General features: G+C 52.6%; 1 protein-coding gene, 6 long non-coding RNA genes, 1 other non-coding gene and 1 pseudogene across 8 annotated transcripts; 8 read left to right on the plus strand and 1 right to left on the minus strand.

Moving 5' to 3' along the window:
• The first annotated feature begins 4,202 nt into the window (after nucleotides 1-4,202).
• Nucleotides 4,203-25,343, plus strand: GABRQ (gamma-aminobutyric acid type A receptor subunit theta). The gene is made up of 9 exons (XM_058713318.1): nucleotides 4,203-4,595; nucleotides 6,772-6,860; nucleotides 13,527-13,594; nucleotides 15,285-15,505; nucleotides 17,231-17,313; nucleotides 17,787-17,924; nucleotides 18,461-18,613; nucleotides 20,385-20,635; nucleotides 21,264-25,343. The coding sequence occupies exons 1-9, from the start codon at nucleotides 4,447-4,449 to the stop codon at nucleotides 22,242-22,244; spliced, it is 2,133 nt and encodes a 710-aa protein (XP_058569301.1). The 5' UTR covers nucleotides 4,203-4,446; the 3' UTR covers nucleotides 22,245-25,343.
• Nucleotides 19,374-19,538, minus strand: LOC131503361 (U2 spliceosomal RNA; annotated as a pseudogene).
• A 2,845-nt stretch (nucleotides 25,344-28,188) lies between the features above and the next one.
• LOC131503319 (small nucleolar RNA SNORA62/SNORA6 family) lies at nucleotides 28,189-28,341 on the plus strand. The gene has a single exon (XR_009257410.1). It is a non-coding gene; the product is annotated as a small nucleolar RNA SNORA62/SNORA6 family (small nucleolar RNA).
• A 17,719-nt stretch (nucleotides 28,342-46,060) lies between these two features.
• LOC131502400 (uncharacterized) lies at nucleotides 46,061-47,340 on the plus strand. Its single transcript, XR_009257038.1, has 3 exons — nucleotides 46,061-46,105; nucleotides 46,974-47,076; nucleotides 47,233-47,340. It is a non-coding gene; the product is annotated as an uncharacterized LOC131502400 (long non-coding RNA).
• Nucleotides 47,341-64,106: 16,766 nt separating this feature from the next.
• Nucleotides 64,107-65,386, plus strand: LOC131502645 (uncharacterized). Its single transcript, XR_009257100.1, has 3 exons — nucleotides 64,107-64,151; nucleotides 65,020-65,122; nucleotides 65,279-65,386. It is a non-coding gene; the product is annotated as an uncharacterized LOC131502645 (long non-coding RNA).
• A 16,765-nt stretch (nucleotides 65,387-82,151) lies between these two features.
• Nucleotides 82,152-83,431, plus strand: LOC131502666 (uncharacterized). The gene is made up of 3 exons (XR_009257109.1): nucleotides 82,152-82,196; nucleotides 83,065-83,167; nucleotides 83,324-83,431. It is a non-coding gene; the product is annotated as an uncharacterized LOC131502666 (long non-coding RNA).
• Nucleotides 83,432-100,197: 16,766 nt separating this feature from the next.
• On the plus strand, nucleotides 100,198-101,477 carry LOC131502665 (uncharacterized). The gene is made up of 3 exons (XR_009257108.1): nucleotides 100,198-100,242; nucleotides 101,111-101,213; nucleotides 101,370-101,477. It is a non-coding gene; the product is annotated as an uncharacterized LOC131502665 (long non-coding RNA).
• A 16,768-nt stretch (nucleotides 101,478-118,245) lies between these two features.
• On the plus strand, nucleotides 118,246-119,525 carry LOC131502644 (uncharacterized). Its single transcript, XR_009257099.1, has 3 exons — nucleotides 118,246-118,290; nucleotides 119,159-119,261; nucleotides 119,418-119,525. It is a non-coding gene; the product is annotated as an uncharacterized LOC131502644 (long non-coding RNA).
• A 16,767-nt stretch (nucleotides 119,526-136,292) lies between these two features.
• Nucleotides 136,293-137,575, plus strand: LOC131502660 (uncharacterized). The gene is made up of 3 exons (XR_009257106.1): nucleotides 136,293-136,337; nucleotides 137,206-137,308; nucleotides 137,465-137,575. It is a non-coding gene; the product is annotated as an uncharacterized LOC131502660 (long non-coding RNA).
• Nucleotides 137,576-141,384: the final 3,809 nt, after the last annotated feature.

The raw sequence follows: 141,384 nt of genomic DNA on the forward strand, positions 1-141,384 counted from the left end.
GTCCTTTTACTAATTGGATTATTTGTGGTTGTTTTTTTGTTGTTGTTTATTTATTTGGTTTTTTGTTTGTTTGATTTGGCTTGGGTTTGGGTTTAGGTTTTGTTTTGCTTTGCTACTGACTTGTATGAGTTCCTTATTTTGGATATTAACCACTTATCAGGTTTGTGGTTTGCAAATATTTTCTCCCATTCTATAGGTTGCCTTTTTATCTTGCTTATTGTTTCTTTTGCTGTGAAAAAACTTTTTAGTTTGATACAGCCCCACGTGCTGATTTTTGGGTTCTTTTGCTTATAATTTTGGTGTCATATCCAAAAAGTAGTTGCCAAGACCAATACCAAAGAGCTATTTTTAAAGTTTATTTATTTATTTTTAGAGAGAGAGAGAGAGAGTACAAGTGGAGGAGAGGCAGAGAGGGAGAGAGAATCCCAAGCAGTCTCCATGCTCAGCATGGAGCCCAACACGGGGCTCAATCTCATAACCCTGAGACCATGACCTGAACCGATATAAGAGTAGGATGCTTAACTAACTGAGCCACCCCAGCACCCCCCAAAGAGCTTTTTCTCTGTGTTTTCTTCTAGTAGTTTTACAGTTTCAGATATTATATTAAAGTATTTCATTTCAAGTTATCAGTGGTGTAAAATGGGGTACAATTTCATTTTTTTGCATGTGGTTATCCAATTTTTCCATTAAGTCTTCCTGGCTTTCTTGTCAAATATTAGTTGAGTATATATGCAATAGCTTTTCTCTGGGCTCTCAATTCTGTTCCATTGGTCTATGTATCTATTTTTTTATGTTCATTTATTCTTGAGAGATAAAGAGAGACAGAGAGAAAGTGAGCAGGGGAGAGGCAGAGAGAGAGAGAGGGAGACAAAATCCAAAGCAGGCTCCAGGCTCTGAGCTGTCAGCACAGAGCCCGACGCGGGGCTCGAACCCATGAACTGTGAGATTGTGACCTGAGTTGAAGTCAGATGCTTAACCGACTGAGCCACCCAGGCACTCCTGTATGTATCTGTTTTTAATACCAATAATACTGTTTCAATTACTATATCTTTGTACTAAAGTTTAAAAATCAGGAATTATGATGCCTCCACTTTTGTTCTTCTTTCTCAGGATTGCTTTAGCTGTTTGGGGTCTTTTGTAGTTCTGTATAAATTTCAGGATTTTTTTTCTATTTCCATGAAAAATGCCATTGGAATTTTGAAAAGATTAGGCTTATTATTTTTAGCTTTTTCTTCTTACATCTTATCGAGTTTATTTACTTGTCTTCACTGGGACAGTTAGCTTAAATTACCTAGACTGACATTACCAGAAGCAGGGGTATACAATACCCTCCTAACTGCTCTCATTACCCTCCAATTCTTCCTTCACAAAGTAACCAGGGATTCTTCCAAGATACCATTCTCATTGAGTCATTTCCTTGCACAAGCCCTTCAAAAGCTTAATGTTGATTCTAAAATAAACATCAAATTCCTTATTTTACACAATTAGGTGAAAATATCTCTTTCTTGCTTCATTTATTTACTGTACACTGAGTGCGTGGTGCTCACTATGGTAGGTTCTGCCTAATCTCTTGCCTTTTACCTCTCTTACCTCTTGTCTTACTCTAAACTTACCCTCCACTCCAGTCGAACTGGAACATTCACTGTTGTGTGGCAGACCTGGGTCCAGAACAACACAGATGGCCTAACTTCCAGGTCGGTGCTCTTTCCCCTACACCATGATCCCATATTCAGGTTTAAGTCTGTTCAATCTGTATATTTTTGGACATTGTAATAAATTAACTAAACAAAATTCAACTAGTACAACTTATTGTGGCATTTTTGTATTTCTTGTTGCTTTTCAGCCTATTTGTCTTGTGAGTTAGAAATTTAAACCAAGCATTACCTCTAGGGAGAGCAGAAGTTTGGGGAGGCTTTCTGGGATGTAAAGTCTGCAAGTGAATTTATCATCATCAACTTTTTTTCAATCTTCACAGCCACAAGGGCAACTAGGAATAAAACTTCAAGCTTTAGTCTTGTTCTCCATGAAAACTGAGGGACTGATTGCCTATGGAATTTGATTCCAGAGTGCTGTGAACATCCTACATCTAAATAAATCTACTCCCATCTGCTGGTGATTGCCTGAACATCCAAAGTTGAATCACACCAAAACAAAACAAAACAAAACAAAACAAAACAAAACAACATATTTGGAAGTAGGCAAACCTGGAAACAGGGATTCTAGTTTGGGCCTCTACTGTTATGTGACCACAGGCCATCCCTTTTCCTTCTCTGGGCCTCAGTTTCCCTATATGACAATCCAGATGGTTGAACAAAATGACCTGGAATGGCTCTTCCATTTTTATCAAACAAGGATTGTCTCTAGACAATAGGATCCACTTCTGTATCTAATAGTGACATATGGATCCCACCATCCTTTTTTATTTATGCACCCATGTGGAAAGGAGAGCATTTGCTGCAATGGCAAGGAAAAGAGGGGATAAGGTGTGAGGGTGTTCTGCTCTTAAAAGAAGGCAGGGAACTATGAGACACATTATTTAAAAGTTTGATTCTAGGGGCGCCTGGGTGGCTCAGTCGGTTAAGCGGCCGACTTCGGCTCAGGTCATGATCTCGCAGTCCGTGAGTTCGAGCCCCGCGTCGGGCTCTGTGCTGACTGCTCAGAGCCTGGAGCCTGTTTCAGATTCTGTGTCTCCCTCTCTCTCTGACCCCCCCCCGTTCATGCTCTGTTTCTCTCTGTCTCAAAAATAAATAAATGTTAAAAAAAATTTTTTTTAATATAAATAAATAAATAAATAAAATAAAAGTTTGATTCTAAAATGGTTAAGAAAGCAGGGATAAAGAGTTAAATTACCCTTAGCTGTGTGAAACACTCAGCCAACCAGGCAACTGAAGGTTTGCTGGGCACAAGCAATTCCAACCCACTTCACCAAATACTGAGGGAAAGTGGAAGAGGGCCGTATTTCTGTGTGAACGTTCTAGCTAACCAAGAGTGACCTTGAATTTCATTTTCATTGCAACCCTTCTCAATGGCATGCCTTAGGAAGTTCAGTGTTTGTGAATGTGACTGAGGTCTATTTGTTGATTGCCCATCTGGGCCATGGGCTTGAGGGACGTCTTTCTGAATTTGTCATGCGTCAAAGATAGGAAAGGCACAGGGGATTAAGTGGCAGAATTTCCTTATCCTCTGATATCCTTTCGTTTCATAGGACAGTGTTTGAGGTAGTAGGAAGAATAAGAGCCCTCTAGTCAAAATTTCAGGTTTTTCCATGTGATGGGGCCAGAATGCAAAAGCATTGAAGTGGACTGCTCTTCAAAGGCTAACTCCCTTCAATATCTGAAATACTGGCCTTTGCTTTCTTTCCCCTTCCAAGGTGTCAGCCCTGGACCCTCACTTCAACTCTGCATGCCCTGGCTATGGGACAGAGTCACGTCTCAGAGTGATCCAGGTTATCCAGATTGGTGAACGCTTCCTGTTCCGGGAGCTTTGTCCCAGGGACCTGAACTTGGTATCAAGAGCACGCTGAGATACTAAAGTCTTTAAGAAAAGTCTTGGGCTCCTGGAATCCAATTTCCAGCCTGATGTAATCCAATTTCCAATCCTGCATGGTCAGAGCTCTGTCATAAAACCCACTCGTGATCCCCTTCCACCCCACGAAGAAGAAAAGCACGTGGAATTACTTGTGGGTCAAGGGTTTGGGAATGAGCATCAGACATTTTCTGATGTCCAAATGTGTCCAGCTCTTTCAGAATGCAAATTCAGTCAAGGCATTCAAATCACCTCACTCCAGCCACCGCAAAAAAAACAACAAAAACAACAACTACAAACAAACTGTTGAGTACACGCTATTCCAAGAGGAACGTACACTTTGCATTTTTGCAGATAGAAAGAGCAAGACCCACTGGGTGCCCAAAGTCAAGGATCTGTGTCCCGTCCCCAGCAGCCGGATCCCGTCCTCCTCTCCCGGCCCGGCCCCGCCCCTGTCTGTGTCTGAAGCTGGCCAGGGGACAACTGCAGAGGCCTGAAGGGGAGGGGGGCCGGGCGGCGTGCGGGGTGAGGGCGGAGGCGTCAGCGCGCGCCTTTTTGTGCGGCTCCAGGCCCCCACTGGATTGGTTCGGTCAGTGTTGCCGTCGGAGTGGGCGGAGCCAGCCGGAATCCAGGCTCGGAGTCCAGTCGCAACCAGGAGCGGTTGCAGACGGAGCGCACTTCGCAGCGGCGGGTTGCGCCCCGGGGCTGCCGCGTCGAGCAGAGCTGCTGGGGGCTGCTCCTCCTGGGCTCTGGGCTCCCGCTCAACCCCCGCGCTCCTTGCTTCCCATACACTCGCTACTGTCTCCTTAGAGACTCCTAGCGACCCCCAGCTCCCTCTGGCCCCGCACTGCCTCCACCCCGTCCCTTTCCCCAGCTGTGAACTGCCGTCTCTCGCGCCTTCCAGCCCCGATCTGCGCGGTCATGGGTATCAGAGGGATGCTGCGAGTCACCGTGTTCCTGCTACTCATCAGGACCTGGCTCGCGGAGGGCAACGACCCCAGTCCCACCCCAAAATTCCACTTCGAGCTCTCCCCCACTGTGCCCGAAGTCATCTTGAACCTCTTCGACTGGTAAGCGGGTGCCGCCAGCCTGGGCATGGCGGCGACAGGGACCGGCGGGCCACCTCGGGCCTCTTGGACGGAGCGGGCTGGGGTATCTTGAACCCAGCTTGCAGCCGAGTCATGGCGCGCGGGTCCTGCCCGTCCGGTCCCTGGAGGGAGATGGGATGGAAGTGGGGGCGACCGGTAGAGATAGAGCTCTGTGCTTCAGCCCACCTGTTGCCGCGGCGCCTGACAGAGCCCCGCGTGTGCCCTAACTGCAGCCACGGGCGGAGGACCCTCAACCCAGGGTCTGCCATCCACCCTCGGGACTAAGGCACTGGGCAGGTTTTCCGAGTCATTTCCACTGGCACCTGGGGACTGGGAGGGGGAGCAGTACAGGGTGATGGACAACTCACAAAACATAGACAGTACAGACACCTGTTTGAGTCCGGATTTTAATCTGTTCCCTGAGGCGCGTGCGTGTGTTTGTATGTGTGTTGAACGGTGAGTGACCTTTTCCAATGCTGCAGATAGAAATTATTGACTCAACCTCATCGGAGCCCAGACAGTGGGATCAGTAGCTGCATAACCGTATAGCCTGTGTGGCCTGAGATGGGTGTGCTTTTGTACTTAGTCCTGTGAAAACATTTGAAGATTCAGGGTTTGTTTTTTGTTTTTTGTTTTTTGTTTTTTCTGTTTGATTTCAAGTTTGTTTGGGGCTGCAAATATCTGAAGAGATATTAAACAGTCAGTCTTTACATGTAGATCACACAGAAATGTGTGTTTGCAGTGGCCATGGATCCTGAGCTCTGGCATATGGGTAATGTGTGGTACTAAACAGGCGGGAATGCATTGCTTTAATTCGGGAATAATGCATGTGTACACTTTGGAGTAATGCAAAATGAAATTCTGTAATTAAAGATGATTACAAATAATTTTTTTAATGACAAACCAGAAATGAACATGTATTCAGAAAAAAAGGTGGGGGGGATAGTTGGGCAAGGTTCCAGCAGACAGCCCTGCAGTGTCCTCAACCCAACATACCAGACTGCGCTAGTGAACTCTCTCTCTCTCTCTCTCTTTCTCTCTCTCTCTCTCTCTCTCTCTCTCTCACACACACACACACACACACATCCGCATGTGCGTGCGTGCGCGCGCACACACACACACACACACACACACAGATTTTCAGGGGCTGACGTTCCCTGGTGGATGTGTCAGAGATCCTAAAAATTATAGTGAAGCCCAGGGCCTATTCTCATTCACAAACCCCTTTTCTGGAAAGAGCCCTACTGAAGGTCTAGGTGAATCGGATGAACCTCAGAGACTTCTAGAAAGGCCAGCTGTCTGCAAGGCTGAGCTGGATCCACTTAACATGGGCTCACTCAAAACACGTCTAGGCTGGAAGCATATGCTTAGCCATAGAGATGTCTGCTCTCAGAATACATGTCTTTTGGAAGACAGCCCTTGAACCCCCAAAATCTAAACAGTTTGGTTGGGTGAGGGTCTTAAATCTTTGCTACATGAGCAGAGTTCTCTCTCTCTGTCTCTCTCTTTCTCTCCCTCCCCCCCCCTCTCTGTCATGTGCCATATATCAAGTCTTAAAAACAGAGTTGTATAAACACAAGATTTACATAGATGTGACCACAAAATGCCTGGTCCTAGCCCAGGTAGGGGAAATGTCACTGAGGCTCAGGGGGGTCACTGAGGGTGGAATATGACCTTTCCTGAGCCAGTCAGGTGCCCCGGAAGGACTTTCACCAACCTGGAAAGCTTCATCCAGGCTGATGGCAAGGTGGGCCTTCTTAAGGGGCTGAAGTAATGTGTTTATCCCAGGGCCGGAACTTGCCCATTCCCTCCCTTCTCTACCTCCCCTACTGTCTCCTCTCGTCATGCCCCGCTCCTCCCCAATCCTGCCTGGTAACAAGTATCCAGTCTTTGTGCCCCATTCTCTGGATAAAAGCGGAAGGGGGGGAGGGGGAAAAGAGGAGTCTGCGTCACTGCTGCGCTTCTGGCTGACTCACTCTAGGGAGGGAGAGGAGTGGGGAGAAATGTGTACATGTATGACTGTACATGTCTGCATGTGTACAGGAGAAAAGAAGGCCCTGACAAGTTGACATCTGGGGTGCTCTTTGCTGTTTGTCCTCTGAGAAGCAATGTGGCATTTACTGATGACCAGCATTTACTGATGATTTCTCTGTTTCAGCAAAAATTGTGCAAATGAAGCTGTGGTTCACAAGATTTTGGACAGGGTGCTGTCGAGATATGATGTCCGTCTGAGGCCAAATTTTGGAGGTAAGACACAACCAGATACTAGAAGCCTTTGTGTGACATGGAATAGAACTGAGATGGATGCAACAAGACAGCTCCACTCAGTCCTGCTGCCCATTGGCACTCCCCAGGCTCAACACTTTTGCCTCTCCAGACCCCACATTCCTGACTGTGGGAGACCGTCAGCTGAGCACTTTCAGGGCCCCAACCCCCAGGCCTTCTGCTCTGCTCTTCCACTTCTCTGCCTTCTTATGCAAGGGGCCTTTCTGCCCCTTCCCTTATAACAGCCTGAAGTGCACTCCCGGGTGTGGCTGGAGAAGCAGTAACTAAGAAATGGACTGTGCACTAGAGTTTTCTGCTACATTCGTGGGGAGGGCACACATTCTTCTACTTGAGCACACATTCTTTGCACTTTGGACAGTTGCCCCATTCAGCTAGTTCAAAACTAAGGCATGGTCTTCTCTGTCTAGTTTACTTTACCCACCGAGGTCCCAGGCACTTCCACCTCTGCCACCCCTTACCAAAGCCTTTAGCTTCCACCAAGTTCATTTTCATTCAACACATTCAAGTCAGTGTGATCTTTATAAATCCAGCCTGATCACCTCTCAGAGTTTTGATGGCTTTATTTAACTGCCAAATATAACCCTTAGCCTAGCACTCAGACCTCAAGCACAAAGATGAGAAATGATAAGGGAACTGAAACACAAAGCCAATATATAAGTTTCTCCTCTAATTCCTGCCTAGCCCCCACCCTTGGAAAGGGTGACTGGGCTCAATCACACAGCTTTAGGGGACAGGCATTCTAGTCCAACCCCACAGAAAAGGAGTAGCATTCTCCAGGGACCACCCGAGAAACCTAGACCAAGGACAGACAAAAGGAAGGGGAGTTAGTCACTAAATAGGAGTTAGTCACATTTCAGCTCAAAGGAAACAGAAAGCTAAAAATCAGAGTGGCTAAGTGGAAGAAAGCACTCCACTTCCTGCAGGTGGTAGACCTAGACACCTACTCTAAGGGGTTAATGAATGCTAATGATTCACATTTGTACATAGGAATAGAAGTCTTCCAAAAACACAATGCCTCCACTCTAAAGGGCCCACAGCTAGGAAGTGTACATTGTAGTAGACCAGTAACAGGATTCTGGGGGTGCTGTGATTTGCTGGGAAAGCCACCTGGAAAAACAAGGCCCCAGGCTTTGGAAGTGGGACATTTAACTGGTGCTGCTTTTGCTGTGTTGCTCCCTCTGAGTCTCAGGACAGAAGGTGCAGTCCTGGATCTAAGTAAGGTGAGTGTGCACTGGGCATTAGAAAGCTGGAGTGGAGAGGGCAGAAGTGAGGCTTTTTCAGTGTGGACATTCAGATGCTAGAGCACAGCCAGCACTCTGTTGAGTGACAATGGTTTTTGAACAGCTGCACCAAGCACTGGTGGCTGTCAAGGGAGTAGCTACTACACTTTCTCCTTTCTTCATTTTCGTGTTTCTCAGCAAAGGCTACCCAACAGCCATTCATGTACACCAAGCACACCCTTCCCACTGTTTCAGATTGCCATCCCTACAGGCATCCAGCATCAGGGGGAGGGAGCAGGGGCAAGGACCACCCTCTGGGGATTGTCTGGTGAGGCTGGTCCAGTCTCTCCAAGGCACCGCAGCAGTGTCTTTTGAGCTAACTCAAATTTGTTTACACCTGATTCCTAACCTGAGTACACTAAGCTTTATGGGCATGTACACCTGGGGTGTATGAGGAAAGATGGGTCCTTGATTTGGCCAAACAGTAGATGAAGGTGCGAGAGCAAGGACAATGCAGGACCTTCTAGCATTTAGAGAGAAGAAGGCACTACAGGCTCAGTCTGGGACTGTTATATAGGGCAGGGAGGGGGTTGCCAATCAATGAGACACTGGGTCCAGGGTTTCACCTTTGGGGTAAGCCAGGACTCCCTGTAATGCTTCCCACTAGACACAGAATCAAATTCCCCTCTGTGTCTGAAGTGATATAGAGATTCAAGGACAGACACACACACATACACACACCCCACATGTAGAGGCCTCACCTAACTGTGGTCAGGTTCAGTGGGTCAGTAATAAGGCTGTGGGAGCCTTATTACTCCCTTGAGAGGAGGAGGAGAAGGAAGAGCCAGGGGAAGTTAACAAAGCTGCTTCTTTCTGGGCAAGAGAAGTGGGATTCTACAGTATTGCAAAAGGCAGGTCCCTGAAGACTTCACCTAGTTCCTCACCTGGCACAATGTAGGCACAGAGTGAAGGAATGAGTGGGACATCTTCACCATTCCTCCATTTATCTGCTTTTCCTCTGGTACTCTGATGGCTGCTAGGGAGGACAAGGACTTGGGGTAGCAAAATTTCCAAGAGGGAGGAAGTGGTTAACCCCTCTCTGCCTTCCTGAGCCCATCAGGAAGGAATATGGGGCTGAGGCCATCACCACACAGATAGCATTTACACACCTTATCTGGAAAATTTTTGTTCCCCTCCATGGGATACCTTGGCTAATCTCTCATAAGGTGTCCCCTCTAGGTGAGTAAATTAGAAAATAGTTCCAGGTTTCCTTCCTCCAGGCTACATACCCAGGCCAGGACTTATGGACTACATTTCAGCTCCCAGTTGCCCCTTGCACAGGGCTATGTCTTGGCCCTTTAGGGTTCAGGTCCCCCAGAATTCCACTGTAAGGGATGGGGCTGCCTGATTGGCACAAAATGGTGTAAGATGAGAAGCCTGACCCAAGAGTGAGGTGTCGGGGGATGGATGGCCCCTCTAGGACTTGTTGCCTGCTTAACACACTTTCCACTCTCTAAAGGCATGTAAGGAGCCTGACAAGCTATAATAAAGAACTACATTTCTAGAGACCTCTATCACTACATACAGTGCTGGGGATCATTCACAATAGCCCTAAATGGTGGAGTCTGGGCTGTGGCCTCTCAGAAAGGCCCATTTACTTCTCAGCTGCCATTCAAATGCTGATGCCCAATCCTAGGTCACTGAAGCATTGGGATAGGATAAGCCTTTTCCCTCTTTTCTGCTCAGCTTCTGGGCCATCAGCCTGCAGTGAAGCCAGCAGGTAAATTGCAAGTGTCACACATGTACCCATAGCAGCAGTGTGGTGTAATACATATAGAATAATGGCTTAGCTGTGGAGCCAGGTGAAGACAGCTTTGAGCCAATAGGAAACAGCAAAAAGTGTTTTTCCACAGCACTATATAGTTTACTACATATTTTCACATCCATTGTCACATTTGAATGGGCAGTGCTAACACCTAGGCCCAAAAAAGAAAGCAGGAGGCAGAAATACACTCATACAGACACACATTCAAACACACATATTAACATACACAGACATCCTCACACATGCACTCACAGGAATAAACTCACAAGTTCATTCACTCATAAGTTCAGTATACATGCTTACCTGCACTCACATATTTACACGTGTGCACACATCTGTGTACATACAAAACATGCTTACACATTCACATACACACATGAACATATTCTCACAAGCACACTCAAAAATTTATTCACACACATAAATTCATATGCCTCTGCTCCCACATTCACTCATACTTGCATACAAACATGCTCCCATGTACAAACACTGCCAAATTCACTCACACACATAGAAACATGCACACACACACACATGCTTGGATATTCACACACATGGACATACACGCATTAACATGTTCAGATATTCATCCATACACATAAATAACTCCTATTCGTCCACATACAAAAAATGCTTGCACATACACTGATGTGCACGTGCTTACACATGCACATTAACATGATTGCATGCAAGCAGGCTCATGCATTCACCCACACATGAGCTTGCTCATACACATGAACATGCTCACATATTTACCAATTCACACAAACAGGCTCACACATTAAGGCACATCCATATCCACATGCACAGATATATTCACACATTCACTTATACCTGCACAATGACACACTAACATATGTGAATATGTTCATGGATTCACTTGCACATCAGCATGGTCACACATTCAATTACACACCAGCACACTCATGTATGCTCATATTCAATCACACACAAACATGCTCACACATCCACTCAAGCACATAAATGTGCTTACATAGACTTATATCCCCACATATATAAGTATGATGAGTGTGAGAATATAAGTATGATTACTAATCACACTTAAAACTTGCATACAAATAAGGTCACATATGCAAACAACTCACATATTACACAACAAGCATGCTCATGCACAATGACACAGACACATACAGTCACACACTCAGAAGTTCACTTACCTTCCTAAACATTCACTCACACAAACACATTCAATTACACATTCCCTCACACATGCACTTAACATGCCCACACACAGACTGACACATGAGCATATTCATACACACAGACACATCCATCCAACACACAAACATTCACATACACTCATGTAAACACAACTTTAACATACAAACATGAGCATGCATTTACTCACACATGGACATGCTTATGAATACATTACATTCACATGTAAATACAAATACATTCACATGTGAACAGACTCAGACAACCCACATGTTTACTCCCACACAATACACTTCAATACATACACGTTCACATATTTGCTACCTCACAAACACACATAGATTCACACATTCACCCACACTTGCATATGAATGCACTCATATTCATAGACATACACATTTACTCCCACAAAACACTTGAATATTTCAATATTTATACATGCAGACATGGTCACATCCACACATGTACATGTTCACACATTTACTGACACACAAACATGCTCACATACATGAAAACACCAATTCACTCACACACATGAATGTACTCATACATTAACATGCTAACATATATGAACATAGAAATTTGCTCACACACACAAATATATACATGTTCACACATTCACTTGCACATGAGCACATTCATACACTCCCACACATCAACCTGCCTACATGCTTGCATGTGCTTACACATTTACTTACATGCAGTATATACAATCATACAAACATGTTCATGCATTCACTCACACATGAACACACAAATTCACTTATAGGCATGGACATGCTCACATACATATCCTCACACATTTACACACACAAATAAGTTCACAAATACACCCATGTTCACACATTCCCTTGCACATTAACAAGCTCACATACACTCATACGGTCACACATTCACTCACCCATAGTTGCACACTCAAACACACAAATACAAATTCATTTGCATATGAACACACATTTACTGACACACAGCACACTTAAGCACACAAATCGTTTACAGGCAGACATCCTCAATACTCTCGTGTATGTACACTGGCATAGTCACCTGCATGTGAACACAATCACAGATTTGCTCATGTATGTGAATATGCTCACATACACTCATGTGCACAACTCACACATTCATTCACACAAAGACACATACTAACTCACATATGGACACACTTACCTGCACTCACACAAATATGTTCATACACACCACAAATCTTAGCTCTGTTTTTGGGCTCATTGCTCTTGAGTTTTTATCAGAAAACCATTTGAAAAAAGAGTGCTTCATCTCCATATTTTCTCTTTGTCTTACCATGACCCCTTCCCTTCATCATATGGGTGAGGCCCAGCTGTAAGAGCTTAGCTTGCGTTAATTATGAGATCAGTGCTATCATTATCCCTATTTTACCCATGAGGAAACTTGCACTCAGAGAGATTAGGTAACTTTTTTTTTTTTGGTAATTTTTATTTAAATTCCAGTATAGTTAACATACGGTGTAATATTAGTTTCAGGTGTACAATCTAGTGATTCAACATTTCTATACATCACCCAGTGCTCATCTCAACAAGTGCACTCCATAGTCCCCATCACCTATTTTCCCCCTCCTCTCTGGTAATCATCACTGTGTTCTCGAGAGTTAAGAGACTGTTTCTTGGTTTTCCTCTATTCCTCTTTTTTCCCTTTGCTCATTTGTTTCTTAAATTCCGCATATGGGTGAAATCATATGGTATTTGTCTTTCTCTGACTGACTTATTTTGCTTAGCATAGTACTCTCTAGCTCCATCCATGTTATTGAAAATGGCAAGATTTCACTCGTTTTTTATGGCTGAGTAATATTCCTCTGTGTGTGTGTGTGTGTGTGTGTGGTTATGTTTTATAAACAATCTCATTTAATATGGCAATTCATATATATATATATATATAAATTTATTCTGGCATCATACTTGCCTCTGTAAAAAGTGGGTCATCAGTGAAGAACTCTGACAAATACGTTAAGATATAAAAACCTATCAGTGCCTTGAGAAAGTGACTTAGCACCTATATATACATTTGGACGTGTATGTATACTGTATCTTCTTTATCCATTTATCAGTCAGTGGACACTTAGGATGTTTCCATAGTTTAGCTACTACAGATAATGCTGCTGTAGACATTGAGGCACATGTATCCCTTCAAATTAGTATTTTTGTATTCTTTGGGTAAATACCTAGTAATGCAGTTGCTGGATCATAGGGCAGTTCTATTTGTAACTTTTTGAGGAACATCAGCCACTCTGAAAAACAGTATGGAGGTTAAGAAACTTATTCAGGGTCACACATCTAGTAAGTGTCAAGATGGGGTCCAAACCCAGGCAATCTTGCTCCTGAGTGCATGCTTTATCATACCCTGCATGTAATAGTGTCTTCCCATTTGTAGGTGCCCCTGTGCCTGTGGGAGTATCTATCTATGTCTCCAGTATTGAACAGATCTCAGAAATGACTATGGTAAGTGTGTCACCTTCAGCCATGGGCCTGGGGACAAGGGACACGTGGCAAGGAGCAGAGTCATAAGCCAACTCCAATTGTTCTGACTCACAACAGAGCCCACATAGATGAACATGGTAGGTTTCGTAAACTATAGCCACTGGAACAAAAAATAAATAAATCCAAATGGATTATAGACCTAATAGCGAAAGGCTTATGAAGTGTTTAAAAGATAATATAGAATACTGTGTTTGTGTCTTTGTGGTAGGACTTGTTTAAAAAGACATAGAGGGGACCCTGGGTGGCTCAGCCAGTTGAGCGCCCATCTCTTGATGTCAGCTCAGGTCATGATATTGCAGTTTCTGAGTTTGAGCCCCGCATCTGGGTCTGTGCTTATAGCACAGTGCTTGGGATTCTCTGTCTCCTCTCTCTTTGCCCCTCCCCTGCTTACACATGCTCTCTCTCTCAAAAATAAACTTTTTTTAAAAAAAGTTACACAGCCCTTTTAAAAAAATAAATAAAAAGACATAGAAAGCAGAAAGCATAAAACCATAAAAATAAATACTGGTAATTTAAACTATTTTAAATTCTATCTAGCCAAAACTTCTGGAACTTCTGTTTTGCAAAACAGACAAAACCAGTATAACAAGTATAAAAGGATAAGTCAGAGTGGACTGAGATATCTGCAACACAAAGAACTGATATTGAAAGTATACATAATTCCTGTGAATTAATAAGAATATTTTGAAAATGATAGAAAAATGACTAGAGGAGTGCCTGGGTGGCTCAGTTGGTTGAGCACCTGATTCAGCTCAGGCCACCATTCCTGGTTCATGGGTTTGAGTTGCACATCTCTCCCCATCTCTGTCCCCTCTCTCTCTGTCCCTCTCCCGCTCACATGTGTGTTCTTTCTCTCTCTCTCTCTCCTCTCTCTCTCTCAAAAATAAATCAACATTTTAAAAAAAAGAAAAAATGATTAGAAAATTTGTGAAGAAAACCAAGTAGCAAATATGTGAAAACATACTTGACTTTATTATTAGTCAGTGAAGTGCAAACTAAGACCAGAGCAAGAATCCATCACATACCCACCAGATTGGCAAAAGTCAAAAGTCAGACCATACCAGGCAGGAGCTGGCCAGGCAGGAGCATTGAGAAATCTCATCTGTCCGCAGTGTGGGTGTAAACTTGAACTTTCACTTCATAATTCTTATTTCATGTTGATTTGGGTATGTATCATGTGTTCACAGAGTGGTGTATATGTAGTATATTCATATGAACAAATTTTATTAACAGACATCAACTTGAATGAATCTCACAAATATAATACATACAGTGTAATTCCATTTGGAAAAGAAATTTAAAAATGGGTCCAAGCAATGTTTCCTAGAAATACACACATAGACAACAGAATTCTAACAAACAGCAACAGAGCTATTATCATTAAGATCTAAGATAATGGATACTGCTAGAAGGAACACATTGAAACTTAAAGTTATTGGTAATGTTTCATTTATTAACCTGGATTTTAATTACATGAATTTCAGTTATTCTTTTTTTTTAAGTTCATTTTTAACATTTAACATTCTTACATATTTCAGTACTTGTCTATATTTGTGATATATTTCATACACCTTCATGCACACACACACACTGTGAGGATGGAGAGGAGGACAACCTCACTTACAGCTGGGATTCACCTTTCTCTCCCCAGGACTATACGATCACAATGTTTTTTCATCAGACCTGGAAAGATCCACGTTTAGCATACTATGAAACCAACCTGAACTTGACCCTGGACTATCGGATGCTAGAGAAGTTGTGGGTCCCTGACTGCTACTTTTTAAATAGCAAGGATGCTTTTGTGCATGATGTGACTGTGGAAAATCGTGTGTTTCAGCTTCATCCAGATGGAACAGTGCGATATGGCATCCGGTGAGTTTCCCCAAGCACTTGAGGACCATCCTCACAGGCTTCCTTCTTCCGAACGAGTATCCCGTAAACAAACTGTAAGAGACACACAAAGGAGCCCACGGCTTTCCACATCTGTCTTGTGCTGCCCCCTCACTCATCCTACCCAGTAGTCAAAGTGAAACCTTCAGAGCTTTCCACAACCATCCTTGGCTGTCCTGTCCCCACACCTTGCCCATCTTTCAATCCCTAACTTAAATGGTCTCTTTGTCAAGAAATCCTCCTTGATTATCTCAACTCGAAGAGCTCTCCCTCCACTTTAGCATTCTATACATTCTGTTATTTATCTTTGTTTCTCTTCTCTTCCATGCAGTGAGGGAGGGAGACAAATGAATGCTGAAGCCCATATGTAATGAGGGAAGGGGACCAATCTCTGCCATTGGTCATATTTGCATCATGCAGGGGAGCCCACGGTGTGCAATATATGTCTATTGTCTATGGCTCTGTACACATAGGATGTGCACATGCTGGAAATCCTCACTGGCTTATTTATAGCACAGTATATGGTCACCAAGGCTCTCCCCACAGCGTCATCTCTTATAAACTATCACTTAAGACAAGCATAAAAGATAAATGTAGCTCAGAAAATTTTTCCAAAAGGTAGTTGTGCCAGGGTTCAGCCCCTGTCTCTGAGTCTCTCTTTCTCTTGGGTGCTCCTGTTCTATCCCTTTGTTTCTCCCTTCTTTCTCCATGGCCCAAAGTGCTAGAGTTAAAGAACAAAACTTACAAGGAACAGTGACTGGTCATACCTGTTTCATTAAAAGGGGTCCTCAGCTGATAAACGCTGCATGGAGGATTCATAGAAAGGAGACACACACACACACACACTTCTCTACCCAGTGTACAAAATGGAAATTGCTTAAAGGGTTGAAAGGGACTATACTGGGATTAGCAGCTGGGAAGGGCAGGATAACGGATAGGGGACAGCCTCCCAGTGGAGGCTGCAGAGAACGTTTGTAATTATCCTCTTTCCTACAGGCCATTCCGCCCACTTCCCTAGCTCCTCCAAGATCCTTCCTCAGATTCCTCCCACAGACGCACCACCTGGCAACTTGAAGCCCCTGCCCAACACTGCATGACCCACCTTAGATATGTTAATACCTCCTACCCATTTATACCTACTACTGGCAATTTGCTCAGCTCCAGTGGCCCATGTACTTAGGCAGATACGCAGAGATGAGAGTGCTATGGGAGCACCTCTCCTAGCCAAAGGTGGGCCTGGGCTACAGCTCACATCCATGCCTGCACAACACATACGGGCACTCCACATGGGATCTGGCACATCAGCTGCTCCAATGTAGCCTTGCTCCTTCTTCAGCAAGAAACTCCAATTTCTGTCTCTCCATCCAGTTTCCTCAAAAGCCCTTCCCATTCTGATGCCCTGAGACTTCCTGACATGCCATACACCTGTTCTTTAAGCCCTACCAGACTTGTTGGCATATACATTCCCTCTTCCCTCCCTCCACAAGTGCAACTTAGCTTTCCTCTAGAGAGAAAGGAAGAGGAAAAAGAAGGAAAGAAACACTGGAGGGAGAGGAGGACCCAGTTCTAGTGTAGGCAGTATGGGAAGGTGTTAGGTGGGTCAGCACTTGGAGTACCTCTCTCCTGCACACCCCTGCAGCCTTCTCAGGAATGGTTCTTTGCCTGAACTTGATTCGCTTTTCCCTTCTTTCTGCTTTTCCTTTGCAGACTTACCACCACAGCAGCTTGTTCCCTAAATCTGCAAAAATTCCCCCTGGACAAGCAGACCTGCAAGCTGGAAGTAGAGAGCTGTACGTATGTCCTCCAAGGCCCCTCATTTCTACTTGGGGTTATGGTTATCCAGAAACCAAAAGCAGAGTAGAGAGTGAGAGGGATAGCATATTTCCCCTACTCCATCCCTCCCCATTCTCTCTCTCCTCAGTAGACAGACAGACAGACAGACAGAGGTATATACAGAGTATCTGGGAGAAGGTGGACTTTAATGTGTAAGTAGTCCCATGAGGAAATTGTATCTTGCTATTGGGAAGTTGTGTACAAGCTAGTGTGCAGGAGCACATCTGTTTGCTTTCTTTCCTGGCTGAGAAATTCCAAAGTGAGAATTCCCTTTCCAAGTTCCCCCCTCTTCTGTGCTCAGACTCAGCAAACCACATAGGTGCCCCAAATGTGCAGGTTCCAACCATTCTTTGGGTTCCACAGACTGCTCTGGTGTAAAATCTGCCTATGCCTGCTTTCTCAGACTGACCTGCTTCTTTCCCTCTCCCAGATGGCTACACGGTTGAAGACATTGTATTATACTGGGAAGGCAATGGGAATGCCATCCGGGGGACTGAGAAGCTGCACATTCCTCAGTTCAGCTTCCTGGGGAAAACAATGGCTAGCAAAGAGGTGTTTTTCTACACAGGTGGGTCTGATATTCTCTCCTATTTCTTCTCTCTTTTGTACCCTGGTAAACTCCTGGACATCTCTCTGCCTTTGACGTCTGCACTCCTGCCCTATTTCCTTCTGGCTCTGTACACCTTCCAAAACCCCCTTCAAAATGAGGAAATGGATGTGGAAGCACTTGGCTGGGTTTGACACTCTACAGGTATAAAAGGTTCATGCTTTTGCTGATAAAAATAGGCCTCCTCTTAAAGCCAGCCTCTCCCCCTCCATCTGTTTGCAGCTTTGAAATATCCTGTATCTCCCATTTCAAAACTCCAGTTGACATGAAGCAAGTGAGGAAGGAAGGAGGAGAGAACAGACTCACTATGCCATATGGGCCTACTTACATGCCACTGTCACTGGCCTTAAGGCAGCAAATAGGGTCAGATCTACAAACTGCCCAGGCTGGAATATTAGAGGCTGAACTGCCCATCAGCTTCCCCTCCTCCATCCTGTACTTCACCCTGAAAATCCCCTCAGCCCTGCCACCCTAATACCAGTATGTCTCCTTGCCAGGTTCCTATGTACGTCTGATACTGAGGTTCCTGGTCCAGAGGGAAGTCACCAGCTACCTTGTACAGATCTATTGGCCTACTGTTCTCACCACTGTTGTCTCTTGGATATCGTTTTGGATGAACTATGAATCCTCTGCAGCCAGGGTGACAGTTGGTAGGTCCTGTCCTCATCCCGAGGAGGAACTTGGATCATCTTGCTCAGAAAAAAAGTTGACAATAAGAAAGGAATACCTGGAGTGGTATGTGACTGCACAGGCAAGGAAGCAATATGGTGCCTGCCCAACAGGCATTTATACAGGTCCTCAGCCAATCCCTAGCAGAGACACTGATGTTGGAGACAAGTGTGAAAAAAAACAACAGGGATAGGATCTTGATATGTTGGGCCCAAAGTATTAGAATTCATTATTTGCTGGATACATAAATGAACAGGTCATAAATTTAGATCAGAAATGTAATACAGCAGGGGTGCCTGGGTGGCTCAATCGGTTAAGCGTCCAACTTCGGCTCAGGTCATGATCTCACAGTCTGTGAGTTGGAGTGCCACATCGGGCTCTGTGCTGACAGCTCAAAGCTTAGAGCCTGCTTCAGATTCTGTGTCTCTCTGCCCCTCCCCCACTTGCACTCTGTCTCTCTCTCTCTCAAAAATAAACATTAAAAAATTTTTTTTAGGGGCGCCTGGGTGGCGCAGTCGGTTAAGCGTCCGACTTCAGCCAGGTCACGATCTCGCGGTCTGTGAGTTCGAGCCCCGCGTCAGGCTCTGGGCTGACGGCTCAGAGCCTGGAGCCTGTTTCCGAATCTGTGTCTCCCTCTCTCTCTGCCCCTCCCCCGTTCATGCTCTGTCTCTCTCTGTCCCAAAAATAAATAAAAAACGTTGAAAAAAAAAAATTTAAAAAAAAATTTTTTTTAAAGATGTGTAGAAATTTAATACAATAAACATAGATTGAGCAACATAGCAAAATGTCCTACTAGGCATCAGAGGACTTCCAGAGAAGCTTGCCCTCAATGAGTGTCTAATGGAATGCTAAGATAGATGCTAGGAGATTCTACACTTGATCTTAGCCAAAAGGCCGAGAAGCAACAGATGCTAGGAGATTCTAGAGGAAGAAATGACCCAGGTCTTGTTGTCTAAAACTACACCAAGAAAATGTTGCTCAAACTGGGTTTTCAAGACTTGTGGGAGGCAGAAGCATAAGATTTGTCATTCACTAAAACAGGAAATTGCTATTAAAAGGCACAGGGGCCCTAAGAGGGGACTAGATCACAGAGGGCCTGGGGCAAGAGCTGGAGAAATAGGGAGAATAGCAGAAAGACAGGAGGGTTGAATTGGAAAGACCTTGAGATTCCAATTTTAGCAGTTAGAACTGCATGTCCAAGCAATGGGGAAAACAAGAGGGTTTTGAGCAGTACCAAGGAGGGGCCTAAGAGATCAGCTCCCAAGTTTATCTGGTCCCAGTGTGCCCCACATCCAGGTCTTGTTTTCCATCACCATCTTTGGGGCAGACTCCTCGGCCTCCTTCTTTAGGAGCACATGTTGGATTAAGCCTTCAACATTTGTGTAATACTTTAAGGGCTCACAAACCTTTCTGAGGGATGTGATCTAAAGGAATCCCTATGTGTTGGAAGGCAAAAGAGATTGGAGATGTAAGTCACTGTGAAACCATGGCTGGAGATTTTGGACTTGACCCTAAGAACAATGAGAAGTCACTGAATCATCAAAGCATGGCTGGGTGTAAAGCTGGGGGGGCAGGGAGGAGCAAAGAGAGCACTTGAGCAAAGTCCCCAGGCCTAGGGAGTTGAAGGAATTTTGCTGAGAGTCCTCCTTATCCCAGAGATGATCGTTGCTCCCTTCCTGTGGGATGTGGACCTGATGGCTTGCCAAGAACTTCAGCCACCTGAGGATCCTAACCCTGCCATGTTCTTTACAGGTCTGACTTCAATGCTCATCCTGAATGCCATCAACTCACATCTGCGGGATAAACTCCCCCAAGTTTCCTGTATTAAGGCCATTGACATCTACATGGTTGTATGCTTCTTCTTCGTGTTCCTGTCCTTGCTGGAATATGTCTACATCAACTATCTTTTCTACAGCCGAGGTGGATCCCGGCACAGACTCAGGCGACACAGGAGAGCCCGAAGAGTCATGGCCCGCTACCGCTACCAAGAATTGATGCTGCAGGTTTGGCTTTTTGACTGACAATCAGCTTTCCCTGATTAGAGATTGGGCACATATTACAACCTAAGTTTAGCACTTGACCCTTTCACATTTCTTAGCTCCTTTTAGCCTCACACAGCACATGTGTGTGTGTCTGTGTGTGTGCTCAAACACACACACAGACACACACACACCAGATAACAAATAGAACAATTTATCATCACTCCTTTACAGGTCAAATCATTGTCCTAAAGTCACAAAGCAGTAAGTGGCAGAACTAGATTTTCCCAGACCTTTTGACTTCAAATCCAGTCCACTTAGCATACTTTCCAAGGACAGGTGATGGAACCAGAGGGAAGAGGAACACAGGCAGGCTGAAAGGAAAAGATAGGCAGCAGAGGTGTTGGTCTACCGCTCCTTCCTTTGCTCTTTCAGTTCCCAAAGCCATGCTGAGACTTTTGTTGCTGGCAGTACATTAATGTCCAGCAGTACCCCCTCCTTCACAGGGAGCCCAGCCACATTGCCTGAGGAGTCCTTGCCTCCATCCACCACACAGCACTCCAGAGGGAGCAGCTGCCCCAGGGAGACACAGGCTTGGCAGCCACCATGGATTTCCCTTACATGCTAACAGGCTTTCGGTCTTGTTCCTCAGCCCCTTGCACGCCGGAGATCCCAGGAAGAGATGATTCTGTCAGTGGAAGAGATCAACAATCACATTGCAATTGCTGTTGAGGAAAGTCCTCTCCCTCCTCCCTCCCCACCACCAGTGCTTATTCATGTAGGATGTGAACCTCCTGACTTCGTAAGTCTACCTACTATCCCCTTAAAGGATGACCAGGTTAGCATAGAAGATGAAGGTGGCTCTCCTTTCTCCACACCAGTACAGGCCTGTTTGGCAAGCCTTGAAAGCCTCAGCTCTTTGACCTCCATCCCAGAGCAGGCCCCACTGGCCACCTCAGAAAGCCTCAGCTCACTATCTTCTCTCTCAGAGCAGGCCTGGATGGCCTCTAGAGAAAGCCTGAGCGATCTCCCCTCCACCTCAGAGCAGGCCCTGCACAGCTATGGCGTTCGCTTTAATGGTTTTGAGATTGATGACAGTGTTATTCCTACTGAAATCCGCAACTGTGTGGAGGCTCATGGCCATGCTGAGACCCATGACCCAGAAGACCCTGAAGAGAACTCGAGCTCAGATGAGAGTCGTGGCTGTGGCCCTAGTGGGAGGCATCTGCTTCTCCACAGCCACAGGTGTGTGCAAGAGGCAAGCTATAGCCTTGATGAAATCCATAGCAACCTTAATGAGATCCGTAGCAACCTTGATGAGATCTGTAGCTTGCCTGATGACATCAAAGTTGAGAGCAGCTACCTTGACCTTGAGAAGCAACTCGAGTGTGATCTTGACAGCACCTGGAGCCTTAATGTTGATGATTTCATGGGCTTTGACCAAGGCAAGGATAGTAACTCAGAGTCTGATGACAGTTGCCCCCCGAGTCCTGGGTGCTCCTTCAGTGAAGGGTTGTCCTCCAAGCTCTTTCACCCTGACTATGTCCCTAAGGTCGACAGGTGGTCCCGGATCCTCTTCCCTCTTGCCTTTGTGGTGTTCAACATTGTTTACTGGGTGTATCATATCAATTAGTCCCATAGTGCTCTTTTCATGGTTCCACTTGATTCTACTCTGCCTTCTTTTCTTTGTTCATTTTACTTTGTGGTTATTTGGGCAGTTGAATCAGTTCTACCTTTCTCTTTGTAAACATGAGGTGGTGAGTGGTTGGAAAGGATGCGTTCTGGCTGGAAGGAAAGGTATTGAGGAGGAGTTGGAGGTAAATAGCACACTGATTTCCCTTTTCTGCTAGAAGACTATCACCTTTCCAAAGACTTCTACCATCTATTAAGCACAGAAAAGCCCCTAGAAATGTTCAGAGGACAGAGCCAGGTTGGGGGGGATGGAGGAAGCATCCAAGTCCTATGCATAAACATGTCTAAGGGTTTTTCCTGTCCCCCCGAGGTGTTGAATTTTCTTTTTCGTTACTTTTTTTCTTCTGTTTTTCCCTCCTAGGGATTATGGTCTTGCTCACCCCCTGATTAAGGTTTTACAGGACAAAATCAAGCTAGGTTGAACAGAGGTACACAGGGGAAGGGCTAGCCATGGCTTTAAAGTGCAAGGGGATGGCACTAGGGAACTTGGGAAACTTTGAAAGTGCCTCTTCCCCACTATTTTTTCTGTTGTATTTTGAGTGTGGCATTGTGGCATGAGGTTGGGAGTGGAATATGAGTGGGTAGGGGTACTGAGTGAGATGTCAGAGTGAAAGATCGTGTTTCCAGGAGGAGCTTACAGGGGGTGATGAGGTCAACTTGGACATTACCCAGATGGAACTAGCATCTTTGGAGGGATTGGAACTTCTCTTGTCTATATTCTGCTTCATAGTGCTTGACAACACAGCCTGAGTACACCTGTCTAGGTCAGATGCTGACGTGATCACTAGTTACAGAGAAAGCACTTGATAAATGAAGACTAGGGTCAGGACATTTCTGACTTGCTATTTCATCATCTGGTCTAGAACAGCAAATGAACAATTGTCGTGAATCTCTATATAGTAATCTTATTTGTCTAGTGCATAGCAAGTGTCAACAAGCTCACTGACCCATCACAGTGTCACACCCTCACAGGAGCCCAGTGAGGCAGGAAGGCAAGGCACATTGTCTTCAGTGTTCCAAGGGGAACAAATGGAGCTTATGTATCATGCTTGGGGACATGCAGCCAGTGAGTGGTAGATCCACTCCACTTGCTCTTCCTTCTTCTTGTCCTTTTAACTCTCTCGACTGAAGTGTTCCCCTTTCTCCTTGCCCCTTTACAAATGGGGGTGCTCCATCAGTTTCTGCTTATCTGCCAGGCACCAGACCTCATTTGATAGCACCTGGAACATGTCTGCTGGAAGTGGCCAGTAACCAGCCAATGAGTGTGAACTGAGCACATGGAACATGAGCACTGCTCACCCAGTGGGGCTCCTAAGGGAAACAGAAAGTAGCCTGCACTCCAACTTTCTTAGCAGCTCCACCTCATGAATAGAGGCCACAGGGAACAAGATTTGCCAAGCACTCAGCCTGTGTTTCTCCTTCCTCCCTAGGCAGCCTCTCCCGTAGCCCCTCAGCCACCTACCCTTTTAACTGTGTTTCTGTGTTTGTGTTTCTGTGTATAGCTGAGTGTATGTGTGCATGAAAACAATTTTGTGTGCACATACAACCATTTGAGAAGCTGTACAGCTCTATGTATATCAGTGTAAATCTAAATTGATGTGTGTAAGAGTGTATATATAACAACATGTGGATGCGTGTATGTGTGTGCATACCCCTAGGAAAGAGTGTGTGTGCTTGTGTGTACACACATGAGTATGTGCTGTGTGTATATGACAGCATATGTGCATACCTATGTTAATTTATCTGATTTGAATGAGTGTGAAAGGAAATACACCTGAAAGCATATTTATTTCCTGTTGGTGGCTCTTCTGGAACCACCATAATTCCTTTGGCCTCCACGTATGTGGGGGGCCTTATTTGGCCGGGCTGGTTAACTGTTTCGTTCCGATTCCTTCTTCCAGGGAGCAGTGTCTCCCGGCCCCCATCCATTCTTCTCCTCCTCCCTCTACCCATCTGTGCTGTCGCCTGGACAGAAGACATAGGAGAAGTGAATGTAGTCCCAGGAAGTTACAGTTTAGTGCCTTGACGTAGGAAGTGCTCAAATGTGAGATAAGCTGGGAGTGCAGAGCATTTTGCTTTGTCCTGAAACGAATGTTTGCATAACAAAGACAGAGATTGAGGGGGGTTCCTTGAAGATGCATTAAGAACAGAAATATGTGGACAATGGATGGGGACAGCTAAAGAACTGGAGAGGGAGTTGTATATAGCCTTTATAACTTATTCCCTTATTGCAATCACATTGTACGCCCAACATGTGTGGGGGCTGAAGGCAGCCAAAAGCAGGTGGGTGATGTGAAGACATATCCCAGGGGATCAGCTGTAGCACTGGATGCAGAGAACTAAAGGTGCTTGGGAAAGGCCTGCAGGCATGGCCAGTAGGAGTGGTCCCTTTTAGGGGCACTGTAATAACCCATCCTGCATCTTTGGACAACCTTGGATTTGGAGTCCAGAAATCCCTCCTCCTACCCACTCCAGGAAAAGAGATTGTTATAGGGGTGAGAGGATTGGCCAAGGAGAGAGGTACAAAGGAGCCCCAGGGACTGACTGTCTAGATCGGTCCAGCTTGCCATGTCTCTTATTTTCTATACACACAACATACAAATATAGCCTCCTACACATACACACCCACAGAGACATAGACAGTCACGCATACATGGATACTCACCCTCAGCAATAAATGGATATATACACAGAGACATGCACACTCACATATAGCTACATATATATTCACATGCACAATCACACACGATTACCCTCATTCATGTGCATGCACACGCGTGCACATACACACACACACACAAACTGATAAAACAGCTAAAAACAAAAAAGTTTCCAATGGAATATCTAAGATTGCCTCTTTCTTTTTGGACACATCTCGCAGAAAGATACAGGTTGGGAGGAGAGCAATGACCCCAAATCTGAAGCTACCATCATGGCTATTGAAAGTCTTGCTTCCTGGAGCCTAAACATTGGTTGGTTGATTTGAATTTGTGTTTCCAGGATCCTAGAGGACCTTCGAGCCCTGTAGGAAGTGAGTGGCTTATCTGGGGTGATGTCATACAGAAAGACTGGAGCAGTGGGGACCAGAAAGTGGGTTTGAAGATTGGTCTGGCAGCAATGCATAGGAAAGCTTCAGAGCACAGACGAAGGGCATAGAGGCCAGTTGTAAATATGTCTGTAGATACACGTAGCTAGATAAAATATTTATACCTTAAAATGAACATCTTGGGGGCACCTGGGTGGCTCAGTCGGTTGAGCGACCGACTTCGGCTCAGGTCACAATCTCGCAGTTTGTGAGTTCGAGCCCCGCGTCAGGTTCTGTGCTGACAGCTCAGAGCCTGGAGCCTGCTTCGGATTCTGGGTCTCCCTCTCTGCCCCTCCCTTGCTCACACTCTCTCTCTCTCTCTCCCAAAACTAAATAAATAAAATAAAAAAAGAACATCTTGCCCTAATGTGCTGCAATGAGAGCAGTTGAACTCTACTGCAACTCACACTGCGTGAGGTTAAGTGTCAAGGTGATGTGGAGGTTTGGCAATGACACCTTTGCAGAAACTTGAACCTTCTGAGTTTTTCACAGACTTGGTCATTTTAGCCTGAAAATTGCCAGATCTCCCCTTGTTGTCTTCTATGTGTGTTCTGTCGTCAGTGTCATTGTAAAGCCCTATCCTCAGCCAGCTGCCTACATCCCCTCCCACTCCTCACCCCACACCAAGTAACTCTGAAGTGCAGAGTATCTAGCAGGGCTAGATACTAGAACTACTAGGGTTCAGCCCACAGAGCCGTTCTCAGCCCCAGCCAATCAGAGAGTGCTTATGGTAAGATAATTCACAGCTTGAGCAGAGGGAAGGGTCTTGTTGAGTTTGGGATGGAGCAACCCTCACTTCACTTTTCTGCACAGCTTTCCTTCCTTTTCCTCACATGGGCTATCCCATTAACTTTCCCTCTAGAATTCCTTCTCCACCACTACCACAGGAAGGGCATCCTCTGTCTCTTCAGAGTGTCATTTTGTTGTGAGGATGTGTGATATGTTTCCTACCCATTCTTGCCCATTCCATCTGCCACTGTGGGGTGCCTTTGCAGAGATAGCAAATGATCTATTGGGTCTTACTGTAGCTTATACAATGTATTCTTACAATTTGTGTCATCTTGTTAATAGCAAGGCTGTGGTATCTTTGCATATTTAGAACTGAACTTTGCTGAGACCATGGCCATTCCTAATGAGGTTTCTTTATTCTGTACTTAAAAGAACTAACACTTTGAGCTCTTAACTAATGAATGCATTTGCTAAACCATCCACCTGCATGGTACCTTGCTTTGGTGATGAGCATCAAAGGAAATCTTGACTTGTGCTATTGAAAGTGCAGTGTATTTGTGTTTGTTGTATAGTGTCCTGTGATCAATATGAAATCCTTATTGTCAGTGTTGTGTTTTCAGGGTAGGGAGGGGGTAGGGTGTTACAATGTCTCTCTGATATATTTCAGTTATGAAATAGCCTCAGTTGGTCAGGGTCACCTCTGTTAACATGTGTGAGACTTTACACCCACTATCTTGCCAGACTGCATCCCTGGGGCCAATAGTCATTAGCAGAACTAAAGGTGCCTGAGTGTAGTGAAACTGGCTGTGGTGCCTGACTTCGGGCAGTGCAAGAGAATTCTTCAGAGGACAGGCAAGGCAGTGCCATTCTGAGGCAGATCAAATACAGTAAATCCACAAACATGGAGGTCTTCAAGAAAACCAAGAAAGGACCAAGAAGAAAAACTACATGTCTTGCTGTCCTGAGCTACATAAGGATGCAGAATGGCAGAGACCCCCCCAAGATGACCCAGTTCCCTCTTTGTCCTCATTAAATGTACATTTTTGCATGAAAAAGACCTTGACCAGTCTGGACTTCAAAGAAGGAAAGCATGAAGAAACATAAAATTATGCTTCTGAAAAATATGCTGAAATAAAGGTTGTAAATAGCCAAAAGGAGAAAATAAAATTAATATATATAATGGCAATTACACTTATGGGTTGTTGTGTTTCCTCTCTTGGATTGGAAGGGAGCGCCTTCTGGACCTAAGAAGCCTCTGGCTTTCATTGCTCACCTTTCCCTTCCCAAGGCTTTGCGTATTGACCTCCTCATACCCTGAGATATTTGAATCCATAGTTTTCAAGCAGACTGGAAATATTAATGTACAGTTGAAATTAGTTTACACTTTCACACAAGCCATTTTAATCATATGAAACAAAAATTATAAAACATGTCAAGCCATTGTGGTGCCAGAATACAATGAGGACATTTATTTCCAGTGGCAGGGGCATCTTTATGAAGAACATTTTTAAAAAAGTATCTTTTGGGGTGCCTGGGTGGCTCAGTCGGTTGAGCATCCAACTTCAGATCAGGTCATGATCTCACAGTTCATGGGTTCGAGCCCCACGTCAGGCTCTGTGCTGACAGCTCAGAGCCTGGAGCCTGCTTCAGATTCTGTGTTTCTCTCTCTCTCTGCTCCTCCCCTGTTCACACCCTGTCTCTCTCTCTCAAAAATAAATAAAGATTAAAAAATTTGTTTAAATATATCTTTTGTGGTGCCTGGGTGGCTCAGTTGGTTAAGTGTGCCTGACTTCAGCTCAGGTCATGCTCTCATGGTTGGTGGGTTCAAGGTCCACATTGGGCTCTGTACTGACAGCTCAGAGCCTGGACCTTGCTTCAGATTATTTGTCTCTGTCTCTCTCTGCTACTCCCCCACTCGCACTCTTTCTCTCTCTCTCTCTCTCTCTCTCTCTCTCTCAAAAATAAATAAACATTAAAAAAAATTAAATCTTTTTTGCCAGTGTGGATGTGCAGAATAGAGAGCAAGAAAGCCCTATGGGGGTGGACGCAGGTTTTAAAAATTTTGTAGAGTCCTGCACATTGTTAGAGCTTGGAGTTGAGGCCCCTGGCTAGCGATAAACTCACAGGGGTAGATAGCATGCTACATGAGGGGCAAGCCTTTCACTAACACCACGAGGGTCTCTGGCACAATGAGTGGAGTTTGATAGTAATTCTTGCTGCAAGAATAAAAAAAATAATAATAGAATTTTTAAAAATAAAAAACTTTGTAGAGTCACATTAAAACATCCTGCCACTGGCCCAGAAGGTCCTTGTTGTGGCCCACATTTGTGAGTGCACCCACCTCCAAGCACCTTTTGATGAAATCCTTGGAGTTACAACAGGAACCCTAACCTAGTGGCTCCTCTGTGGTCCCCTTTGTGCCCAAAACAGGCCCGCAGAACTGTGCATTCACAGCGTGCTTTGCTGGTCTGCTCATGGTGGGAGGGGCCTGGTGTCCTTATAGGTACACACAGAAGGAGAAAATGCAGTTGAAGGTAAGGAGGAGTTTTCACAGTACACCTGGATCCTGCTATTAGCTACCAAGTTCTTTTCTGGCTATGTTCTTGCCACAAGTCAGGTTTTGTATTTATTTTGTACAAGTCAGGTTTTGAGGGTAGCCAGCGACCCCAGGTGGAGCTTGCTGCCCTTGAATGGTCCTACTGTCAATTGCTGCCCACTGATTATACAGCTACCCTAAAGAATAGGTCAGAAGAAAGGGAATGTGACCTCCTTCTCTCTTTACAGCCTCCCTTAGGGTGAAAGAGCCCTTGCCACAACCTTTCCAGGCTTTCATCAAGGCCTCTCTTCCCAGCCTCCCATGTTGGCCTACCTTCCTCCAAACCCTGGCAAGGCCTCCCAGGGGCTCCTTGGTACTGCTTTCCCAGTCCAGGTCTCTCCTAAGCTCTCCTCCTGATCAGAATCTCAAAAGAATTAGTAATACAAGACTGAGGCAGATTTGTTTTATTTTTTAATAACCGTAAGTGCATTTTTATACTGATACATTTAAAAGTAATAGGGGATAAGGGACTATTCATCATGAGACTCAAATGAGTTTCTGTCCAATGGTCTGGAAGCAGTTCAGAGACTGCACCCAATGTGGAAGTGCCAGAATTTGAACATGAACTCTTCCCATGGCCAGGCTAAGACTTGCTGCAATAGAATGCAGTCCAGCATCCTTGACTCTAGATTTCTCAATTTCAATTTACAAATCAGCTTCTTAGGAAGTCTCCCTTTAATATCACATGGGGGAAAGATGTTAAAAATTTATTGGAGATAGTGGACACCAGCCCCCACTTCTGTCTAGAATACTTTGCATGCTTTTGGGCGAGACTCTGATCATTTGGGGACTTCTTCCATTCCTCGCCTTTCCCAGCCCATTCTCACCCCAGGCCAGGTGCACCACTCAGAGTTCTGCCCATTAGTAAGATTTTCCCTCCCCACTTTCTTTCAAGACCACACCCATGTTAAAACCAGCCCATGTTTCAACCAGCCAGGGCCCAAAGGAATCCCATACGGTCATAAGTGCAAGCTGGGGAAGGGGTGCTGGTGCAACTGTAGCAGGTGGTATGGGGGTCTGGGCTATCTGCTCATGTAATTGGGTCCTCTGCTACTATTCAGGCTAGAACAGGCCAGCACTAGTATCTCTACCATCCTGTATCATTGGATGCAAGCAGCCCAGGAGAAGTACGGCCTTATTGCAAATGCAGCTGAAGCTGGCAAGCAACTATGCCCCTTACAATAGATTCTCTTGCTAAACATCTGAGTGGCACACCTCCATGGCCACAAAACAAACACATTTTACTATTGCTAATGTTGGTTTATTTCTTTCAGCATACTATTTTGCACCTAACCAAAGACCCTCTTCTGTTACTGTGCTTGTGGTTTGGTATAGGCCAGGACTCCAGGACAGTCTCCATCCTGGCACTCTCTACATACAGAAATATGTGGATGCTTTGCTAAGGGAAGTGAGACCTCCCACCTTCCTCTCTAATGAGTAAAAGGGACTCTGTCCCATCACACTACCAGACAATGGCTAACCATGTGATAGCCAATTTGTTATAGGATAATCAGTGAGGAAAGGTTACATGAGTGCTGCTTGAGGTTACAAAATCCTAGTAACTTAACCCCAAAGCATGTTTATTTCCATCTCACATTGTGTGTCTAATGCAGGTCATCAAGTAAAGTTGGGGGTTTGGGGGGAGGTGTCTCACATTAGTGATTAAATGCTATATTCAGAAAGGAATATCACATCACTCACACTCACAACTCATTAGCTAGAATTATAGCCCAACCCAACCTTGAAGAGCCAGGACATTTACTTTGCTATGTACCTAGGAGAGGTGAACCACATACATAATCACTGAGAAGTACTAAGGACAACCATTGGAAGTTTCCCTTGATCTTTGCAGGAATATTATTTGTTCCTCTTCCCACTCTGAGGTAGTTATGCCCTCCTTTGTAGTAGTCATCTCATCTTTAACTTTGACACATGAGCCAGCAACATATATTAAAATTCCAAAATGCTGCCAATCATCAGTGAGAGTGTTTACCATTCTTAAAGGAGGGATTTCTGGCCTCTGGATGAAGTTGCACCCTCCCTATGGCCAGGAGTGCAATTAGTCATTCCACCCACCCCGGGCTAACTTGGTCCTGAGCTAAGTGGACCTGGAGATAATTCAAGCCTCCATTGAAATCTTTGACAAGACTACAGGTAAACTTCTTTTGGGATCTCAGTATTTCTGAATTCTTCTGAGAGTCCTGTCAAGACTGAGAGCAGCTGGGGGAAAAAAATGTGTGGAGCAGAGATGGGGTGGGTCCATTTCTGAGCTAGCAACTCCCCATGGGTGGATCAGATGACCAAAATGGACTCCTTCCTGTGGGGTCCCCTCAGCTAATAACCTTATGGCCCTACTTATGGGTGATACCATTCTTAGAGAATGAGACTGCCAGCCTGAGGCCTTTCTAATTAGGAGCTTCAAATCCTATTTTTATGGTGGAGGGACTTTATTAAACACTTCCATGAAGTGCTGCCCAGACTGGTGGTACTTCATGTGCTAGAGGAGGAGGTGCTCCCACTGGCATTTCTGGAAGCTCCCTGACCACTGTGGAATCATTCCATTATTCCTATCATCTCCCCACTTAGAGTATCCCTGACCTCAGGGAAAAGAGAGACCCTTCCATTGCTCCAATAAGTACCCCAAGCCCCAGTAGTGGGGGTCTGCATAAAGCATTTTCTGCAAGGTCACCTTTGCCAGAGCAAAAAAGGAGTGAGGCCAGGGCTTCCGAGTCCTTCCCTCTAGCGAGAGCTCTCATCCAGGTGGGGAGGGAAGTAGAACTCTGCTCCCATCACATGTCAATAACCTGGCACTGACTTTAAGTCAGTAAAGGACTACTGGGCCTGTTCAGGGTGTTTGTAGTCAGCCCAACATCTCATTGTCATGAGTCTCTGGAATTACACTATCAAGTCATACATGTATGACTATGTCAAAGATATACTCTCCTGAGCTCCAGAGGTCAGCAGAAAGACTGGTCCAGTAGGAGGCAGGATAAACTGATTATTGGCCCAGTAGCTTTCTCCCAAGCCACTGCTAAGTACCAGGTCCTGCTCTTTGAAGGCAGAGGCCCATGAAGGTGGCAAAGCCATCAATGTTAGCAATAAGGAGGCAGAAGGAGCTACCATTTCCATTCCTCCTCTCTAATTCATATAATCCCTACCCTTTTTGTTATTGATTTGACCAATATCCCCAGCCTCTTCTAATCCTTCCCCCTCCAGCATTATCCATGTCCTACTTGACTGGGACTGCTGGTTCTCCAGATGATAGAATATATGTAGGATCATTTTACTATTGTGCATACTTACATGCACAGTTGAATATTTTTATAATAACAATTTTATTTTTTAAGTTTATTTATTTTTGAGAGAGAGAGACAGAGAGAGAGAGAGAGAGAGAGACAGCGAGAGAGAATAGGGTAGGACCAGAGAGAGTTGGAGACACAGAATCCAAAGCAGGCTTCAGGCTCTGTTGTCAGCACAGAGCCCAATGCAGGGCTCGAACTCAGGAACCGCGAGTTCATAACCTGAGCCAAAGTCAGACACTTAACCGACTGAGCCACCCAGGCGCCCCTCTCACTTTCATTCTCATATTGTTTGCTGCTGTAGAAACAAAGTTTACTTTTTATATATTGATACTAAGCCCAGCAAACTTTATATTCACTTTATTGATTGAATAGTAACTTAAGTACTTTTGAATTTTCTTCGCATGCAATCTAATCATCTGTGAATCATAGAAGCTTTGTTTCTTGTTTTTCTGATTTCTACCTCTTTTATTTTTCTGCTTTTCATTCCTGCACTGGCTAGTATTTCTATGAAAATATTGAATAGAAATGGTGATTGTAGGTATCCTTGTCTAGTTTGCAGTTTCAAATTAAAAGTGTTCAACTTTTCCTCATACAAGTATGATGTTTGCTATAGGTTTTTCATACTTATCCTTTAGCTAGTTGGCTAAATTTTCCCTTTTATTCATTTGCTAACAAACTTTTTATTTTAGAATGGTTTTAGGTTTGCAAAATTTTGCAAAGATAGTACAAAGAGTACTCATATATACTCAATACTTGATTTCCTCTAGTATTAACATCTTATATTCACATGGTACATTTGTCACAACTAATGAGCCAATTTTGTTATACTGTTATTAACACAAATTCATACTTTATTCAGATTTCCTCAGTTTTTATCTAATGTCCTTTTTGTGTTTCAGAATCCCATCCAGGATCCCACAATACATTTAGTCATCATGCTTCCTTATGATATTCTTGACTATGACAGTTTCTCAGGCATTCCTTATTTTTGATGACTGATAGTTTTAAGTAGTTTGAGGAGTACCAGTCAGGTATATTATAGGATTCCACTCTTGGCATCCTTCGGGTGATTTTATCATAAAGATACTGGGGTTATGGGCTTTGGGGAGGAATAGCACAAAGGTAAAGGGCTACTCTCATGACATCATATCAAGGGTACATACTATCAACATGCCGTGAGAGTTGATGTTAATTTTGATCACCTGGCTGAGGTCATATTTTTCAGGCTTCTCTACTATAAAATTACTCTCTCTCCCACCTTTTTCACATTGTACTTTCTGTGGAAGGAAGTCATTATGCATCACACACTTAAGGAGTGAAGAGTTATGCTCCCCCACCTTGAAAGAGGAGTACCTGTTATGCCCAGAATTCATGATCCCCAAAGACCACCAGGGAGCCAAGTCTGATGCAAAAGCAAAAGAGCCTTTATTCGAGCTAGTTCGAGCTCAATCCCCTACCTGCACCGACTCAGCGGTGAGATGCCGGGGAGAGAGAGCGAGTTTCAAAAGGACAAAGGTTTTATTGGGGCCTAGGGGCAGTTGGTGAGGTAATGGCTGTGGCCTCAGCCGATTGGCTGGGGAAGGGTTGTGGCCTCGGCCGATTGGCTGGGGAAGGGTCGGAGTCCTGTTACGCAGGTCGCCGGGCGTGTTTTGATCGGGAAGTTTGAACGGGTGAGCGGGAGGTTACTCAAGGGGAGGAGGCGTGGTCAAGGTGAAGGACACAGAACAACATGGAGTCGGCCGGCGTAGGCCCGCCTTTTCAGTACCTACAAAAATGATTTGTAATTCCACCACATGAGAGGTGTATCTATATTCTCCAATTTATTTATTTATCCAGTCACTTATTTACATCAGTATGGACTCATGAATATACACTTTATACTCTGGGACTAACATTTCTTTTTATTATGACCAGATATGGATATTTATTAAATATTTTTATTTATCTACTTAGATATGATGTTCCTCACTTAATCTGTTAATATAGTAAGGCAGTCTTGGGCCTATTTGTCCCTAGATCCATCCCTCATTCTTCTCCTGGTCTGCCCTCAATTATACAGGGGCTAGTCCCTGAAGACTACAATCCTTAGGCTCACCAATATTTGGCTACCATTCTAGTGCAGCCAATTGGAGGCACCAGCAGGAGATTAGAACCCAGGAGGATAGAGTCAGACATTTTTCCTCCTTCTTCCTCTGCATCAAGTTGCTTCTCCTTCAATGACTACATGGGCCCTATGGGTCCAGCCACCATCACATTGGTCCACCATGCCTCCAGATACTAGAATCCAATATTTAGATTATAGTAACACTATCACCTCTCTTTGTCCTACCAGCCTGGAGATCAGATTGACTTTCTCATGTTGCTAATTATTGGGTTGCCCAACTTTCCCTCATTGGGTTCCTCCATCACTTGTGTAATCAGTCCTCTGCATTAAATTTTCACTGTGTTAAATATGTAGAGATGTTTCTATTTTCCTGGACAATCCCTGACTGTTACATGAGGCCAATTACATTGATTGATTTTCTAGTGTTAAATTTCTTTGTTTTCCTGGGATAAATCAACTCTGTTGCCAGCAATCAAATATGTTTCTCTTTATAACTAACAACAAAAATAAAATAAAATAAAACAAAATACTCTAGACCCTGAAATCTCCTCTAAATGACATTTTACCTCTCTCATCTTCTTCACATCCTTCTCAAAAACAATTTTTAGACTCAATTTTCAGTTCCACATGTAAGGAACTTGGAAGTTGCCGCTCCTTCCTAAAAATGAATAAAAAGCTGAACAGACTAAAAAATCAACAACTTTACTTAGATCCATAGAAGAGGTGAGAACACAGGGCAAACAAGTTCTCAAGATTATTGAGACAGGCAGATGAATACAGGAGGTTGAGAACTTAGCAGAGCAGAAGTTCATAATGGAAACCATTGTGGGAACCAGTTCTGGGGTGACCTGTACTGTAAGTGATGAATTGCTAGATGCTCAGTGTAGACAACTTTGAGAGTTAAAAATTCCGGGTTGGGGGAGTCATTGTAGGGGTGGGAACATTATTGTGAGATTTACTCCAGGCGCTCAAACAGGTTCCCAGAGTAAATATCAGAGAAAAATCCCCCCATGCTTCTGGTAGAGGAAGGTACAAAGGAACCATTTTGAAATATACCAGAGCACTCTGTTCTTTGTAACAAGGCCTGACTTCAGGGAAGCCTAGTTAACCAGAGCCTAACCTGGTAGGGTATTATCAGAGCATAACTGACTAGGGGAAGGGAAATACCCAACTCCAGTCAGCTCTAGCTTTTCACGTGGGAGAGGGAAATACTCAATTCCAGCCTACTGTAGTCATCCTGTTCCATCAAAGGGAAAGGGAGAGTGGAAAAATAGAAACACTTGTGAAGTTCACAGTGCAGAGGCACAAGCTCACTAAAAGACTGGGATCTAACATAAGACCAAAGAAAACTTCCCATCCCCCCACACTTTACCACTATGTTAAAGTCTTATTTACAGTAGTTCTTTCTACCCAGTACATCATGTCCAACTACCAAGAAAAAAATTACAAGGCATACCAAAAGGCAAAAAACACAATTTAAAGATAAAAAGCAAGCATCAAAATTAGATGTGGCAGGGCTGTTGGAATTATTGGACCAGAAATTCAAAACAACTGTGATTGACATGCTAATGGATCTGATGGATAAGATAGACAGCATGCAAGATTGGCTAGGCAAAGTAAGTAGAAAGAAAAAAAAATTTAAGAACCAGAAAGAAATGTGAGAGACCAAAAACAATATTGAAAGAGAAAAATAAAGTTGGAAGACTGACACTACCCAACCTCAAGACTTATTATAAAACTATAGTAATCAAGAGAGTGTGGTATTGATGAAAGAATAGATGAATAGAACAACAGAACACAACAGAGATCCCAGAAATAGACAATATAAATATAGTCAACTGATCTTTGACAAAGGAGCAAAGACAATACAATGGGGGAAAAGATAGTGCTTTCAAACATATAGTGTTGGACAACTAAATATCCACATGCAAAAAAAATTAATTTAGACAGAGACCCTACACCCTTCACCAAAATTAACTCAAAATGGATCACAAACCTAAATGTGAAATGCAAAATTATGAAACTCCTAGAAAATAATGGGAGAAATCCTAGATGCCCTGGGATATGGCAATGACCTCTTAGATGCAACACACAATCTATGAAAGAAATAATTGATTAAACTGGACTTCATTAAAATTGACAACGTTCTGTTCCATGAAAAAGAATATAAAGAGAATGAGATGGGAAATAACAGGCTGGGAGAAAATATTTGTAAAAGACACATCTGATTAAGGACTGTCATCCAAAATATAAAATGCACACCTAAAACTCAAAACTAAGAAATTTTGATTTTAAAATGGCCCAAAGACCTTAACAGACACCTTACCAAAAAAGATATACAGGTTAAAATGCATACTTTTAAACTAATTGTTGGGTCCAAGATGGCAATGTAGGAAGACCCTGAACTCATCTTCTCCACAGAACACACCAAATTACACCTGTTAATTGAACAACTCCTCCTAAATAAGAACAGAGGGCTGACAGAACAATTTCTGCACAACCAGAAATAGAACTACAAAAGAGAACAGCAAGAAAGATGGAGACGCAGTAACAAAGGGAAGCCCTACCCTTGATGCTGTGAACAGCAGTGGGGAAGGATGTACCAAGGGACCAGGAACAGATTCCTCTGTCCTTGGGCACAGAAAGAAAGCCACAGTTTAAAAGAGCAAATAGCATGTGAAAGAGACAACCACTAGAACTCTGCCAAAAGGTAGAGGAGCTGCGGGAACACTCTCCAGGTCAGAGAGACTGGAGAACAACATGGTTTACATTCCCACTCCAGTTTAAATATCCAAAAGGGAGCAGGGTCCAAACTGGCAGGTCTGGTCATCACAACAAGCTTGGGACCACAGTGATCCCAGAGTCTGCAAGCCCACACTAGCACCAGTAGCACTGGGGAACAGACAATAAGGGGTTTGTTGTTGTATGTGTTTTTTTGGTTTTTCGTTTTGGTTTTGTTTTGTGGTTTTTTGGTCTTGTTTTGTTTTTGTTCTTTTTGCTTTTTTTTTCTTTGTTGCTTCTTTTTCTTTTTTCTTTTATTTATTTTAAAAATTATTTTATATTATTATTATTTTATTTCTTTAAAAAACCACTGTTCAAAAGACCAACTATGATATAAAACAGTCAGCCCTAGAACTCCACCAGTGAGGGGAGCTGATGGAACACTCTCCAGATGGGAGAAGCTAACAGATACAGTCTACACCCCATCTCCACCTTGAATCACAGACCAGTGCATAGTCTGGGCACCCTAACTGGCCTGCTGCCTCAGTGAGCCCCAGGCCCCTAGCCCACACCAGCCCCAGCTGACCTACCAAGGTGGCCAAAGGGCAATGAACACTGGGACACCACTAGTTAGCACTCAAAACGGCCCCAGCCTTCGTGCCAAGGTGACACAGACACAAAGCACCCTAGAACACTCCAGGCCCACACCACTTTGGCTTCAGATGTCTTGCTAGGACCCCCCGGGTGCAGAGCTCTCTAGAACACCTCATCTGATGTCTGTTTTAAATCCAGTCACCCTGCCAGGGTTTCTTCTAAGATGAGTACCCCAGGAATCCCAGGTTTGTGCCTGCATCAGTTTCCGCTAACCCACCAGGATGCTCCCTATATGGAGTATCCTAGAACAAACCCACTTGCAAAGGCCTTGGCTTCAGTATCTCAACCAGCACACCCACTGTGCTAAACAGCTTGAGACACCATGGCTTGCACACAATTCAGCTTCAGCTGTCCTGCTAGGGCACATTTTGTATGAAGAGCCCAGGGACCACATAAGCCTGTGCCCATTTTAGCTTTAGCTGTCCTGCCAGGATGCCCCCTGGAGTGCCCCAAGACCTCCCAGTCTGTACTTCACCTTAGCTCCAGCTGCCACTTTAGGGCACCCTCTATGCAGAGAGTCCAGAAACACCCCTGATTACATCCACATCTGCTTCACCTATTCCTGCCAAGGTGTCCTCTGTTTGTAGAGCCTTGGGTCCCCCCAGCTTTCACCCACTATAGTTTCAGCGATCTTACTAGAGCACCCTCAGCATAGAGAATTTACTAGGGCCCATACATCGCATCAGCTCTAGCCACCCTGCCAAGGTACCCTCTGCACAGAGCACCATGAGACACTCCATCTTGCACCCATCTCAGCTTTTATAGTCCTTCTAGGGTTCCTTCAGCACATAGAAACCCCGGGACACCCTGGCCTGCATCCACTTTAGCTGTCCTGACAGGGCACCTGCTATGTGGAAAGCCCCAGGACACTCAGCCCATGCCAGCCACAGCTCCACCCAGCCAGCAAATTTACCAAGCACACACACTTAACACAGGGGATGATGATACATAAATATATTCCTTCCAGCTGAGGAGAAGTGGCTATTCCACCTAACCCATAGAAACAAACACAGAAAGTCAAGTAAAATGGGGAGGCAGGAATATGTTCCAAAAGAGAGAACAAGAAAAAAAAAAACTCTAAAAAAGAACTAAAGTAAACAGATAAATAATATGCCTGATAAAGAAAGTAATGATCATAAAGATACCCACAAGGCTGGAGAGAAGAGTAGAAAAAAATGAGTGAGAACTTCAACAAAGAGATAGAGGGATGCCTCGGTGGCTCAGTCAGTTAAGCATCCAACTTTGGCTCAGGTCTTGATCTTGTGGTTCATGAGTTCGAGCCCCATGTCGAGCTCTGTGCTGATAGCTCAGAGCCTGGAGCTTGCTTCACATTCTGTGTCTCCCTCTTTCTCTATCCCTCTCCCACTTGCTCTCTCTCTCTCTCTCTCTCTCTCAAAAATAAACATTAAAAAAATTTTAAAGAAATAGAAAATATAGAGAAGAACCTATCAAAGTTGAATAATACAATAACTGAAATTTAAAAAACATTAGAGGGAATTATCACTCTAGTGGGGGGTGTTGATAATGGAGGAGGGTATGCATGTGTGGGGACAGAGAGTATATAAGAAATCTCTGTACCTTTCCCTTAATTTTGCTATGACCCTTAAACTGCTCTAAAATATTGTCTTAATAAAAATAAATAAATAAAAATAATAATTCTACACTCTAGTTTTTGTATATGTATGTCTAAAAACTTCTAATACCATAAGTTATAGAGTGATATATTCAACTTATAAAATATTTAAGTAATACACATAAAGCTATACAATATTACCCTTGTCTAAATGATACTTATCTGGATACTAGTCTAAATGATACTTAACTGGAAATATATACCCTTGAATGTATTAAAAAATAAGAAATATTTATAACATCCAAGGAATTCAAGAAGCTAGGCAATGAATACTATAATAAACCTAAAGAAGTAGAAAATTAGACATAATGAATATAAATGCAGAAATAATGTGCCTGTTCACACTCTGTCTCTCTCTCTCTCTCAAAAATAAATAAACTTTAGGGGCGCCTGGGTGGCGCAGTCGGTTAAGCATCCTTCAGCCAGGTCACGATCTCGCGGTCTGTGAGTTCGAGCCCCGCGTCAGGCTCTGGGCTGATGGCTCGGAGCCTGGAGCCTGTTTCCGATTCTGTGTCTCCCTCTGTCTCTGCCCCTCCCCCGTTCATGCTCTGTCTCTCTCTGTCCCAAAAATAAATAAAAAACGTTGAAAAAAAAAAATAAAAAAAAAAATAAACTTTAGAAAAAAAAATTTTTAAAGGGGCACCTGGGTGGCTCAGTTGGTTAAGCGCCCGACTTTGGCTCAGGTCATGATCTCACAGTTCATGGGTTCAAGACCCTTGTTGGGCTTTGTGCTGACAGCTCAGAGCCTGGAGCCTGCTTCGGATACTGTGTCTGCCTCTCTCTCTGCCCTTCGCCAGCTCACACTCTGTCTCTCTCTCACTCTCTCAAAAATAAACATTAAAAAAATTTTAAATAAATAATGAAACAAATAACAGTTGAGCTAAATAACAAAAGCCAGTTCTTTGAAAATACTTACAAAATACTTTTGCAAATATGATCAATTACTGAAAAAAAGCACAAACAAATTAAGTTAAATAAAATTGGACAAAATATAGGTGCACAGGAGATTTAAATATTATAAGAGAACACTACAAATATGTTACACCTTTTCCTCAGTATAACCAATGGTGGATGTGGACAAGGAAAGGTCTCTACTGTGAAAACTAAGGAAACGTTGGTTAAAATGGAGTCAGAAGTCCAGTAGGGGGAGCTCTCACATACTACCAGTCTTGGTCAATTGCAGACCCAACAGAAAGCGCCCCACCTTGCAAGTAGATTCCACTTTAGCAACTACTTTATAATCCCAACAAAGGTAATAAGGTTTCCTCATCCCCTAGCAACAGCCCAGCCAATGAGAGAAGGTTACAATTTAGCCAATGAAAAGCCACTATATTTCAAACTCCCAGTTTACTCCCATAGGCTTTTCTGCTCATAAGAGCCCTCCAAACTTTCCCCTTTTCTCTATAAAAGAACCCCTCCTTTGTTCTCCAGCATTGCCTATGGTTTTGCAGTAGCTTGTGTGTCCTAATATTGCAATTCTCTTTTATTACAAAAAAAAAAAAACATTTTGCTGGTAAAATACTTGGCTGTTTTATTTTTAAGGTTAACATAACATATAGAAGTATTTCAGCCAATAAACTATGAAAGAGAAAATGAGAGAATTACCATCCTGCATTAATAAAGGTGGTAATTGTTTTTTTTTTTAATGTTTATTTTTGAGAGAGAGAGAGAGAGAGAGAGAGAGACAGAGTGTGAGTGGGGGAGGGGCAGAAGGCTAGAGAGACAAAGAATCTGAAGCAGGCTCCAGGCTCTGAGCTGTCAGCACAGAGCCTGGTGCAGGGCTCGAACCCATAGACTGTGAGATCATGACCCGAGCCAAAGTTGGATGCTTAACCGACTGGGCCACCAAGGCGCCCTGATAAAGGTGGTAATTATTAATGACTGCCAGCATCAGCACAAAGAGAGACAACCAGACAATATGTAACGCCTAATGGAAGTACATAGCATCACCTATGGAGTGGTCTTGCAAAACAATAATAATAACAACAATAAAACAAAACAAACACACGAGCAAATTAATCTGATCAAGCTTACACTTCTAACCACTAATTAAAAGAAACACAAGAGACTAAAACACATGTTATGGGACACCAAATTGTTACATTAAGTAAAATCTACACTACAAGAAACAGGTCACAATAGAAGACTTGGTTTGTTTTCTTTTTTCCAACAACAAAAAAATTGTACGGAAAAAGATGTGATGTGAGGGGAATTTATAGATTTTTAAAGATTTAAGGAACATAATGAATAATCACAGCTGTGAACCATATTTGGACACAAATTCAAATTTTTGAAAAAGTATCAGGCCCTCAGGTAAATATGAAAAATAACTGGATATTTTCAATATTTAACATTTCATGCTTAGAAATGTATGTTGAAATATTTAGACATAAAATAATTATTCCAGCAGCTGAGGCGCAAAGTAGGTGGAGAAATAATTGGAACCAGATTGGCCATGTAATTAAGGTTTTTGATGATGAGGGTCAGGTATATTGAGTTCATTATACTATTCCCTCCACTATTGTATATATTTATAACTTTCCACAAGAAAACATTTCATTATAATTATCATTTTATTAAATTTGAAATCCTAAGTGAAAATGATCATTTTTAGGGGGGAAAAATGTCCAAATTGGCCCATACAGAAATAAAATAAAAAAAAAAAAAAACCTTAACAATACAAACTGAAACTGTTTTCAAAACTAAAGTCACCCTCAAAAGTTCTAGGACAGGCAGTTTTGGGGGCCAATTCTACAAAATATCAGGGAAAACTAATCACCATCTTAGGTCAACTCTTCCAAAACTATAGAAAGATGGGCAACTGGTCAACTCATTCTCCCAAGCTAGCTATTCTTTTTTTTTTTTTTTTTGAGAGGGAAAGAGGAGGGAGGGGTGGAGAGAGAGAGAGAGAGAGAGAGAGAGAGAGAGAATGAATCTTAAGCAGGCTCCACACTCAGCACAGATCCTGATGTGGGGCTTGATCCCACAACCTGGGATCATGACCTGAGCCAAAATCAAGAGTTGGATGCTCAACCGACTGAGCCACCCAGGTGCCCCTAGCTATTCTTTATTCAAAAATTAAATGTGGACATACCACAAAAAGAATACTTGTGCCAAGTTCATTCATATAGCAACAAATATCCTAAGTAAATTAATAGCATATTCAACCCAACAGTGAATTAAATGAGCAGTCTGTGTCTAAGGGATGAAAATATGACTTAACATTAAAAAATAATTTCAATTGTAATTCCCTACATTGACAAATTAGAGGAAATAAAAAGCATTTGATCACATCAGTTAGTAAAGAAAAAGTATTTTAAAGAAATTCAAGATGAATTCATAGTAAAAAGTTTTAGCAAACTAAGATGAGAAGAACTTCCATTTCCTAAAATAGTGAACATATTTAAATGTCAAATGTTAGAGGCATTCCCATTAAAGACAGGAACTACATTTAGGTAGATACTCTCACCTTCACCATTCATACCTGTACTGGAACACAAAGCCAGACCCATGAGTGTCACATAAATAATATGTATGCACATTGAAAATAAAGAGATAGTGTTTAATAACAATCTCTTCACTTATTTTGAAAAGTCAAAGGAATAGGCACGTGCGATATTCAAGGGGATGAGACTTCAGATAGTGTATGAAAGATCCTTATAGCAAACTACCTAGCTCTGCCACACAAAATTATTAACAAATTAGAACATGTAATAAAATATACCCCATTCATAATGACAACAAAATTCAAAAATTACCTATAAAGAAGCCCAGCAAAAATGACAAGATCTATGTAACTATACAGAATACTATATAACTAGGGAACCTGAGTGGCTCAGTCGGTTAAGCATCTGACTTCAGCTCAGGTCATGATCTCACAGTTTGTGAATTCAAGTCCCACTTCGGGTGAGCTAGAGACCTGCTTTGGGTGACCCCTGCTTCTCTCTCTCTCTGTCTCTCTCTCTCTCCCCCACCCCTGCTCACTTGCACCCTCTCTCTCTCTCTCTTTCTCAAAAAAAGCCTATACATAATCATATCAATTATACATATATATGACACATAGCTTTATATATCTTTATAAATATAGTTAAGTATACAAGTACGCAGGTTTACTGATAGATTCAGGTAAAAGAGGTCCCAAATAAATGAACCAGTATATATTGTTCCAGAATATTCCAAACACAGAATTCTGTTTAAATGATTTACAGATTTAGTGCCCTACCGTGTAGCTGGCAAGATGACTATCAAGCTCAGACTGCTGACTTCTCCCCATACCAAACCTGGAAGACTATAGAAGGAAGGGGAGAAGGGGAATCAACAACAAATTATAAACAACAAACAGGAGAAAGTTCTTTGGGAGAATGGGGAGTAGTGAGTTGGTGCCTGTGTCTGGGCTTGGGGTGTGAAGAGCAACAGGGATGTGGGAAGGTGCTGTAGGCTGCATAGATGCAAATGACAGGATGGATAGGAGAAATGATTTTAAACTTCTGCCCCTACATCCTGGCACAAATCTGAGGCGGGTTCTGGCAGCACACATGCCAGTAGCCCTGGAGTAATACCAAGACAGAGGGAAAGATGGGATGATTGAGGCATTTGAGTCCAGAGTCTGTGCTAATAACCATCTGAAATCATCTTAGCAGGGAGGAATACCCTTTCCAAAAATTATTATGTAAATAGAATATAAAGAACAGACTAGAATAGAGAGTATCAAAGCAAATCACATGTAGTAAGACAAGTTAGTCTTCATCAAATAAGTATAGTCTACACACATACACACATATATATATATGCACACTCATATAAATATATAACATAAAGAGGCATGCATATATATGTGTGTATACATATATATATGTATATAGTACACACACCAGGTAGAGTTGGACAATGTACTTCTTACTATGGATGAGCATGACGAAGGAAAACTCACTGCACTGGACCCTGTAATATTAGATAACCATAAAATCGTAGGATCATCCCCCAAAACCCTTGGAGCTCCTCAGCCTCCTCAGTAAATTAAATCTTGAACATATTTCTGAAGTCTGGGTGCTGGTAAAGGGACCACATGGGAAGCAGTGCATCTTCTCTGACCCTTGACCAGGTTTATGGGCACTAAAGCTCCACTTCAGGCATTTGTCCTGCAACTGCGTGCATTCCCTAAGTGTTGATGAGAGCCTTCTGGGTAAGGATTGAAGATGGCACATGACTCAGAATACTGCGGGCTACTTAGCCCACCTGTGCCCCTGTTGGCAGCTATGAGAGACCTCAAGCCAGGGCAAAAGGCTGGGCACAACCCTCAAAAACGTTCCCTCATGTCTTCAGGAAAGATAGGGAGTGAGAGCCTGGGTCTGAGGCTCTGACCTGCCGGTGCCAAAGTAAAAATGAGGCTCTGACCCAAGCCTGCCAGAATCAAGGTGAGGATCCCAGAGAGGAGGGAAGACTCCCCCCCCCCCCAACCTCCACCAGCCTCCGAAACCCACCTCTGAGGGATATTATCAATGCCTGGGGACCGGTGGCCATGGGGTCCAGATGTGACGTCCGCCGACGTCCTCCTTGCAGACAGGGGTGACAGAGGTGGGGGTCTCAGTCCAGAAGGCCCGATTCAGGTCAGCCAAGGGAAGGGGCCCAGACCCGGCAAACAGGCATATACGTCGACCTGTGAGGGAGCACAGCGGGCCACCGCAGCCAGGAATCCAGGTCAGCCCCGCCGGCAGCCCAGAGAGACCCCGGCAGTATCTCCCAGCAGGGCTGTGTACACGGGGCCCCAAAGGGACGCGCCCCGGCTCTTCATGGAGCAGGTGTTGGGACCTGAGGGACAACCGTGGGGCCCACTCCACCCCGGCGACAGGCGCTCTGCCCCTGCAGCGGCCCTGGGGTCCCTGGAGAGGGTGGCTACAGGCCGCGTCCAGCCACCTGCTCCTCGGAGATCCGAGGGAGCTGAGGACCTTGAGGTGAGGGGCAAGATCCCAGTTAGGAGAGGGCAGGGACACGGGCCGGGCCAGGGCCAAGGGACTCAGGACCCCAGGACACACAGAGGGGACCTCCCAGAGTTTGGGCCCTGGCATCCTTCCAGTAAGGGCCCTGGGCGGGATGGGGACTCCTGGAGGCGAGTCGGGCCAGACTTCCACAGCCGGGTCTCAGAGACACGGGGCAGAGTAGGGGGTGGGGGGGGGGGGGCGAGGAGAGGGCTCGACACCTCAGTTTCTCAGAGGGCAGGGCCCAGGTCCTGCGGCGACTCCTGGTGAGGATGCAGAGGACGGAAGGAGCCTGGACCCAACATCAGAATCAGTCCGGTAAGGCCCCCGGGCGGGATGGAGACACTGGGTAAGACTGGATTCGTGCATCCGGGTCTCAGGTAGCCAGGGCCGCGGAGTGGGGTGCGAGAGGGCAGAACAGGGGGAAGGATCTGTGAGCTGGGGAGGACAGGGGACCCTCTGTCTGTCAGGAGCAGCCGCTCCGGCGGGCAGAGGGGAGGAGGGCCCAGGTGCTGTCAGGAGACCAGGTCCACCCCAGCCCAGAGCTACGAAGTCAGTCCGTGCCGCAGGCCCGGGGAGCCCCTGCATCGGGTGGCCAGAGGTGGCGGGCGCCCCGTCACTGAGCCTGGGCGGTGCGTCCCAGAGACCTTCGGACCCCGATCTGAGGGGCACGAGTTCCCTTCGTCAGCGGCCACGCGCCCAGGCCATCCCCGGGGTGCAGGAGGCCACGGAGGGAACACCAAGGGAGGGACTCCGACCCCCAGAACGGTGGCCCCGGCCCGGAAGGCGACCCCTAGCGGCAGCCTAGGGAAGCCCCTAGTGGGAATAAGGGCCCGCGGGGTGTCTGGACTTCCGCATCCGGGTCTCAGGAGACTGGCGGGGCGGGGTGGGGCGGGGCGGGGCGAGGGGGCCTCGGCGTCGTCGGCGTCTTCCGGCCGCGCCTGGAATCCCGTCAGGCATCCCTTCAGGCGCGGGAAGGGCGCCGAGCCTCGTGGGCTTCGAGGTGAGGCCCAGAGGGAGGAGCGAGGGAGCCGGGACCCAGAGGGGAATGAGTCCGGCGGTGGGGGCGGCGGTGGAGGCCGCAGGGTGGCGCGACCACGACGACTGTGACCAGGGCGTGAGGCGTGGGCGGCCTCGGGCTCTGGGTCCCAGCCCGACTGAGAGCTGGTTGCGCGCGAGGAGCCGGCGTCAGGCGGCAGAGCCCGAGGCCCAGGCCGCCCAGGGAGTCCGGATGGGGACGAGAGGACAGGGCTGAGGGACCCCAAGGAACCCATGTGAGCCCCTGCCATCGGCCCCGGGCCTCCCCGGACTTGGTCGCCTCGTGCGACGCCAGCCGCCTTGGCCCGGACCTCGCCGGGCCGGGAGGGCTCTGGTGGGAGGCAGCGGGCCCGGGGCTCCCCGGGAGAGCCCTGCGGGAGGACGGCCGGAGGCCCCTTGGACCCCAGCCCCGGGGCCGCCGTCGGAAAGCCGCCCCCGCGGTGGGGCCGGGCGAGGGGAGGGCCTGGGTGTGCGGGGCTGGACCCCGGTCAGCCGAGGCAGGATCCCGGGCCCTGGCCGGGGTGCAGGGGAGAGAGGAGGCGCTGCCTCCCAGCCCAGGACACCCACGTAGGGCCCAGGAGGCCTGCCCTGCCGCTCGGGTCCGCTCTGGCTGTCAGCGGAGGCCCAGAAGGGGCAGGTCCAGGCTGGATGGGGTGGGGGCTCCCGGGGTGGGGTGGCGGCCAGAGTCCTGGCCAGAATCTCCTGGCCGCAGTGGGGGGTGGGGGCCCGGGGCGGTGCACGCGGTCTGCCCCCACCCTGAGACCCTGAGGCGCCCCCTCCCTCCCTCGCTCCCTCCGTCCCTCCCTCCCTCCCTCCCTCCCTCCGTCTTCCAGGGGCTCGGAGAGCTCTGGAGTTGAGGCCTTGGTCTGAGGCAGGAGTCCCGAGGTCACAGAGCAGAGGAAGCGCGGCCGCGTGCCAGTCGGTTGTCCAGGCGAGGTGCGTGCTCCGCGCGTGGGGCCGGGGGCTCGCCCATCCCACCCCAGAGGGGACCCGTCGGCCCCCAACCCCCACGCGGCCCCGCTCTCAGGCCTGGGAGCCCGGGCTCTGTGGGCTGGGCCTCCCCCTGAGGAGCCACCCCTCTTCTGTCTTCAGGGTCTGGCGACCATCATGCCCCTGTGTCAGATGAGTGAGCTCTGCAAGGCCGAGGAGGAGCCCAGACAGGCCCCGCTGCCATGGGATGTACCGCTGTGGGAGGCGGAGGACGAGGAGGTGGAGGTGGTGGAGGTGGAGGTGGTGGAGGTGGAGGTGGAGGTGGTGGAGGTGGAGGAGGTGTATATTGTGGAAGCGGAGCAGGTGCATGCGGAAGAGGAGGTGGATGTGGAGGGGGACGTGGAGCACGTAGAGGTGGAGGAGGTGGAGGAGGTGGAGGAGGTGGAGGAGGTGGAGGAGGAGGGCGAGGCACTGTCTGCCCGAGAGTCAGAGGAGTGAGCTCTGGAAGCTTGAGGAAGAGCAGTGCATCCTGCTCCTGTTGGATGCACTGCTGTGGGAGGGGAGGACGAAGAGGAGGAGGCGGATGTGGAGGAGGAGGAGGCACCATCTCCCTCTCCATCCTCCTCTTCCTCCCTGTCCTCCTCCTGCTCTGCCCAGTTTCTGGTCCCCTGGAGGAGGGATCTGCTGCTGGCTTCCAGAGCCCCAGAGCCCTCACAGCCCCTGCCCTTCCCCAAATGCCATGGCAGGTGCTCCATTGAGCCAGTGGGACCTTGGCCCCAGCAGCCCGGAGGAGATGGGGTGGAGTACCTGGGGGCACTTGGAAGTGGCCCAGTCCCTGTGTCAGATGTGAATTCTTGTACACTTTTGGCGGGACCGTGACAGGATACAGTTGTGGTGGAAAACGGTTTGGTGTGCCATCGAAAGATTCAGAATGGAATCCCTGCGTGGTCCAACAATCCTAATTAATTCTGGGTGTCTTCGCAAAGAGTGGAAAGTTGGGTTCCAAGCTTCTGTCGCTCCCTTGCTCACAGGTGCAAGTGTTCACGATAGTTGAAGTGCTGGTGTGATATTATGGCATATGCAGAAAATATATTTGTGGTCATTGAGATGACTAAAATACATTTCTTTCAAATATCTACGTGGAGCATCTGGGCGTCTCATTCGGTTAAGTGTGCGACTTTGGCTCAGGTCGTGATCTCACGGTTTGTCTGTTGGAGCCCTGCGTCGTAGGGTCTGTGCTGACAGCTCAGATCCTGGAGGCCGCTTTGGATTCTGTGTCTCTCTGTCTCTCTCTCTGCCCCTCCTCCTTTGTGGGGGAGTGAGTGTTCTCTTTTTGTGTCTCAGAAATGAATAAATAAACATTAAAAACATAATAAAAAAGTAAACCAAAATACATAGCTGGTCTTGTTCCAGGGTCTGTCTCAGACCTCCCCAAATGCTTCTAATCCCAAAGCTTGAGGAAGGAATCCCTAAAAGATGAAGGTGTCTTGTTATGTCAATGAGGTGAGTCCGGGCATCTCCCAAGCACGGGGCCTGATTGCCAGGTGAGTGGACCATGTGCTTAGAGGATGGGCGCTTTCATTCCTCCTCCCTCCGCTGCCAGGGAGGGCCGAGGGGCTGCAGAGTGAGTGAGGAAGCCTCCAGAAAACCCCGAAGGGAGGCGTTGAGGGAGGTTTCAGGTGTTTGAACTTGCAGGTGTGTGGGGGAGGGCCGCACTCTGATGGTACGGCAGCCTCGCCCCTCTGCCCACATACGCAGGCAGCTCTTGTGTCTGGCTCTTCCTGAGCTCCATCCTTTCACAATCGAGAGGTGAGCTACCGGGTAGCTTGTTTGCCTGAGTTCCGTGAGCCACTCTAGCCAATTCACGGAACCTGAGGACGGGGTGGTGGGAACCTCTGATTTAGAGCCTCTCGGTCGCAAGCAGGGGTGACGGCCCGGGGTTTGGGACTGGCGGGAGTAGGGGTGGGCAACCTTGTAGGCCCGAGCGCCGGCCCTGTGGACTGCGATGCTGTCTCTGGGTGGAGAGTGGCAGAAGCAGGATGAACTCTGGGCCACCCCGCCGGGCCCGCCCCTGGCTGTGTGACAGTGCTGTCAGGCTGCCTCCAGGCCCGGCAGTCAGTTTGCATCACCAGCGTCGTGGCAGCTTAGGAGGGCAGCGCCTCCGGCTTCCCTCAGGAGGAGGGCTAAGCTTCCAGGAGCAGTTCTGGAACACCAAGATCACAAAGCCCTGTCCGTGCCCGGCAGGTCCCCAAGCCTAGGGCTGGCTTTTGCTCCACGGTCGCAGAATCACTGTGTCCTTTCAGTAATCAGACTATGTCGTTTCCGTCGGCCCCTCTTCTCCCCCAGACCCTTTTGTCTGGAGGGGTCCTACCCAAGAGGGACTGAAGCATCTTGGCAGAGCAACGTTGTCGTAGAAGTGAACCAGGAAGACTCGTCACGGTCAGGGGCTAGTCAGGGTGACAGCCTGAATTTTCAGCAGTGTTTGAAATGGGGGCACGTGACCCTTTTCATCCTGATGGCTTACCCGGTGAGGGGTGGACAAAAGAGCCTTGCCTTCCTGGGAAAGCTGAGGGAACACGCACACGGCCTGGTGGGTGCGGCAGGAGGAAGGCGAGGGAACAGGTGGCCAGTGCTTGTTGCGGACCGCAGGTAACCAGGCCGGGCCCGCACAGCGAGCCGAGAGCAGAGGGCCGCCCCCTCGAGGGGTTCCGAGTCGGATCTGCCCTGAGTGCACGGAGGCCTCAGGGTCCCTGCGGTTGGCCTTCCCGGGACCTGCAGCTTCAGCGGGCATCCCAAGCTCGGAACACACTCCCTCATCTGTGTCAGAAATGCCCCTGGGCGGCTCCGTTTCTCTTGGTCTCCTGGGAGAGCGAGTGCTTCCTTGCGCACATCTGGAAGGGACCCAGATGGTGCGGGGCGGCACCCAGGATATTTTGACAGACTTGGACCCCACGGAGGGGTGTCCCAAATCTACAACACGCCCAGAGCCCAAGACCTGGCGGTCGGGCTTTGCCTGCTCTCGGTCCAGCACAGCACCTGCTGAGGCTGAAAAGGCCCACCCACGGGGGCCATGTTCAGGTTTGGCTCGGCATTAAAGCCAGGCAGTTAGGCTTTGTGGTTCGGGTCTAACAAAGTCGGTGGCGCTTCCGCAGCAGCTTCCCGCAGGAAAGCCAAGACCCGGCCAGGCCAGACAGCAGCTGCCCAAGTCCCCATGGCAAGCAGATGCTTTCCTAAGCCTTTCCGGCCTCGCCGTCCTTAGAGTCTCGCCACGTGACCGCTGCAAAACCTGCGCCTTGGGCCAGATAGTCGTCATCCTCTAAGGGTCAGACCTGTGATTTCCCCAGGGCTCCTTAGCAAACTGTAGGGGGTTCCGGGGATCGGGGGCTCCTCCGGGAAGAAGACGTGACCAGGAGACACAGCAGCACACAAGCTCTCCTGGGTGGCGCCTGAACAGCCCCATTACCCAGGAGTCCCTCACAGCATGAGACCATCCAGGGGCTTATGGGCAGGGAGCCTATGCAGAACGGGAGTGCTATGGTCTGAATGTTTGTGTCCTCCCCCCCCCACCCCCCCAATACATCTGTTGAAATCCTAAGTGCCAAAGAATGATGGCATTTGGAGGTGGGGCCTTTGGGAGGTGCTTAAGTCATGAAGGTGGAACCCTCATGGGTGGGAGGAGCACCTTGGGAAAGAGGCTGCAGGGAGTTCCCCAGTCCCTGCCACCATGAAAGGACACAGCGAGAAGATGGCGGCTGTGACCCAGGAGGAAGGCCCTCGCTGCACCGTGCGCGGGCACCTTGCCGGCACCTTGCACTTCCAGCCTTCAGCGCCATGAGGAATAAATGTCCCTTCTTCATAAGCCGCTCGGTGTGCGGCGTTGTGTTACCGCAGCCCCATGGGCTAAGGGATGAAGGCAAGGGAAGGGGCCCCTGGGGGAGGCCTCCCTCAGGGAGGGGGCTCAACTCAGCAGCTCAGGGCCCTGGCCCGGGGTCTTAGAAGCATAAGGCTCTATCTTGTGTATTCTCCGCAGATGCAGGGTGAGGTTTGGCGAGGCACGCCAAGCACGCAGGCTCCAAACGGCCCAAACTCGGCTGCTTGGGGCTAGGTTGGAAACAATCACAAACGTGAGGGAAAATGTGAGTCGGGTGCTGGCGGGTGTTTGAGCCAACAGGGTGCAGCAGCCTGCCATGAAGAAGTCCACCGCCTCGGGGGCCCCTGTGCGCAGGACCCGTTTGGCCCATTTGTAGAACACGACCTGAACCCTGCTTTTCCAGTCTCTAAAAGGCTCTGCGGGCTGCCTCTCTCTCCCACGTGGTCCTCCTTTCCCCAGGGCCTCCAGTAGGCAAAAAGCACCAGGAGACGCCTTCTGCTACCAAGATTCAGAGTTCACAACAGAGAGAGACACTGATGGAGAGTGACTCTAATGGCACAGTTCCCGATGGGAGAACATCTCCGAAGGAGACACGTCCGATACTGCAGAAAAGAAACGCTGATGGAAACCCCGAGGACCCGGGTCTCCCTGTCTACAGCATGGGAGGGAAACCGGCTATTAACAACACTTGCACATGGTTCCTCGAGAAAGCACCCAATGGCCCCGTGCCATTTGCAACCTTCCCAGTGTCCCCGAGCCTTGGGCGACTACAGAATGTAACGCCACCAGATAGGAAAGGCTCCTTTGCTGCTGGTCTCTGCAGTACACGGGAGGCTTCGTGGCTTCAGGGCTCTACTTGGTCAGGTGGAACCTGGGCCCCTGACTCCACCTTCCACGGCCTAGGTTGGGCCTTTTCTGACACCTTCCCAGGGGACCGGGGCCCAGAGGAAATGGCCCAGACCCCGTGGAGCACTCAGCACAGCCGCTGTGATGCGGGGCCCTCCGTGCCTGCTCCTGCTGTCCTGTTACCTTGCAGAGCTGTAACGTCAAAGATGCTAAACCCCGCCCAGCTCCTGGTGGGTCACACACAACTTTCTTCCTTCCAAAATGTACACCCTGGGACCGGGTTCACATCGTGGTCTCCACTGTCCCCAAGGACTTCCTTAGTCTGGAAGGGGAGACGGAGCACCCAACTGGGACTCCACGTGGGAGCTGGGCCGGATGCAGGAGCCCCGGGAAGGGAATCGTGAGGGGGACCGGGCCAGGAGTTAGGACTCCCGGAGACAGCGACCTCGAAGCCAGACCACAGGAGAGGGTAGCACGGGGTCTGACCCTGACACGGGCTCCAGGTGTGTCAGACAACAGTGCTGGCCAGACGAGCGGCGGGCCGGGCCAGGGGCCGGTGCCCGGCAGGGGGTGAGAAAAAGCGGCTGGAGGGCTGGAGGGCTGGTGGTTGCAGGCGAGGGTGAGGTGAATGCAGTGGCCAGCAGGGCTGGAGAAGGCAGGCCTGGGATGTGGCGAGGATTTGTGTCCACAACGGATGCGCTCCTTCTGGGCCGTGGCTGAGATAGACCCTCGGGGTGTGAGGTGACCCAACAGCAGGGGAAGGGTGGTGCCTTCGGGGGATGGGGACCAGGAAGGGGGTGGCTCCCGGGACACTGGGAGCAACGGTGGGGGGGGGGGGGACAGGGGGATGTTAAAGGATGGAGTCCAGGGGGTGGGGGTGGGGGCGGCCGAGGGCAAGGCCACAGAGCCAGGCTTGCCCGGTGGAGATGCCGGGCCTCGGGCCCTGTAACCTGGAGCTCGGCGCCCTCCCAGTGGGCACCAGGCTGTGTGGGAGCCGCGGAGAGTCAAGATTGAAATTGCTTTCCCTTCAGCGTGGCTGTCCTCCTGGCCTGGTCAACTGTGCTCTGCTGGAGTCGCCCGGCCTGGGGTTTGGTCCCTGTAAGGCGGCGACACGTCTGGGTCGTCTCCGGGGCCGTTGAAGCCCTGAGGGCCAGTCATTTCTCCCAGAGGGTCCCGAGCACGGAAGCTACCTGAGACAGACTCGTCTGAGCGGTGGTCATGGGTCCCAGGGTTGTAATGCTGGGACTGAGAAGATTTAGCCAAGAGAGACTGGGATTTCCATCATGCCCTTCTTCATGTAGACTGAAGATGGCACAGTGGCTATTTCTTCTTCAGGGGACGAGCTGAGCCTCCTGCCCTAGACTGTTAACCCCAGTAGAGATTCGGGGACTCTTGAAACAAAGAACATAAGGCAACAGTCCTACGGAAGACTTCGGACCTAACAGTGCCTAAATCCAATCAAATCTCTGCCTGCTCTCTGTAGAGTGCCACACTGTGTCTTCATGAATCTTCTTCTCTCCCACATCCCTCCCACCAATAGGTCCTGTCCCTGTCAGTAACCAACAGAGCTCAGGGGCTCTCAAGGGCCACAGTGAAATACCGCTTCCACTCCTTAAAGAGCTCACTGAAGGGAAAATCCTTATGTGTGCAACTAAAGGAAGCCGAGATGCTGTGGAAGAAGAGATGCTAGGAGCCCCCTCCTGAGAAAGCACCAATGATTTTGAAATGGTGGCTTTGTTTTACTTTTGCCTCCCATTTAAATCCTTATCCTCTCAGGGCACGGCCATACAAGACACGCTGACTTCTGGAATGAACGCTTGGTAAACCTGTCTGGAAGCACACAGCCCACGGATCAAGCCTGACTCTAGACCTGGGGCTCCATCGAGGGTTCCAGCCATTGGACTGAAAGGCACCTTGGGAGACCCTCTCTCAGACCCTCTTGGTGTTCCCCTTTTAGACACAAAGTATGGACTCTCAGAGAGGGCCAATGATGCTCCTCAGTGGTGGAGCTGGCACAAGGAGCTAAGATCCTCGCAGGCAGGGCCCTTTCCTCCTATCCAGAGTGAAGATTAAGAACAAAGTTGTCCAGACGCCTAGAGAACACGTATCCCCAAATCCACTGTCCCATCCTCTCACCTATGGCGAAGATGACTTTCATTTGGGTTTTGTGCCACCCCATACCCAGACTCTCCTCTATTTTCAGATACTTCATATTGGTTCCGTCTAGTCACGTCTAGCTAAACAAGTAGGAATGGTCCCTGGGAGTGAGTCTGTGTAAAGCAGGCCCTATGAAAAGTAGCCCCACAGTAAAGAACGTTATTCAGTGTATCTCCTATCAAGGTAATGGCAGGAGAGGACACACGGGGTGGGGTGGGAGTGGGCTCGGGACAAGAGAAGCAAGGTGGGCATGGCAGTGGACCTGTGAAGTGCTTTGTGTCAACAGAACGGAGTATATTCTGAACTTGCAAATCAAGTAATTAAAGGGGGAAATACCGAAGGAGATCCAATTTGCAAGCAGGAGGCCAGAAATCTGGGAAAGCGGAAGCGAAACCACCATATGGAAGAAAGGAAATAGGGCTTCAGAGGTAGGCTTGAGGGACCCTGAATCCAAGTGTCTGCAGGAGGTGATCTGCAAAGGGCATACTCAAGTGCTCCCAAAGTGAGCAGGTCTTGGGCAATGAGAAGGTTTTCTATAGGGAACAAATGGAAACTAAAGACAATCCCCTTGTGATCTGGAGAGGGATGAGCTGAGGAACATGGAGAAGCACAACAAGAGACTCTCAAGCACAGCGGAGGAAGCGGCTGTTCACGCCTAACACCGGCGCGTTGGGTAACGCTGTGTCTGAGGTGTTGTGGGTAAAACTGAGGTTGGGGAACAAGACGAATGCTCACACCGTGCTCCATCACAGCCCTACTCTGGGGACAACATGACCCGGGGGCAAGAAACCAGGACTTTTTGTTGAAAACAGGCCCAACTAACCAGCAGGAGGAGTTGGAAGAGACCAAAGAAAGAAACGGGGGGGGGGGGGTAGGTGGCAGGAAGAAACGGGAGGGTTACCAACCAAACCCTACTCTGAGGAAACTTGACCTGGGGGCAAGAAGACAAGATTCTTTGAGCCTATCTGAGCAGGACCAACTAACCATCAGGAACAGTTGGAAGAAAACAAAGTGGGAAGTGAGGGGGGCAGGAATAAAAGGGGGCTACCAACTGGAACACTGCGCTGAGGGAACTTGACCGTGGGGCAAGATAACAGGACATTTTGTTGGGGTCTCTCACAGCAGGACCTACTAACCAGCAAGAGTAATTGGAAGACCCAAAAGGGAAGTGAAGGTGGGGGCAGTAATGATGGGCTACCAAGTGAGACACCACTCTGAGGACAACTTGATGTAGGGGGCAAGAAAACAGGAGTCTTGGTTGCACACAATCTGAGCAGGACTAACTAACCAGGAAGAAGAGTGGGAAGAGACCAAAGACAGAAGTGTGGGGCACGCAAGAAAACCTAGGGCAAGAAAACAGGACTCTTTGTTGGGGTCTATCTGAGCAGGACATCTAACTGGGAGGAACAGTTAGAAGAGACCAAAGTGGGAAGTGTGTGTTGGGGGAAGGGGGAATAAGATGGGAGCTATGACTGAGACCCGACTCTGAGGACAACTTGACTTAGGGGACAAGAAAATAGGACTCTTTGATGGGGCCTATCTGAGCAGGACCAACTAAGCAGCAGGAACTGTTGGAAGAGACCAAAGCGGGAATTGGGTGGGGACAGGAATAAAGGGGGGCTAACAACTGAGACCCTACTCTGGAGACAACTTGACCTAGGGAGCATTAAAACAAACAATACTCTTGGTGGGGCCTATGTGAGCAGGACCAACTAACACGCAGTAACAGTTGGAAGAGACCAAACCTGGAAGAGTGTTGGGGTCAGGAAAAAAAGTGGGGCTAACAGTTGAAACCCAACTCTGGACAATCTGAGCTGGTGGCAAGAAAATGACTCTTTGTTGGGGCCTATCTGAGCAGGACCAACTAACCAGGAGGAACAGTAGGAAGAGTCGAAAGCAGGAAGTGTGTGTGTTGGGGGGGGGAGAAGCAGGAATAAAAGGGGGTACCAACTGAAACCCTAGTCTGAGGACAACTTGACCTGGAGGCAAGAAAACAGGACTCTTTGTTGAGGGCTATATAAGCAGGACCAAGTAACCAGCAGGAACAGATGGAAGAGACCAAAGCAGAAAGTATGTGGGGGGCTGGAAGAAAAGGGGTACTACCGACTGAGCCCCAACTCAGAGGACAACTTGTGCTGGGCGCAAAAAAACAGGATTTTTTGTTGGGGCCTATCTGAGCAAGACCAACTAACAAGCAGGAACATTTGGAAGAGACCCAAGCAGAAAGTGTGTGTGTGGGTGGGGGGCAGAAATCAAAGAGGAGGCTACCAACTAGGACCCTCCTCTGGTGACAACTTGATCTAGGCCGCAGGAAAATAGGACTTTTTGTTGAGGCCTATCTAGGTAGAACAAGTAACCAGCAGGAACAGTTGGAAGAGACCAAACCAAAAAGTGTGGGCGGGCAGGAATAAAAGGGGAGGCTACCATCTGAGACCCTACCCTGGGGACAACTTGACCTAGGGAGCAAAACAAAACAAAACAAAACAGGAATCTTGGTGGGGCCTCTCTGAGCAAGACCAACTAACCAGCAGGAACAGTTGAAACAGATCAAAGAGGGAAGTATGTGGGGAACAGGAATAATGGGGGGGGGATACAAACTGAAACTCAACTCTGAGGACAACTTGAACTCGGGGCAAGAAAACAGGAGTATTGCTGGGGCCTGAGAAGGAACATCTAACGAGTAGGAACAGTTGAAAGACACCAAATCAGGACGTGTGTGTCGGGGGGTGGCAGTAGTAAAAGGGGGACTCCCAACTGAAATCATACTCTGAGGACAACTTGATTTGAGGGCAGGAAAACAGCACTTTTTGTTGGGGCCTATCTAAGCAGGACAAACTATCCACCCGGAACAGTTGGAAGAGACCAAAGCAGGAAGTGGGGGGGGGGCAGGAGTAAAGCGGGGTGGGGGGGCGCCAAAGTAAGACCCTACTCTGGGGAAAACCTGACCTAGGGGGCAAGAAAACAAGACTCTTTCTTTGGGCATATCTGAGCAGGACCAAGTAACCACAAGGAGAATTTTGGAAGAAACCAAGGAGGGAATTGTGTGTGGTGCATGAATAAAAGGGGTGCTACCACCTTAAACCCAACTCTGAGGACAACTTACTTTGGGGCAAGAAAACATGACTTATTCTTGGGGCCTATCTGAGCAGGACCAACTAAACAGCAGGAAGTGTTGGGAGAGAACAAAGCAGGAATGGGGGGAGCAGGAATACAAAGGGAGGCTACAAATGAGAACCTACTCTGGGGACAACATGACCTAGGGGAGAGAAAATAGGACTCTTTGTTGGGCCCTATATGAGCAGGACAAACTTACCAACAGGAGTGGTTGGACGAGACCAAGGAGGGAAGCGTGTGGGGTGCAGGAAACAAGGTGGGCTACGAACTTAAACCCAACTCTGAGGACAATTTACCTGGGGGCAAGAAAACATGACTTATTCTTTGGGCCTATCTGAGCAGGACCAACTAACCAGCAGGAACAGTTGGAAGAGATCAAAGCAGGAATTGGAGGGGGGCAGGAATGAAAAGGACGCTACAAATGAGACCCTACTCTGGGGACAACATTTTCTAGGGGGCAAGAAAATAGGACACTTTGTTGGGCCCTATATGAGTAGGACAAACTAACCAACAGAAGAGGTTGGAAGAGACCAAGGAGGGAAGTGTGTGGGGTGCAGGAATAAAAGGGGGGCTACCAACTTAAATCCAACTCTAAGGACCCCTTGACCTGGGGACAAGAAAATAGGACTCTTTGTTGGGACCTATCTGAAAGGGAACAACTTACCTCCAGGAACACTTGGAACAGACCAAAGTGGGAAGTGTCAGTTGGGAGGGGCATTAATAAAAGGAGGGCTCCCAACTGACACACTACTCTGAGGACAACATGACCTTGGGGGCAAGTAAACAGGACTCTTTTGCAGGGCCTATCTAAGCAGGACCAGCTAACCAGCAGGAACAGTTGTTAGAGACCCAAGCAGAAAGTGTGGGGAGGAAGGAATAAAACGGGAGGCTACCAACTGAGACCATACTCTGGGGAAAACTTGACCTCGAGGGCAAGAACAGGACTCTTTGTTGGGGACCAAGCAGGACCGACAAACCAGCAGGAACAGTTGGAGCAGACCACAGTGGGAAATGGGGGGACAGCAATAAAAGTGGGGCTACCAATTTACACCCTACTCTGAGGACAACCTGGAACAAGAGAACAGGACTCTTTGTTAGGGCCTATCTGACCAGGACCAACTAACCAGCAGGAGAATTTGGAAGAGACCAAAGAGGGGTGTTGGCTTAAAAGGGGCCTACGGACTGAGACCCTACTCTGAGGACAATGTGACCTGGAGCAGGAAAATAGGACTCTTTACTGGGGCCTATCTGAGAAGTACCAACTAAGCAGCAGGAGTAGTTGGTAGGGATCAAAGCGGGAAGTGGTGGGGGAGGGAATAAAAGGGGGGCTTCAAACTGAGACACTACCCTGGGGACAATTTGAATTAGGGATCAAGAAAACAGGACTCTTGGTGGGGCCTATCTGAGCAGGACCAACCAACCAGCGGGTACAGTTGGAGCACACCGATGTGGGAAGTGTGTGTGGGGGGGGCAGGAATAAAAGGGGGTCTACCAACTAAGATCCTACTCTGAGGACAACTTGACCTAGGGGGCAATAAATCAGGATTCTTTGGGGGGCCTATCTGAGCAGGACCGACTAACTCACAAGAACAGTTGGAAGAGGCCAAAGTGGGAATTGGGGGGGAAGAAATAAAATGGTGGCAACCAACTGAGACCCTACTCTGAGGACAACTGGACCTAGGGGGCAACAAAACAGGAAACTTGGTCTGGGCCTCTCTGAGCAGGATCAACTAATCAGCAGGAAGAGTTGGAAGAGACCAAAGCGAGAAGTGTGGGGGTTCAGACATAAAACAGGGCAACCAAGTCAGACCCTACTCCGAGGACAACTTGACCTTGGGGGCAAGAAACGGGACTCTTTCTTCGGGGCTATCTGAGAAGACGCACTCACCAGCAGGAACAGTTGGAAGAGACCAGAGCAAGAAGCGTTGTGGGACAGGAATAAAAAGGGGGCTACCAATGGAGACAGTACTCTGACGGCAAGTTAATCTGGGGGTAAGAAAACAGGACTTTTTCTTGGGGCCTATCTGAGCAGGAGCAACTAACTAACAGGAGAAGTTGGAAGAGGCCACGAAGGGAAGTGTGTGAGGTACAGGAATAAAAGCGGGGGCTACCACCTTATACCCAACTCTGAGAACAACTTGACCTGGGGGCAAGGAGACACGATTATTTTGGGGCCTATCTGAGCAGTACCGACTAACCAGTAGTAAGAGTTGGAAGAGAACAAAGCAGGAACTGTGTGTGTGTGTGTGTGGGGGGGGCAGTGGCAGGAATAAAAAGGGGGCTACCAATTAAACCCTACTTTGAGGACAGCTTGACCTAGGGGCATGAAAATAGGATTCTTTGTTGGGGCCTATCTGAGCAGGATAAAGGAACAGTTGCAAGAGACTAAATTGAGAAGTGGTGGTGGGGGGCTATAAAAGGGGTGCTACCAACTAAGACCCTACTCTGGAAACAACTTTACCTAGGAGGCAGAAAATAGGTTTCTTTGATGGGGCCTATCTGAGCAATACCAACTAAACCAGCAGGAAGGGTTGGAACAGTGCAAGGCGGGAAGTGTCGGGGGGGCAGCAATAAAAATGGTGCTCCCAACTGAGACCGTACTCTGAGGACAGCTTGACTCTGGGGGCCAGAAAACAGGACATTTTTTGGGGGGCCTATCTGAGATTGATGTCTAACCAGCAGGAACATTTGGAAGAGACTAATGCAGGAAGTGTGGGGGGCAGGAATAAAAGGGGGGGGGGCTAGTAACTGAGACCGTACTCTGAGGACAACTTGATCTAGGGGGCAAGAAAACAGGGCTCTTTGTTGGGACCTATCTGATAAGGACGAACTAACCAGCAGGAACAGTTGGAAGAGAGCAAAGCAGGAAGTGGGGTGGGGAGGGAATAAAAGGGGGACTACAAACCGAAATCCTACTCTGAGGACAAGTTGACTTGGTGGCAAGAAAATAAGACTTTTTGTTGTGGCCTATCTGAGCAGGACCACCCAACCAGCAGGAAAATTTGGAAGGTCCAAACCAGGAAGGTGGGGGGGCAGGAACAAATGGGGGGCTACAAATTGAGATGCTACCCTGTGGACAACTTGACAGACGAGGCAAGAAAACATGACTCTTATTGGGGCCTATCTGAGTCGGACCAACTGACGAGCAGGAACAGTTGGACGAGATCAAAGCAGGAAATGGGGAGGCAGGAATAAAAGTGGACACCAACTGAGATCCTACTCTATGGCCAACGTGACCTGGGGGGCAAGAAACCAGGGCTCTTCCTTCTGGCCTATCTGAGCGGTACTACCTAATCAGCAGGAAGAGCTGGAAGACACCAAAGCAGGAAGTGTGGGAGGCATGAGTAAAAGGGGGGCTACCAACTAAGACCCTACTCTGAGGACAACTTGAACTGGGGCAAGTAAACAGGGCTCTTTGTTGGGGCCTATCTGACCAGGACCAACTAGCCACCAGGAGTAGTTGAAGAGACCAAAGCAAGAAGTTTGCCAGGGCAGGTATAAACGGGGGCTACCAACTGAGACCCTAATCTGAGGATGACTTGACCTGGGGGCAAGAAAACAGGACTCCCTTTTGTGGCCCATGTGAGCAGGACCAAGTAACCAATAGAACAGTTGGAATGGACCAAAGCAGGAAGTGGGGGGGGGGCAGGAAAAAAGGGAGGCAACCAACACACACCCTACTCTGAGGACAACGTGACCTCGGGGGCAAGAAAACAGAACTCTTGGTTCGTGCCTATGTGAGCTGGACCAACTAACCAGCAGGAACAGTTGGAAGAGACCAAATCAGGAAGTGTGTTTGGAGGAGTGGCAGGAATATAAAGGGGACTACCAAATTAAACCAGACGCTGAGAACAACGTGACCTAGGGGCATGAAATTAGGACTCTTTCTTGCAGCCTACTTGAGAAGGAACAATTAACCAGCAGGAACACTTGGACGATACCAAAGCAGGAACTGGGTGGATCAGGAATAAAAGGGGGCTACCAACTAAGACCCCACTCTGGAGACAACTTGACCTAAGGGGAAAGAAAACAGGAATCATGGTGCAGCCTATCTGAGCAGGGCCAACTAACCAGCAGGAAGAGATGAAAGAGACCAAAGTGAGAAGTGTGGAGGGGGGGAAGCAATAAAAGGGGGGCTACAAACTTAAACCCAACTCTGAGGACAACTTGACCTGGGCCAAGGAAACAGGAATATTTGTTGGGCCTTATCTGAACAGGACCAACTAACCAGCAGGAGTGGTTGAAAGAGACCAAACCAGGAAGTGTGTGTGTGTGTGTGGGGGGGGGGGTGGTCAGCAGGTACAAAAGGGGGGTGCCAAATTAAACACAACTATGAGGACAACTTGTCCTAGGGGCAGGAAAATAGGATTCTTTGTTGAGACATATACAAGCAGGACAAACTAACCTATAGGAACAGTTGGAAGAGACCAAAGCAGGAAGGGGGAGGCAGGAATAAAAGGGGTTAGGCTACCACCTGAAATCCTACTCTGAGGTCAACTTGACCTAGTGGAATAAAAATAGGACTCGTAGTTGGGGCCTATCTGAGCAGGACCAATTAACCAGCAGGAACAGGTTGAAAAGACCGAAGCAGGAAGTGTGGGGTGGGCAATAGGAATAAAAGAGGGGGGCCCCAACTGACTCCCTACTCTGATGACCACTTGACCTGGGGGAAAGAAAATAGGACTCTTTGTTGGGCCCTATCTGAGCAGGACCAAGTAACAAGCAGGAACCGTTGGAAGAGACCAAAGTAGACAGTGTGGGAGGGCAGGAAAATAAAGGGGGGGCTACCAAGTAAGACCCTACTCTGGGGACAACTTGATCTAGATGGTAAGAAAACAAGACTGTTCGGTCCTATCTGAGCAGGAGCAAATAACCAGCAGGAGCCTTTGGAAGAGAGCCAAGCGGGAATGGGGGGGGGATAAGAGGGGGGCTGCCAAATGGGACCCAATTCTGAGGACAACTTAACCTGGCGGCAAGATAATGGGACTCTTTGGGGGCCAATCTGAGTAGGACCAACTAACCAGTGGGAACAGTTGGAAGAGGCCAAAGCAGGAATTGGGGGGGCAGGAATAAAAGGGGGGCTACCGGCTGAGACCATACTCTGAGAACAACATGACAAAGCAGGCAAGTAAATTAAGACTCTTTTGGAGCCAGTATGAGTAGGACCATCTAACCAGCAGGAAGAGTTGGAAGAGACCAAAGCAGGAAGTGTGGTGAGTAGGAATGAAAGGGGCCTAGTAACTGAGACCCTACTCGGAACACAACTTGACCCAGGGGGCAAGAAAACAGGACTCTTTATAGGGGCCTGTTGAGCAGGACCAACTACACATCAGGAATCGTTGGAAGAGACCAAACCGGTAAGTGGGAGGGAGCAGGAGTAAAAGGGGGGCTGCCAACTGAGTCCCTACTCTGAGGACAACTTGTGTTGGGGACAAGGCAACAGAACTCTTTGTTGTGACATATCTGAGCATGACCAACAAACCAGTGATTACAGTTGGAAGAGACCAAAGCAAGAACTGTCTGTGTGTGGGGGGGGGGGCGGTGCGACAGGAATAAACGGGGGGGGGGGGCTACCAACTGCAACAATACTCTGAGGACAACTTGACATGGGGTCAAGAAAATAGAACACTTTGTTGGGGCCCTGTCGGAGCAGAACCAACCAACCAGCAAGAACAGCTAGAAGAGACCAAAGCAAGAAGAGAGGGGGGAGGAATAGAAGGGGGGCTACCAACTGAGACACTCCTCTGAGGACAACTTGTCCTAGGAGCAAGAAAACAGGAGGCTTTGTTCAGGCCTATCTGAGCAGGACCAAGTAACCAGCAGGAACGGTTGGAAGAGAGAAAAGTCGGAAGTGTGTGTGGCGGGGTGGCAGGAATAATAGCGGGGACGGGCCCAGGCTCTTCTGCAGCAGGTGTCGGGACTTCATGGAGATCCGCAGGGCCCATCCCGCCCCGGGGAGAGGAGATCAGCCTGGGCCGCGGTGCCGGGCTACCTGTAGAGGGTGGCCGCAGGCCCCGTCCACTCAACTGTGCCTCGGGGATCTGAGGAAGCTGAGGACCTTGGGGTGAGGGACAGGATCCTAGGTCAGGAAAGGGCAGGGACGCAGGACGGGGCCACGGTGTCCAGGTGGGGGTCAGAGGGAGGACTGAGTGACTCAGGTCCCCAGGACAGAGGGGACGTCCCAAAGTTCAAGACCTCACGCCTTCTGAGAAGGGCCCTTGGGAGGCATGGGGACTCGCGGAGGAGAGTCGGGCCAGACTTCCGCAGCCGGGTCTCAGAGACACCGGAGGAGGCGCAGGGGGCGGGGGGAGCACTGGGACACCTCAGTTCTGAAGAGGGCAGGGCCCGTGTCCTGGGGCGATTCCTAATGAGGAGCAGAGGGATCTGCAGGCAAAGGAGCCAGGACCCCACAACAGAGTCAGTCCACGCAGGCCCCCGGGAGGGATGGGGACACTGGGCGAGGCTGGACTTGGGCATCCGGGTCTCGGATCACCCGGACCGGGAGTGGGGGTCGGATGGGTGAGCTGGGGAGAACCGAGGACCCGCTGTCGGTCGGTCGGGAGCAGCCGCTCCGGCGGGCAGAGGGGAGGAGGGCCCAGGTGCTGTCAGGAGACCAGGTCCACCCCAGCCCAGAGCTACGAAGTCAGTCCGTGCCGCAGGCCCGGGGAGCCCCTGCATCGGGTGGCCAGAGGTGGCGGGCGCCCCGTCACTGAGCCTGGGCGGTGCGTCCCAGAGACCTTCGGACCCCGATCTGAGGGGCACGAGTTCCCTTCGTCAGCGGCCACGCGCCCAGGCCATCCCCGGGGTGCAGGAGGCCACGGAGGGAACACCAAGGGAGGGACTCCGACCCCCAGAACGGTGGCCCCGGCCCGGAAGGCGACCCCTAGCGGCAGCCTAGGGAAGCCCCTAGTGGGAATAAGGGCCCGCGGGGTGTCTGGACTTCCGCATCCGGGTCTCAGGAGACTGGCGGGGCGGGGTGGGGCGGGGCGGGGCGAGGGGGCCTCGGCGTCGTCGGCGTCTTCCGGCCGCGCCTGGAATCCCGTCAGGCATCCCTTCAGGCGCGGGAAGGGCGCCGAGCCTCGTGGGCTTCGAGGTGAGGCCCAGAGGGAGGAGCGAGGGAGCCGGGACCCAGAGGGGAATGAGTCCGGCGGTGGGGGCGGCGGTGGAGGCCGCAGGGTGGCGCGACCACGACGACTGTGACCAGGGCGTGAGGCGTGGGCGGCCTCGGGCTCTGGGTCCCAGCCCGACTGAGAGCTGGTTGCGCGCGAGGAGCCGGCGTCAGGCGGCAGAGCCCGAGGCCCAGGCCGCCCAGGGAGTCCGGATGGGGACGAGAGGACAGGGCTGAGGGACCCCAAGGAACCCATGTGAGCCCCTGCCATCGGCCCCGGGCCTCCCCGGACTTGGTCGCCTCGTGCGACGCCAGCCGCCTTGGCCCGGACCTCGCCGGGCCGGGAGGGCTCTGGTGGGAGGCAGCGGGCCCGGGGCTCCCCGGGAGAGCCCTGCGGGAGGACGGCCGGAGGCCCCTTGGACCCCAGCCCCGGGGCCGCCGTCGGAAAGCCGCCCCCGCGGTGGGGCCGGGCGAGGGGAGGGCCTGGGTGTGCGGGGCTGGACCCCGGTCAGCCGAGGCAGGATCCCGGGCCCTGGCCGGGGTGCAGGGGAGAGAGGAGGCGCTGCCTCCCAGCCCAGGACACCCACGTAGGGCCCAGGAGGCCTGCCCTGCCGCTCGGGTCCGCTCTGGCTGTCAGCGGAGGCCCAGAAGGGGCAGGTCCAGGCTGGATGGGGTGGGGGCTCCCGGGGTGGGGTGGCGGCCAGAGTCCTGGCCAGAATCTCCTGGCCGCAGTGGGGGGTGGGGGCCCGGGGCGGTGCACGCGGTCTGCCCCCACCCTGAGACCCTGAGGCGCCCCCTCCCTCCCTCGCTCCCTCCGTCCCTCCCTCCCTCCCTCCCTCCCTCCGTCTTCCAGGGGCTCGGAGAGCTCTGGAGTTGAGGCCTTGGTCTGAGGCAGGAGTCCCGAGGTCACAGAGCAGAGGAAGCGCGGCCGCGTGCCAGTCGGTTGTCCAGGCGAGGTGCGTGCTCCGCGCGTGGGGCCGGGGGCTCGCCCATCCCACCCCAGAGGGGACCCGTCGGCCCCCAACCCCCACGCGGCCCCGCTCTCAGGCCTGGGAGCCCGGGCTCTGTGGGCTGGGCCTCCCCCTGAGGAGCCACCCCTCTTCTGTCTTCAGGGTCTGGCGACCATCATGCCCCTGTGTCAGATGAGTGAGCTCTGCAAGGCCGAGGAGGAGCCCAGACAGGCCCCGCTGCCATGGGATGTACCGCTGTGGGAGGCGGAGGACGAGGAGGTGGAGGTGGTGGAGGTGGAGGTGGTGGAGGTGGAGGTGGAGGTGGTGGAGGTGGAGGAGGTGTATATTGTGGAAGCGGAGCAGGTGCATGCGGAAGAGGAGGTGGATGTGGAGGGGGACGTGGAGCACGTAGAGGTGGAGGAGGTGGAGGAGGTGGAGGAGGTGGAGGAGGTGGAGGAGGAGGGCGAGGCACTGTCTGCCCGAGAGTCAGAGGAGTGAGCTCTGGAAGCTTGAGGAAGAGCAGTGCATCCTGCTCCTGTTGGATGCACTGCTGTGGGAGGGGAGGACGAAGAGGAGGAGGCGGATGTGGAGGAGGAGGAGGCACCATCTCCCTCTCCATCCTCCTCTTCCTCCCTGTCCTCCTCCTGCTCTGCCCAGTTTCTGGTCCCCTGGAGGAGGGATCTGCTGCTGGCTTCCAGAGCCCCAGAGCCCTCACAGCCCCTGCCCTTCCCCAAATGCCATGGCAGGTGCTCCATTGAGCCAGTGGGACCTTGGCCCCAGCAGCCCGGAGGAGATGGGGTGGAGTACCTGGGGGCACTTGGAAGTGGCCCAGTCCCTGTGTCAGATGTGAATTCTTGTACACTTTTGGCGGGACCGTGACAGGATACAGTTGTGGTGGAAAACGGTTTGGTGTGCCATCGAAAGATTCAGAATGGAATCCCTGCGTGGTCCAACAATCCTAATTAATTCTGGGTGTCTTCGCAAAGAGTGGAAAGTTGGGTTCCAAGCTTCTGTCGCTCCCTTGCTCACAGGTGCAAGTGTTCACGATAGTTGAAGTGCTGGTGTGATATTATGGCATATGCAGAAAATATATTTGTGGTCATTGAGATGACTAAAATACATTTCTTTCAAATATCTACGTGGAGCATCTGGGCGTCTCATTCGGTTAAGTGTGCGACTTTGGCTCAGGTCGTGATCTCACGGTTTGTCTGTTGGAGCCCTGCGTCGTAGGGTCTGTGCTGACAGCTCAGATCCTGGAGGCCGCTTTGGATTCTGTGTCTCTCTGTCTCTCTCTCTGCCCCTCCTCCTTTGTGGGGGAGTGAGTGTTCTCTTTTTGTGTCTCAGAAATGAATAAATAAACATTAAAAACATAATAAAAAAGTAAACCAAAATACATAGCTGGTCTTGTTCCAGGGTCTGTCTCAGACCTCCCCAAATGCTTCTAATCCCAAAGCTTGAGGAAGGAATCCCTAAAAGATGAAGGTGTCTTGTTATGTCAATGAGGTGAGTCCGGGCATCTCCCAAGCACGGGGCCTGATTGCCAGGTGAGTGGACCATGTGCTTAGAGGATGGGCGCTTTCATTCCTCCTCCCTCCGCTGCCAGGGAGGGCCGAGGGGCTGCAGAGTGAGTGAGGAAGCCTCCAGAAAACCCCGAAGGGAGGCGTTGAGGGAGGTTTCAGGTGTTTGAACTTGCAGGTGTGTGGGGGAGGGCCGCACTCTGATGGTACGGCAGCCTCGCCCCTCTGCCCACATACGCAGGCAGCTCTTGTGTCTGGCTCTTCCTGAGCTCCATCCTTTCACAATCGAGAGGTGAGCTACCGGGTAGCTTGTTTGCCTGAGTTCCGTGAGCCACTCTAGCCAATTCACGGAACCTGAGGACGGGGTGGTGGGAACCTCTGATTTAGAGCCTCTCGGTCGCAAGCAGGGGTGACGGCCCGGGGTTTGGGACTGGCGGGAGTAGGGGTGGGCAACCTTGTAGGCCCGAGCGCCGGCCCTGTGGACTGCGATGCTGTCTCTGGGTGGAGAGTGGCAGAAGCAGGATGAACTCTGGGCCACCCCGCCGGGCCCGCCCCTGGCTGTGTGACAGTGCTGTCAGGCTGCCTCCAGGCCCGGCAGTCAGTTTGCATCACCAGCGTCGTGGCAGCTTAGGAGGGCAGCGCCTCCGGCTTCCCTCAGGAGGAGGGCTAAGCTTCCAGGAGCAGTTCTGGAACACCAAGATCACAAAGCCCTGTCCGTGCCCGGCAGGTCCCCAAGCCTAGGGCTGGCTTTTGCTCCACGGTCGCAGAATCACTGTGTCCTTTCAGTAATCAGACTATGTCGTTTCCGTCGGCCCCTCTTCTCCCCCAGACCCTTTTGTCTGGAGGGGTCCTACCCAAGAGGGACTGAAGCATCTTGGCAGAGCAACGTTGTCGTAGAAGTGAACCAGGAAGACTCGTCACGGTCAGGGGCTAGTCAGGGTGACAGCCTGAATTTTCAGCAGTGTTTGAAATGGGGGCACGTGACCCTTTTCATCCTGATGGCTTACCCGGTGAGGGGTGGACAAAAGAGCCTTGCCTTCCTGGGAAAGCTGAGGGAACACGCACACGGCCTGGTGGGTGCGGCAGGAGGAAGGCGAGGGAACAGGTGGCCAGTGCTTGTTGCGGACCGCAGGTAACCAGGCCGGGCCCGCACAGCGAGCCGAGAGCAGAGGGCCGCCCCCTCGAGGGGTTCCGAGTCGGATCTGCCCTGAGTGCACGGAGGCCTCAGGGTCCCTGCGGTTGGCCTTCCCGGGACCTGCAGCTTCAGCGGGCATCCCAAGCTCGGAACACACTCCCTCATCTGTGTCAGAAATGCCCCTGGGCGGCTCCGTTTCTCTTGGTCTCCTGGGAGAGCGAGTGCTTCCTTGCGCACATCTGGAAGGGACCCAGATGGTGCGGGGCGGCACCCAGGATATTTTGACAGACTTGGACCCCACGGAGGGGTGTCCCAAATCTACAACACGCCCAGAGCCCAAGACCTGGCGGTCGGGCTTTGCCTGCTCTCGGTCCAGCACAGCACCTGCTGAGGCTGAAAAGGCCCACCCACGGGGGCCATGTTCAGGTTTGGCTCGGCATTAAAGCCAGGCAGTTAGGCTTTGTGGTTCGGGTCTAACAAAGTCGGTGGCGCTTCCGCAGCAGCTTCCCGCAGGAAAGCCAAGACCCGGCCAGGCCAGACAGCAGCTGCCCAAGTCCCCATGGCAAGCAGATGCTTTCCTAAGCCTTTCCGGCCTCGCCGTCCTTAGAGTCTCGCCACGTGACCGCTGCAAAACCTGCGCCTTGGGCCAGATAGTCGTCATCCTCTAAGGGTCAGACCTGTGATTTCCCCAGGGCTCCTTAGCAAACTGTAGGGGGTTCCGGGGATCGGGGGCTCCTCCGGGAAGAAGACGTGACCAGGAGACACAGCAGCACACAAGCTCTCCTGGGTGGCGCCTGAACAGCCCCATTACCCAGGAGTCCCTCACAGCATGAGACCATCCAGGGGCTTATGGGCAGGGAGCCTATGCAGAACGGGAGTGCTATGGTCTGAATGTTTGTGTCCTCCCCCCCCCACCCCCCCAATACATCTGTTGAAATCCTAAGTGCCAAAGAATGATGGCATTTGGAGGTGGGGCCTTTGGGAGGTGCTTAAGTCATGAAGGTGGAACCCTCATGGGTGGGAGGAGCACCTTGGGAAAGAGGCTGCAGGGAGTTCCCCAGTCCCTGCCACCATGAAAGGACACAGCGAGAAGATGGCGGCTGTGACCCAGGAGGAAGGCCCTCGCTGCACCGTGCGCGGGCACCTTGCCGGCACCTTGCACTTCCAGCCTTCAGCGCCATGAGGAATAAATGTCCCTTCTTCATAAGCCGCTCGGTGTGCGGCGTTGTGTTACCGCAGCCCCATGGGCTAAGGGATGAAGGCAAGGGAAGGGGCCCCTGGGGGAGGCCTCCCTCAGGGAGGGGGCTCAACTCAGCAGCTCAGGGCCCTGGCCCGGGGTCTTAGAAGCATAAGGCTCTATCTTGTGTATTCTCCGCAGATGCAGGGTGAGGTTTGGCGAGGCACGCCAAGCACGCAGGCTCCAAACGGCCCAAACTCGGCTGCTTGGGGCTAGGTTGGAAACAATCACAAACGTGAGGGAAAATGTGAGTCGGGTGCTGGCGGGTGTTTGAGCCAACAGGGTGCAGCAGCCTGCCATGAAGAAGTCCACCGCCTCGGGGGCCCCTGTGCGCAGGACCCGTTTGGCCCATTTGTAGAACACGACCTGAACCCTGCTTTTCCAGTCTCTAAAAGGCTCTGCGGGCTGCCTCTCTCTCCCACGTGGTCCTCCTTTCCCCAGGGCCTCCAGTAGGCAAAAAGCACCAGGAGACGCCTTCTGCTACCAAGATTCAGAGTTCACAACAGAGAGAGACACTGATGGAGAGTGACTCTAATGGCACAGTTCCCGATGGGAGAACATCTCCGAAGGAGACACGTCCGATACTGCAGAAAAGAAACGCTGATGGAAACCCCGAGGACCCGGGTCTCCCTGTCTACAGCATGGGAGGGAAACCGGCTATTAACAACACTTGCACATGGTTCCTCGAGAAAGCACCCAATGGCCCCGTGCCATTTGCAACCTTCCCAGTGTCCCCGAGCCTTGGGCGACTACAGAATGTAACGCCACCAGATAGGAAAGGCTCCTTTGCTGCTGGTCTCTGCAGTACACGGGAGGCTTCGTGGCTTCAGGGCTCTACTTGGTCAGGTGGAACCTGGGCCCCTGACTCCACCTTCCACGGCCTAGGTTGGGCCTTTTCTGACACCTTCCCAGGGGACCGGGGCCCAGAGGAAATGGCCCAGACCCCGTGGAGCACTCAGCACAGCCGCTGTGATGCGGGGCCCTCCGTGCCTGCTCCTGCTGTCCTGTTACCTTGCAGAGCTGTAACGTCAAAGATGCTAAACCCCGCCCAGCTCCTGGTGGGTCACACACAACTTTCTTCCTTCCAAAATGTACACCCTGGGACCGGGTTCACATCGTGGTCTCCACTGTCCCCAAGGACTTCCTTAGTCTGGAAGGGGAGACGGAGCACCCAACTGGGACTCCACGTGGGAGCTGGGCCGGATGCAGGAGCCCCGGGAAGGGAATCGTGAGGGGGACCGGGCCAGGAGTTAGGACTCCCGGAGACAGCGACCTCGAAGCCAGACCACAGGAGAGGGTAGCACGGGGTCTGACCCTGACACGGGCTCCAGGTGTGTCAGACAACAGTGCTGGCCAGACGAGCGGCGGGCCGGGCCAGGGGCCGGTGCCCGGCAGGGGGTGAGAAAAAGCGGCTGGAGGGCTGGAGGGCTGGTGGTTGCAGGCGAGGGTGAGGTGAATGCAGTGGCCAGCAGGGCTGGAGAAGGCAGGCCTGGGATGTGGCGAGGATTTGTGTCCACAACGGATGCGCTCCTTCTGGGCCGTGGCTGAGATAGACCCTCGGGGTGTGAGGTGACCCAACAGCAGGGGAAGGGTGGTGCCTTCGGGGGATGGGGACCAGGAAGGGGGTGGCTCCCGGGACACTGGGAGCAACGGTGGGGGGGGGGGGGACAGGGGGATGTTAAAGGATGGAGTCCAGGGGGTGGGGGTGGGGGCGGCCGAGGGCAAGGCCACAGAGCCAGGCTTGCCCGGTGGAGATGCCGGGCCTCGGGCCCTGTAACCTGGAGCTCGGCGCCCTCCCAGTGGGCACCAGGCTGTGTGGGAGCCGCGGAGAGTCAAGATTGAAATTGCTTTCCCTTCAGCGTGGCTGTCCTCCTGGCCTGGTCAACTGTGCTCTGCTGGAGTCGCCCGGCCTGGGGTTTGGTCCCTGTAAGGCGGCGACACGTCTGGGTCGTCTCCGGGGCCGTTGAAGCCCTGAGGGCCAGTCATTTCTCCCAGAGGGTCCCGAGCACGGAAGCTACCTGAGACAGACTCGTCTGAGCGGTGGTCATGGGTCCCAGGGTTGTAATGCTGGGACTGAGAAGATTTAGCCAAGAGAGACTGGGATTTCCATCATGCCCTTCTTCATGTAGACTGAAGATGGCACAGTGGCTATTTCTTCTTCAGGGGACGAGCTGAGCCTCCTGCCCTAGACTGTTAACCCCAGTAGAGATTCGGGGACTCTTGAAACAAAGAACATAAGGCAACAGTCCTACGGAAGACTTCGGACCTAACAGTGCCTAAATCCAATCAAATCTCTGCCTGCTCTCTGTAGAGTGCCACACTGTGTCTTCATGAATCTTCTTCTCTCCCACATCCCTCCCACCAATAGGTCCTGTCCCTGTCAGTAACCAACAGAGCTCAGGGGCTCTCAAGGGCCACAGTGAAATACCGCTTCCACTCCTTAAAGAGCTCACTGAAGGGAAAATCCTTATGTGTGCAACTAAAGGAAGCCGAGATGCTGTGGAAGAAGAGATGCTAGGAGCCCCCTCCTGAGAAAGCACCAATGATTTTGAAATGGTGGCTTTGTTTTACTTTTGCCTCCCATTTAAATCCTTATCCTCTCAGGGCACGGCCATACAAGACACGCTGACTTCTGGAATGAACGCTTGGTAAACCTGTCTGGAAGCACACAGCCCACGGATCAAGCCTGACTCTAGACCTGGGGCTCCATCGAGGGTTCCAGCCATTGGACTGAAAGGCACCTTGGGAGACCCTCTCTCAGACCCTCTTGGTGTTCCCCTTTTAGACACAAAGTATGGACTCTCAGAGAGGGCCAATGATGCTCCTCAGTGGTGGAGCTGGCACAAGGAGCTAAGATCCTCGCAGGCAGGGCCCTTTCCTCCTATCCAGAGTGAAGATTAAGAACAAAGTTGTCCAGACACCTAGAGAACACGTATCCCCAAATCCACTGTCCCATCCTCTCACCTATGGCGAAGATGACTTTCATTTGGGTTTTGTGCCACCCCATACCCAGACTCTCCTCTATTTTCAGATACTTCATATTGGTTCCGTCTAGTCACGTCTAGCTAAACAAGTAGGAATGGTCCCTGGGAGTGAGTCTGTGTAAAGCAGGCCCTATGAAAAGTAGCCCCACAGTAAAGAACGTTATTCAGTGTATCTCCTATCAAGGTAATGGCAGGAGAGGACACACGGGGTGGGGTGGGAGTGGGCTCGGGACAAGAGAAGCAAGGTGGGCATGGCAGTGGACCTGTGAAGTGCTTTGTGTCAACAGAACGGAGTATATTCTGAACTTGCAAATCAAGTAATTAAAGGGGGAAATACCGAAGGAGATCCAATTTGCAAGCAGGAGGCCAGAAATCTGGGAAAGCGGAAGCGAAACCACCATATGGAAGAAAGGAAATAGGGCTTCAGAGGTAGGCTTGAGGGACCCTGAATCCAAGTGTCTGCAGGAGGTGATCTGCAAAGGGCATACTCAAGTGCTCCCAAAGTGAGCAGGTCTTGGGCAATGAGAAGGTTTTCTATAGGGAACAAATGGAAACTAAAGACAATCCCCTTGTGATCTGGAGAGGGATGAGCTGAGGAACATGGAGAAGCACAACAAGAGACTCTCAAGCACAGCGGAGGAAGCGGCTGTTCACGCCTAACACCGGCGCGTTGGGTAACGCTGTGTCTGAGGTGTTGTGGGTAAAACTGAGGTTGGGGAACAAGACGAATGCTCACACCGTGCTCCATCACAGCCCTACTCTGGGGACAACATGACCCGGGGGCAAGAAACCAGGACTTTTTGTTGAAAACAGGCCCAACTAACCAGCAGGAGGAGTTGGAAGAGACCAAAGAAAGAAACGGGGGGGGGGGGGTAGGTGGCAGGAAGAAACGGGAGGGTTACCAACCAAACCCTACTCTGAGGAAACTTGACCTGGGGGCAAGAAGACAAGATTCTTTGAGCCTATCTGAGCAGGACCAACTAACCATCAGGAACAGTTGGAAGAAAACAAAGTGGGAAGTGAGGGGGGCAGGAATAAAAGGGGGCTACCAACTGGAACACTGCGCTGAGGGAACTTGACCGTGGGGCAAGATAACAGGACATTTTGTTGGGGTCTCTCACAGCAGGACCTACTAACCAGCAAGAGTAATTGGAAGACCCAAAAGGGAAGTGAAGGTGGGGGCAGTAATGATGGGCTACCAAGTGAGACACCACTCTGAGGACAACTTGATGTAGGGGGCAAGAAAACAGGAGTCTTGGTTGCACACAATCTGAGCAGGACTAACTAACCAGGAAGAAGAGTGGGAAGAGACCAAAGACAGAAGTGTGGGGCACGCAAGAAAACCTAGGGCAAGAAAACAGGACTCTTTGTTGGGGTCTATCTGAGCAGGACATCTAACTGGGAGGAACAGTTAGAAGAGACCAAAGTGGGAAGTGTGTGTTGGGGGAAGGGGGAATAAGATGGGAGCTATGACTGAGACCCGACTCTGAGGACAACTTGACTTAGGGGACAAGAAAATAGGACTCTTTGATGGGGCCTATCTGAGCAGGACCAACTAAGCAGCAGGAACTGTTGGAAGAGACCAAAGCGGGAATTGGGTGGGGACAGGAATAAAGGGGGGCTAACAACTGAGACCCTACTCTGGAGACAACTTGACCTAGGGAGCATTAAAACAAACAATACTCTTGGTGGGGCCTATGTGAGCAGGACCAACTAACACGCAGTAACAGTTGGAAGAGACCAAACCTGGAAGAGTGTTGGGGTCAGGAAAAAAAGTGGGGCTAACAGTTGAAACCCAACTCTGGACAATCTGAGCTGGTGGCAAGAAAATGACTCTTTGTTGGGGCCTATCTGAGCAGGACCAACTAACCAGGAGGAACAGTAGGAAGAGTCGAAAGCAGGAAGTGTGTGTGTTGGGGGGGGGAGAAGCAGGAATAAAAGGGGGTACCAACTGAAACCCTAGTCTGAGGACAACTTGACCTGGAGGCAAGAAAACAGGACTCTTTGTTGAGGGCTATATAAGCAGGACCAAGTAACCAGCAGGAACAGATGGAAGAGACCAAAGCAGAAAGTATGTGGGGGGCTGGAAGAAAAGGGGTACTACCGACTGAGCCCCAACTCAGAGGACAACTTGTGCTGGGCGCAAAAAAACAGGATTTTTTGTTGGGGCCTATCTGAGCAAGACCAACTAACAAGCAGGAACATTTGGAAGAGACCCAAGCAGAAAGTGTGTGTGTGGGTGGGGGGCAGAAATCAAAGAGGAGGCTACCAACTAGGACCCTCCTCTGGTGACAACTTGATCTAGGCCGCAGGAAAATAGGACTTTTTGTTGAGGCCTATCTAGGTAGAACAAGTAACCAGCAGGAACAGTTGGAAGAGACCAAACCAAAAAGTGTGGGCGGGCAGGAATAAAAGGGGAGGCTACCATCTGAGACCCTACCCTGGGGACAACTTGACCTAGGGAGCAAAACAAAACAAAACAAAACAGGAATCTTGGTGGGGCCTCTCTGAGCAAGACCAACTAACCAGCAGGAACAGTTGAAACAGATCAAAGAGGGAAGTATGTGGGGAACAGGAATAATGGGGGGGGGATACAAACTGAAACTCAACTCTGAGGACAACTTGAACTCGGGGCAAGAAAACAGGAGTATTGCTGGGGCCTGAGAAGGAACATCTAACGAGTAGGAACAGTTGAAAGACACCAAATCAGGACGTGTGTGTCGGGGGGTGGCAGTAGTAAAAGGGGGACTCCCAACTGAAATCATACTCTGAGGACAACTTGATTTGAGGGCAGGAAAACAGCACTTTTTGTTGGGGCCTATCTAAGCAGGACAAACTATCCACCCGGAACAGTTGGAAGAGACCAAAGCAGGAAGTGGGGGGGGGGCAGGAGTAAAGCGGGGTGGGGGGGCGCCAAAGTAAGACCCTACTCTGGGGAAAACCTGACCTAGGGGGCAAGAAAACAAGACTCTTTCTTTGGGCATATCTGAGCAGGACCAAGTAACCACAAGGAGAATTTTGGAAGAAACCAAGGAGGGAATTGTGTGTGGTGCATGAATAAAAGGGGTGCTACCACCTTAAACCCAACTCTGAGGACAACTTACTTTGGGGCAAGAAAACATGACTTATTCTTGGGGCCTATCTGAGCAGGACCAACTAAACAGCAGGAAGTGTTGGGAGAGAACAAAGCAGGAATGGGGGGAGCAGGAATACAAAGGGAGGCTACAAATGAGAACCTACTCTGGGGACAACATGACCTAGGGGAGAGAAAATAGGACTCTTTGTTGGGCCCTATATGAGCAGGACAAACTTACCAACAGGAGTGGTTGGACGAGACCAAGGAGGGAAGCGTGTGGGGTGCAGGAAACAAGGTGGGCTACGAACTTAAACCCAACTCTGAGGACAATTTACCTGGGGGCAAGAAAACATGACTTATTCTTTGGGCCTATCTGAGCAGGACCAACTAACCAGCAGGAACAGTTGGAAGAGATCAAAGCAGGAATTGGAGGGGGGCAGGAATGAAAAGGACGCTACAAATGAGACCCTACTCTGGGGACAACATTTTCTAGGGGGCAAGAAAATAGGACACTTTGTTGGGCCCTATATGAGTAGGACAAACTAACCAACAGAAGAGGTTGGAAGAGACCAAGGAGGGAAGTGTGTGGGGTGCAGGAATAAAAGGGGGGCTACCAACTTAAATCCAACTCTAAGGACCCCTTGACCTGGGGACAAGAAAATAGGACTCTTTGTTGGGACCTATCTGAAAGGGAACAACTTACCTCCAGGAACACTTGGAACAGACCAAAGTGGGAAGTGTCAGTTGGGAGGGGCATTAATAAAAGGAGGGCTCCCAACTGACACACTACTCTGAGGACAACATGACCTTGGGGGCAAGTAAACAGGACTCTTTTGCAGGGCCTATCTAAGCAGGACCAGCTAACCAGCAGGAACAGTTGTTAGAGACCCAAGCAGAAAGTGTGGGGAGGAAGGAATAAAACGGGAGGCTACCAACTGAGACCATACTCTGGGGAAAACTTGACCTCGAGGGCAAGAACAGGACTCTTTGTTGGGGACCAAGCAGGACCGACAAACCAGCAGGAACAGTTGGAGCAGACCACAGTGGGAAATGGGGGGACAGCAATAAAAGTGGGGCTACCAATTTACACCCTACTCTGAGGACAACCTGGAACAAGAGAACAGGACTCTTTGTTAGGGCCTATCTGACCAGGACCAACTAACCAGCAGGAGAATTTGGAAGAGACCAAAGAGGGGTGTTGGCTTAAAAGGGGCCTACGGACTGAGACCCTACTCTGAGGACAATGTGACCTGGAGCAGGAAAATAGGACTCTTTACTGGGGCCTATCTGAGAAGTACCAACTAAGCAGCAGGAGTAGTTGGTAGGGATCAAAGCGGGAAGTGGTGGGGGAGGGAATAAAAGGGGGGCTTCAAACTGAGACACTACCCTGGGGACAATTTGAATTAGGGATCAAGAAAACAGGACTCTTGGTGGGGCCTATCTGAGCAGGACCAACCAACCAGCGGGTACAGTTGGAGCACACCGATGTGGGAAGTGTGTGTGGGGGGGGCAGGAATAAAAGGGGGTCTACCAACTAAGATCCTACTCTGAGGACAACTTGACCTAGGGGGCAATAAATCAGGATTCTTTGGGGGGCCTATCTGAGCAGGACCGACTAACTCACAAGAACAGTTGGAAGAGGCCAAAGTGGGAATTGGGGGGGAAGAAATAAAATGGTGGCAACCAACTGAGACCCTACTCTGAGGACAACTGGACCTAGGGGGCAACAAAACAGGAAACTTGGTCTGGGCCTCTCTGAGCAGGATCAACTAATCAGCAGGAAGAGTTGGAAGAGACCAAAGCGAGAAGTGTGGGGGTTCAGACATAAAACAGGGCAACCAAGTCAGACCCTACTCCGAGGACAACTTGACCTTGGGGGCAAGAAACGGGACTCTTTCTTCGGGGCTATCTGAGAAGACGCACTCACCAGCAGGAACAGTTGGAAGAGACCAGAGCAAGAAGCGTTGTGGGACAGGAATAAAAAGGGGGCTACCAATGGAGACAGTACTCTGACGGCAAGTTAATCTGGGGGTAAGAAAACAGGACTTTTTCTTGGGGCCTATCTGAGCAGGAGCAACTAACTAACAGGAGAAGTTGGAAGAGGCCACGAAGGGAAGTGTGTGAGGTACAGGAATAAAAGCGGGGGCTACCACCTTATACCCAACTCTGAGAACAACTTGACCTGGGGGCAAGGAGACACGATTATTTTGGGGCCTATCTGAGCAGTACCGACTAACCAGTAGTAAGAGTTGGAAGAGAACAAAGCAGGAACTGTGTGTGTGTGTGTGTGGGGGGGGCAGTGGCAGGAATAAAAAGGGGGCTACCAATTAAACCCTACTTTGAGGACAGCTTGACCTAGGGGCATGAAAATAGGATTCTTTGTTGGGGCCTATCTGAGCAGGATAAAGGAACAGTTGCAAGAGACTAAATTGAGAAGTGGTGGTGGGGGGCTATAAAAGGGGTGCTACCAACTAAGACCCTACTCTGGAAACAACTTTACCTAGGAGGCAGAAAATAGGTTTCTTTGATGGGGCCTATCTGAGCAATACCAACTAAACCAGCAGGAAGGGTTGGAACAGTGCAAGGCGGGAAGTGTCGGGGGGGCAGCAATAAAAATGGTGCTCCCAACTGAGACCGTACTCTGAGGACAGCTTGACTCTGGGGGCCAGAAAACAGGACATTTTTTGGGGGGCCTATCTGAGATTGATGTCTAACCAGCAGGAACATTTGGAAGAGACTAATGCAGGAAGTGTGGGGGGCAGGAATAAAAGGGGGGGGGCTAGTAACTGAGACCGTACTCTGAGGACAACTTGATCTAGGGGGCAAGAAAACAGGGCTCTTTGTTGGGACCTATCTGATAAGGACGAACTAACCAGCAGGAACAGTTGGAAGAGAGCAAAGCAGGAAGTGGGGTGGGGAGGGAATAAAAGGGGGACTACAAACCGAAATCCTACTCTGAGGACAAGTTGACTTGGTGGCAAGAAAATAAGACTTTTTGTTGTGGCCTATCTGAGCAGGACCACCCAACCAGCAGGAAAATTTGGAAGGTCCAAACCAGGAAGGTGGGGGGGCAGGAACAAATGGGGGGCTACAAATTGAGATGCTACCCTGTGGACAACTTGACAGACGAGGCAAGAAAACATGACTCTTATTGGGGCCTATCTGAGTCGGACCAACTGACGAGCAGGAACAGTTGGACGAGATCAAAGCAGGAAATGGGGAGGCAGGAATAAAAGTGGACACCAACTGAGATCCTACTCTATGGCCAACGTGACCTGGGGGGCAAGAAACCAGGGCTCTTCCTTCTGGCCTATCTGAGCGGTACTACCTAATCAGCAGGAAGAGCTGGAAGACACCAAAGCAGGAAGTGTGGGAGGCATGAGTAAAAGGGGGGCTACCAACTAAGACCCTACTCTGAGGACAACTTGAACTGGGGCAAGTAAACAGGGCTCTTTGTTGGGGCCTATCTGACCAGGACCAACTAGCCACCAGGAGTAGTTGAAGAGACCAAAGCAAGAAGTTTGCCAGGGCAGGTATAAACGGGGGCTACCAACTGAGACCCTAATCTGAGGATGACTTGACCTGGGGGCAAGAAAACAGGACTCCCTTTTGTGGCCCATGTGAGCAGGACCAAGTAACCAATAGAACAGTTGGAATGGACCAAAGCAGGAAGTGGGGGGGGGGGCAGGAAAAAAGGGAGGCAACCAACACACACCCTACTCTGAGGACAACGTGACCTCGGGGGCAAGAAAACAGAACTCTTGGTTCGTGCCTATGTGAGCTGGACCAACTAACCAGCAGGAACAGTTGGAAGAGACCAAATCAGGAAGTGTGTTTGGAGGAGTGGCAGGAATATAAAGGGGACTACCAAATTAAACCAGACGCTGAGAACAACGTGACCTAGGGGCATGAAATTAGGACTCTTTCTTGCAGCCTACTTGAGAAGGAACAATTAACCAGCAGGAACACTTGGACGATACCAAAGCAGGAACTGGGTGGATCAGGAATAAAAGGGGGCTACCAACTAAGACCCCACTCTGGAGACAACTTGACCTAAGGGGAAAGAAAACAGGAATCATGGTGCAGCCTATCTGAGCAGGGCCAACTAACCAGCAGGAAGAGATGAAAGAGACCAAAGTGAGAAGTGTGGAGGGGGGGAAGCAATAAAAGGGGGGCTACAAACTTAAACCCAACTCTGAGGACAACTTGACCTGGGCCAAGGAAACAGGAATATTTGTTGGGCCTTATCTGAACAGGACCAACTAACCAGCAGGAGTGGTTGAAAGAGACCAAACCAGGAAGTGTGTGTGTGTGTGTGTGGGGGGGGGTGGTCAGCAGGTACAAAAGGGGGGTGCCAAATTAAACACAACTATGAGGACAACTTGTCCTAGGGGCAGGAAAATAGGATTCTTTGTTGAGACATATACAAGCAGGACAAACTAACCTATAGGAACAGTTGGAAGAGACCAAAGCAGGAAGGGGGAGGCAGGAATAAAAGGGGTTAGGCTACCACCTGAAATCCTACTCTGAGGTCAACTTGACCTAGTGGAATAAAAATAGGACTCGTAGTTGGGGCCTATCTGAGCAGGACCAATTAACCAGCAGGAACAGGTTGAAAAGACCGAAGCAGGAAGTGTGGGGTGGGCAATAGGAATAAAAGAGGGGGGCCCCAACTGACTCCCTACTCTGATGACCACTTGACCTGGGGGAAAGAAAATAGGACTCTTTGTTGGGCCCTATCTGAGCAGGACCAAGTAACAAGCAGGAACCGTTGGAAGAGACCAAAGTAGACAGTGTGGGAGGGCAGGAAAATAAAGGGGGGGCTACCAAGTAAGACCCTACTCTGGGGACAACTTGATCTAGATGGTAAGAAAACAAGACTGTTCGGTCCTATCTGAGCAGGAGCAAATAACCAGCAGGAGCCTTTGGAAGAGAGCCAAGCGGGAATGGGGGGGGGATAAGAGGGGGGCTGCCAAATGGGACCCAATTCTGAGGACAACTTAACCTGGCGGCAAGATAATGGGACTCTTTGGGGGCCAATCTGAGTAGGACCAACTAACCAGTGGGAACAGTTGGAAGAGGCCAAAGCAGGAATTGGGGGGGCAGGAATAAAAGGGGGGCTACCGGCTGAGACCATACTCTGAGAACAACATGACAAAGCAGGCAAGTAAATTAAGACTCTTTTGGAGCCAGTATGAGTAGGACCATCTAACCAGCAGGAAGAGTTGGAAGAGACCAAAGCAGGAAGTGTGGTGAGTAGGAATGAAAGGGGCCTAGTAACTGAGACCCTACTCGGAACACAACTTGACCCAGGGGGCAAGAAAACAGGACTCTTTATAGGGGCCTGTTGAGCAGGACCAACTACACATCAGGAATCGTTGGAAGAGACCAAACCGGTAAGTGGGAGGGAGCAGGAGTAAAAGGGGGGCTGCCAACTGAGTCCCTACTCTGAGGACAACTTGTGTTGGGGACAAGGCAACAGAACTCTTTGTTGTGACATATCTGAGCATGACCAACAAACCAGTGATTACAGTTGGAAGAGACCAAAGCAAGAACTGTCTGTGTGTGGGGGGGGGGGCGGTGCGACAGGAATAAACGGGGGGGGGGGCTACCAACTGCAACAATACTCTGAGGACAACTTGACATGGGGTCAAGAAAATAGAACACTTTGTTGGGGCCCTGTCGGAGCAGAACCAACCAACCAGCAAGAACAGCTAGAAGAGACCAAAGCAAGAAGAGAGGGGGGAGGAATAGAAGGGGGGCTACCAACTGAGACACTCCTCTGAGGACAACTTGTCCTAGGAGCAAGAAAACAGGAGGCTTTGTTCAGGCCTATCTGAGCAGGACCAAGTAACCAGCAGGAACGGTTGGAAGAGAGAAAAGTCGGAAGTGTGTGTGGCGGGGTGGCAGGAATAATAGCGGGGACGGGCCCAGGCTCTTCTGCAGCAGGTGTCGGGACTTCATGGAGATCCGCAGGGCCCATCCCGCCCCGGGGAGAGGAGATCAGCCTGGGCCGCGGTGCCGGGCTACCTGTAGAGGGTGGCCGCAGGCCCCGTCCACTCAACTGTGCCTCGGGGATCTGAGGAAGCTGAGGACCTTGGGGTGAGGGACAGGATCCTAGGTCAGGAAAGGGCAGGGACGCAGGACGGGGCCACGGTGTCCAGGTGGGGGTCAGAGGGAGGACTGAGTGACTCAGGTCCCCAGGGCAGAGGGGACGTCCCAAAGTTCAAGACCTCACGCCTTCTGAGAAGGGCCCTTGGGAGGCATGGGGACTCGCGGAGGAGAGTCGGGCCAGACTTCCGCAGCCGGGTCTCAGAGACACCGGAGGAGGCGCAGGGGGCGGGGGGAGCACTGGGACACCTCAGTTCTGAAGAGGGCAGGGCCCGTGTCCTGGGGCGATTCCTAATGAGGAGCAGAGGGATCTGCAGGCAAAGGAGCCAGGACCCCACAACAGAGTCAGTCCACGCAGGCCCCCGGGAGGGATGGGGACACTGGGCGAGGCTGGACTTGGGCATCCGGGTCTCGGATCACCCGGACCGGGAGTGGGGGTCGGATGGGTGAGCTGGGGAGAACCGAGGACCCGCTGTCGGTCGGTCGGGAGCAGCCGCTCCGGCGGGCAGAGGGGAGGAGGGCCCAGGTGCTGTCAGGAGACCAGGTCCACCCCAGCCCAGAGCTACGAAGTCAGTCCGTGCCGCAGGCCCGGGGAGCCCCTGCATCGGGTGGCCAGAGGTGGCGGGCGCCCCGTCACTGAGCCTGGGCGGTGCGTCCCAGAGACCTTCGGACCCCGATCTGAGGGGCACGAGTTCCCTTCGTCAGCGGCCACGCGCCCAGGCCATCCCCGGGGTGCAGGAGGCCACGGAGGGAACACCAAGGGAGGGACTCCGACCCCCAGAACGGTGGCCCCGGCCCGGAAGGCGACCCCTAGCGGCAGCCTAGGGAAGCCCCTAGTGGGAATAAGGGCCCGCGGGGTGTCTGGACTTCCGCATCCGGGTCTCAGGAGACTGGCGGGGCGGGGTGGGGCGGGGCGGGGCGAGGGGGCCTCGGCGTCGTCGGCGTCTTCCGGCCGCGCCTGGAATCCCGTCAGGCATCCCTTCAGGCGCGGGAAGGGCGCCGAGCCTCGTGGGCTTCGAGGTGAGGCCCAGAGGGAGGAGCGAGGGAGCCGGGACCCAGAGGGGAATGAGTCCGGCGGTGGGGGCGGCGGTGGAGGCCGCAGGGTGGCGCGACCACGACGACTGTGACCAGGGCGTGAGGCGTGGGCGGCCTCGGGCTCTGGGTCCCAGCCCGACTGAGAGCTGGTTGCGCGCGAGGAGCCGGCGTCAGGCGGCAGAGCCCGAGGCCCAGGCCGCCCAGGGAGTCCGGATGGGGACGAGAGGACAGGGCTGAGGGACCCCAAGGAACCCATGTGAGCCCCTGCCATCGGCCCCGGGCCTCCCCGGACTTGGTCGCCTCGTGCGACGCCAGCCGCCTTGGCCCGGACCTCGCCGGGCCGGGAGGGCTCTGGTGGGAGGCAGCGGGCCCGGGGCTCCCCGGGAGAGCCCTGCGGGAGGACGGCCGGAGGCCCCTTGGACCCCAGCCCCGGGGCCGCCGTCGGAAAGCCGCCCCCGCGGTGGGGCCGGGCGAGGGGAGGGCCTGGGTGTGCGGGGCTGGACCCCGGTCAGCCGAGGCAGGATCCCGGGCCCTGACCGGGGTGCAGGGGAGAGAGGAGGCGCTGCCTCCCAGCCCAGGACACCCACGTAGGGCCCAGGAGGCCTGCCCTGCCGCTCGGGTCCGCTCTGGCTGTCAGCGGAGGCCCAGAAGGGGCAGGTCCAGGCTGGATGGGGTGGGGGCTCCCGGGGTGGGGTGGCGGCCAGAGTCCTGGCCAGAATCTCCTGGCCGCAGTGGGGGGTGGGGGCCCGGGGCGGTGCACGCGGTCTGCCCCCACCCTGAGACCCTGAGGCGCCCCCTCCCTCCCTCGCTCCCTCCGTCCCTCCCTCCCTCCCTCCCTCCCTCCGTCTTCCAGGGGCTCGGAGAGCTCTGGAGTTGAGGCCTTGGTCTGAGGCAGGAGTCCCGAGGTCACAGAGCAGAGGAAGCGCGGCCGCGTGCCAGTCGGTTGTCCAGGCGAGGTGCGTGCTCCGCGCGTGGGGCCGGGGGCTCGCCCATCCCACCCCAGAGGGGACCCGTCGGCCCCCAACCCCCACGCGGCCCCGCTCTCAGGCCTGGGAGCCCGGGCTCTGTGGGCTGGGCCTCCCCCTGAGGAGCCACCCCTCTTCTGTCTTCAGGGTCTGGCGACCATCATGCCCCTGTGTCAGATGAGTGAGCTCTGCAAGGCCGAGGAGGAGCCCAGACAGGCCCCGCTGCCATGGGATGTACCGCTGTGGGAGGCGGAGGACGAGGAGGTGGAGGTGGTGGAGGTGGAGGTGGTGGAGGTGGAGGTGGAGGTGGTGGAGGTGGAGGAGGTGTATATTGTGGAAGCGGAGCAGGTGCATGCGGAAGAGGAGGTGGATGTGGAGGGGGACGTGGAGCACGTAGAGGTGGAGGAGGTGGAGGAGGTGGAGGAGGTGGAGGAGGTGGAGGAGGAGGGCGAGGCACTGTCTGCCCGAGAGTCAGAGGAGTGAGCTCTGGAAGCTTGAGGAAGAGCAGTGCATCCTGCTCCTGTTGGATGCACTGCTGTGGGAGGGGAGGACGAAGAGGAGGAGGCGGATGTGGAGGAGGAGGAGGCACCATCTCCCTCTCCATCCTCCTCTTCCTCCCTGTCCTCCTCCTGCTCTGCCCAGTTTCTGGTCCCCTGGAGGAGGGATCTGCTGCTGGCTTCCAGAGCCCCAGAGCCCTCACAGCCCCTGCCCTTCCCCAAATGCCATGGCAGGTGCTCCATTGAGCCAGTGGGACCTTGGCCCCAGCAGCCCGGAGGAGATGGGGTGGAGTACCTGGGGGCACTTGGAAGTGGCCCAGTCCCTGTGTCAGATGTGAATTCTTGTACACTTTTGGCGGGACCGTGACAGGATACAGTTGTGGTGGAAAACGGTTTGGTGTGCCATCGAAAGATTCAGAATGGAATCCCTGCGTGGTCCAACAATCCTAATTAATTCTGGGTGTCTTCGCAAAGAGTGGAAAGTTGGGTTCCAAGCTTCTGTCGCTCCCTTGCTCACAGGTGCAAGTGTTCACGATAGTTGAAGTGCTGGTGTGATATTATGGCATATGCAGAAAATATATTTGTGGTCATTGAGATGACTAAAATACATTTCTTTCAAATATCTACGTGGAGCATCTGGGCGTCTCATTCGGTTAAGTGTGCGACTTTGGCTCAGGTCGTGATCTCACGGTTTGTCTGTTGGAGCCCTGCGTCGTAGGGTCTGTGCTGACAGCTCAGATCCTGGAGGCCGCTTTGGATTCTGTGTCTCTCTGTCTCTCTCTCTGCCCCTCCTCCTTTGTGGGGGAGTGAGTGTTCTCTTTTTGTGTCTCAGAAATGAATAAATAAACATTAAAAACATAATAAAAAAGTAAACCAAAATACATAGCTGGTCTTGTTCCAGGGTCTGTCTCAGACCTCCCCAAATGCTTCTAATCCCAAAGCTTGAGGAAGGAATCCCTAAAAGATGAAGGTGTCTTGTTATGTCAATGAGGTGAGTCCGGGCATCTCCCAAGCACGGGGCCTGATTGCCAGGTGAGTGGACCATGTGCTTAGAGGATGGGCGCTTTCATTCCTCCTCCCTCCGCTGCCAGGGAGGGCCGAGGGGCTGCAGAGTGAGTGAGGAAGCCTCCAGAAAACCCCGAAGGGAGGCGTTGAGGGAGGTTTCAGGTGTTTGAACTTGCAGGTGTGTGGGGGAGGGCCGCACTCTGATGGTACGGCAGCCTCGCCCCTCTGCCCACATACGCAGGCAGCTCTTGTGTCTGGCTCTTCCTGAGCTCCATCCTTTCACAATCGAGAGGTGAGCTACCGGGTAGCTTGTTTGCCTGAGTTCCGTGAGCCACTCTAGCCAATTCACGGAACCTGAGGACGGGGTGGTGGGAACCTCTGATTTAGAGCCTCTCGGTCGCAAGCAGGGGTGACGGCCCGGGGTTTGGGACTGGCGGGAGTAGGGGTGGGCAACCTTGTAGGCCCGAGCGCCGGCCCTGTGGACTGCGATGCTGTCTCTGGGTGGAGAGTGGCAGAAGCAGGATGAACTCTGGGCCACCCCGCCGGGCCCGCCCCTGGCTGTGTGACAGTGCTGTCAGGCTGCCTCCAGGCCCGGCAGTCAGTTTGCATCACCAGCGTCGTGGCAGCTTAGGAGGGCAGCGCCTCCGGCTTCCCTCAGGAGGAGGGCTAAGCTTCCAGGAGCAGTTCTGGAACACCAAGATCACAAAGCCCTGTCCGTGCCCGGCAGGTCCCCAAGCCTAGGGCTGGCTTTTGCTCCACGGTCGCAGAATCACTGTGTCCTTTCAGTAATCAGACTATGTCGTTTCCGTCGGCCCCTCTTCTCCCCCAGACCCTTTTGTCTGGAGGGGTCCTACCCAAGAGGGACTGAAGCATCTTGGCAGAGCAACGTTGTCGTAGAAGTGAACCAGGAAGACTCGTCACGGTCAGGGGCTAGTCAGGGTGACAGCCTGAATTTTCAGCAGTGTTTGAAATGGGGGCACGTGACCCTTTTCATCCTGATGGCTTACCCGGTGAGGGGTGGACAAAAGAGCCTTGCCTTCCTGGGAAAGCTGAGGGAACACGCACACGGCCTGGTGGGTGCGGCAGGAGGAAGGCGAGGGAACAGGTGGCCAGTGCTTGTTGCGGACCGCAGGTAACCAGGCCGGGCCCGCACAGCGAGCCGAGAGCAGAGGGCCGCCCCCTCGAGGGGTTCCGAGTCGGATCTGCCCTGAGTGCACGGAGGCCTCAGGGTCCCTGCGGTTGGCCTTCCCGGGACCTGCAGCTTCAGCGGGCATCCCAAGCTCGGAACACACTCCCTCATCTGTGTCAGAAATGCCCCTGGGCGGCTCCGTTTCTCTTGGTCTCCTGGGAGAGCGAGTGCTTCCTTGCGCACATCTGGAAGGGACCCAGATGGTGCGGGGCGGCACCCAGGATATTTTGACAGACTTGGACCCCACGGAGGGGTGTCCCAAATCTACAACACGCCCAGAGCCCAAGACCTGGCGGTCGGGCTTTGCCTGCTCTCGGTCCAGCACAGCACCTGCTGAGGCTGAAAAGGCCCACCCACGGGGGCCATGTTCAGGTTTGGCTCGGCATTAAAGCCAGGCAGTTAGGCTTTGTGGTTCGGGTCTAACAAAGTCGGTGGCGCTTCCGCAGCAGCTTCCCGCAGGAAAGCCAAGACCCGGCCAGGCCAGACAGCAGCTGCCCAAGTCCCCATGGCAAGCAGATGCTTTCCTAAGCCTTTCCGGCCTCGCCGTCCTTAGAGTCTCGCCACGTGACCGCTGCAAAACCTGCGCCTTGGGCCAGATAGTCGTCATCCTCTAAGGGTCAGACCTGTGATTTCCCCAGGGCTCCTTAGCAAACTGTAGGGGGTTCCGGGGATCGGGGGCTCCTCCGGGAAGAAGACGTGACCAGGAGACACAGCAGCACACAAGCTCTCCTGGGTGGCGCCTGAACAGCCCCATTACCCAGGAGTCCCTCACAGCATGAGACCATCCAGGGGCTTATGGGCAGGGAGCCTATGCAGAACGGGAGTGCTATGGTCTGAATGTTTGTGTCCTCCCCCCCCCACCCCCCCAATACATCTGTTGAAATCCTAAGTGCCAAAGAATGATGGCATTTGGAGGTGGGGCCTTTGGGAGGTGCTTAAGTCATGAAGGTGGAACCCTCATGGGTGGGAGGAGCACCTTGGGAAAGAGGCTGCAGGGAGTTCCCCAGTCCCTGCCACCATGAAAGGACACAGCGAGAAGATGGCGGCTGTGACCCAGGAGGAAGGCCCTCGCTGCACCGTGCGCGGGCACCTTGCCGGCACCTTGCACTTCCAGCCTTCAGCGCCATGAGGAATAAATGTCCCTTCTTCATAAGCCGCTCGGTGTGCGGCGTTGTGTTACCGCAGCCCCATGGGCTAAGGGATGAAGGCAAGGGAAGGGGCCCCTGGGGGAGGCCTCCCTCAGGGAGGGGGCTCAACTCAGCAGCTCAGGGCCCTGGCCCGGGGTCTTAGAAGCATAAGGCTCTATCTTGTGTATTCTCCGCAGATGCAGGGTGAGGTTTGGCGAGGCACGCCAAGCACGCAGGCTCCAAACGGCCCAAACTCGGCTGCTTGGGGCTAGGTTGGAAACAATCACAAACGTGAGGGAAAATGTGAGTCGGGTGCTGGCGGGTGTTTGAGCCAACAGGGTGCAGCAGCCTGCCATGAAGAAGTCCACCGCCTCGGGGGCCCCTGTGCGCAGGACCCGTTTGGCCCATTTGTAGAACACGACCTGAACCCTGCTTTTCCAGTCTCTAAAAGGCTCTGCGGGCTGCCTCTCTCTCCCACGTGGTCCTCCTTTCCCCAGGGCCTCCAGTAGGCAAAAAGCACCAGGAGACGCCTTCTGCTACCAAGATTCAGAGTTCACAACAGAGAGAGACACTGATGGAGAGTGACTCTAATGGCACAGTTCCCGATGGGAGAACATCTCCGAAGGAGACACGTCCGATACTGCAGAAAAGAAACGCTGATGGAAACCCCGAGGACCCGGGTCTCCCTGTCTACAGCATGGGAGGGAAACCGGCTATTAACAACACTTGCACATGGTTCCTCGAGAAAGCACCCAATGGCCCCGTGCCATTTGCAACCTTCCCAGTGTCCCCGAGCCTTGGGCGACTACAGAATGTAACGCCACCAGATAGGAAAGGCTCCTTTGCTGCTGGTCTCTGCAGTACACGGGAGGCTTCGTGGCTTCAGGGCTCTACTTGGTCAGGTGGAACCTGGGCCCCTGACTCCACCTTCCACGGCCTAGGTTGGGCCTTTTCTGACACCTTCCCAGGGGACCGGGGCCCAGAGGAAATGGCCCAGACCCCGTGGAGCACTCAGCACAGCCGCTGTGATGCGGGGCCCTCCGTGCCTGCTCCTGCTGTCCTGTTACCTTGCAGAGCTGTAACGTCAAAGATGCTAAACCCCGCCCAGCTCCTGGTGGGTCACACACAACTTTCTTCCTTCCAAAATGTACACCCTGGGACCGGGTTCACATCGTGGTCTCCACTGTCCCCAAGGACTTCCTTAGTCTGGAAGGGGAGACGGAGCACCCAACTGGGACTCCACGTGGGAGCTGGGCCGGATGCAGGAGCCCCGGGAAGGGAATCGTGAGGGGGACCGGGCCAGGAGTTAGGACTCCCGGAGACAGCGACCTCGAAGCCAGACCACAGGAGAGGGTAGCACGGGGTCTGACCCTGACACGGGCTCCAGGTGTGTCAGACAACAGTGCTGGCCAGACGAGCGGCGGGCCGGGCCAGGGGCCGGTGCCCGGCAGGGGGTGAGAAAAAGCGGCTGGAGGGCTGGAGGGCTGGTGGTTGCAGGCGAGGGTGAGGTGAATGCAGTGGCCAGCAGGGCTGGAGAAGGCAGGCCTGGGATGTGGCGAGGATTTGTGTCCACAACGGATGCGCTCCTTCTGGGCCGTGGCTGAGATAGACCCTCGGGGTGTGAGGTGACCCAACAGCAGGGGAAGGGTGGTGCCTTCGGGGGATGGGGACCAGGAAGGGGGTGGCTCCCGGGACACTGGGAGCAACGGTGGGGGGGGGGGGGACAGGGGGATGTTAAAGGATGGAGTCCAGGGGGTGGGGGTGGGGGCGGCCGAGGGCAAGGCCACAGAGCCAGGCTTGCCCGGTGGAGATGCCGGGCCTCGGGCCCTGTAACCTGGAGCTCGGCGCCCTCCCAGTGGGCACCAGGCTGTGTGGGAGCCGCGGAGAGTCAAGATTGAAATTGCTTTCCCTTCAGCGTGGCTGTCCTCCTGGCCTGGTCAACTGTGCTCTGCTGGAGTCGCCCGGCCTGGGGTTTGGTCCCTGTAAGGCGGCGACACGTCTGGGTCGTCTCCGGGGCCGTTGAAGCCCTGAGGGCCAGTCATTTCTCCCAGAGGGTCCCGAGCACGGAAGCTACCTGAGACAGACTCGTCTGAGCGGTGGTCATGGGTCCCAGGGTTGTAATGCTGGGACTGAGAAGATTTAGCCAAGAGAGACTGGGATTTCCATCATGCCCTTCTTCATGTAGACTGAAGATGGCACAGTGGCTATTTCTTCTTCAGGGGACGAGCTGAGCCTCCTGCCCTAGACTGTTAACCCCAGTAGAGATTCGGGGACTCTTGAAACAAAGAACATAAGGCAACAGTCCTACGGAAGACTTCGGACCTAACAGTGCCTAAATCCAATCAAATCTCTGCCTGCTCTCTGTAGAGTGCCACACTGTGTCTTCATGAATCTTCTTCTCTCCCACATCCCTCCCACCAATAGGTCCTGTCCCTGTCAGTAACCAACAGAGCTCAGGGGCTCTCAAGGGCCACAGTGAAATACCGCTTCCACTCCTTAAAGAGCTCACTGAAGGGAAAATCCTTATGTGTGCAACTAAAGGAAGCCGAGATGCTGTGGAAGAAGAGATGCTAGGAGCCCCCTCCTGAGAAAGCACCAATGATTTTGAAATGGTGGCTTTGTTTTACTTTTGCCTCCCATTTAAATCCTTATCCTCTCAGGGCACGGCCATACAAGACACGCTGACTTCTGGAATGAATGCTTGGTAAACCTGTCTGGAAGCACACAGCCCACGGATCAAGCCTGACTCTAGACCTGGGGCTCCATCGAGGGTTCCAGCCATTGGACTGAAAGGCACCTTGGGAGACCCTCTCTCAGACCCTCTTGGTGTTCCCCTTTTAGACACAAAGTATGGACTCTCAGAGAGGGCCAATGATGCTCCTCAGTGGTGGAGCTGGCACAAGGAGCTAAGATCCTCGCAGGCAGGGCCCTTTCCTCCTATCCAGAGTGAAGATTAAGAACAAAGTTGTCCAGACGCCTAGAGAACACGTATCCCCAAATCCACTGTCCCATCCTCTCACCTATGGCGAAGATGACTTTCATTTGGGTTTTGTGCCACCCCATACCCAGACTCTCCTCTATTTTCAGATACTTCATATTGGTTCCGTCTAGTCACGTCTAGCTAAACAAGTAGGAATGGTCCCTGGGAGTGAGTCTGTGTAAAGCAGGCCCTATGAAAAGTAGCCCCACAGTAAAGAACGTTATTCAGTGTATCTCCTATCAAGGTAATGGCAGGAGAGGACACACGGGGTGGGGTGGGAGTGGGCTCGGGACAAGAGAAGCAAGGTGGGCATGGCAGTGGACCTGTGAAGTGCTTTGTGTCAACAGAACGGAGTATATTCTGAACTTGCAAATCAAGTAATTAAAGGGGGAAATACCGAAGGAGATCCAATTTGCAAGCAGGAGGCCAGAAATCTGGGAAAGCGGAAGCGAAACCACCATATGGAAGAAAGGAAATAGGGCTTCAGAGGTAGGCTTGAGGGACCCTGAATCCAAGTGTCTGCAGGAGGTGATCTGCAAAGGGCATACTCAAGTGCTCCCAAAGTGAGCAGGTCTTGGGCAATGAGAAGGTTTTCTATAGGGAACAAATGGAAACTAAAGACAATCCCCTTGTGATCTGGAGAGGGATGAGCTGAGGAACATGGAGAAGCACAACAAGAGACTCTCAAGCACAGCGGAGGAAGCGGCTGTTCACGCCTAACACCGGCGCGTTGGGTAACGCTGTGTCTGAGGTGTTGTGGGTAAAACTGAGGTTGGGGAACAAGACGAATGCTCACACCGTGCTCCATCACAGCCCTACTCTGGGGACAACATGACCCGGGGGCAAGAAACCAGGACTTTTTGTTGAAAACAGGCCCAACTAACCAGCAGGAGGAGTTGGAAGAGACCAAAGAAAGAAACGGGGGGGGGGGGGTAGGTGGCAGGAAGAAACGGGAGGGTTACCAACCAAACCCTACTCTGAGGAAACTTGACCTGGGGGCAAGAAGACAAGATTCTTTGAGCCTATCTGAGCAGGACCAACTAACCATCAGGAACAGTTGGAAGAAAACAAAGTGGGAAGTGAGGGGGGCAGGAATAAAAGGGGGCTACCAACTGGAACACTGCGCTGAGGGAACTTGACCGTGGGGCAAGATAACAGGACATTTTGTTGGGGTCTCTCACAGCAGGACCTACTAACCAGCAAGAGTAATTGGAAGACCCAAAAGGGAAGTGAAGGTGGGGGCAGTAATGATGGGCTACCAAGTGAGACACCACTCTGAGGACAACTTGATGTAGGGGGCAAGAAAACAGGAGTCTTGGTTGCACACAATCTGAGCAGGACTAACTAACCAGGAAGAAGAGTGGGAAGAGACCAAAGACAGAAGTGTGGGGCACGCAAGAAAACCTAGGGCAAGAAAACAGGACTCTTTGTTGGGGTCTATCTGAGCAGGACATCTAACTGGGAGGAACAGTTAGAAGAGACCAAAGTGGGAAGTGTGTGTTGGGGGAAGGGGGAATAAGATGGGAGCTATGACTGAGACCCGACTCTGAGGACAACTTGACTTAGGGGACAAGAAAATAGGACTCTTTGATGGGGCCTATCTGAGCAGGACCAACTAAGCAGCAGGAACTGTTGGAAGAGACCAAAGCGGGAATTGGGTGGGGACAGGAATAAAGGGGGGCTAACAACTGAGACCCTACTCTGGAGACAACTTGACCTAGGGAGCATTAAAACAAACAATACTCTTGGTGGGGCCTATGTGAGCAGGACCAACTAACACGCAGTAACAGTTGGAAGAGACCAAACCTGGAAGAGTGTTGGGGTCAGGAAAAAAAGTGGGGCTAACAGTTGAAACCCAACTCTGGACAATCTGAGCTGGTGGCAAGAAAATGACTCTTTGTTGGGGCCTATCTGAGCAGGACCAACTAACCAGGAGGAACAGTAGGAAGAGTCGAAAGCAGGAAGTGTGTGTGTTGGGGGGGGGAGAAGCAGGAATAAAAGGGGGTACCAACTGAAACCCTAGTCTGAGGACAACTTGACCTGGAGGCAAGAAAACAGGACTCTTTGTTGAGGGCTATATAAGCAGGACCAAGTAACCAGCAGGAACAGATGGAAGAGACCAAAGCAGAAAGTATGTGGGGGGCTGGAAGAAAAGGGGTACTACCGACTGAGCCCCAACTCAGAGGACAACTTGTGCTGGGCGCAAAAAAACAGGATTTTTTGTTGGGGCCTATCTGAGCAAGACCAACTAACAAGCAGGAACATTTGGAAGAGACCCAAGCAGAAAGTGTGTGTGTGGGTGGGGGGCAGAAATCAAAGAGGAGGCTACCAACTAGGACCCTCCTCTGGTGACAACTTGATCTAGGCCGCAGGAAAATAGGACTTTTTGTTGAGGCCTATCTAGGTAGAACAAGTAACCAGCAGGAACAGTTGGAAGAGACCAAACCAAAAAGTGTGGGTGGGCAGGAATAAAAGGGGAGGCTACCATCTGAGACCCTACCCTGGGGACAACTTGACCTAGGGAGCAAAACAAAACAAAACAAAACAGGAATCTTGGTGGGGCCTCTCTGAGCAAGACCAACTAACCAGCAGGAACAGTTGAAACAGATCAAAGAGGGAAGTATGTGGGGAACAGGAATAATGGGGGGGGGATACAAACTGAAACTCAACTCTGAGGACAACTTGAACTCGGGGCAAGAAAACAGGAGTATTGCTGGGGCCTGAGAAGGAACATCTAACGAGTAGGAACAGTTGAAAGACACCAAATCAGGACGTGTGTGTCGGGGGGTGGCAGTAGTAAAAGGGGGACTCCCAACTGAAATCATACTCTGAGGACAACTTGATTTGAGGGCAGGAAAACAGCACTTTTTGTTGGGGCCTATCTAAGCAGGACAAACTATCCACCCGGAACAGTTGGAAGAGACCAAAGCAGGAAGTGGGGGGGGGGGCAGGAGTAAAGCGGGGTGGGGGGGCGCCAAAGTAAGACCCTACTCTGGGGAAAACCTGACCTAGGGGGCAAGAAAACAAGACTCTTTCTTTGGGCATATCTGAGCAGGACCAAGTAACCACAAGGAGAATTTTGGAAGAAACCAAGGAGGGAATTGTGTGTGGTGCATGAATAAAAGGGGTGCTACCACCTTAAACCCAACTCTGAGGACAACTTACTTTGGGGCAAGAAAACATGACTTATTCTTGGGGCCTATCTGAGCAGGACCAACTAAACAGCAGGAAGTGTTGGGAGAGAACAAAGCAGGAATGGGGGGAGCAGGAATACAAAGGGAGGCTACAAATGAGAACCTACTCTGGGGACAACATGACCTAGGGGAGAGAAAATAGGACTCTTTGTTGGGCCCTATATGAGCAGGACAAACTTACCAACAGGAGTGGTTGGACGAGACCAAGGAGGGAAGCGTGTGGGGTGCAGGAAACAAGGTGGGCTACGAACTTAAACCCAACTCTGAGGACAATTTACCTGGGGGCAAGAAAACATGACTTATTCTTTGGGCCTATCTGAGCAGGACCAACTAACCAGCAGGAACAGTTGGAAGAGATCAAAGCAGGAATTGGAGGGGGGCAGGAATGAAAAGGACGCTACAAATGAGACCCTACTCTGGGGACAACATTTTCTAGGGGGCAAGAAAATAGGACACTTTGTTGGGCCCTATATGAGTAGGACAAACTAACCAACAGAAGAGGTTGGAAGAGACCAAGGAGGGAAGTGTGTGGGGTGCAGGAATAAAAGGGGGGCTACCAACTTAAATCCAACTCTAAGGACCCCTTGACCTGGGGACAAGAAAATAGGACTCTTTGTTGGGACCTATCTGAAAGGGAACAACTTACCTCCAGGAACACTTGGAACAGACCAAAGTGGGAAGTGTCAGTTGGGAGGGGCATTAATAAAAGGAGGGCTCCCAACTGACACACTACTCTGAGGACAACATGACCTTGGGGGCAAGTAAACAGGACTCTTTTGCAGGGCCTATCTAAGCAGGACCAGCTAACCAGCAGGAACAGTTGTTAGAGACCCAAGCAGAAAGTGTGGGGAGGAAGGAATAAAACGGGAGGCTACCAACTGAGACCATACTCTGGGGAAAACTTGACCTCGAGGGCAAGAACAGGACTCTTTGTTGGGGACCAAGCAGGACCGACAAACCAGCAGGAACAGTTGGAGCAGACCACAGTGGGAAATGGGGGGACAGCAATAAAAGTGGGGCTACCAATTTACACCCTACTCTGAGGACAACCTGGAACAAGAGAACAGGACTCTTTGTTAGGGCCTATCTGACCAGGACCAACTAACCAGCAGGAGAATTTGGAAGAGACCAAAGAGGGGTGTTGGCTTAAAAGGGGCCTACGGACTGAGACCCTACTCTGAGGACAATGTGACCTGGAGCAGGAAAATAGGACTCTTTACTGGGGCCTATCTGAGAAGTACCAACTAAGCAGCAGGAGTAGTTGGTAGGGATCAAAGCGGGAAGTGGTGGGGGAGGGAATAAAAGGGGGGCTTCAAACTGAGACACTACCCTGGGGACAATTTGAATTAGGGATCAAGAAAACAGGACTCTTGGTGGGGCCTATCTGAGCAGGACCAACCAACCAGCGGGTACAGTTGGAGCACACCGATGTGGGAAGTGTGTGTGGGGGGGGCAGGAATAAAAGGGGGTCTACCAACTAAGATCCTACTCTGAGGACAACTTGACCTAGGGGGCAATAAATCAGGATTCTTTGGGGGGCCTATCTGAGCAGGACCGACTAACTCACAAGAACAGTTGGAAGAGGCCAAAGTGGGAATTGGGGGGGAAGAAATAAAATGGTGGCAACCAACTGAGACCCTACTCTGAGGACAACTGGACCTAGGGGGCAACAAAACAGGAAACTTGGTCTGGGCCTCTCTGAGCAGGATCAACTAATCAGCAGGAAGAGTTGGAAGAGACCAAAGCGAGAAGTGTGGGGGTTCAGACATAAAACAGGGCAACCAAGTCAGACCCTACTCCGAGGACAACTTGACCTTGGGGGCAAGAAACGGGACTCTTTCTTCGGGGCTATCTGAGAAGACGCACTCACCAGCAGGAACAGTTGGAAGAGACCAGAGCAAGAAGCGTTGTGGGACAGGAATAAAAAGGGGGCTACCAATGGAGACAGTACTCTGACGGCAAGTTAATCTGGGGGTAAGAAAACAGGACTTTTTCTTGGGGCCTATCTGAGCAGGAGCAACTAACTAACAGGAGAAGTTGGAAGAGGCCACGAAGGGAAGTGTGTGAGGTACAGGAATAAAAGCGGGGGCTACCACCTTATACCCAACTCTGAGAACAACTTGACCTGGGGGCAAGGAGACACGATTATTTTGGGGCCTATCTGAGCAGTACCGACTAACCAGTAGTAAGAGTTGGAAGAGAACAAAGCAGGAACTGTGTGTGTGTGTGTGGGGGGGGGGCAGTGGCAGGAATAAAAAGGGGGCTACCAATTAAACCCTACTTTGAGGACAGCTTGACCTAGGGGCATGAAAATAGGATTCTTTGTTGGGGCCTATCTGAGCAGGATAAAGGAACAGTTGCAAGAGACTAAATTGAGAAGTGGTGGTGGGGGGCTATAAAAGGGGTGCTACCAACTAAGACCCTACTCTGGAAACAACTTTACCTAGGAGGCAGAAAATAGGTTTCTTTGATGGGGCCTATCTGAGCAATACCAACTAAACCAGCAGGAAGGGTTGGAACAGTGCAAGGCGGGAAGTGTCGGGGGGGCAGCAATAAAAATGGTGCTCCCAACTGAGACCGTACTCTGAGGACAGCTTGACTCTGGGGGCCAGAAAACAGGACATTTTTTGGGGGGCCTATCTGAGATTGATGTCTAACCAGCAGGAACATTTGGAAGAGACTAATGCAGGAAGTGTGGGGGGCAGGAATAAAAGGGGGGGGGCTAGTAACTGAGACCGTACTCTGAGGACAACTTGATCTAGGGGGCAAGAAAACAGGGCTCTTTGTTGGGACCTATCTGATAAGGACGAACTAACCAGCAGGAACAGTTGGAAGAGAGCAAAGCAGGAAGTGGGGTGGGGAGGGAATAAAAGGGGGACTACAAACCGAAATCCTACTCTGAGGACAAGTTGACTTGGTGGCAAGAAAATAAGACTTTTTGTTGTGGCCTATCTGAGCAGGACCACCCAACCAGCAGGAAAATTTGGAAGGTCCAAACCAGGAAGGTGGGGGGGCAGGAACAAATGGGGGGCTACAAATTGAGATGCTACCCTGTGGACAACTTGACAGACGAGGCAAGAAAACATGACTCTTATTGGGGCCTATCTGAGTCGGACCAACTGACGAGCAGGAACAGTTGGACGAGATCAAAGCAGGAAATGGGGAGGCAGGAATAAAAGTGGACACCAACTGAGATCCTACTCTATGGCCAACGTGACCTGGGGGGCAAGAAACCAGGGCTCTTCCTTCTGGCCTATCTGAGCGGTACTACCTAATCAGCAGGAAGAGCTGGAAGACACCAAAGCAGGAAGTGTGGGAGGCATGAGTAAAAGGGGGGCTACCAACTAAGACCCTACTCTGAGGACAACTTGAACTGGGGCAAGTAAACAGGGCTCTTTGTTGGGGCCTATCTGACCAGGACCAACTAGCCACCAGGAGTAGTTGAAGAGACCAAAGCAAGAAGTTTGCCAGGGCAGGTATAAACGGGGGCTACCAACTGAGACCCTAATCTGAGGATGACTTGACCTGGGGGCAAGAAAACAGGACTCCCTTTTGTGGCCCATGTGAGCAGGACCAAGTAACCAATAGAACAGTTGGAATGGACCAAAGCAGGAAGTGGGGGGGGGGGCAGGAAAAAAGGGAGGCAACCAACACACACCCTACTCTGAGGACAACGTGACCTCGGGGGCAAGAAAACAGAACTCTTGGTTCGTGCCTATGTGAGCTGGACCAACTAACCAGCAGGAACAGTTGGAAGAGACCAAATCAGGAAGTGTGTTTGGAGGAGTGGCAGGAATATAAAGGGGACTACCAAATTAAACCAGACGCTGAGAACAACGTGACCTAGGGGCATGAAATTAGGACTCTTTCTTGCAGCCTACTTGAGAAGGAACAATTAACCAGCAGGAACACTTGGACGATACCAAAGCAGGAACTGGGTGGATCAGGAATAAAAGGGGGCTACCAACTAAGACCCCACTCTGGAGACAACTTGACCTAAGGGGAAAGAAAACAGGAATCATGGTGCAGCCTATCTGAGCAGGGCCAACTAACCAGCAGGAAGAGATGAAAGAGACCAAAGTGAGAAGTGTGGAGGGGGGGAAGCAATAAAAGGGGGGCTACAAACTTAAACCCAACTCTGAGGACAACTTGACCTGGGCCAAGGAAACAGGAATATTTGTTGGGCCTTATCTGAACAGGACCAACTAACCAGCAGGAGTGGTTGAAAGAGACCAAACCAGGAAGTGTGTGTGTGTGTGTGTGGGGGGGGGTGGTCAGCAGGTACAAAAGGGGGGTGCCAAATTAAACACAACTATGAGGACAACTTGTCCTAGGGGCAGGAAAATAGGATTCTTTGTTGAGACATATACAAGCAGGACAAACTAACCTATAGGAACAGTTGGAAGAGACCAAAGCAGGAAGGGGGAGGCAGGAATAAAAGGGGTTAGGCTACCACCTGAAATCCTACTCTGAGGTCAACTTGACCTAGTGGAATAAAAATAGGACTCGTAGTTGGGGCCTATCTGAGCAGGACCAATTAACCAGCAGGAACAGGTTGAAAAGACCGAAGCAGGAAGTGTGGGGTGGGCAATAGGAATAAAAGAGGGGGGCCCCAACTGACTCCCTACTCTGATGACCACTTGACCTGGGGGAAAGAAAATAGGACTCTTTGTTGGGCCCTATCTGAGCAGGACCAAGTAACAAGCAGGAACCGTTGGAAGAGACCAAAGTAGACAGTGTGGGAGGGCAGGAAAATAAAGGGGGGGCTACCAAGTAAGACCCTACTCTGGGGACAACTTGATCTAGATGGTAAGAAAACAAGACTGTTCGGTCCTATCTGAGCAGGAGCAAATAACCAGCAGGAGCCTTTGGAAGAGAGCCAAGCGGGAATGGGGGGGGGATAAGAGGGGGGCTGCCAAATGGGACCCAATTCTGAGGACAACTTAACCTGGCGGCAAGATAATGGGACTCTTTGGGGGCCAATCTGAGTAGGACCAACTAACCAGTGGGAACAGTTGGAAGAGGCCAAAGCAGGAATTGGGGGGGCAGGAATAAAAGGGGGGCTACCGGCTGAGACCATACTCTGAGAACAACATGACAAAGCAGGCAAGTAAATTAAGACTCTTTTGGAGCCAGTATGAGTAGGACCATCTAACCAGCAGGAAGAGTTGGAAGAGACCAAAGCAGGAAGTGTGGTGAGTAGGAATGAAAGGGGCCTAGTAACTGAGACCCTACTCGGAACACAACTTGACCCAGGGGGCAAGAAAACAGGACTCTTTATAGGGGCCTGTTGAGCAGGACCAACTACACATCAGGAATCGTTGGAAGAGACCAAACCGGTAAGTGGGAGGGAGCAGGAGTAAAAGGGGGGCTGCCAACTGAGTCCCTACTCTGAGGACAACTTGTGTTGGGGACAAGGCAACAGAACTCTTTGTTGTGACATATCTGAGCATGACCAACAAACCAGTGATTACAGTTGGAAGAGACCAAAGCAAGAACTGTCTGTGTGTGGGGGGGGGGGCGGTGCGACAGGAATAAACGGGGGGGGGGGCTACCAACTGCAACAATACTCTGAGGACAACTTGACATGGGGTCAAGAAAATAGAACACTTTGTTGGGGCCCTGTCGGAGCAGAACCAACCAACCAGCAAGAACAGCTAGAAGAGACCAAAGCAAGAAGAGAGGGGGGAGGAATAGAAGGGGGGCTACCAACTGAGACACTCCTCTGAGGACAACTTGTCCTAGGAGCAAGAAAACAGGAGGCTTTGTTCAGGCCTATCTGAGCAGGACCAAGTAACCAGCAGGAACGGTTGGAAGAGAGAAAAGTCGGAAGTGTGTGTGGCGGGGTGGCAGGAATAATAGCGGGGACGGGCCCAGGCTCTTCTGCAGCAGGTGTCGGGACTTCATGGAGATCCGCAGGGCCCATCCCGCCCCGGGGAGAGGAGATCAGCCTGGGCCGCGGTGCCGGGCTACCTGTAGAGGGTGGCCGCAGGCCCCGTCCACTCAACTGTGCCTCGGGGATCTGAGGAAGCTGAGGACCTTGGGGTGAGGGACAGGATCCTAGGTCAGGAAAGGGCAGGGACGCAGGACGGGGCCACGGTGTCCAGGTGGGGGTCAGAGGGAGGACTGAGTGACTCAGGTCCCCAGGGCAGAGGGGACGTCCCAAAGTTCAAGACCTCACGCCTTCTGAGAAGGGCCCTTGGGAGGCATGGGGACTCGCGGAGGAGAGTCGGGCCAGACTTCCGCAGCCGGGTCTCAGAGACACCGGAGGAGGCGCAGGGGGCGGGGGGAGCACTGGGACACCTCAGTTCTGAAGAGGGCAGGGCCCGTGTCCTGGGGCGATTCCTAATGAGGAGCAGAGGGATCTGCAGGCAAAGGAGCCAGGACCCCACAACAGAGTCAGTCCACGCAGGCCCCCGGGAGGGATGGGGACACTGGGCGAGGCTGGACTTGGGCATCCGGGTCTCGGATCACCCGGACCGGGAGTGGGGGTCGGATGGGTGAGCTGGGGAGAACCGAGGACCCGCTGTCGGTCGGTCGGGAGCAGCCGCTCCGGCGGGCAGAGGGGAGGAGGGCCCAGGTGCTGTCAGGAGACCAGGTCCACCCCAGCCCAGAGCTACGAAGTCAGTCCGTGCCGCAGGCCCGGGGAGCCCCTGCATCGGGTGGCCAGAGGTGGCGGGCGCCCCGTCACTGAGCCTGGGCGGTGCGTCCCAGAGACCTTCGGACCCCGATCTGAGGGGCACGAGTTCCCTTCGTCAGCGGCCACGCGCCCAGGCCATCCCCGGGGTGCAGGAGGCCACGGAGGGAACACCAAGGGAGGGACTCCGACCCCCAGAACGGTGGCCCCGGCCCGGAAGGCGACCCCTAGCGGCAGCCTAGGGAAGCCCCTAGTGGGAATAAGGGCCCGCGGGGTGTCTGGACTTCCGCATCCGGGTCTCAGGAGACTGGCGGGGCGGGGTGGGGCGGGGCGGGGCGAGGGGGCCTCGGCGTCGTCGGCGTCTTCCGGCCGCGCCTGGAATCCCGTCAGGCATCCCTTCAGGCGCGGGAAGGGCGCCGAGCCTCGTGGGCTTCGAGGTGAGGCCCAGAGGGAGGAGCGAGGGAGCCGGGACCCAGAGGGGAATGAGTCCGGCGGTGGGGGCGGCGGTGGAGGCCGCAGGGTGGCGCGACCACGACGACTGTGACCAGGGCGTGAGGCGTGGGCGGCCTCGGGCTCTGGGTCCCAGCCCGACTGAGAGCTGGTTGCGCGCGAGGAGCCGGCGTCAGGCGGCAGAGCCCGAGGCCCAGGCCGCCCAGGGAGTCCGGATGGGGACGAGAGGACAGGGCTGAGGGACCCCAAGGAACCCATGTGAGCCCCTGCCATCGGCCCCGGGCCTCCCCGGACTTGGTCGCCTCGTGCGACGCCAGCCGCCTTGGCCCGGACCTCGCCGGGCCGGGAGGGCTCTGGTGGGAGGCAGCGGGCCCGGGGCTCCCCGGGAGAGCCCTGCGGGAGGACGGCCGGAGGCCCCTTGGACCCCAGCCCCGGGGCCGCCGTCGGAAAGCCGCCCCCGCGGTGGGGCCGGGCGAGGGGAGGGCCTGGGTGTGCGGGGCTGGACCCCGGTCAGCCGAGGCAGGATCCCGGGCCCTGACCGGGGTGCAGGGGAGAGAGGAGGCGCTGCCTCCCAGCCCAGGACACCCACGTAGGGCCCAGGAGGCCTGCCCTGCCGCTCGGGTCCGCTCTGGCTGTCAGCGGAGGCCCAGAAGGGGCAGGTCCAGGCTGGATGGGGTGGGGGCTCCCGGGGTGGGGTGGCGGCCAGAGTCCTGGCCAGAATCTCCTGGCCGCAGTGGGGGGTGGGGGCCCGGGGCGGTGCACGCGGTCTGCCCCCACCCTGAGACCCTGAGGCGCCCCCTCCCTCCCTCGCTCCCTCCGTCCCTCCCTCCCTCCCTCCCTCCCTCCGTCTTCCAGGGGCTCGGAGAGCTCTGGAGTTGAGGCCTTGGTCTGAGGCAGGAGTCCCGAGGTCACAGAGCAGAGGAAGCGCGGCCGCGTGCCAGTCGGTTGTCCAGGCGAGGTGCGTGCTCCGCGCGTGGGGCCGGGGGCTCGCCCATCCCACCCCAGAGGGGACCCGTCGGCCCCCAACCCCCACGCGGCCCCGCTCTCAGGCCTGGGAGCCCGGGCTCTGTGGGCTGGGCCTCCCCCTGAGGAGCCACCCCTCTTCTGTCTTCAGGGTCTGGCGACCATCATGCCCCTGTGTCAGATGAGTGAGCTCTGCAAGGCCGAGGAGGAGCCCAGACAGGCCCCGCTGCCATGGGATGTACCGCTGTGGGAGGCGGAGGACGAGGAGGTGGAGGTGGTGGAGGTGGAGGTGGTGGAGGTGGAGGTGGAGGTGGTGGAGGTGGAGGAGGTGTATATTGTGGAAGCGGAGCAGGTGCATGCGGAAGAGGAGGTGGATGTGGAGGGGGACGTGGAGCACGTAGAGGTGGAGGAGGTGGAGGAGGTGGAGGAGGTGGAGGAGGTGGAGGAGGAGGGCGAGGCACTGTCTGCCCGAGAGTCAGAGGAGTGAGCTCTGGAAGCTTGAGGAAGAGCAGTGCATCCTGCTCCTGTTGGATGCACTGCTGTGGGAGGGGAGGACGAAGAGGAGGAGGCGGATGTGGAGGAGGAGGAGGCACCATCTCCCTCTCCATCCTCCTCTTCCTCCCTGTCCTCCTCCTGCTCTGCCCAGTTTCTGGTCCCCTGGAGGAGGGATCTGCTGCTGGCTTCCAGAGCCCCAGAGCCCTCACAGCCCCTGCCCTTCCCCAAATGCCATGGCAGGTGCTCCATTGAGCCAGTGGGACCTTGGCCCCAGCAGCCCGGAGGAGATGGGGTGGAGTACCTGGGGGCACTTGGAAGTGGCCCAGTCCCTGTGTCAGATGTGAATTCTTGTACACTTTTGGCGGGACCGTGACAGGATACAGTTGTGGTGGAAAACGGTTTGGTGTGCCATCGAAAGATTCAGAATGGAATCCCTGCGTGGTCCAACAATCCTAATTAATTCTGGGTGTCTTCGCAAAGAGTGGAAAGTTGGGTTCCAAGCTTCTGTCGCTCCCTTGCTCACAGGTGCAAGTGTTCACGATAGTTGAAGTGCTGGTGTGATATTATGGCATATGCAGAAAATATATTTGTGGTCATTGAGATGACTAAAATACATTTCTTTCAAATATCTACGTGGAGCATCTGGGCGTCTCATTCGGTTAAGTGTGCGACTTTGGCTCAGGTCGTGATCTCACGGTTTGTCTGTTGGAGCCCTGCGTCGTAGGGTCTGTGCTGACAGCTCAGATCCTGGAGGCCGCTTTGGATTCTGTGTCTCTCTGTCTCTCTCTCTGCCCCTCCTCCTTTGTGGGGGAGTGAGTGTTCTCTTTTTGTGTCTCAGAAATGAATAAATAAACATTAAAAACATAATAAAAAAGTAAACCAAAATACATAGCTGGTCTTGTTCCAGGGTCTGTCTCAGACCTCCCCAAATGCTTCTAATCCCAAAGCTTGAGGAAGGAATCCCTAAAAGATGAAGGTGTCTTGTTATGTCAATGAGGTGAGTCCGGGCATCTCCCAAGCACGGGGCCTGATTGCCAGGTGAGTGGACCATGTGCTTAGAGGATGGGCGCTTTCATTCCTCCTCCCTCCGCTGCCAGGGAGGGCCGAGGGGCTGCAGAGTGAGTGAGGAAGCCTCCAGAAAACCCCGAAGGGAGGCGTTGAGGGAGGTTTCAGGTGTTTGAACTTGCAGGTGTGTGGGGGAGGGCCGCACTCTGATGGTACGGCAGCCTCGCCCCTCTGCCCACATACGCAGGCAGCTCTTGTGTCTGGCTCTTCCTGAGCTCCATCCTTTCACAATCGAGAGGTGAGCTACCGGGTAGCTTGTTTGCCTGAGTTCCGTGAGCCACTCTAGCCAATTCACGGAACCTGAGGACGGGGTGGTGGGAACCTCTGATTTAGAGCCTCTCGGTCGCAAGCAGGGGTGACGGCCCGGGGTTTGGGACTGGCGGGAGTAGGGGTGGGCAACCTTGTAGGCCCGAGCGCCGGCCCTGTGGACTGCGATGCTGTCTCTGGGTGGAGAGTGGCAGAAGCAGGATGAACTCTGGGCCACCCCGCCGGGCCCGCCCCTGGCTGTGTGACAGTGCTGTCAGGCTGCCTCCAGGCCCGGCAGTCAGTTTGCATCACCAGCGTCGTGGCAGCTTAGGAGGGCAGCGCCTCCGGCTTCCCTCAGGAGGAGGGCTAAGCTTCCAGGAGCAGTTCTGGAACACCAAGATCACAAAGCCCTGTCCGTGCCCGGCAGGTCCCCAAGCCTAGGGCTGGCTTTTGCTCCACGGTCGCAGAATCACTGTGTCCTTTCAGTAATCAGACTATGTCGTTTCCGTCGGCCCCTCTTCTCCCCCAGACCCTTTTGTCTGGAGGGGTCCTACCCAAGAGGGACTGAAGCATCTTGGCAGAGCAACGTTGTCGTAGAAGTGAACCAGGAAGACTCGTCACGGTCAGGGGCTAGTCAGGGTGACAGCCTGAATTTTCAGCAGTGTTTGAAATGGGGGCACGTGACCCTTTTCATCCTGATGGCTTACCCGGTGAGGGGTGGACAAAAGAGCCTTGCCTTCCTGGGAAAGCTGAGGGAACACGCACACGGCCTGGTGGGTGCGGCAGGAGGAAGGCGAGGGAACAGGTGGCCAGTGCTTGTTGCGGACCGCAGGTAACCAGGCCGGGCCCGCACAGCGAGCCGAGAGCAGAGGGCCGCCCCCTCGAGGGGTTCCGAGTCGGATCTGCCCTGAGTGCACGGAGGCCTCAGGGTCCCTGCGGTTGGCCTTCCCGGGACCTGCAGCTTCAGCGGGCATCCCAAGCTCGGAACACACTCCCTCATCTGTGTCAGAAATGCCCCTGGGCGGCTCCGTTTCTCTTGGTCTCCTGGGAGAGCGAGTGCTTCCTTGCGCACATCTGGAAGGGACCCAGATGGTGCGGGGCGGCACCCAGGATATTTTGACAGACTTGGACCCCACGGAGGGGTGTCCCAAATCTACAACACGCCCAGAGCCCAAGACCTGGCGGTCGGGCTTTGCCTGCTCTCGGTCCAGCACAGCACCTGCTGAGGCTGAAAAGGCCCACCCACGGGGGCCATGTTCAGGTTTGGCTCGGCATTAAAGCCAGGCAGTTAGGCTTTGTGGTTCGGGTCTAACAAAGTCGGTGGCGCTTCCGCAGCAGCTTCCCGCAGGAAAGCCAAGACCCGGCCAGGCCAGACAGCAGCTGCCCAAGTCCCCATGGCAAGCAGATGCTTTCCTAAGCCTTTCCGGCCTCGCCGTCCTTAGAGTCTCGCCACGTGACCGCTGCAAAACCTGCGCCTTGGGCCAGATAGTCGTCATCCTCTAAGGGTCAGACCTGTGATTTCCCCAGGGCTCCTTAGCAAACTGTAGGGGGTTCCGGGGATCGGGGGCTCCTCCGGGAAGAAGACGTGACCAGGAGACACAGCAGCACACAAGCTCTCCTGGGTGGCGCCTGAACAGCCCCATTACCCAGGAGTCCCTCACAGCATGAGACCATCCAGGGGCTTATGGGCAGGGAGCCTATGCAGAACGGGAGTGCTATGGTCTGAATGTTTGTGTCCTCCCCCCCCCACCCCCCCAATACATCTGTTGAAATCCTAAGTGCCAAAGAATGATGGCATTTGGAGGTGGGGCCTTTGGGAGGTGCTTAAGTCATGAAGGTGGAACCCTCATGGGTGGGAGGAGCACCTTGGGAAAGAGGCTGCAGGGAGTTCCCCAGTCCCTGCCACCATGAAAGGACACAGCGAGAAGATGGCGGCTGTGACCCAGGAGGAAGGCCCTCGCTGCACCGTGCGCGGGCACCTTGCCGGCACCTTGCACTTCCAGCCTTCAGCGCCATGAGGAATAAATGTCCCTTCTTCATAAGCCGCTCGGTGTGCGGCGTTGTGTTACCGCAGCCCCATGGGCTAAGGGATGAAGGCAAGGGAAGGGGCCCCTGGGGGAGGCCTCCCTCAGGGAGGGGGCTCAACTCAGCAGCTCAGGGCCCTGGCCCGGGGTCTTAGAAGCATAAGGCTCTATCTTGTGTATTCTCCGCAGATGCAGGGTGAGGTTTGGCGAGGCACGCCAAGCACGCAGGCTCCAAACGGCCCAAACTCGGCTGCTTGGGGCTAGGTTGGAAACAATCACAAACGTGAGGGAAAATGTGAGTCGGGTGCTGGCGGGTGTTTGAGCCAACAGGGTGCAGCAGCCTGCCATGAAGAAGTCCACCGCCTCGGGGGCCCCTGTGCGCAGGACCCGTTTGGCCCATTTGTAGAACACGACCTGAACCCTGCTTTTCCAGTCTCTAAAAGGCTCTGCGGGCTGCCTCTCTCTCCCACGTGGTCCTCCTTTCCCCAGGGCCTCCAGTAGGCAAAAAGCACCAGGAGACGCCTTCTGCTACCAAGATTCAGAGTTCACAACAGAGAGAGACACTGATGGAGAGTGACTCTAATGGCACAGTTCCCGATGGGAGAACATCTCCGAAGGAGACACGTCCGATACTGCAGAAAAGAAACGCTGATGGAAACCCCGAGGACCCGGGTCTCCCTGTCTACAGCATGGGAGGGAAACCGGCTATTAACAACACTTGCACATGGTTCCTCGAGAAAGCACCCAATGGCCCCGTGCCATTTGCAACCTTCCCAGTGTCCCCGAGCCTTGGGCGACTACAGAATGTAACGCCACCAGATAGGAAAGGCTCCTTTGCTGCTGGTCTCTGCAGTACACGGGAGGCTTCGTGGCTTCAGGGCTCTACTTGGTCAGGTGGAACCTGGGCCCCTGACTCCACCTTCCACGGCCTAGGTTGGGCCTTTTCTGACACCTTCCCAGGGGACCGGGGCCCAGAGGAAATGGCCCAGACCCCGTGGAGCACTCAGCACAGCCGCTGTGATGCGGGGCCCTCCGTGCCTGCTCCTGCTGTCCTGTTACCTTGCAGAGCTGTAACGTCAAAGATGCTAAACCCCGCCCAGCTCCTGGTGGGTCACACACAACTTTCTTCCTTCCAAAATGTACACCCTGGGACCGGGTTCACATCGTGGTCTCCACTGTCCCCAAGGACTTCCTTAGTCTGGAAGGGGAGACGGAGCACCCAACTGGGACTCCACGTGGGAGCTGGGCCGGATGCAGGAGCCCCGGGAAGGGAATCGTGAGGGGGACCGGGCCAGGAGTTAGGACTCCCGGAGACAGCGACCTCGAAGCCAGACCACAGGAGAGGGTAGCACGGGGTCTGACCCTGACACGGGCTCCAGGTGTGTCAGACAACAGTGCTGGCCAGACGAGCGGCGGGCCGGGCCAGGGGCCGGTGCCCGGCAGGGGGTGAGAAAAAGCGGCTGGAGGGCTGGAGGGCTGGTGGTTGCAGGCGAGGGTGAGGTGAATGCAGTGGCCAGCAGGGCTGGAGAAGGCAGGCCTGGGATGTGGCGAGGATTTGTGTCCACAACGGATGCGCTCCTTCTGGGCCGTGGCTGAGATAGACCCTCGGGGTGTGAGGTGACCCAACAGCAGGGGAAGGGTGGTGCCTTCGGGGGATGGGGACCAGGAAGGGGGTGGCTCCCGGGACACTGGGAGCAACGGTGGGGGGGGGGGGGACAGGGGGATGTTAAAGGATGGAGTCCAGGGGGTGGGGGTGGGGGCGGCCGAGGGCAAGGCCACAGAGCCAGGCTTGCCCGGTGGAGATGCCGGGCCTCGGGCCCTGTAACCTGGAGCTCGGCGCCCTCCCAGTGGGCACCAGGCTGTGTGGGAGCCGCGGAGAGTCAAGATTGAAATTGCTTTCCCTTCAGCGTGGCTGTCCTCCTGGCCTGGTCAACTGTGCTCTGCTGGAGTCGCCCGGCCTGGGGTTTGGTCCCTGTAAGGCGGCGACACGTCTGGGTCGTCTCCGGGGCCGTTGAAGCCCTGAGGGCCAGTCATTTCTCCCAGAGGGTCCCGAGCACGGAAGCTACCTGAGACAGACTCGTCTGAGCGGTGGTCATGGGTCCCAGGGTTGTAATGCTGGGACTGAGAAGATTTAGCCAAGAGAGACTGGGATTTCCATCATGCCCTTCTTCATGTAGACTGAAGATGGCACAGTGGCTATTTCTTCTTCAGGGGACGAGCTGAGCCTCCTGCCCTAGACTGTTAACCCCAGTAGAGATTCGGGGACTCTTGAAACAAAGAACATAAGGCAACAGTCCTACGGAAGACTTCGGACCTAACAGTGCCTAAATCCAATCAAATCTCTGCCTGCTCTCTGTAGAGTGCCACACTGTGTCTTCATGAATCTTCTTCTCTCCCACATCCCTCCCACCAATAGGTCCTGTCCCTGTCAGTAACCAACAGAGCTCAGGGGCTCTCAAGGGCCACAGTGAAATACCGCTTCCACTCCTTAAAGAGCTCACTGAAGGGAAAATCCTTATGTGTGCAACTAAAGGAAGCCGAGATGCTGTGGAAGAAGAGATGCTAGGAGCCCCCTCCTGAGAAAGCACCAATGATTTTGAAATGGTGGCTTTGTTTTACTTTTGCCTCCCATTTAAATCCTTATCCTCTCAGGGCACGGCCATACAAGACACGCTGACTTCTGGAATGAATGCTTGGTAAACCTGTCTGGAAGCACACAGCCCACGGATCAAGCCTGACTCTAGACCTGGGGCTCCATCGAGGGTTCCAGCCATTGGACTGAAAGGCACCTTGGGAGACCCTCTCTCAGACCCTCTTGGTGTTCCCCTTTTAGACACAAAGTATGGACTCTCAGAGAGGGCCAATGATGCTCCTCAGTGGTGGAGCTGGCACAAGGAGCTAAGATCCTCGCAGGCAGGGCCCTTTCCTCCTATCCAGAGTGAAGATTAAGAACAAAGTTGTCCAGACGCCTAGAGAACACGTATCCCCAAATCCACTGTCCCATCCTCTCACCTATGGCGAAGATGACTTTCATTTGGGTTTTGTGCCACCCCATACCCAGACTCTCCTCTATTTTCAGATACTTCATATTGGTTCCGTCTAGTCACGTCTAGCTAAACAAGTAGGAATGGTCCCTGGGAGTGAGTCTGTGTAAAGCAGGCCCTATGAAAAGTAGCCCCACAGTAAAGAACGTTATTCAGTGTATCTCCTATCAAGGTAATGGCAGGAGAGGACACACGGGGTGGGGTGGGAGTGGGCTCGGGACAAGAGAAGCAAGGTGGGCATGGCAGTGGACCTGTGAAGTGCTTTGTGTCAACAGAACGGAGTATATTCTGAACTTGCAAATCAAGTAATTAAAGGGGGAAATACCGAAGGAGATCCAATTTGCAAGCAGGAGGCCAGAAATCTGGGAAAGCGGAAGCGAAACCACCATATGGAAGAAAGGAAATAGGGCTTCAGAGGTAGGCTTGAGGGACCCTGAATCCAAGTGTCTGCAGGAGGTGATCTGCAAAGGGCATACTCAAGTGCTCCCAAAGTGAGCAGGTCTTGGGCAATGAGAAGGTTTTCTATAGGGAACAAATGGAAACTAAAGACAATCCCCTTGTGATCTGGAGAGGGATGAGCTGAGGAACATGGAGAAGCACAACAAGAGACTCTCAAGCACAGCGGAGGAAGCGGCTGTTCACGCCTAACACCGGCGCGTTGGGTAACGCTGTGTCTGAGGTGTTGTGGGTAAAACTGAGGTTGGGGAACAAGACGAATGCTCACACCGTGCTCCATCACAGCCCTACTCTGGGGACAACATGACCCGGGGGCAAGAAACCAGGACTTTTTGTTGAAAACAGGCCCAACTAACCAGCAGGAGGAGTTGGAAGAGACCAAAGAAAGAAACGGGGGGGGGGGGGTAGGTGGCAGGAAGAAACGGGAGGGTTACCAACCAAACCCTACTCTGAGGAAACTTGACCTGGGGGCAAGAAGACAAGATTCTTTGAGCCTATCTGAGCAGGACCAACTAACCATCAGGAACAGTTGGAAGAAAACAAAGTGGGAAGTGAGGGGGGCAGGAATAAAAGGGGGCTACCAACTGGAACACTGCGCTGAGGGAACTTGACCGTGGGGCAAGATAACAGGACATTTTGTTGGGGTCTCTCACAGCAGGACCTACTAACCAGCAAGAGTAATTGGAAGACCCAAAAGGGAAGTGAAGGTGGGGGCAGTAATGATGGGCTACCAAGTGAGACACCACTCTGAGGACAACTTGATGTAGGGGGCAAGAAAACAGGAGTCTTGGTTGCACACAATCTGAGCAGGACTAACTAACCAGGAAGAAGAGTGGGAAGAGACCAAAGACAGAAGTGTGGGGCACGCAAGAAAACCTAGGGCAAGAAAACAGGACTCTTTGTTGGGGTCTATCTGAGCAGGACATCTAACTGGGAGGAACAGTTAGAAGAGACCAAAGTGGGAAGTGTGTGTTGGGGGAAGGGGGAATAAGATGGGAGCTATGACTGAGACCCGACTCTGAGGACAACTTGACTTAGGGGACAAGAAAATAGGACTCTTTGATGGGGCCTATCTGAGCAGGACCAACTAAGCAGCAGGAACTGTTGGAAGAGACCAAAGCGGGAATTGGGTGGGGACAGGAATAAAGGGGGGCTAACAACTGAGACCCTACTCTGGAGACAACTTGACCTAGGGAGCATTAAAACAAACAATACTCTTGGTGGGGCCTATGTGAGCAGGACCAACTAACACGCAGTAACAGTTGGAAGAGACCAAACCTGGAAGAGTGTTGGGGTCAGGAAAAAAAGTGGGGCTAACAGTTGAAACCCAACTCTGGACAATCTGAGCTGGTGGCAAGAAAATGACTCTTTGTTGGGGCCTATCTGAGCAGGACCAACTAACCAGGAGGAACAGTAGGAAGAGTCGAAAGCAGGAAGTGTGTGTGTTGGGGGGGGGAGAAGCAGGAATAAAAGGGGGTACCAACTGAAACCCTAGTCTGAGGACAACTTGACCTGGAGGCAAGAAAACAGGACTCTTTGTTGAGGGCTATATAAGCAGGACCAAGTAACCAGCAGGAACAGATGGAAGAGACCAAAGCAGAAAGTATGTGGGGGGCTGGAAGAAAAGGGGTACTACCGACTGAGCCCCAACTCAGAGGACAACTTGTGCTGGGCGCAAAAAAACAGGATTTTTTGTTGGGGCCTATCTGAGCAAGACCAACTAACAAGCAGGAACATTTGGAAGAGACCCAAGCAGAAAGTGTGTGTGTGGGTGGGGGGCAGAAATCAAAGAGGAGGCTACCAACTAGGACCCTCCTCTGGTGACAACTTGATCTAGGCCGCAGGAAAATAGGACTTTTTGTTGAGGCCTATCTAGGTAGAACAAGTAACCAGCAGGAACAGTTGGAAGAGACCAAACCAAAAAGTGTGGGTGGGCAGGAATAAAAGGGGAGGCTACCATCTGAGACCCTACCCTGGGGACAACTTGACCTAGGGAGCAAAACAAAACAAAACAAAACAGGAATCTTGGTGGGGCCTCTCTGAGCAAGACCAACTAACCAGCAGGAACAGTTGAAACAGATCAAAGAGGGAAGTATGTGGGGAACAGGAATAATGGGGGGGGGATACAAACTGAAACTCAACTCTGAGGACAACTTGAACTCGGGGCAAGAAAACAGGAGTATTGCTGGGGCCTGAGAAGGAACATCTAACGAGTAGGAACAGTTGAAAGACACCAAATCAGGACGTGTGTGTCGGGGGGTGGCAGTAGTAAAAGGGGGACTCCCAACTGAAATCATACTCTGAGGACAACTTGATTTGAGGGCAGGAAAACAGCACTTTTTGTTGGGGCCTATCTAAGCAGGACAAACTATCCACCCGGAACAGTTGGAAGAGACCAAAGCAGGAAGTGGGGGGGGGGGCAGGAGTAAAGCGGGGTGGGGGGGCGCCAAAGTAAGACCCTACTCTGGGGAAAACCTGACCTAGGGGGCAAGAAAACAAGACTCTTTCTTTGGGCATATCTGAGCAGGACCAAGTAACCACAAGGAGAATTTTGGAAGAAACCAAGGAGGGAATTGTGTGTGGTGCATGAATAAAAGGGGTGCTACCACCTTAAACCCAACTCTGAGGACAACTTACTTTGGGGCAAGAAAACATGACTTATTCTTGGGGCCTATCTGAGCAGGACCAACTAAACAGCAGGAAGTGTTGGGAGAGAACAAAGCAGGAATGGGGGGAGCAGGAATACAAAGGGAGGCTACAAATGAGAACCTACTCTGGGGACAACATGACCTAGGGGAGAGAAAATAGGACTCTTTGTTGGGCCCTATATGAGCAGGACAAACTTACCAACAGGAGTGGTTGGACGAGACCAAGGAGGGAAGCGTGTGGGGTGCAGGAAACAAGGTGGGCTACGAACTTAAACCCAACTCTGAGGACAATTTACCTGGGGGCAAGAAAACATGACTTATTCTTTGGGCCTATCTGAGCAGGACCAACTAACCAGCAGGAACAGTTGGAAGAGATCAAAGCAGGAATTGGAGGGGGGCAGGAATGAAAAGGACGCTACAAATGAGACCCTACTCTGGGGACAACATTTTCTAGGGGGCAAGAAAATAGGACACTTTGTTGGGCCCTATATGAGTAGGACAAACTAACCAACAGAAGAGGTTGGAAGAGACCAAGGAGGGAAGTGTGTGGGGTGCAGGAATAAAAGGGGGGCTACCAACTTAAATCCAACTCTAAGGACCCCTTGACCTGGGGACAAGAAAATAGGACTCTTTGTTGGGACCTATCTGAAAGGGAACAACTTACCTCCAGGAACACTTGGAACAGACCAAAGTGGGAAGTGTCAGTTGGGAGGGGCATTAATAAAAGGAGGGCTCCCAACTGACACACTACTCTGAGGACAACATGACCTTGGGGGCAAGTAAACAGGACTCTTTTGCAGGGCCTATCTAAGCAGGACCAGCTAACCAGCAGGAACAGTTGTTAGAGACCCAAGCAGAAAGTGTGGGGAGGAAGGAATAAAACGGGAGGCTACCAACTGAGACCATACTCTGGGGAAAACTTGACCTCGAGGGCAAGAACAGGACTCTTTGTTGGGGACCAAGCAGGACCGACAAACCAGCAGGAACAGTTGGAGCAGACCACAGTGGGAAATGGGGGGACAGCAATAAAAGTGGGGCTACCAATTTACACCCTACTCTGAGGACAACCTGGAACAAGAGAACAGGACTCTTTGTTAGGGCCTATCTGACCAGGACCAACTAACCAGCAGGAGAATTTGGAAGAGACCAAAGAGGGGTGTTGGCTTAAAAGGGGCCTACGGACTGAGACCCTACTCTGAGGACAATGTGACCTGGAGCAGGAAAATAGGACTCTTTACTGGGGCCTATCTGAGAAGTACCAACTAAGCAGCAGGAGTAGTTGGTAGGGATCAAAGCGGGAAGTGGTGGGGGAGGGAATAAAAGGGGGGCTTCAAACTGAGACACTACCCTGGGGACAATTTGAATTAGGGATCAAGAAAACAGGACTCTTGGTGGGGCCTATCTGAGCAGGACCAACCAACCAGCGGGTACAGTTGGAGCACACCGATGTGGGAAGTGTGTGTGGGGGGGGCAGGAATAAAAGGGGGTCTACCAACTAAGATCCTACTCTGAGGACAACTTGACCTAGGGGGCAATAAATCAGGATTCTTTGGGGGGCCTATCTGAGCAGGACCGACTAACTCACAAGAACAGTTGGAAGAGGCCAAAGTGGGAATTGGGGGGGAAGAAATAAAATGGTGGCAACCAACTGAGACCCTACTCTGAGGACAACTGGACCTAGGGGGCAACAAAACAGGAAACTTGGTCTGGGCCTCTCTGAGCAGGATCAACTAATCAGCAGGAAGAGTTGGAAGAGACCAAAGCGAGAAGTGTGGGGGTTCAGACATAAAACAGGGCAACCAAGTCAGACCCTACTCCGAGGACAACTTGACCTTGGGGGCAAGAAACGGGACTCTTTCTTCGGGGCTATCTGAGAAGACGCACTCACCAGCAGGAACAGTTGGAAGAGACCAGAGCAAGAAGCGTTGTGGGACAGGAATAAAAAGGGGGCTACCAATGGAGACAGTACTCTGACGGCAAGTTAATCTGGGGGTAAGAAAACAGGACTTTTTCTTGGGGCCTATCTGAGCAGGAGCAACTAACTAACAGGAGAAGTTGGAAGAGGCCACGAAGGGAAGTGTGTGAGGTACAGGAATAAAAGCGGGGGCTACCACCTTATACCCAACTCTGAGAACAACTTGACCTGGGGGCAAGGAGACACGATTATTTTGGGGCCTATCTGAGCAGTACCGACTAACCAGTAGTAAGAGTTGGAAGAGAACAAAGCAGGAACTGTGTGTGTGTGTGTGGGGGGGGGGCAGTGGCAGGAATAAAAAGGGGGCTACCAATTAAACCCTACTTTGAGGACAGCTTGACCTAGGGGCATGAAAATAGGATTCTTTGTTGGGGCCTATCTGAGCAGGATAAAGGAACAGTTGCAAGAGACTAAATTGAGAAGTGGTGGTGGGGGGCTATAAAAGGGGTGCTACCAACTAAGACCCTACTCTGGAAACAACTTTACCTAGGAGGCAGAAAATAGGTTTCTTTGATGGGGCCTATCTGAGCAATACCAACTAAACCAGCAGGAAGGGTTGGAACAGTGCAAGGCGGGAAGTGTCGGGGGGGCAGCAATAAAAATGGTGCTCCCAACTGAGACCGTACTCTGAGGACAGCTTGACTCTGGGGGCCAGAAAACAGGACATTTTTTGGGGGGCCTATCTGAGATTGATGTCTAACCAGCAGGAACATTTGGAAGAGACTAATGCAGGAAGTGTGGGGGGCAGGAATAAAAGGGGGGGGGCTAGTAACTGAGACCGTACTCTGAGGACAACTTGATCTAGGGGGCAAGAAAACAGGGCTCTTTGTTGGGACCTATCTGATAAGGACGAACTAACCAGCAGGAACAGTTGGAAGAGAGCAAAGCAGGAAGTGGGGTGGGGAGGGAATAAAAGGGGGACTACAAACCGAAATCCTACTCTGAGGACAAGTTGACTTGGTGGCAAGAAAATAAGACTTTTTGTTGTGGCCTATCTGAGCAGGACCACCCAACCAGCAGGAAAATTTGGAAGGTCCAAACCAGGAAGGTGGGGGGGCAGGAACAAATGGGGGGCTACAAATTGAGATGCTACCCTGTGGACAACTTGACAGACGAGGCAAGAAAACATGACTCTTATTGGGGCCTATCTGAGTCGGACCAACTGACGAGCAGGAACAGTTGGACGAGATCAAAGCAGGAAATGGGGAGGCAGGAATAAAAGTGGACACCAACTGAGATCCTACTCTATGGCCAACGTGACCTGGGGGGCAAGAAACCAGGGCTCTTCCTTCTGGCCTATCTGAGCGGTACTACCTAATCAGCAGGAAGAGCTGGAAGACACCAAAGCAGGAAGTGTGGGAGGCATGAGTAAAAGGGGGGCTACCAACTAAGACCCTACTCTGAGGACAACTTGAACTGGGGCAAGTAAACAGGGCTCTTTGTTGGGGCCTATCTGACCAGGACCAACTAGCCACCAGGAGTAGTTGAAGAGACCAAAGCAAGAAGTTTGCCAGGGCAGGTATAAACGGGGGCTACCAACTGAGACCCTAATCTGAGGATGACTTGACCTGGGGGCAAGAAAACAGGACTCCCTTTTGTGGCCCATGTGAGCAGGACCAAGTAACCAATAGAACAGTTGGAATGGACCAAAGCAGGAAGTGGGGGGGGGGGCAGGAAAAAAGGGAGGCAACCAACACACACCCTACTCTGAGGACAACGTGACCTCGGGGGCAAGAAAACAGAACTCTTGGTTCGTGCCTATGTGAGCTGGACCAACTAACCAGCAGGAACAGTTGGAAGAGACCAAATCAGGAAGTGTGTTTGGAGGAGTGGCAGGAATATAAAGGGGACTACCAAATTAAACCAGACGCTGAGAACAACGTGACCTAGGGGCATGAAATTAGGACTCTTTCTTGCAGCCTACTTGAGAAGGAACAATTAACCAGCAGGAACACTTGGACGATACCAAAGCAGGAACTGGGTGGATCAGGAATAAAAGGGGGCTACCAACTAAGACCCCACTCTGGAGACAACTTGACCTAAGGGGAAAGAAAACAGGAATCATGGTGCAGCCTATCTGAGCAGGGCCAACTAACCAGCAGGAAGAGATGAAAGAGACCAAAGTGAGAAGTGTGGAGGGGGGGAAGCAATAAAAGGGGGGCTACAAACTTAAACCCAACTCTGAGGACAACTTGACCTGGGCCAAGGAAACAGGAATATTTGTTGGGCCTTATCTGAACAGGACCAACTAACCAGCAGGAGTGGTTGAAAGAGACCAAACCAGGAAGTGTGTGTGTGTGTGTGTGTGGGGGGGTGGTCAGCAGGTACAAAAGGGGGGTGCCAAATTAAACACAACTATGAGGACAACTTGTCCTAGGGGCAGGAAAATAGGATTCTTTGTTGAGACATATACAAGCAGGACAAACTAACCTATAGGAACAGTTGGAAGAGACCAAAGCAGGAAGGGGGAGGCAGGAATAAAAGGGGTTAGGCTACCACCTGAAATCCTACTCTGAGGTCAACTTGACCTAGTGGAATAAAAATAGGACTCGTAGTTGGGGCCTATCTGAGCAGGACCAATTAACCAGCAGGAACAGGTTGAAAAGACCGAAGCAGGAAGTGTGGGGTGGGCAATAGGAATAAAAGAGGGGGGCCCCAACTGACTCCCTACTCTGATGACCACTTGACCTGGGGGAAAGAAAATAGGACTCTTTGTTGGGCCCTATCTGAGCAGGACCAAGTAACAAGCAGGAACCGTTGGAAGAGACCAAAGTAGACAGTGTGGGAGGGCAGGAAAATAAAGGGGGGGCTACCAAGTAAGACCCTACTCTGGGGACAACTTGATCTAGATGGTAAGAAAACAAGACTGTTCGGTCCTATCTGAGCAGGAGCAAATAACCAGCAGGAGCCTTTGGAAGAGAGCCAAGCGGGAATGGGGGGGGGATAAGAGGGGGGCTGCCAAATGGGACCCAATTCTGAGGACAACTTAACCTGGCGGCAAGATAATGGGACTCTTTGGGGGCCAATCTGAGTAGGACCAACTAACCAGTGGGAACAGTTGGAAGAGGCCAAAGCAGGAATTGGGGGGGCAGGAATAAAAGGGGGGCTACCGGCTGAGACCATACTCTGAGAACAACATGACAAAGCAGGCAAGTAAATTAAGACTCTTTTGGAGCCAGTATGAGTAGGACCATCTAACCAGCAGGAAGAGTTGGAAGAGACCAAAGCAGGAAGTGTGGTGAGTAGGAATGAAAGGGGCCTAGTAACTGAGACCCTACTCGGAACACAACTTGACCCAGGGGGCAAGAAAACAGGACTCTTTATAGGGGCCTGTTGAGCAGGACCAACTACACATCAGGAATCGTTGGAAGAGACCAAACCGGTAAGTGGGAGGGAGCAGGAGTAAAAGGGGGGCTGCCAACTGAGTCCCTACTCTGAGGACAACTTGTGTTGGGGACAAGGCAACAGAACTCTTTGTTGTGACATATCTGAGCATGACCAACAAACCAGTGATTACAGTTGGAAGAGACCAAAGCAAGAACTGTCTGTGTGTGGGGGGGGGGGGCGGTGCGACAGGAATAAACGGGGGGGGGGGGCTACCAACTGCAACAATACTCTGAGGACAACTTGACATGGGGTCAAGAAAATAGAACACTTTGTTGGGGCCCTGTCGGAGCAGAACCAACCAACCAGCAAGAACAGCTAGAAGAGACCAAAGCAAGAAGAGAGGGGGGAGGAATAGAAGGGGGGCTACCAACTGAGACACTCCTCTGAGGACAACTTGTCCTAGGAGCAAGAAAACAGGAGGCTTTGTTCAGGCCTATCTGAGCAGGACCAAGTAACCAGCAGGAACGGTTGGAAGAGAGAAAAGTCGGAAGTGTGTGTGGCGGGGTGGCAGGAATAATAGCGGGGACGGGCCCAGGCTCTTCTGCAGCAGGTGTCGGGACTTCATGGAGATCCGCAGGGCCCATCCCGCCCCGGGGAGAGGAGATCAGCCTGGGCCGCGGTGCCGGGCTACCTGTAGAGGGTGGCCGCAGGCCCCGTCCACTCAACTGTGCCTCGGGGATCTGAGGAAGCTGAGGACCTTGGGGTGAGGGACAGGATCCTAGGTCAGGAAAGGGCAGGGACGCAGGACGGGGCCACGGTGTCCAGGTGGGGGTCAGAGGGAGGACTGAGTGACTCAGGTCCCCAGGACAGAGGGGACGTCCCAAAGTTCAAGACCTCACGCCTTCTGAGAAGGGCCCTTGGGAGGCATGGGGACTCGCGGAGGAGAGTCGGGCCAGACTTCCGCAGCCGGGTCTCAGAGACACCGGAGGAGGCGCAGGGGGCGGGGGGAGCACTGGGACACCTCAGTTCTGAAGAGGGCAGGGCCCGTGTCCTGGGGCGATTCCTAATGAGGAGCAGAGGGATCTGCAGGCAAAGGAGCCAGGACCCCACAACAGAGTCAGTCCACGCAGGCCCCCGGGAGGGATGGGGACACTGGGCGAGGCTGGACTTGGGCATCCGGGTCTCGGATCACCCGGACCGGGAGTGGGGGTCGGATGGGTGAGCTGGGGAGAACCGAGGACCCGCTGTCGGTCGGTCGGGAGCAGCCGCTCCGGCGGGCAGAGGGGAGGAGGGCCCAGGTGCTGTCAGGAGACCAGGTCCACCCCAGCCCAGAGCTACGAAGTCAGTCCGTGCCGCAGGCCCGGGGAGCCCCTGCATCGGGTGGCCAGAGGTGGCGGGCGCCCCGTCACTGAGCCTGGGCGGTGCGTCCCAGAGACCTTCGGACCCCGATCTGAGGGGCACGAGTTCCCTTCGTCAGCGGCCACGCGCCCAGGCCATCCCCGGGGTGCAGGAGGCCACGGAGGGAACACCAAGGGAGGGACTCCGACCCCCAGAACGGTGGCCCCGGCCCGGAAGGCGACCCCTAGCGGCAGCCTAGGGAAGCCCCTAGTGGGAATAAGGGCCCGCGGGGTGTCTGGACTTCCGCATCCGGGTCTCAGGAGACTGGCGGGGCGGGGTGGGGCGGGGCGGGGCGAGGGGGCCTCGGCGTCGTCGGCGTCTTCCGGCCGCGCCTGGAATCCCGTCAGGCATCCCTTCAGGCGCGGGAAGGGCGCCGAGCCTCGTGGGCTTCGAGGTGAGGCCCAGAGGGAGGAGCGAGGGAGCCGGGACCCAGAGGGGAATGAGTCCGGCGGTGGGGGCGGCGGTGGAGGCCGCAGGGTGGCGCGACCACGACGACTGTGACCAGGGCGTGAGGCGTGGGCGGCCTCGGGCTCTGGGTCCCAGCCCGACTGAGAGCTGGTTGCGCGCGAGGAGCCGGCGTCAGGCGGCAGAGCCCGAGGCCCAGGCCGCCCAGGGAGTCCGGATGGGGACGAGAGGACAGGGCTGAGGGACCCCAAGGAACCCATGTGAGCCCCTGCCATCGGCCCCGGGCCTCCCCGGACTTGGTCGCCTCGTGCGACGCCAGCCGCCTTGGCCCGGACCTCGCCGGGCCGGGAGGGCTCTGGTGGGAGGCAGCGGGCCCGGGGCTCCCCGGGAGAGCCCTGCGGGAGGACGGCCGGAGGCCCCTTGGACCCCAGCCCCGGGGCCGCCGTCGGAAAGCCGCCCCCGCGGTGGGGCCGGGCGAGGGGAGGGCCTGGGTGTGCGGGGCTGGACCCCGGTCAGCCGAGGCAGGATCCCGGGCCCTGGCCGGGGTGCAGGGGAGAGAGGAGGCGCTGCCTCCCAGCCCAGGACACCCACGTAGGGCCCAGGAGGCCTGCCCTGCCGCTCGGGTCCGCTCTGGCTGTCAGCGGAGGCCCAGAAGGGGCAGGTCCAGGCTGGATGGGGTGGGGGCTCCCGGGGTGGGGTGGCGGCCAGAGTCCTGGCCAGAATCTCCTGGCCGCAGTGGGGGGTGGGGGCCCGGGGCGGTGCACGCGGTCTGCCCCCACCCTGAGACCCTGAGGCGCCCCCTCCCTCCCTCGCTCCCTCCGTCCCTCCCTCCCTCCCTCCCTCCCTCCGTCTTCCAGGGGCTCGGAGAGCTCTGGAGTTGAGGCCTTGGTCTGAGGCAGGAGTCCCGAGGTCACAGAGCAGAGGAAGCGCGGCCGCGTGCCAGTCGGTTGTCCAGGCGAGGTGCGTGCTCCGCGCGTGGGGCCGGGGGCTCGCCCATCCCACCCCAGAGGGGACCCGTCGGCCCCCAACCCCCACGCGGCCCCGCTCTCAGGCCTGGGAGCCCGGGCTCTGTGGGCTGGGCCTCCCCCTGAGGAGCCACCCCTCTTCTGTCTTCAGGGTCTGGCGACCATCATGCCCCTGTGTCAGATGAGTGAGCTCTGCAAGGCCGAGGAGGAGCCCAGACAGGCCCCGCTGCCATGGGATGTACCGCTGTGGGAGGCGGAGGACGAGGAGGTGGAGGTGGTGGAGGTGGAGGTGGTGGAGGTGGAGGTGGAGGTGGTGGAGGTGGAGGAGGTGTATATTGTGGAAGCGGAGCAGGTGCATGCGGAAGAGGAGGTGGATGTGGAGGGGGACGTGGAGCACGTAGAGGTGGAGGAGGTGGAGGAGGTGGAGGAGGTGGAGGAGGTGGAGGAGGAGGGCGAGGCACTGTCTGCCCGAGAGTCAGAGGAGTGAGCTCTGGAAGCTTGAGGAAGAGCAGTGCATCCTGCTCCTGTTGGATGCACTGCTGTGGGAGGGGAGGACGAAGAGGAGGAGGCGGATGTGGAGGAGGAGGAGGCACCATCTCCCTCTCCATCCTCCTCTTCCTCCCTGTCCTCCTCCTGCTCTGCCCAGTTTCTGGTCCCCTGGAGGAGGGATCTGCTGCTGGCTTCCAGAGCCCCAGAGCCCTCACAGCCCCTGCCCTTCCCCAAATGCCATGGCAGGTGCTCCATTGAGCCAGTGGGACCTTGGCCCCAGCAGCCCGGAGGAGATGGGGTGGAGTACCTGGGGGCACTTGGAAGTGGCCCAGTCCCTGTGTCAGATGTGAATTCTTGTACACTTTTGGCGGGACCGTGACAGGATACAGTTGTGGTGGAAAACGGTTTGGTGTGCCATCGAAAGATTCAGAATGGAATCCCTGCGTGGTCCAACAATCCTAATTAATTCTGGGTGTCTTCGCAAAGAGTGGAAAGTTGGGTTCCAAGCTTCTGTCGCTCCCTTGCTCACAGGTGCAAGTGTTCACGATAGTTGAAGTGCTGGTGTGATATTATGGCATATGCAGAAAATATATTTGTGGTCATTGAGATGACTAAAATACATTTCTTTCAAATATCTACGTGGAGCATCTGGGCGTCTCATTCGGTTAAGTGTGCGACTTTGGCTCAGGTCGTGATCTCACGGTTTGTCTGTTGGAGCCCTGCGTCGTAGGGTCTGTGCTGACAGCTCAGATCCTGGAGGCCGCTTTGGATTCTGTGTCTCTCTGTCTCTCTCTCTGCCCCTCCTCCTTTGTGGGGGAGTGAGTGTTCTCTTTTTGTGTCTCAGAAATGAATAAATAAACATTAAAAACATAATAAAAAAGTAAACCAAAATACATAGCTGGTCTTGTTCCAGGGTCTGTCTCAGACCTCCCCAAATGCTTCTAATCCCAAAGCTTGAGGAAGGAATCCCTAAAAGATGAAGGTGTCTTGTTATGTCAATGAGGTGAGTCCGGGCATCTCCCAAGCACGGGGCCTGATTGCCAGGTGAGTGGACCATGTGCTTAGAGGATGGGCGCTTTCATTCCTCCTCCCTCCGCTGCCAGGGAGGGCCGAGGGGCTGCAGAGTGAGTGAGGAAGCCTCCAGAAAACCCCGAAGGGAGGCGTTGAGGGAGGTTTCAGGTGTTTGAACTTGCAGGTGTGTGGGGGAGGGCCGCACTCTGATGGTACGGCAGCCTCGCCCCTCTGCCCACATACGCAGGCAGCTCTTGTGTCTGGCTCTTCCTGAGCTCCATCCTTTCACAATCGAGAGGTGAGCTACCGGGTAGCTTGTTTGCCTGAGTTCCGTGAGCCACTCTAGCCAATTCACGGAACCTGAGGACGGGGTGGTGGGAACCTCTGATTTAGAGCCTCTCGGTCGCAAGCAGGGGTGACGGCCCGGGGTTTGGGACTGGCGGGAGTAGGGGTGGGCAACCTTGTAGGCCCGAGCGCCGGCCCTGTGGACTGCGATGCTGTCTCTGGGTGGAGAGTGGCAGAAGCAGGATGAACTCTGGGCCACCCCGCCGGGCCCGCCCCTGGCTGTGTGACAGTGCTGTCAGGCTGCCTCCAGGCCCGGCAGTCAGTTTGCATCACCAGCGTCGTGGCAGCTTAGGAGGGCAGCGCCTCCGGCTTCCCTCAGGAGGAGGGCTAAGCTTCCAGGAGCAGTTCTGGAACACCAAGATCACAAAGCCCTGTCCGTGCCCGGCAGGTCCCCAAGCCTAGGGCTGGCTTTTGCTCCACGGTCGCAGAATCACTGTGTCCTTTCAGTAATCAGACTATGTCGTTTCCGTCGGCCCCTCTTCTCCCCCAGACCCTTTTGTCTGGAGGGGTCCTACCCAAGAGGGACTGAAGCATCTTGGCAGAGCAACGTTGTCGTAGAAGTGAACCAGGAAGACTCGTCACGGTCAGGGGCTAGTCAGGGTGACAGCCTGAATTTTCAGCAGTGTTTGAAATGGGGGCACGTGACCCTTTTCATCCTGATGGCTTACCCGGTGAGGGGTGGACAAAAGAGCCTTGCCTTCCTGGGAAAGCTGAGGGAACACGCACACGGCCTGGTGGGTGCGGCAGGAGGAAGGCGAGGGAACAGGTGGCCAGTGCTTGTTGCGGACCGCAGGTAACCAGGCCGGGCCCGCACAGCGAGCCGAGAGCAGAGGGCCGCCCCCTCGAGGGGTTCCGAGTCGGATCTGCCCTGAGTGCACGGAGGCCTCAGGGTCCCTGCGGTTGGCCTTCCCGGGACCTGCAGCTTCAGCGGGCATCCCAAGCTCGGAACACACTCCCTCATCTGTGTCAGAAATGCCCCTGGGCGGCTCCGTTTCTCTTGGTCTCCTGGGAGAGCGAGTGCTTCCTTGCGCACATCTGGAAGGGACCCAGATGGTGCGGGGCGGCACCCAGGATATTTTGACAGACTTGGACCCCACGGAGGGGTGTCCCAAATCTACAACACGCCCAGAGCCCAAGACCTGGCGGTCGGGCTTTGCCTGCTCTCGGTCCAGCACAGCACCTGCTGAGGCTGAAAAGGCCCACCCACGGGGGCCATGTTCAGGTTTGGCTCGGCATTAAAGCCAGGCAGTTAGGCTTTGTGGTTCGGGTCTAACAAAGTCGGTGGCGCTTCCGCAGCAGCTTCCCGCAGGAAAGCCAAGACCCGGCCAGGCCAGACAGCAGCTGCCCAAGTCCCCATGGCAAGCAGATGCTTTCCTAAGCCTTTCCGGCCTCGCCGTCCTTAGAGTCTCGCCACGTGACCGCTGCAAAACCTGCGCCTTGGGCCAGATAGTCGTCATCCTCTAAGGGTCAGACCTGTGATTTCCCCAGGGCTCCTTAGCAAACTGTAGGGGGTTCCGGGGATCGGGGGCTCCTCCGGGAAGAAGACGTGACCAGGAGACACAGCAGCACACAAGCTCTCCTGGGTGGCGCCTGAACAGCCCCATTACCCAGGAGTCCCTCACAGCATGAGACCATCCAGGGGCTTATGGGCAGGGAGCCTATGCAGAACGGGAGTGCTATGGTCTGAATGTTTGTGTCCTCCCCCCCCCACCCCCCCAATACATCTGTTGAAATCCTAAGTGCCAAAGAATGATGGCATTTGGAGGTGGGGCCTTTGGGAGGTGCTTAAGTCATGAAGGTGGAACCCTCATGGGTGGGAGGAGCACCTTGGGAAAGAGGCTGCAGGGAGTTCCCCAGTCCCTGCCACCATGAAAGGACACAGCGAGAAGATGGCGGCTGTGACCCAGGAGGAAGGCCCTCGCTGCACCGTGCGCGGGCACCTTGCCGGCACCTTGCACTTCCAGCCTTCAGCGCCATGAGGAATAAATGTCCCTTCTTCATAAGCCGCTCGGTGTGCGGCGTTGTGTTACCGCAGCCCCATGGGCTAAGGGATGAAGGCAAGGGAAGGGGCCCCTGGGGGAGGCCTCCCTCAGGGAGGGGGCTCAACTCAGCAGCTCAGGGCCCTGGCCCGGGGTCTTAGAAGCATAAGGCTCTATCTTGTGTATTCTCCGCAGATGCAGGGTGAGGTTTGGCGAGGCACGCCAAGCACGCAGGCTCCAAACGGCCCAAACTCGGCTGCTTGGGGCTAGGTTGGAAACAATCACAAACGTGAGGGAAAATGTGAGTCGGGTGCTGGCGGGTGTTTGAGCCAACAGGGTGCAGCAGCCTGCCATGAAGAAGTCCACCGCCTCGGGGGCCCCTGTGCGCAGGACCCGTTTGGCCCATTTGTAGAACACGACCTGAACCCTGCTTTTCCAGTCTCTAAAAGGCTCTGCGGGCTGCCTCTCTCTCCCACGTGGTCCTCCTTTCCCCAGGGCCTCCAGTAGGCAAAAAGCACCAGGAGACGCCTTCTGCTACCAAGATTCAGAGTTCACAACAGAGAGAGACACTGATGGAGAGTGACTCTAATGGCACAGTTCCCGATGGGAGAACATCTCCGAAGGAGACACGTCCGATACTGCAGAAAAGAAACGCTGATGGAAACCCCGAGGACCCGGGTCTCCCTGTCTACAGCATGGGAGGGAAACCGGCTATTAACAACACTTGCACATGGTTCCTCGAGAAAGCACCCAATGGCCCCGTGCCATTTGCATCCTTCCCAGTGTCCCCGAGCCTTGGGCGACTACAGAATGTAACGCCACCAGATAGGAAAGGCTCCTTTGCTGCTGGTCTCTGCAGTACACGGGAGGCTTCGTGGCTTCAGGGCTCTACTTGGTCAGGTGGAACCTGGGCCCCTGACTCCACCTTCCACGGCCTAGGTTGGGCCTTTTCTGACACCTTCCCAGGGGACCGGGGCCCAGAGGAAATGGCCCAGACCCCGTGGAGCACTCAGCACAGCCGCTGTGATGCGGGGCCCTCCGTGCCTGCTCCTGCTGTCCTGTTACCTTGCAGAGCTGTAACGTCAAAGATGCTAAACCCCGCCCAGCTCCTGGTGGGTCACACACAACTTTCTTCCTTCCAAAATGTACACCCTGGGACCGGGTTCACATCGTGGTCTCCACTGTCCCCAAGGACTTCCTTAGTCTGGAAGGGGAGACGGAGCACCCAACTGGGACTCCACGTGGGAGCTGGGCCGGATGCAGGAGCCCCGGGAAGGGAATCGTGAGGGGGACCGGGCCAGGAGTTAGGACTCCCGGAGACAGCGACCTCGAAGCCAGACCACAGGAGAGGGTAGCACGGGGTCTGACCCTGACACGGGCTCCAGGTGTGTCAGACAACAGTGCTGGCCAGACGAGCGGCGGGCCGGGCCAGGGGCCGGTGCCCGGCAGGGGGTGAGAAAAAGCGGCTGGAGGGCTGGAGGGCTGGTGGTTGCAGGCGAGGGTGAGGTGAATGCAGTGGCCAGCAGGGCTGGAGAAGGCAGGCCTGGGATGTGGCGAGGATTTGTGTCCACAACGGATGCGCTCCTTCTGGGCCGTGGCTGAGATAGACCCTCGGGGTGTGAGGTGACCCAACAGCAGGGGAAGGGTGGTGCCTTCGGGGGATGGGGACCAGGAAGGGGGTGGCTCCCGGGACACTGGGAGCAACGGTGGGGGGGGGGGGACAGGGGGATGTTAAAGGATGGAGTCCAGGGGGTGGGGGTGGGGGCGGCCGAGGGCAAGGCCACAGAGCCAGGCTTGCCCGGTGGAGATGCCGGGCCTCGGGCCCTGTAACCTGGAGCTCGGCGCCCTCCCAGTGGGCACCAGGCTGTGTGGGAGCCGCGGAGAGTCAAGATTGAAATTGCTTTCCCTTCAGCGTGGCTGTCCTCCTGGCCTGGTCAACTGTGCTCTGCTGGAGTCGCCCGGCCTGGGGTTTGGTCCCTGTAAGGCGGCGACACGTCTGGGTCGTCTCCGGGGCCGTTGAAGCCCTGAGGGCCAGTCATTTCTCCCAGAGGGTCCCGAGCACGGAAGCTACCTGAGACAGACTCGTCTGAGCGGTGGTCATGGGTCCCAGGGTTGTAATGCTGGGACTGAGAAGATTTAGCCAAGAGAGACTGGGATTTCCATCATGCCCTTCTTCATGTAGACTGAAGATGGCACAGTGGCTATTTCTTCTTCAGGGGACGAGCTGAGCCTCCTGCCCTAGACTGTTAACCCCAGTAGAGATTCGGGGACTCTTGAAACAAAGAACATAAGGCAACAGTCCTACGGAAGACTTCGGACCTAACAGTGCCTAAATCCAATCAAATCTCTGCCTGCTCTCTGTAGAGTGCCACACTGTGTCTTCATGAATCTTCTTCTCTCCCACATCCCTCCCACCAATAGGTCCTGTCCCTGTCAGTAACCAACAGAGCTCAGGGGCTCTCAAGGGCCACAGTGAAATACCGCTTCCACTCCTTAAAGAGCTCACTGAAGGGAAAATCCTTATGTGTGCAACTAAAGGAAGCCGAGATGCTGTGGAAGAAGAGATGCTAGGAGCCCCCTCCTGAGAAAGCACCAATGATTTTGAAATGGTGGCTTTGTTTTACTTTTGCCTCCCATTTAAATCCTTATCCTCTCAGGGCACGGCCATACAAGACACGCTGACTTCTGGAATGAATGCTTGGTAAACCTGTCTGGAAGCACACAGCCCACGGATCAAGCCTGACTCTAGACCTGGGGCTCCATCGAGGGTTCCAGCCATTGGACTGAAAGGCACCTTGGGAGACCCTCTCTCAGACCCTCTTGGTGTTCCCCTTTTAGACACAAAGTATGGACTCTCAGAGAGGGCCAATGATGCTCCTCAGTGGTGGAGCTGGCACAAGGAGCTAAGATCCTCGCAGGCAGGGCCCTTTCCTCCTATCCAGAGTGAAGATTAAGAACAAAGTTGTCCAGACGCCTAGAGAACACGTATCCCCAAATCCACTGTCCCATCCTCTCACCTATGGCGAAGATGACTTTCATTTGGGTTTTGTGCCACCCCATACCCAGACTCTCCTCTATTTTCAGATACTTCATATTGGTTCCGTCTAGTCACGTCTAGCTAAACAAGTAGGAATGGTCCCTGGGAGTGAGTCTGTGTAAAGCAGGCCCTATGAAAAGTAGCCCCACAGTAAAGAACGTTATTCAGTGTATCTCCTATCAAGGTAATGGCAGGAGAGGACACACGGGGTGGGGTGGGAGTGGGCTCGGGACAAGAGAAGCAAGGTGGGCATGGCAGTGGACCTGTGAAGTGCTTTGTGTCAACAGAACGGAGTATATTCTGAACTTGCAAATCAAGTAATTAAAGGGGGAAATACCGAAGGAGATCCAATTTGCAAGCAGGAGGCCAGAAATCTGGGAAAGCGGAAGCGAAACCACCATATGGAAGAAAGGAAATAGGGCTTCAGAGGTAGGCTTGAGGGACCCTGAATCCAAGTGTCTGCAGGAGGTGATCTGCAAAGGGCATACTCAAGTGCTCCCAAAGTGAGCAGGTCTTGGGCAATGAGAAGGTTTTCTATAGGGAACAAATGGAAACTAAAGACAATCCCCTTGTGATCTGGAGAGGGATGAGCTGAGGAACATGGAGAAGCACAACAAGAGACTCTCAAGCACAGCGGAGGAAGCGGCTGTTCACGCCTAACACCGGCGCGTTGGGTAACGCTGTGTCTGAGGTGTTGTGGGTAAAACTGAGGTTGGGGAACAAGACGAATGCTCACACCGTGCTCCATCACAGCCCTACTCTGGGGACAACATGACCCGGGGGCAAGAAACCAGGACTTTTTGTTGAAAACAGGCCCAACTAACCAGCAGGAGGAGTTGGAAGAGACCAAAGAAAGAAACGGGGGGGGGGGGTAGGTGGCAGGAAGAAACGGGAGGGTTACCAACCAAACCCTACTCTGAGGAAACTTGACCTGGGGGCAAGAAGACAAGATTCTTTGAGCCTATCTGAGCAGGACCAACTAACCATCAGGAACAGTTGGAAGAAAACAAAGTGGGAAGTGAGGGGGGCAGGAATAAAAGGGGGCTACCAACTGGAACACTGCGCTGAGGGAACTTGACCGTGGGGCAAGATAACAGGACATTTTGTTGGGGTCTCTCACAGCAGGACCTACTAACCAGCAAGAGTAATTGGAAGACCCAAAAGGGAAGTGAAGGTGGGGGCAGTAATGATGGGCTACCAAGTGAGACACCACTCTGAGGACAACTTGATGTAGGGGGCAAGAAAACAGGAGTCTTGGTTGCACACAATCTGAGCAGGACTAACTAACCAGGAAGAAGAGTGGGAAGAGACCAAAGACAGAAGTGTGGGGCACGCAAGAAAACCTAGGGCAAGAAAACAGGACTCTTTGTTGGGGTCTATCTGAGCAGGACATCTAACTGGGAGGAACAGTTAGAAGAGACCAAAGTGGGAAGTGTGTGTTGGGGGAAGGGGGAATAAGATGGGAGCTATGACTGAGACCCGACTCTGAGGACAACTTGACTTAGGGGACAAGAAAATAGGACTCTTTGATGGGGCCTATCTGAGCAGGACCAACTAAGCAGCAGGAACTGTTGGAAGAGACCAAAGCGGGAATTGGGTGGGGACAGGAATAAAGGGGGGCTAACAACTGAGACCCTACTCTGGAGACAACTTGACCTAGGGAGCATTAAAACAAACAATACTCTTGGTGGGGCCTATGTGAGCAGGACCAACTAACACGCAGTAACAGTTGGAAGAGACCAAACCTGGAAGAGTGTTGGGGTCAGGAAAAAAAGTGGGGCTAACAGTTGAAACCCAACTCTGGACAATCTGAGCTGGTGGCAAGAAAATGACTCTTTGTTGGGGCCTATCTGAGCAGGACCAACTAACCAGGAGGAACAGTAGGAAGAGTCGAAAGCAGGAAGTGTGTGTGTTGGGGGGGGGAGAAGCAGGAATAAAAGGGGGTACCAACTGAAACCCTAGTCTGAGGACAACTTGACCTGGAGGCAAGAAAACAGGACTCTTTGTTGAGGGCTATATAAGCAGGACCAAGTAACCAGCAGGAACAGATGGAAGAGACCAAAGCAGAAAGTATGTGGGGGGCTGGAAGAAAAGGGGTACTACCGACTGAGCCCCAACTCAGAGGACAACTTGTGCTGGGCGCAAAAAAACAGGATTTTTTGTTGGGGCCTATCTGAGCAAGACCAACTAACAAGCAGGAACATTTGGAAGAGACCCAAGCAGAAAGTGTGTGTGTGGGTGGGGGGCAGAAATCAAAGAGGAGGCTACCAACTAGGACCCTCCTCTGGTGACAACTTGATCTAGGCCGCAGGAAAATAGGACTTTTTGTTGAGGCCTATCTAGGTAGAACAAGTAACCAGCAGGAACAGTTGGAAGAGACCAAACCAAAAAGTGTGGGCGGGCAGGAATAAAAGGGGAGGCTACCATCTGAGACCCTACCCTGGGGACAACTTGACCTAGGGAGCAAAACAAAACAAAACAAAACAGGAATCTTGGTGGGGCCTCTCTGAGCAAGACCAACTAACCAGCAGGAACAGTTGAAACAGATCAAAGAGGGAAGTATGTGGGGAACAGGAATAATGGGGGGGGGGGGATACAAACTGAAACTCAACTCTGAGGACAACTTGAACTCGGGGCAAGAAAACAGGAGTATTGCTGGGGCCTGAGAAGGAACATCTAACGAGTAGGAACAGTTGAAAGACACCAAATCAGGACGTGTGTGTCGGGGGGTGGCAGTAGTAAAAGGGGGACTCCCAACTGAAATCATACTCTGAGGACAACTTGATTTGAGGGCAGGAAAACAGCACTTTTTGTTGGGGCCTATCTAAGCAGGACAAACTATCCACCCGGAACAGTTGGAAGAGACCAAAGCAGGAAGTGGGGGGGGGGCAGGAGTAAAGCGGGGTGGGGGGGCGCCAAAGTAAGACCCTACTCTGGGGAAAACCTGACCTAGGGGGCAAGAAAACAAGACTCTTTCTTTGGGCATATCTGAGCAGGACCAAGTAACCACAAGGAGAATTTTGGAAGAAACCAAGGAGGGAATTGTGTGTGGTGCATGAATAAAAGGGGTGCTACCACCTTAAACCCAACTCTGAGGACAACTTACTTTGGGGCAAGAAAACATGACTTATTCTTGGGGCCTATCTGAGCAGGACCAACTAAACAGCAGGAAGTGTTGGGAGAGAACAAAGCAGGAATGGGGGGAGCAGGAATACAAAGGGAGGCTACAAATGAGAACCTACTCTGGGGACAACATGACCTAGGGGAGAGAAAATAGGACTCTTTGTTGGGCCCTATATGAGCAGGACAAACTTACCAACAGGAGTGGTTGGACGAGACCAAGGAGGGAAGCGTGTGGGGTGCAGGAAACAAGGTGGGCTACGAACTTAAACCCAACTCTGAGGACAATTTACCTGGGGGCAAGAAAACATGACTTATTCTTTGGGCCTATCTGAGCAGGACCAACTAACCAGCAGGAACAGTTGGAAGAGATCAAAGCAGGAATTGGAGGGGGGCAGGAATGAAAAGGACGCTACAAATGAGACCCTACTCTGGGGACAACATTTTCTAGGGGGCAAGAAAATAGGACACTTTGTTGGGCCCTATATGAGTAGGACAAACTAACCAACAGAAGAGGTTGGAAGAGACCAAGGAGGGAAGTGTGTGGGGTGCAGGAATAAAAGGGGGGCTACCAACTTAAATCCAACTCTAAGGACCCCTTGACCTGGGGACAAGAAAATAGGACTCTTTGTTGGGACCTATCTGAAAGGGAACAACTTACCTCCAGGAACACTTGGAACAGACCAAAGTGGGAAGTGTCAGTTGGGAGGGGCATTAATAAAAGGAGGGCTCCCAACTGACACACTACTCTGAGGACAACATGACCTTGGGGGCAAGTAAACAGGACTCTTTTGCAGGGCCTATCTAAGCAGGACCAGCTAACCAGCAGGAACAGTTGTTAGAGACCCAAGCAGAAAGTGTGGGGAGGAAGGAATAAAACGGGAGGCTACCAACTGAGACCATACTCTGGGGAAAACTTGACCTCGAGGGCAAGAACAGGACTCTTTGTTGGGGACCAAGCAGGACCGACAAACCAGCAGGAACAGTTGGAGCAGACCACAGTGGGAAATGGGGGGACAGCAATAAAAGTGGGGCTACCAATTTACACCCTACTCTGAGGACAACCTGGAACAAGAGAACAGGACTCTTTGTTAGGGCCTATCTGACCAGGACCAACTAACCAGCAGGAGAATTTGGAAGAGACCAAAGAGGGGTGTTGGCTTAAAAGGGGCCTACGGACTGAGACCCTACTCTGAGGACAATGTGACCTGGAGCAGGAAAATAGGACTCTTTACTGGGGCCTATCTGAGAAGTACCAACTAAGCAGCAGGAGTAGTTGGTAGGGATCAAAGCGGGAAGTGGTGGGGGAGGGAATAAAAGGGGGGCTTCAAACTGAGACACTACCCTGGGGACAATTTGAATTAGGGATCAAGAAAACAGGACTCTTGGTGGGGCCTATCTGAGCAGGACCAACCAACCAGCGGGTACAGTTGGAGCACACCGATGTGGGAAGTGTGTGTGGGGGGGGCAGGAATAAAAGGGGGTCTACCAACTAAGATCCTACTCTGAGGACAACTTGACCTAGGGGGCAATAAATCAGGATTCTTTGGGGGGCCTATCTGAGCAGGACCGACTAACTCACAAGAACAGTTGGAAGAGGCCAAAGTGGGAATTGGGGGGGAAGAAATAAAATGGTGGCAACCAACTGAGACCCTACTCTGAGGACAACTGGACCTAGGGGGCAACAAAACAGGAAACTTGGTCTGGGCCTCTCTGAGCAGGATCAACTAATCAGCAGGAAGAGTTGGAAGAGACCAAAGCGAGAAGTGTGGGGGTTCAGACATAAAACAGGGCAACCAAGTCAGACCCTACTCCGAGGACAACTTGACCTTGGGGGCAAGAAACGGGACTCTTTCTTCGGGGCTATCTGAGAAGACGCACTCACCAGCAGGAACAGTTGGAAGAGACCAGAGCAAGAAGCGTTGTGGGACAGGAATAAAAAGGGGGCTACCAATGGAGACAGTACTCTGACGGCAAGTTAATCTGGGGGTAAGAAAACAGGACTTTTTCTTGGGGCCTATCTGAGCAGGAGCAACTAACTAACAGGAGAAGTTGGAAGAGGCCACGAAGGGAAGTGTGTGAGGTACAGGAATAAAAGCGGGGGCTACCACCTTATACCCAACTCTGAGAACAACTTGACCTGGGGGCAAGGAGACACGATTATTTTGGGGCCTATCTGAGCAGTACCGACTAACCAGTAGTAAGAGTTGGAAGAGAACAAAGCAGGAACTGTGTGTGTGTGTGTGTGGGGGGGGCAGTGGCAGGAATAAAAAGGGGGCTACCAATTAAACCCTACTTTGAGGACAGCTTGACCTAGGGGCATGAAAATAGGATTCTTTGTTGGGGCCTATCTGAGCAGGATAAAGGAACAGTTGCAAGAGACTAAATTGAGAAGTGGTGGTGGGGGGCTATAAAAGGGGTGCTACCAACTAAGACCCTACTCTGGAAACAACTTTACCTAGGAGGCAGAAAATAGGTTTCTTTGATGGGGCCTATCTGAGCAATACCAACTAAACCAGCAGGAAGGGTTGGAACAGTGCAAGGCGGGAAGTGTCGGGGGGGCAGCAATAAAAATGGTGCTCCCAACTGAGACCGTACTCTGAGGACAGCTTGACTCTGGGGGCCAGAAAACAGGACATTTTTTGGGGGGCCTATCTGAGATTGATGTCTAACCAGCAGGAACATTTGGAAGAGACTAATGCAGGAAGTGTGGGGGGCAGGAATAAAAGGGGGGGGGCTAGTAACTGAGACCGTACTCTGAGGACAACTTGATCTAGGGGGCAAGAAAACAGGGCTCTTTGTTGGGACCTATCTGATAAGGACGAACTAACCAGCAGGAACAGTTGGAAGAGAGCAAAGCAGGAAGTGGGGTGGGGAGGGAATAAAAGGGGGACTACAAACCGAAATCCTACTCTGAGGACAAGTTGACTTGGTGGCAAGAAAATAAGACTTTTTGTTGTGGCCTATCTGAGCAGGACCACCCAACCAGCAGGAAAATTTGGAAGGTCCAAACCAGGAAGGTGGGGGGGCAGGAACAAATGGGGGGCTACAAATTGAGATGCTACCCTGTGGACAACTTGACAGACGAGGCAAGAAAACATGACTCTTATTGGGGCCTATCTGAGTCGGACCAACTGACGAGCAGGAACAGTTGGACGAGATCAAAGCAGGAAATGGGGAGGCAGGAATAAAAGTGGACACCAACTGAGATCCTACTCTATGGCCAACGTGACCTGGGGGGCAAGAAACCAGGGCTCTTCCTTCTGGCCTATCTGAGCGGTACTACCTAATCAGCAGGAAGAGCTGGAAGACACCAAAGCAGGAAGTGTGGGAGGCATGAGTAAAAGGGGGGCTACCAACTAAGACCCTACTCTGAGGACAACTTGAACTGGGGCAAGTAAACAGGGCTCTTTGTTGGGGCCTATCTGACCAGGACCAACTAGCCACCAGGAGTAGTTGAAGAGACCAAAGCAAGAAGTTTGCCAGGGCAGGTATAAACGGGGGCTACCAACTGAGACCCTAATCTGAGGATGACTTGACCTGGGGGCAAGAAAACAGGACTCCCTTTTGTGGCCCATGTGAGCAGGACCAAGTAACCAATAGAACAGTTGGAATGGACCAAAGCAGGAAGTGGGGGGGGGGCAGGAAAAAAGGGAGGCAACCAACACACACCCTACTCTGAGGACAACGTGACCTCGGGGGCAAGAAAACAGAACTCTTGGTTCGTGCCTATGTGAGCTGGACCAACTAACCAGCAGGAACAGTTGGAAGAGACCAAATCAGGAAGTGTGTTTGGAGGAGTGGCAGGAATATAAAGGGGACTACCAAATTAAACCAGACGCTGAGAACAACGTGACCTAGGGGCATGAAATTAGGACTCTTTCTTGCAGCCTACTTGAGAAGGAACAATTAACCAGCAGGAACACTTGGACGATACCAAAGCAGGAACTGGGTGGATCAGGAATAAAAGGGGGCTACCAACTAAGACCCCACTCTGGAGACAACTTGACCTAAGGGGAAAGAAAACAGGAATCATGGTGCAGCCTATCTGAGCAGGGCCAACTAACCAGCAGGAAGAGATGAAAGAGACCAAAGTGAGAAGTGTGGAGGGGGGGAAGCAATAAAAGGGGGGCTACAAACTTAAACCCAACTCTGAGGACAACTTGACCTGGGCCAAGGAAACAGGAATATTTGTTGGGCCTTATCTGAACAGGACCAACTAACCAGCAGGAGTGGTTGAAAGAGACCAAACCAGGAAGTGTGTGTGTGTGTGTGTGGGGGGGGGTGGTCAGCAGGTACAAAAGGGGGGTGCCAAATTAAACACAACTATGAGGACAACTTGTCCTAGGGGCAGGAAAATAGGATTCTTTGTTGAGACATATACAAGCAGGACAAACTAACCTATAGGAACAGTTGGAAGAGACCAAAGCAGGAAGGGGGAGGCAGGAATAAAAGGGGTTAGGCTACCACCTGAAATCCTACTCTGAGGTCAACTTGACCTAGTGGAATAAAAATAGGACTCGTAGTTGGGGCCTATCTGAGCAGGACCAATTAACCAGCAGGAACAGGTTGAAAAGACCGAAGCAGGAAGTGTGGGGTGGGCAATAGGAATAAAAGAGGGGGGCCCCAACTGACTCCCTACTCTGATGACCACTTGACCTGGGGGAAAGAAAATAGGACTCTTTGTTGGGCCCTATCTGAGCAGGACCAAGTAACAAGCAGGAACCGTTGGAAGAGACCAAAGTAGACAGTGTGGGAGGGCAGGAAAATAAAGGGGGGGCTACCAAGTAAGACCCTACTCTGGGGACAACTTGATCTAGATGGTAAGAAAACAAGACTGTTCGGTCCTATCTGAGCAGGAGCAAATAACCAGCAGGAGCCTTTGGAAGAGAGCCAAGCGGGAATGGGGGGGGGATAAGAGGGGGGCTGCCAAATGGGACCCAATTCTGAGGACAACTTAACCTGGCGGCAAGATAATGGGACTCTTTGGGGGCCAATCTGAGTAGGACCAACTAACCAGTGGGAACAGTTGGAAGAGGCCAAAGCAGGAATTGGGGGGGCAGGAATAAAAGGGGGGCTACCGGCTGAGACCATACTCTGAGAACAACATGACAAAGCAGGCAAGTAAATTAAGACTCTTTTGGAGCCAGTATGAGTAGGACCATCTAACCAGCAGGAAGAGTTGGAAGAGACCAAAGCAGGAAGTGTGGTGAGTAGGAATGAAAGGGGCCTAGTAACTGAGACCCTACTCGGAACACAACTTGACCCAGGGGGCAAGAAAACAGGACTCTTTATAGGGGCCTGTTGAGCAGGACCAACTACACATCAGGAATCGTTGGAAGAGACCAAACCGGTAAGTGGGAGGGAGCAGGAGTAAAAGGGGGGCTGCCAACTGAGTCCCTACTCTGAGGACAACTTGTGTTGGGGACAAGGCAACAGAACTCTTTGTTGTGACATATCTGAGCATGACCAACAAACCAGTGATTACAGTTGGAAGAGACCAAAGCAAGAACTGTCTGTGTGTGGGGGGGGGGGGCGGTGCGACAGGAATAAACGGGGGGGGGGGGCTACCAACTGCAACAATACTCTGAGGACAACTTGACATGGGGTCAAGAAAATAGAACACTTTGTTGGGGCCCTGTCGGAGCAGAACCAACCAACCAGCAAGAACAGCTAGAAGAGACCAAAGCAAGAAGAGAGGGGGGAGGAATAGAAGGGGGGCTACCAACTGAGACACTCCTCTGAGGACAACTTGTCCTAGGAGCAAGAAAACAGGAGGCTTTGTTCAGGCCTATCTGAGCAGGACCAAGTAACCAGCAGGAACGGTTGGAAGAGAGAAAAGTCGGAAGTGTGTGTGGCGGGGTGGCAGGAATAATAGCGGGGACGGGCCCAGGCTCTTCTGCAGCAGGTGTCGGGACTTCATGGAGATCCGCAGGGCCCATCCCGCCCCGGGGAGAGGAGATCAGCCTGGGCCGCGGTGCCGGGCTACCTGTAGAGGGTGGCCGCAGGCCCCGTCCACTCAACTGTGCCTCGGGGATCTGAGGAAGCTGAGGACCTTGGGGTGAGGGACAGGATCCTAGGTCAGGAAAGGGCAGGGACGCAGGACGGGGCCACGGTGTCCAGGTGGGGGTCAGAGGGAGGACTGAGTGACTCAGGTCCCCAGGACAGAGGGGACGTCCCAAAGTTCAAGACCTCACGCCTTCTGAGAAGGGCCCTTGGGAGGCATGGGGACTCGCGGAGGAGAGTCGGGCCAGACTTCCGCAGCCGGGTCTCAGAGACACCGGAGGAGGCGCAGGGGGCGGGGGGAGCACTGGGACACCTCAGTTCTGAAGAGGGCAGGGCCCGTGTCCTGGGGCGATTCCTAATGAGGAGCAGAGGGATCTGCAGGCAAAGGAGCCAGGACCCCACAACAGAGTCAGTCCACGCAGGCCCCCGGGAGGGATGGGGACACTGGGCGAGGCTGGACTTGGGCATCCGGGTCTCGGATCACCCGGACCGGGAGTGGGGGTCGGATGGGTGAGCTGGGGAGAACCGAGGACCCGCTGTCGGTCGGTCGGGAGCAGCCGCTCCGGCGGGCAGAGGGGAGGAGGGCCCAGGTGCTGTCAGGAGACCAGGTCCACCCCAGCCCAGAGCTACGAAGTCAGTCCGTGCCGCAGGCCCGGGGAGCCCCTGCATCGGGTGGCCAGAGGTGGCGGGCGCCCCGTCACTGAGCCTGGGCGGTGCGTCCCAGAGACCTTCGGACCCCGATCTGAGGGGCACGAGTTCCCTTCGTCAGCGGCCACGCGCCCAGGCCATCCCCGGGGTGCAGGAGGCCACGGAGGGAACACCAAGGGAGGGACTCCGACCCCCAGAACGGTGGCCCCGGCCCGGAAGGCGACCCCTAGCGGCAGCCTAGGGAAGCCCCTAGTGGGAATAAGGGCCCGCGGGGTGTCTGGACTTCCGCATCCGGGTCTCAGGAGACTGGCGGGGCGGGGTGGGGCGGGGCGGGGCGAGGGGGCCTCGGCGTCGTCGGCGTCTTCCGGCCGCGCCTGGAATCCCGTCAGGCATCCCTTCAGGCGCGGGAAGGGCGCCGAGCCTCGTGGGCTTCGAGGTGAGGCCCAGAGGGAGGAGCGAGGGAGCCGGGACCCAGAGGGGAATGAGTCCGGCGGTGGGGGCGGCGGTGGAGGCCGCAGGGTGGCGCGACCACGACGACTGTGACCAGGGCGTGAGGCGTGGGCGGCCTCGGGCTCTGGGTCCCAGCCCGACTGAGAGCTGGTTGCGCGCGAGGAGCCGGCGTCAGGCGGCAGAGCCCGAGGCCCAGGCCGCCCAGGGAGTCCGGATGGGGACGAGAGGACAGGGCTGAGGGACCCCAAGGAACCCATGTGAGCCCCTGCCATCGGCCCCGGGCCTCCCCGGACTTGGTCGCCTCGTGCGACGCCAGCCGCCTTGGCCCGGACCTCGCCGGGCCGGGAGGGCTCTGGTGGGAGGCAGCGGGCCCGGGGCTCCCCGGGAGAGCCCTGCAGGAGGACGGCCGGAGGCCCCTTGGACCCCAGCCCCGGGGCCGCCGTCGGAAAGCCGCCCCCGCGGTGGGGCCGGGCGAGGGGAGGGCCTGGGTGTGCGGGGCTGGACCCCGGTCAGCCGAGGCAGGATCCCGGGCCCTGGCCGGGGTGCAGGGGAGAGAGGAGGCGCTGCCTCCCAGCCCAGGACACCCACGTAGGGCCCAGGAGGCCTGCCCTGCCGCTCGGGTCCGCTCTGGCTGTCAGCGGAGGCCCAGAAGGGGCAGGTCCAGGCTGGATGGGGTGGGGGCTCCCGGGGTGGGGTGGCGGCCAGAGTCCTGGCCAGAATCTCCTGGCCGCAGTGGGGGGTGGGGGCCCGGGGCGGTGCACGCGGTCTGCCCCCACCCTGAGACCCTGAGGCGCCCCCTCCCTCCCTCGCTCCCTCCGTCCCTCCCTCCCTCCCTCCCTCCCTCCGTCTTCCAGGGGCTCGGAGAGCTCTGGAGTTGAGGCCTTGGTCTGAGGCAGGAGTCCCGAGGTCACAGAGCAGAGGAGGCGCGGCCGCGTGCCAGTCGGTTGTCCAGGCGAGGTGCGTGCTCCGCGCGTGGGGCCGGGGGCTCGCCCATCCCACCCCAGAGGGGACCCGTCGGCCCCCAACCCCCACGCGGCCCCGCTCTCAGGCCTGGGAGCTCGGGCTCTGTGGGCTGGGCCTCCCCCTGAGGAGCCACCCCTCTTCTGTCTTCAGGGTCTGGCGACCATCATGCCCCTGTGTCAGATGAGTGAGCTCTGCAAGGCCGAGGAGGAGCCCAGACAGGCCCCGCTGCCATGGGATGTACCGCTGTGGGAGGCGGAGGACGAGGAGGTGGAGGTGGTGGAGGTGGAGGTGGTGGAGGTGGAGGTGGAGGTGGTGGAGGTGGAGGAGGTGGATATTGTGGAAGCGGAGCAGGTGCATGCGGAAGAGGAGGTGGATGTGGAGGGGGACGTGGAGCACGTAGAGGTGGAGGAGGTGGAGGAGGTGGAGGAGGAGGGCGAGGCACTGTCTGCCCGAGAGTCAGAGGAGTGAGCTCTGGAAGCTTGAGGAAGAGCAGTGCATCCTGCTCCTGTTGGATGCACTGCTGTGGGAGGGGAGGACGAAGAGGAGGAGGCGGATGTGGAGGAGGAGGAGGCACCATCTCCCTCTCCATCCTCCTCTTCCTCCCTGTCCTCCTCCTGCTCTGCCCAGTTTCTGGTCCCCTGGAGGAGGGATCTGCTGCTGGCTTCCAGAGCCCCAGAGCCCTCACAGCCCCTGCCCTTCCCCAAATGCCATGGCAGGTGCTCCATTGAGCCAGTGGGACCTTGGCCCCAGCAGCCCGGAGGAGATGGGGTGGAGTACCTGGGGGCACTTGGAAGTGGCCCAGTCCCTGTGTCAGATGTGAATTCTTGTACACTTTTGGCGGGACCGTGACAGGATACAGTTGTGGTGGAAAACGGTTTGGTGTGCCATCGAAAGATTCAGAATGGAATCCCTGCGTGGTCCAACAATCCTAATTAATTCTGGGTGTCTTCGCAAAGAGTGGAAAGTTGGGTTCCAAGCTTCTGTCGCTCCCTTGCTCACAGGTGCAAGTGTTCACGATAGTTGAAGTGCTGGTGTGATATTATGGCATATGCAGAAAATATATTTGTGGTCATTGAGATGACTAAAATACATTTCTTTCAAATATCTACGTGGAGCATCTGGGCGTCTCATTCGGTTAAGTGTGCGACTTTGGCTCAGGTCGTGATCTCACGGTTTGTCTGTTGGAGCCCTGCGTCGTAGGGTCTGTGCTGACAGCTCAGATCCTGGAGGCCGCTTTGGATTCTGTGTCTCTCTGTCTCTCTCTCTGCCCCTCCTCCTTTGTGGGGGAGTGAGTGTTCTCTTTTTGTGTCTCAGAAATGAATAAATAAACATTAAAAACATAATAAAAAAGTAAACCAAAATACATAGCTGGTCTTGTTCCAGGGTCTGTCTCAGACCTCCCCAAATGCTTCTAATCCCAAAGCTTGAGGAAGGAATCCCTAAAAGATGAAGGTGTCTTGTTATGTCAATGAGGTGAGTCCGGGCATCTCCCAAGCACGGGGCCTGATTGCCAGGTGAGTGGACCATGTGCTTAGAGGATGGGCGCTTTCATTCCTCCTCCCTCCGCTGCCAGGGAGGGCCGAGGGGCTGCAGAGTGAGTGAGGAAGCCTCCAGAAAACCCCGAAGGGAGGCGTTGAGGGAGGTTTCAGGTGTTTGAACTTGCAGGTGTGTGGGGGAGGGCCGCACTCTGATGGTACGGCAGCCTCGCCCCTCTGCCCACATACGCAGGCAGCTCTTGTGTCTGGCTCTTCCTGAGCTCCATCCTTTCACAATCGAGAGGTGAGCTACCGGGTAGCTTGTTTGCCTGAGTTCCGTGAGCCACTCTAGCCAATTCACGGAACCTGAGGACGGGGTGGTGGGAACCTCTGATTTAGAGCCTCTCGGTCGCAAGCAGGGGTGACGGCCCGGGGTTTGGGACTGGCGGGAGTAGGGGTGGGCAACCTTGTAGGCCCGAGCGCCGGCCCTGTGGACTGCGATGCTGTCTCTGGGTGGAGAGTGGCAGAAGCAGGATGAACTCTGGGCCACCCCGCCGGGCCCGCCCCTGGCTGTGTGACAGTGCTGTCAGGCTGCCTCCAGGCCCGGCAGTCAGTTTGCATCACCAGCGTCGTGGCAGCTTAGGAGGGCAGCGCCTCCGGCTTCCCTCAGGAGGAGGGCTAAGCTTCCAGGAGCAGTTCTGGAACACCAAGATCACAAAGCCCTGTCCGTGCCCGGCAGGTCCCCAAGCCTAGGGCTGGCTTTTGCTCCACGGTCGCAGAATCACTGTGTCCTTTCAGTAATCAGACTATGTCGTTTCCGTCGGCCCCTCTTCTCCCCCAGACCCTTTTGTCTGGAGGGGTCCTACCCAAGAGGGACTGAAGCATCTTGGCAGAGCAACGTTGTCGTAGAAGTGAACCAGGAAGACTCGTCACGGTCAGGGGCTAGTCAGGGTGACAGCCTGAATTTTCAGCAGTGTTTGAAATGGGGGCACGTGACCCTTTTCATCCTGATGGCTTACCCGGTGAGGGGTGGACAAAAGAGCCTTGCCTTCCTGGGAAAGCTGAGGGAACACGCACACGGCCTGGTGGGTGCGGCAGGAGGAAGGCGAGGGAACAGGTGGCCAGTGCTTGTTGCGGACCGCAGGTAACCAGGCCGGGCCCGCACAGCGAGCCGAGAGCAGAGGGCCGCCCCCTCGAGGGGTTCCGAGTCGGATCTGCCCTGAGTGCACGGAGGCCTCAGGGTCCCTGCGGTTGGCCTTCCCGGGACCTGCAGCTTCAGCGGGCATCCCAAGCTCGGAACACACTCCCTCATCTGTGTCAGAAATGCCCCTGGGCGGCTCCGTTTCTCTTGGTCTCCTGGGAGAGCGAGTGCTTCCTTGCGCACATCTGGAAGGGACCCAGATGGTGCGGGGCGGCACCCAGGATATTTTGACAGACTTGGACCCCACGGAGGGGTGTCCCAAATCTACAACACGCCCAGAGCCCAAGACCTGGCGGTCGGGCTTTGCCTGCTCTCGGTCCAGCACAGCACCTGCTGAGGCTGAAAAGGCCCACCCACGGGGGCCATGTTCAGGTTTGGCTCGGCATTAAAGCCAGGCAGTTAGGCTTTGTGGTTCGGGTCTAACAAAGTCGGTGGCGCTTCCGCAGCAGCTTCCCGCAGGAAAGCCAAGACCCGGCCAGGCCAGACAGCAGCTGCCCAAGTCCCCATGGCAAGCAGATGCTTTCCTAAGCCTTTCCGGCCTCGCCGTCCTTAGAGTCTCGCCACGTGACCGCTGCAAAACCTGCGCCTTGGGCCAGATAGTCGTCATCCTCTAAGGGTCAGACCTGTGATTTCCCCAGGGCTCCTTAGCAAACTGTAGGGGGTTCCGGGGATCGGGGGCTCCTCCGGGAAGAAGACGTGACCAGGAGACACAGCAGCACACAAGCTCTCCTGGGTGGCGCCTGAACAGCCCCATTACCCAGGAGTCCCTCACAGCATGAGACCATCCAGGGGCTTATGGGCAGGGAGCCTATGCAGAACGGGAGTGCTATGGTCTGAATGTTTGTGTCCTCCCCCCCCCCACCCCCCCAATACATCTGTTGAAATCCTAAGTGCCAAAGAATGATGGCATTTGGAGGTGGGGCCTTTGGGAGGTGCTTAAGTCATGAAGGTGGAACCCTCATGGGTGGGAGGAGCACCTTGGGAAAGAGGCTGCAGGGAGTTCCCCAGTCCCTGCCACCATGAAAGGACACAGCGAGAAGATGGCGGCTGTGACCCAGGAGGAAGGCCCTCGCTGCACCGTGCGCGGGCACCTTGCCGGCACCTTGCACTTCCAGCCTTCAGCGCCATGAGGAATAAATGTCCCTTCTTCATAAGCCGCTCGGTGTGCGGCGTTGTGTTACCGCAGCCCCATGGGCTAAGGGATGAAGGCAAGGGAAGGGGCCCCTGGGGGAGGCCTCCCTCAGGGAGGGGGCTCAACTCAGCAGCTCAGGGCCCTGGCCCGGGGTCTTAGAAGCATAAGGCTCTATCTTGTGTATTCTCCGCAGATGCAGGGTGAGGTTTGGCGAGGCACGCCAAGCACGCAGGCTCCAAATGGCCCAAACTCGGCTGCTTGG

Source organism: Neofelis nebulosa, chromosome X (assembly GCF_028018385.1).
Source record: "Neofelis nebulosa isolate mNeoNeb1 chromosome X, mNeoNeb1.pri, whole genome shotgun sequence".
In the NCBI taxonomy this organism is placed as follows: Eukaryota; Metazoa; Chordata; class Mammalia; order Carnivora; family Felidae; genus Neofelis; species Neofelis nebulosa.

Excerpts from the sequence above, each read along its gene's own strand:
- GABRQ (XM_058713318.1), top strand. The coding sequence starts at position 4,447 with ATGGGTATCAGAGGGATGCTGCGAGTCACCGTGTTCCTGCTACTCATC. Across the intron at positions 4,596-6,771 it reads ATCTTGAACCTCTTCGACTG|CAAAAATTGTGCAAATGAAG; the intron begins GTAAGCGGGTGC and ends TCTCTGTTTCAG. Across the intron at positions 17,925-18,460 it reads AGAGGTGTTTTTCTACACAG|GTTCCTATGTACGTCTGATA; the intron begins GTGGGTCTGATA and ends TCTCCTTGCCAG.